The 111359-nt window shown below is 34.5% G+C and overlaps 1 protein-coding gene across 1 annotated transcript; it reads left to right on the forward strand.

The window, feature by feature from the left end:
• Positions 1 to 3867: 3867 nt before the first annotated feature.
• LOC109079136 (kinase suppressor of Ras 2) lies at positions 3868 to 82980 on the forward strand. Its single transcript, XM_042723447.1, has 21 exons — positions 3868 to 4620; positions 9049 to 9189; positions 12286 to 12436; positions 22465 to 22500; positions 24075 to 24585; positions 42447 to 42622; positions 55402 to 55471; positions 56594 to 56677; positions 58304 to 58389; positions 59929 to 59946; positions 61023 to 61132; positions 62534 to 62646; positions 65186 to 65265; positions 66547 to 66613; positions 68037 to 68085; positions 68974 to 69341; positions 71768 to 71864; positions 72480 to 72613; positions 75683 to 75817; positions 80306 to 80435; positions 80684 to 82980. The coding sequence occupies exons 1-21, from the start codon at positions 4444 to 4446 to the stop codon at positions 80828 to 80830; spliced, it is 2880 nt and encodes a 959-aa protein (XP_042579381.1). The 5' UTR covers positions 3868 to 4443; the 3' UTR covers positions 80831 to 82980.
• Positions 82981 to 111359: the final 28379 nt, after the last annotated feature.

A 111359-nucleotide genomic window follows, 5' to 3' on the forward strand; every position in this document is an offset into this window, starting at 1 on the left:
AACTCGGGATATTGGTTTATTTTGTGTCAGAGGGAGTGTAAAGCATGTTTATAAACCAAATAACTTAAGTAATTTGTGGATTAGTGTGTACTGGAGACGCGAACCGTTTCAAACGATTCAGTTCGATTTGGTTCGACTGGTTCACTAAGAAGATCCGGTCAAATAGAAAGATTAGTTCGCGAACCGGACATCACTAGACGAGACAAAACCAATAAAACCCATTACAAACGAGGTATTTGATGCATCCAGTGGGGACATAATTACTGATTATAATGACTTATACTGTCTTTTTATGCGTTGCGTATCGCGCCGCCTAAACATAAAACCATGTCTGTATTTGTGATCTGAGAACCAACAAAACAACAAGCCTACTCTACTACTGCTCAAAACTCACGTTTAAATCATCATCATCAAAAAATTAATTAAATATAAAAAACATACTTACAGGCTGTGAGTCAGAAGCACCAGACTTTCCTGGCAAAGTTTGAACTGCCCAACTTTATAGAAACAGCCTTTGTGCCACAGACGCATTGCAGGCTACTGGTTCAGGAAACAGTCCTCATCCTCCATAAAATGCGCAGCACACATCTGAATATTTGGGTTGAACTGTTCTAGAACAGTGTTGAAATAAAACCTAACCACTGATTTCTAGTCGTGTCCTCTTTTGGAAGGCCAAACAAAGTAGTTTCGCTTTCACAACAAAACACACAGCGTCTCCACAACATGGCAGCGGCGGCAACAGAGAGAATAAAAGTTACGCCTTCTTTCTTGGACAGCGTTATGCAAATCATCCCACATAGTGACATAGACATGTGGGGGTGTGTTAAAACGAGCCGTTTTAGGGGGGTGTAGTTGACTCTTAAATTTTATAGAGAATATCAGCTTTTATAGATTTCAGCTATTAGTATATCTTTCTTCTGCTTTTTCCCGGGCCTCCAACAATCTCATTTCAACAATATAGGTTCAGCAATATTCCATACCAATACACCATTTAATGGCATGTTGGGACAAATTACTTCATTCTCCTTTGCATTTGTTTTCAATTTTCTTAATATGTCTCTTCCAAGTTAATTTCTCATCAAAGATTAATTCAAGATATTTGAACTCTGTTTCTCTTTCTAACAATTAGTCATATAATTTCAGTAATTTGTTCCATTTTCTTTTTCTTAGAAAAAAACATATATTGAGTCTTTGTTACCGAAAACTTTAATCCCCAATATACTGACCACCTTTCAACTTAATTTATTGATTTTTTTATTCCTTTAACTACATTTCCTAAATTCCTACCTCTTTTCCATACTGCAGCATCATCTGCATATAATGCCTTCCAAGTGCTTGGTTTAACTCTTTCAAATATATCATTAATCATTAAATAAAATAAAATTGGACTGATTACACTTCATTGTGGAATCCCATTCAGGATATCTTACAATGCTGACATTTCTTCACTTGTTCTTACCTGGAATGTATGCTCAAAAAAAAAAAAAAAAAAAAAAAATTCTAATATCCAATTATACATTCTCCCCCATTCCAATTTTATTTAACTTAATTAACAGTCTCTCCCTCCATAAAGTGTCATGTGCCTTTTCAATGTCAAAGAAAACAGCAACAAGAAATTCTTTCATTATAAGAGCTTTTTAACATAATTTTCAAAAATATCAGAGCATCAAATGTAGATCTTTCCCTCCTAAAATGACTCTGAGCTGACAATTATATATTTATTTTTTCTTCAAAAAATAATTCAACCTTCTTACTATCATTTTCTCCATTACCTTGCATAATGGAGATGAAAGAGCAATTGGCCTATAACTATTAGATTTGGCTGTATCTTGCATCACCTGGTTTCACTACTGGTATCACTATAGCACTTTTCCAATCATTGGGTAAGGTGCCGTCATTCCATATATGATTATATAAATCCAATATTACTTTAATGGCTACGTCTGGTAAATTACATTTTTTTACATACTGTAACTGATCATGTCTCTCCCTGGCGTTGTATTCTTTGAATTGTTAATGGCTATTTTTAACTCAAAAGAATTAAAATCCTCATCCATATTACTATCAACTCCTTGTTTTTTCCTACAAACATTCTCATATATTTTACTTAGTTCTTGTCTTATTTTTAAGAACTTATCATTCAAGTTTTCAATACTATGAACTTTAGCAAAAGTTTTAGCTAAGACTTCTGTCTTTTTTTATTCCTTTTGGCCATTTCCACTTCTTCTTCAATTACAGGGATCTGTTTATAATTATTAATACCTTTCATTTTCCTAATCATTCTCCATACCATATGCATTCCAGTCTCTTTCCCAATTGTGTTGCATAATTCCTACCAAGCTTTTCTCTTTGCACTTTTAATTACCCTTCTTGTAGCCGCCCTTTTCTTCTGATATTATATTATATATAACTTCATATTTTCGAAATTTTCTTCAAACAACACATAAAATTCCTTCTTAAATCCCTATCTTGCACACTGAATAAAGTTTTGCATTCAAACTGCATTCTGAATCTCACAAACTACAGGCCAATGATCACTGCCCAAATTATCTTCATGTATACTCCAAGTACTTATCTGGCTAAAACAGCTGATATTATTCTAAACATGACATGCCACCTTCTATTATATCCATTCTTGTTGGTTTCCCATCATTCAAACATACAAGCGAGTGCTCTTCTATAAATTCTTCTATAACTATACCATTATTGTCTGTATTTTTACTACCCCATAAACCATTATGTGCATTAAAATCCCCACATATAATAATTTTACCCTGTATGTAACCCATCACTTTTTCTAATATAGTATTACTTATTTCTTTCCATGGGTTATAAAAATGTGTAATTCTAATTTCTTCATGTATTCCTATTACTTCTATACTTACACATTCTACATTATTACTTTTGTATATTCTCTTACGTATATGCTATAGCCTTCTTTAATAAATGTTGCACACCCACCACCTCTTCCAGTTTCACTATCTTTCCTCTCTACAACACATTCACTGATCTTAAAATTCAAGGAACTATCCTGAATACAAATGATGTCTGGTACCTTTTCCATTTCTGTGATATGTTTTTTAAATTCTTGCCCATTTGCTATTAAGCTCCTGTCATTCCATAGTAGTAGGAAAGACATTATACAACTATGTATTATTACTCTGAGTCATTTCCAAAGCAGCAGTTCCTTCCATTGCTTTCAAAATCCCATGGACCTCCTCTGCTGTATAACTCTTGTTAACTTGAAAAATTTGTTAGCACATCCTACGATGATCGTTATCTTGTCCGATTTCCTTTCCACTTGTGAAGTACCATTTACCACAGCACAAATGAATGCCACAAAGTCAGTTTTGTTCATTATAATATGTACATCTGATTAATTCCTCTCACGATTTACTCCAGGATTACAACCTGATTCCTTGCACATCTTTGTTTCAATAAGTTGTTAAAAAAAATTTAAACCTTTTTTTTAAAATAAGTTTTTTCAACCATCTTAAGAAAAAATGTTAATGGTTTAATTATTTATTTATAATAATAATAATAATAATAATAATAATTAATGATTATTTATTAATTGTTAAATGGCTTAATTGTTTATTAATTGTTAAATGGCACACACACACATATGCAAACCCAAGTAAATTTTCTTGCTAAACAAAACTACAAAAAAAAAAAAACAAACAAAAAAAAAAAAAAACCTTCTTCACCCAGCCTGAGCTGATTTGCTGGTTTTGGCTGGTCTACTAGATTGTATGTTGCTGTTAGACCAGTGCAAACCAAATAAAACCAGCAAACCATGTTAGACCATCTTGGTGATTAAAAAGGTTCTACGAGTTCAAACAGTGAGCTCACTGCATTGATGCTTATCTCGCGAGAACTCTCTCCCCTGCTTGTGTCGGCGATGCGATGCTGATGCTGTTGCTGTGAATTTGATTGACGCGAACATGTCGGTGTGATGGGAGAGCGCCGGGATGCAGCTGATGATGGTCCAGAAGGGGAATACGTGCAGTCAAATCAGACGTTATCGTTAAGAAATAACACCTAACGTTCTCCTTTTTCATCTATAACAAAGATATCTGAATTTGTGTTGCATTTCACACGCGCGTAATGGATCTAGCTGATGCGACCGCAGCGAGGATCTGATTTGTATTTTTTCCTTCCTTCCTTCCATCCTTCAATTTCTGTGTATTATGGTAGAGTCAAGCCGGAGCATCAAACATAAACTGTGCAACCCTGATGACAAGACCGTCAGGATATCAGAATATCAACAATGGAATCGCCTTACACGTAGAGTCTAGTTTTTCATGATCGCACACACACACACACACACACACACACACACCATTATTAGTGCTTTCACGAACGCACTATCCAAGTGTTGTCTAATCTGATTGAGCGAAAAAAGTAGCCTGCACTTAAGAGACGGACCACTGCTCCCAAATTATGGACGAGGAGAATATGACAAAAAGCGACGAGCATCATCTGAGTTTGCAAAAAGCCTTGCAGCAGTGCGAACTGGTGCAAAACATGATAGACATTAGTATCTCCAGCTTGGAAGGTCTGAGGACCAAATGTGCCACATCCAACGACTTGACACAAAAAGAAATCCGAACGCTGGAGGTAAGCGAGCATCCATTTGTCTGAGCCCAAATGTAAATGTTGCACCCCAGCATTTCTACAAATGTCACGAGAGTGGATGCTTGTGCGCGTGCATGCACATTAAACCATTTTGCATCTTTGAATGTGTTTCCAGTTAAAGTTGCGTCTCTGTGATAGACTGTATTGGCGTAATAAATGAAGAAGCTGGCGCTGCAGTGCGCATTCTGCAGGTGGTGAAGAAGGTGGCTCGTGCGTTCGCGCTGCTAACATGGACACCGAAAGGGGCCTATTGTTGACATTAATTTATATCCTCGTTTTTTAATCATCCTCTTCATAAAAACGGTCGTTCTTACAATATAAACGTGAGATCATTTTAAATTGTGTTATGTAACCAGAGGTGCTGTCCCAAATATTTTCTTTTGATATGAAGTCAGTTTTTGTAGTAGGCTGCTGTAGTGGTCGGCCAGATATGGGGTTTTCAAAGACCCGATAGCTAGATCAGGGTGGCCGATGTGATGCTTTTTAAAATTTAGACTTGTGTGAGAACGGGAAACGAATTTGGTTTTAACGTTTTTTACTGCCCCTCCCCCCCCACACACACACACTTTATGTAATGTGTGTCAAACTTGAGGATGGGATTCGATTCCTTTCCCGATTATTCTTAATGATTCCGATTTCATTATGGATTCGATTCGAGCTACTTTTCTTTCATTTAACAGCTCATGTTGCTTGGCTTGAACAGCTTGTTGCCAAATGATGAGATCATTTCAGTTTTAAAGAGAACAGATCTCAGCATCGAAATTCTACAAAAATTTATAAAAATCTCTATGTGCATAAGTGCATAAGCATAAGTGAAATAAAATAACACTAATAATAAAATAACACTGATTGAAAAAAGAACAAAAATAAATAAAATCAAACTAATACTCTTAATATTTATTGACATGAATGATGTGTTAGTAGGCAGCTGATTTATGTCTCATGAGCCTTACAACAAAACAGGTAACCGGACGAAACGAAAGTACTCACTTGCTGTTCAAGTGAGTCAGATTCATTCAGAAACTGTTTAGCTATTCAAAAGTGTTTCTTTTACTAAAAATAATTGTCTCATAAAAGTCATTTGTTTGATGGACTATACACTGATCTCACTACATTTATTTAAATCAGAACTGATTCGTATGAGTAATTTGCTCATTAATCAAATTACTTTTACTTGCGCTGTATGTTTTTGATTTACTGAAAAGAACCGACTCACAAGAGTCATTCATTCAGGAATCAGACTATCGGTTATTCTCTATTTTATCGGCTTTTCAGCAAAATGTACACCATAAAACAATTATGCAGCAAAAAGGTAGGCTAACAGAACAATTATCAGACTATTGTTTTGGCTTGTTTTGAGAGATAGGCCTACTGTAATTAATGAATTGTTCAAGATAACAACATTTAAAACACCAGTTCTGAACTAGATGTTTAAAACCTTTAACATAACTAAACACACTTGTGCAATTGGGCTTGTAAAACCTTACTGAGATTTAGCCCTTGAGAAAACGTCCCACCTGGTCTCACCTGTTTGAATGGGTGGGGAATTTTAGACACAAATTTCCTCCCAGCAGTCAGCTGGTTGACTTCTTTTCCTCTGTCTTTCAGCATGTTTAGGCTTCAGATTTTGTTTTACATTAGACTGTTACTTTATTTTGTGATTATATCTGTGTTTTTTGTAAGATTATACTTTTGATCCTGATTATGTGCCTTTGCATTCATTTTGACTGCTTTTCAGAAGCTCTCTAGTATTTTTGCACTTTGTTATCTTGATGTGGGGAAACCCATTTTCCATTGGCTGTCGACTGCAGCCGTCACTAGTGTCAGTATGTCACAATGAAGCACTTTGTTTGTTCATGTTGATGGAATAATAATTACAAACATTAGATATTATCAGGGGGTTCTTGCTTGTTTATCTGTTGATGGATGTGCATTACCATCCTCAATTTACATGCAGCAGTGATGCTCAAAACGTAATGGCATTTGGTACCAGCAATAAACCCTCTTTAAATACAGTATATGAGCTTTTACCAAAAATAATAAAAATTCATTCAAGGTTTAAAGTATATTGCAACAGGGCATTTTCTGTGGTCTAGACAAACCATGCACTTCAAATACATCAGGTACTGATAGAATATGTAGTATTTTCTAATCAAGGATTACAATTTACGTTGTTTTGTAAATTCATAATATTCATAACAAGCATATACTTTGCTTATAAATTGCCATTGGCTTAAATTACATTAGAAACAACATAGAATCTACTAAAGTGGACCCATAACTGCCACAGAATAAAAAAACAAAGGAAGCTGCAACTTTTATGTCACAGTTGTAATAAAATCAGAAGTGTAAGATAAAAGTCACAGTTACCTTTTTAATGTTTTATTCTGTCGTGGAAAAAAACACAGAGTTGCAAGATGCAGACTCAGAATTCAGAGAAAAATAGAATTGTTAAATGTACACTCAGAATTGTGAGAAAAAAGTCAGAATTCTGAGTTTATATCTCGTAATTCAGATTCCCCCACTTAGAATAGGAAGTTTACATCTTGCAGTTCTATGTTTCTATGTTTTTTCTTTCTTACATTTTTTGAGAGTAAAATAAGTCTGAACTGTGAGATAAAATGCTACAATTATCTTTTTTTCATTTCAAGGCTTTCATAGTGATCAGATGTCTAAAATAAATAAATAAATAAAAATTCATACAAATTGTCTTATTGAATCATAAACACGTATTATTAAAATGACTGATTAAATAAAAATACAAATAAATGATTTTATTTGTTTACCTACATGTCGTGTGACAATTAACTGTTAAAATGCCAAATGTGGTGTTAAATTATTGCAATATTTAAGGAGTTACTTGTTAATATTAGGTCAAAAGGGTTCAGCTGACAAAAAGTTTGGGATTTCTTGGGTTAAAGAATTAATTTGTTCTGTTCGAAATATACCTGCAGCCGTTCTAAAATAACAAGAGAGTGTGTCATGGATTTGGGTCAGTACATTTCAGTTCAAAAAGGGTATTTAGTTCAAGAAGTGAATTGAGAACTCTGAGTAAAAATTTACATTAGAAGAAACATCTCTAGGCTTTAATCTTTGATTATTTCAGCTGGAACCGACACACAATGTTTTGTTTTCATACAGTAACATTCAGCAAACAGTGTTGCCATGGGAGATTAACTCAACACAAATGAAACTGAACAGACTTCAGATGTAGATGGACAGTATTCAATAAACTGATAAGGCTCAAATGATTAAATAGCCAATTATTATTTACTCGTCAGCTTCAAAGGTCAACATTTATCTTGATGGCATCCAGTGTGTGATATTCCTCATGTACTGTATAACGCAGGCTCACTTGTGGACAATCCATAAGGATGCAAAAGATCCATGTTGTGCCTTTTGTTGTTAAAAAAGTGTTTATACAACTCAGGGAAACCATTAATATGGCTTTTTAAGTTCAGTTACTCAATTTACAGAGTAAGTAAATGTAATGTTTTGAGTTAATGCAGAAAAATTAACAACAAGTTTTTATTGCATGTAATTTTTGCAAATGATGTGCTTGATCTCATTTTTTGCCTATACAAGAAATGAATATTCTATATTTACATGAATATTCATCACAAAGCTACTTGTGAAATAGCTTAAAATGTGTAATATTTCTAAATGTGACAACAAAACCCCCAACAACTGTGTAAATAAAACTGGTATATGGTCAAACAATGCAACCATATTAATTATTTATGCCCTGTTGCATGCTGGGAATGGAGCTGAACCACAAAACCTTTTTTCCAGTAATTGACCTATTTGAGCTAAAAATGCATTAATATAACTCATCTGCTGCTTTTTGCTTCATCTTAAAAAAAAGTAGTATATTATGACAATAAACACCAAAAAGTATTTTTTTTTGTTGTTGCAATATTTAGTTGATGTAAAAATCTATGCTTAAAAATCTATGCTTTATGCTTTTTTTCCTCCCAAATAGTTGTGTGAATAGTTTAATATTAAAGTCTTTAAAACCATAAATAGAGTACATGAGAGACAAAGATGTGGATAAGAAAATTTTCTGAAATTGTTTTAAAAATGTGGTGAAGCTTTAAATGTTGCATTCATATTCCTCCTTATTTCCCTGCACAAAGGCTGCAGTGACATCACTGTCTTGGGAAACTTGTCCAGTTTAGAATATTCATGTTTTTCCAACATGCTGAGAAACAGTTCAAAGAGATCATGAAATATTGAATGGCGTGAAGGACAGATAAAAATGCCAAGCATTGCATTTAGAGTTTGCTTACAGATCTGCATATGTGACTAATGTAAATTGTTCAACTAATATTTACATATTAAAAATGTTGAAATATCTTATTGTTGAATGAGTGCTATATAAAGTTCTTTCTTTCTTTTTTTTTTTTTCAGGGTAAACTGGTGAAGTATTTTAGTCGGCAGCTCTCTTACAAGCGTAAAGTGTCCTTACAGGAGCAGAATGTGGAGTTGGATGGATTCCCTCGGCTGGGACACTGGTTCCGCATTGTTAACATGAGGAAGGAGGTTATTGAGGTATGTGCAGTCCTGTGTATTGTGTTCTAAACCAGTCATACACAAACCCTGCCCCACAGATGATTTCATTGGCCAACTTCATCACACAGTCACCTGTCAAGAAAAGTTCATGGATTCAGAAATATCATGTATGGATTTGTTTGTGACAAACAGTAATGCTGTATATCAAGATGTGCTACCAATGCTCTACTAAAGTTGGTGTGTAGGTTAGGGTTAGTATTTGTTTAATTTGTTATATTTAATTAGCCTTGTGACTGACATTAATAATGAAATCTGTAGAATTTTATTTTTGTCTCAAACAGGGTTAACGTTAACTAAAACTAAAACCTTTAAAAAAATCATTACTTGAAATAAACATTAACCAAAATAAAATATTAAAAGCGTAAAATATTAATTACTAAAATAAATTAAATAAACTTAAAAACTAAAACCTAAAAAAAGAAATAAATAAAAATACAAATACAAAAACTGTCAAATTAAAATGAAAACAGAAAATATAAAAACAAAAACTAATACTACACAGTTCTTGAAATAAAAATAAACATTAACGGAAATAAAATATAAAAAAATTAAAATATCAAAAATTATAATAGTATGCCAGTGATGCTAAAATAACGCTGGTCTCAGATCATGTCTTTGGACAATGAAAGTTTTTGGTTCATCCAGTCAATCATCGACTTTCATTTCTATATTATCTGTTATCAAGGTCCAGAATTAATAAGTTCCAAATGCATTTAAATATGGCAAGTAAATAAAGCCAGTTGGTTTCTAACTTTTGGAAGTGCACAGTAATGTATGATTTAAAGTGATGATTTTATATACTGTAAGAACAATAATTTCTGGCATAAGCAATATTTGCCAATCAAATCATAACAGTCTAGCAGAGAAAAGAAAAGTGAGTTACTATGAGTGAAATTATTAAATAAGAAAATGTCACTAAATCCGCTTTACTACTAAAAACAACTACATTTAATATATTATATTTATAATATTTTTTGCTGACCCTAACCCTAACGAAACTAAGTTTTGATTTAATTACGCCATATGCTTGATTTCAAGCTGAAATTAGTAAAAGGAAATGATCAGAAAACAGGAACAGTATGAAAGCTGACAAATTACACACATTTCAGAATTTAGTCCTATACATGCTCAGATAGGATGTCAGTGAAATGTTTTACAAGCTATGTCTATGCAAAGAAAATAAAGACAGAAAACAGGTTGTACAGTTCTACAGTAAAGTGAACAGTGATGCGAAATCCAGATTTAAGTGAGTGTGTGGAGAGATGTGCAATTATATGCAAATGCGTGACTGGTTTATGGTTGGCTAGTGAGAGCATCCTAATGTAGGATCAGGATGTTTTGTGGGAAGTAGCTGCTTCTGAGCCTCCCCATGTAGTGCATCTGGAAATATTTCCCGTCTGATGGCATAAAAGGTTGTAAACATACAGTCTAGAACAGTAGATTCGCTGAAGGCCTTGAGGTTTTTCCTCCTGTGTCGCTGTCCTCTGTGCTGAAGTGTTGGCGCTGTCCGATGTGCTGAAACCCCCTGCTGATGTGGAGAAGGTATTGCAGCTATATAGAGCATAACACTCCTGAAATAAAAACTATATTAATTATAGCCATAGAGGAATTAACTAATGTTATATGCTTTTGCTGAAACCATCAGCCCACATTTTTTAACTAGTTTGTATTTCTATATACAATTATAATTTTTAAACTAATATTTTTCTATTTATCCTTTGTTTATTTAATTTATGTCATTTGCAGTGCTTCATGGAATAGTAGTTCTTTTCTTCATTAGGGCCGTTAAGTACAGAGTCTTGTACCTTTGCCTTTTTGTCTGATTTTCAAATACTTTGTGTTACAAATCAAAGTTTGTAATATTGTGATTCACCTTATAGCCTGCTGGTTTAGTTCATGGTTTAGAACTCTTAAATAAAGACATTTTAGAAAAATGAAAGTGGACAGGGACTGTACTAAAGAGTAAATTTGTATGTTTTAGAATAAAAACTAAAAAGATTACATTTTGAATTTTAATTTAATTGTTTGGCATTGTTTGGCATCTTGCATGGTAACTGAAGGTTGTAGTTTTGAATCTGTCACCAATGAGCAAAGCATTTGCTGTAATAAGTTTATTGCTCAAATAAGTCCCTGTTATACTGCATGTTTATTGTAATTTATTGTGGATAACAGCATTAGAAATTGTCTGTGTTGCTGACATGTTTATGAGTCCAAGTTAAGTCTCATGTCTTTTGTCATCAGTCTGTTTCAAGTTTTAAATTAACATTTTCATATATTCTATATATCAGTTTTATAAATCCTGTCAATTAATTACATTTATTTAAAAAGAGGTACTATTTCAAAAGATTTCTTTGTTCAGATCAAGTCATACTTACACTATATAAAAATAGGACTGTTTATCTTGACTCAAAAGATAATTTTGTTTAACATTATATATATTTTAAATGAATAATTTATTGGTCATTTTTAACTTGAACATTTTTTTTCTGTCAGATTTTTTCAAATATTTTTTTTGTGCAATTTCACTCAGAATTTACCATAATATAAAAATAAAAAAGCAACTATATAAAATAGCTATAATAAATAAAATAAAATAAAATATATTATAAAATAATAAAATAAACAGTAATATTGTAAAATATTATTATTAAAAAAAAGTTTTTAGCTTAATATATTTTAAAATGTAGCAGCCGTTTCTCCAGTCCTCAGTGTCACATGATCCTTCAGAATTATTTACGCTTATAAATGTTGACAACAGTTGTGATGAATAATAAAAAGTTGAAAGCTGAAATATAAATATTTTGTCATATTATGTCTTAAATGTCACTTTTGATCATTTTAATGCATTCTTGCTGAATAAAAGTATTAATTTCTTAAAGAGTTTTTTTTTTTTTTTTTTACTTATTACTGACATGAACTATTTAAACTATTGATACTTTTTTGGAAGTTGTATTCAAAATCCACTTGGCTCTAAAATCTCTTGGGGCACATGTGAATGACATCCAAGTGATTTCTCAAATGGTTTTTCAGTCTAGGTCAGCTCGCACATCTCTCAGACTTTACTCTTTATTGTAGGAGATCTCTCCAGGTGAGCTGACTCTGGAGGCTCTGTTGGAGATGTCGGATGAGCAGGTGTGTGAGGCGCTGCAGAAGTTTGGAGCGAGTGATGAAGAATGTGCTCGGCTCAATGCCTCGCTCACATGTCTACGATCAGCCCACAAATCAGGTGAGTTCACAGGATGCAGCTAAAAATATCACCTAACTGTTCTGTAAGCCTTCTTATAGCCCTGAATAACTGACAGTAACAATATAAGACAAATGCTGTCTGCCTGTCTGTCTGTCTATCTGTTTATCTATCTACTGTATGTATCTGTGTGTCTGAATATCTACACATTCTGGCAAAAAGTACAGCAAAGAACCAAAACATAGAATTCTTTAAAATATCATTATATGGTGTAGCATTTAGATTTGTTTTTACTAAAATTACTGGAATAGTTAATTAGAGGTATCCATATATTTTGGTCACATGGTTATGTTCTGATGTGAAAGTAAAGCTCTATCAGATATCGTCCAGTAGAGGGCAACACAACGCTGAGTTTCATTATTGTTTCATTATTCACTCACTGTCATATAATGCATTTTATTTAACTTAATATGATGCATTTAGTGAAATAATAGTGTGTGTGAAGGCTTTATTTTGTATTTTAGTTTATTAATAACAGATTGTGCAATGGGGAGGGAGCTTTGTGCATTTGAGGTGGTCTGCATAGTACGTTAAACTTTTTAATTTCAAAATATCAAACAAAACCCTGTTTTTTTATTTATTTTTTATTTTTTAATTTTTTTACAGTATGTCCCACTATTATAAGTTGTACATAAAGTTCCAACTCTAGTAATGATTGAATGAGCCATGATCAGTTAAAATCAATAATTTATTAATATGCATTTATTTGATTAAAAATACAGTAAGAACAATAATATTGTGAAATATTATTACTACTTAAAATACCATTTTTTAGATTTAATATATTTTCAAATTAATTTTGTTCCTGTGATGGCAAATCTTTATTTTCTTAGCTGTGCAGCATATTTTATTTATGTCTTTACTGTCACTTTTGATCAGTGTAATGAATCTGTACTGAATAAAAACATTAGTTTATGTGAAAATATGTGTAAGTTCCACAGAAATGTTTTACTAATTGAATTGTATGTCACCCCATGAGGCTTAAGTTTTTAAATGTATTAGTAATTGTAACATGAATGTTGAATTTAATCTGAATTTAGGCAGAAGGTTTTATGCTTGGAATAAGAAAATAAGATTAACTAATTAACTGACATAATTAAGTGAGACTTAAGTGAATCACTAATTCATAAATTCATTTAATCAAAAGGTTTTAATTAAATGAGGCTTTTCTCCAGATGTTTTCATTGCAATGAGCTTCAGGGCTGTGTTTATACATGCAGTTTGATACCTCAGAGCTTGTTCGTTGTGTGTGTTTCCACCACTGGAGGGCAGCATTGTATCACGCTCTGAAATACAGCACAGTTTGATAACAGTGTTAGGTAACATCACGCTTAAAATGAACAACTAGATCCTCCTGCAGTGTTTGTCCTCTACCTTCACAGCTGGAGCTGATTGTTCCTGCTCTGAAAAAGATTTGATTGAAGGAGTCTTTCTGCAGATGTTCAAATCTCAGTCCAATTTAAATCCTCACTAGTGTGTGATGAAGTTAGAGCTTGATGACTGATCATTAAAGGACCAGAACATCCTGCTTTATGGACTTTTGTGCTAATCATTTTGTCCTTAATTAATCCATAAATCTATAAAGTGTGACACCCAGAGCATTATCATATCAGATGCATATGCACAGCTTTCTGCATGCATAGAAGTTAATGTTTAACAAATTTAGCTTTGGATATGATTAATGATTTAATTGATACTTATGAGCCAGATTAATAAGAAACCCATATTTGGCCATTTTGAAATTACTGGCATTGGAAGAATAATATCTTTTGTGGTAATTATTTTGTCTTTAATTGATCCATAGATCTGTAAAGTGCATCATCCAGAGCATTATCATATCAGATGCATTTGCACAGCTTTCTGCACGCATGGAAGTTAATGTTTAACAAATTTAATGTTGTATATGATTAATGATTTAATTGATACTAACGAGACAACCCATAAAATAACCCATATTTGGGGCATTGGTAGATAATATACATTTTCATACATTAGTCAGTTCCAAAATCATCAGATCAATTTGTGCATAGATGATGCAATATATATATATATATATATATATATATATATATATATATATATATATATAGATATATATATATATATATATATATATATAGTGCATTTTTACAGTTATTATTTGAATTTATTATCATTTGGTCTTACATTTTCTATTAAAAGTGGATTTTTTTTTGTTTTGGATTCTTTGTATTTTGTATTCTGAGTCCTTCTGGGAAACTCAAAAAATCGCCTGTGTTGGCCAACAGAGGGCAGCAAAGTTCTTTCAGTCTGGTAGTACATTGCATAAACGTTATAGTAATGATTGCGAGAAAATAAAGGGCAGCTGTTCTGGCATGTTCTTTAGCAGGTGAATGATATCACGCATACAACTTTACACAAGCATTGTTGTGCTTTATTTAAATACACTTATATTTGAGTGTTTGTTTACAGCCTTTTCTCCATCTGTTCAAATTGTGCACGTTTTTTTGAAGTGCTAACACATAATGCAGTTTGTTGTCATGGAATCTTTTCACCAAATCCACGGTACCCTCACATCTGTCCTTTCTTTCCTCCTATGACTCTGTATTTGCTTTGAGCAGCGTTAGTGTGGTTGCCCTGCAGTGCCTGAATTTTCACAAACGTGGATTCCCCGCTGTGATAGTGTTCAGGCACACAGCGCTAACCGCCGGTTGCACTGTTGAAAGTGTGATCAGGATGGATTGCTTTGTTTAAAGACGGGCTTAGAGAGGCCTTTAAGATGCTGGTAGCTTGTAGAGACACAGCATGGGCTCCTTCAGGGTCTGGCGAAGGTGCTACACAAGGACTATGGGGGATTCCAGCCATCACAAGAGCGTGCCATATAATTTAGAAATGGCACCTCTCGTCATCTTGATTTCTTTTTCTTTCTCACTTTCGTTCTCCGTCTGTCTCTCTACCCCCTTGTTCTCATCTCTGCAGTGTCTTTATTCAGACTCTGATTCATTTAAATGAATAGTTCACCCAAAAATGAGAATTCTGTCATCATTTACTCACTCTCATGTCGTTCCAAACCCACATTTAGGACATTGTTTCTTCTGAGATCCAAGCTGCTTTTTTTCATCCAATCAAAGTGAATGGTGACCTGGGATGTGGAGCAAAATTATCAGTGAATAACAAATATAAATCACAGCATATATAAGGATTCAGAAGACTTGTATAATATGCGTAGTACATGAGTCATACTGAATACTTTTATGATGCTTTTACAGAGCTTTTGAAGGGGACCATCCACTTCCATTGTATAGATATTTGTTTAAACTTCTCATTTTGCGTTTCATTGAAGAAAGTTTTTTTTTAACAGTGTGTAAATGACAACAGAATTCATTAAAAACATTTTGGGTGAGTTATATCTGTTTTCTTCACATCTGTCCCTCACTAGCCTGCATGTTTTGTCCTCCTTCATATCAGTATCTTTCAAACTGCTTCTGTTGAAGGGTACGAAGATAAGTGTAGAGGTCTCATAAGAGGAGTTCAGTATGAGGAGAGAGAGAATGTGAGGGGTTGTGGTGCCGTCGAGAGGGTACTAAACTGAATTAGTGTTTTTTGTGATTTTAAGACCTCACACCTTATTGATCTCCAGAGAAATGAAATATCATATTAAACAGGATTCTTATAGGCAGAACAAAGCAGCGCAAGGGAATCACGCATAATCTGCTTGATTTGCAACCTAATACAATTACATAAAAAGATTTAAATGCAATTTTGCATTCACATTTTCTGTCATTTATTTATTAGACGTACCTTTGATCATTGTATCCACACTGTGAATGTTGGGGGTCGTGACTCTTTCTAGAACAGAATCTGTTGGCTGCTGTAACTTTCTCTACAGATACAGGGCAGAAATCATTTTTCTGGTTTGAGGGATTTCTGTCTTATCTTTTAAAAGGCATACACTGTAACGAAAATGAAAAGTCACATCTCAGCCGACCTTTTGATAGCCTATTTCTTTTTTAAAAAAAAAAAGGTATATACCAATTTCATGTTCAGCTTGTCAGCATTTACTGTATATATCTACCAGTTTATAAAGACGAACAGGTCTATAATACTGTGTATAATTAATTTGACCTCCCATTGGATTCCTTTTAGCCTTTAAACAGGTACTTTATACATTGTAAAAAAAAAAAATTATAAATAAAATTATACCTGAGCTAGTAAGTGAGTTATGCCATTGAGTGTTCACCAATAGCAGCTGTTTGTCCAAATTGCCATAATTTGCATAAAAACATTTCATTCACTGACATTCACACAATGTTATTTCCAAAACTAAGTGGCCAAAATTTCTCGGACAAATACATATTGTACCAAATTAGTTTACTTTTATGTATTTACTCTAGATGAAGACCTCTGCTGTGTGGTTTTCAAAAGCACTAAATAAATAACTAGTGCCGTTTTCAAACTCAACTTTAAACAACACTGGCCCAGACTTAGGAAACCCAAATTTATTCACAGGTGCATCTAGAGACCTTGAAGTGACTTTTGAGAATCTCATAGACATTTAAACATAATTTTATGATTGAATGGGAGAGACTTACATTACAACTAATGGCCACACAGCTGATTTGAAGGCAGCGTTCAGATATTGACGAGTTGAGTAAGCAAAGTAATCATATTTTTCATTGAGATAAATGCCTCAAAGAGTATAATTCGGTTCAAATGTACTTTCTTGAGTCAGTTATCATGCTGTTGAGTCACATTTAGGATTCTAATTGTGTCCTTGGTTTACCCACAATCCTTCCCTGCAGGCTTCTGCGTTCTAAATGATGCTTATCATCCATATTAGTGTGTAACTGGGATGTATGTTTTCAGTTGCCCACAAAAACAGCTCCTCAAACAGCTCACCCCAAACGTTTGAATGATTGTGTATAGTTTAACTGAGCATAAAACAAAGAAATACATAGTAAAAAGGTTAGAGGAATCAGATACTTGATTTGCAGGCTGACAGGGTTTTTTCATTGTCTCAGTGAAGCCTGTCCCATGTTTGGTTGGAGAGACTATATTTCAAAATATTTCAATTTTAAATTTTTTCTTTCTGTGTTTTTGATCTGATGCATGTGTCATTTCCTCTCTGTCAGTATTCTGTCCACTCTGGATGGCTGAGAGCCTTCATAATTAGCCCTGTCTTGACAGAAATATCACTGCTAAGTCATATTCATAGTCATTGTGTCATGTAGTCAGTCATATTGCATTATTATTAGAGCAGAACCTAATTAATAGCATTGGGAAATGATTAGCGCTGGGATGTATAGGCAAACTGCGTGGATGACAGGTTGTCTTGACACCTTTCTTGAGTTGGTTAATGACAGTATCTTTGACTTGTGATAATGGCATTGCTAATCGAGATGCTAATATAAGTATCCATGCATCCCTTTGTAGCAGCTGTATAAGGCACTGTTGCTAGGCAATGGTTGTGACTGCAAATGCATTATTTCAGAAATGTTGACATGTTCTTATTAGTATTTGCTAAATCATTATCGGTCGACTCTCTTTCTTTCTTTGTGTTTTGGAGTTTGGATGTTATGTCATTATTGGTGTTATAAGGCTCATAGTTAGGACTGGGGATTTGAACAAACCTCTGACCCGTCGTGCAACTCATCCCACACTGTATGTGTAACGGGCCTGAATCAAATGTCAAATTGGATGGCTTTTTTTTTTTTAAGCTCTCTAGGCAATTATTTTGCCTTGGTGCAAGATGAAAAGTAAAAAAAATCCCATTAGTTTTTTTATATTATCATAAAACACCATTCTGTCCTATCCACTTCATAGCAAAGGCATATTTCAGACAAAAATTCACCTTCAGCCCATCCAAGATGTAGATAAGTTTGTTTCTTTGGAGAAAGATTTGGAGAAATTTAGGATCACATCACTTGCTCACCAGTGGATCCTCTGCAGTGAATGGGTGCCGTCAGAATGAGAGTCCTAACAGCTGATAAAAACATCATAATAATCCACAAGTAATTCACAACCCTCCAGCCCATCAATTAATATTTTGTGAAGCAAAAAGTTGCATGTTTGTAATTAACAAATTAAGACATTTCAACGTTAAACTGTCACTTCTGGTCGAAATACGGGCCTATAATCCATAATAACAACATAAGAACAACCATCCCCTGTTGTTCTCTCACATCAAAATCCACCAACATATTTGTTTAGAACAGTTTTAGACACTAAACGGTGCTTGATCAGTGCAAACTCATCTGCATTTTTGATGGGCGGAGGGTGAGTACATTTTCAGCAAATTAAAATTTTTGTGTGAATTACAGTACCAGTCAAAACAGTTTTGCAGACTCATAGCAATGTTTTGCAAAACTCCCTGAATTTGCATTTTGGCATCAGGTTTTACACATGAGAAAAGTTGATTTGCAACTCATAAATGCAATGAAATTAAAACCGGAAGAATGTACAATGGTGGTCGAACACCTGACAGATCTAAAAATATTGACCATTTTTTTTGTCTCCAAAACATGATTTAATTCCATAATGTTCATGAAACATGCAGATAGTTGCTCTGAGCACAACAAATATCAGATGAAGTGATTCGTACTGTTTTTATTCACTTTCAACTTTAATATTTGGCATGTCCACCTTTTGCAGCAATTACAGCAGAACATCTCTCTGGCTTAGTATCAATGTATTTCCTGAGAACTTAGGAAGCAACAATACTGCTATCCCATGCCTTCTGCAACTCAAGCCAAAGGCTTTCCTTTGAATATACAATAGATCTGTCCAGTTTATTTTCCAACTCGCCCCAATTTTGCTTGATGGGGTTGAGGTCCGGACTTTGAGGTATGAACCATTTGTTCCAGCAGATTCCTTCCGTCGCAGGTAGTTCCGGCAATAGTTTGTTTTATGGGTATTGTAATGGCCAATTCAACAAAAACAACTGAAACCTCTTAAATATGCCAAGTGTTCTAACAATTTTGGCCACCACTGTATGTAACACTTACTGGCTGCGAGGCTAAGCATCTCTTTGGTTGAGATTAGTTATGAGGAATGAAATCTATGGCATTTGTTTCTTGATTTAATAAGATACATTCATCATTTCAGGAGAACAATACACTGAGGAATTATTGACAGCTGTAGCCACAATCTACTGCACAACAAATGGATTCATTCTCACCTTTTTGTAGCAAGACAGAGGTGAATCCTGAGGTTGAAAATTGACGATAGACAAAACCACCATGGGGTGGTGAGATGAGGATGTTTAGAAAAGTACATATAACAGCTTTTTTGAAGAACAAACGGTTTTATCTTTGCACTCATTTCAGGGTGTTACTAGATAGGGATGCACAATATACTAGTTGCATATCCGTATCCACCAAAATTAAAGTTTTTTTTGTATCATTCATATTCATACAGGATAATTGCTTAGGGTTGTTGTTTGTTTGTCAGGCCCTAAAAATCACATTGAAAGAAAGAGAAGGATGTAGTTAATGTGAAATGTCCTCCGGGGCTCTGCAAAGTATTAATAAACTTATTAACTAGCCAAGTAGTTAGTTATTGGTTTCTCAATCGTGTAAGCAACTTGACATCTCAAACTTCACACATTTCCCAGCAGGTCAAACGCGGGCCATGCCTGAAACTTTGAAACTTAAAGTAGCTTGTTTGTCATCTCTCCTCTGTAATTAAAAATGCTCATTTGAACATCTTCCAGGCCATGAGAGGACTTTGAGAAGTGTCCTTCAGCTGTGCCCACTGGACCCCTCCTTAGGAGTGGCAAATACTTATCTCCCATCATGCTCAAAGAGTGGGAGTGTGTCCCCTAGAGTGAGTGTGTCTTGTACAGGGGTTAGGGGGTTGTTAAGGGCCCTTGGAATCATTTGTGCATAGTGAACTGTGACCACTGAGCCACAGTCCAGGTAGAAACCACAAGAGGGAGAGTCCTGTAATAGTGTTTGTTCATCTGTGGAGTTCGGTGGGTTGTGGGTTCCAAGCAATTACTGATTAATGATCTTCGACAGAAATGGATTTTTTCAGAAAGTTTTATTTGTAAACTTAGACTTAGTGAAGCTGTAATTTTTAGTTTTGCAGTGTGGCTTAAATATTAGCACGTTTTCCCTGACACAATGAGCTGTGATGCCTATGAGCATCATGCATTCAAGTCCAGTTTGTAATATTGCTTGATCTTCTTTATTAATAAAATGTGCTAAAAAAAATAAAATAAAAATAAAAATCCCAGTCTTTAAGTAACACTCATTCTGCAAGGATAGACTTATGCTTTACATGTATTTAGTTATAATCACATTTTTAACTAAATGAACTAAATTAAGTTGAAGCCTAAAGGTGCAGTCATATTTGTCCATTATTCAGTGATTTTTTTAGGGCAAAATCTAGTAATTTCAAAAGGAATTCACTTGATATCCCCATGCAGGTTTCACAGTGGATTTAAGTTTTTCATGGTTTTCGCTGAGCTGACCTGCTTTGTTTGAAAATGACCTCTTTGTGGAATTTTAAAAATGTACATTTTAGTACTGCGATAATGTTTCATGTGTTTTTATTGTAATCTTTGATTCCATCTGTTGCACAAAAAAGAACAAGAAGTGTTTTTAAGCAAAAGTTTTAGTCCAGACGATTCTTAAAATCTCTCTCAGAATCATATTTTTCCAGAATATTTAAGGTAGAGAAGGTGATTTTTGAGAGTCTAGCAATAGCAAGCTAGCTTTAAAAGCATAAGATCCCACCCTCCCTGCAAATCATTCTCCAAATCCACACCTCCTTCAAAAAACATGAACATGCACAAGCAGACAAGAGGTTAACCAGCGACACGATGATAGTGCTGAATGCAGTGCTGTCAGATTACCTCATGTCTCATTCAACAGTGAGAAAACATTACAGTACAAAGCACATAATATTATAATAATAATCCATTCTTGGTCGGTATGAAGTAGCGTAATGAAATGCGCTGATAACGTATCGTGTATGCAAATTTTCTAACCTTAAAGGTACATCTAAGTAACTAAAGTGAACATACAGTACCATATTAGTAACTTTTTGAAAAGGTACCACCTCAGTGAAAGCTTTTGTACCTTTTTTCGAGAGTGATTCTATGATGGAATTGCTGAAAAGTTTCAAAGTTAACATGCATTTTGGAAGTACATCATTTAATAAGATGTGGAATTAAAACAATTCACTTGAATGAAAAATTGAAGCACTTTTACAATTAACCTATTAGACGAGTTTGAAAAGTAATTGATGTTCTGTAGCACATTTCACTGTGTGGGTTTCCATCCATCATCCTGTCTTTCAGCTATTCTATATAAAGGTGCCATCAATCAAATCACAGCAGCCTACCTGCTCTCCCAGAGCTGAAGACATTTTCTACAGAATTCAGTCTTAAGAAAATACATTCAGAAAATAATCTACTAAAGGGTTAAACTGAAAAGAATCCCATAGATTCTAAAGTTTAAACGTGTTTAATGTCTGTCTGCTGGATTTCCATTAATTCGCTGTAATGCAGAGTTTAAAGGCAATGCACAGAAAAACAGAACCAATTTATTCTGTATTTATGTCAACATAATCATTTTTGAAAGAGGAAAACAAACAGAGAGAGCTAGAGAGATTGTAAAAAACAGGGCATGATGCATGACGGTCATCTTCTGCAACAAAAGGTGGATCACTAATAGATAAAGTTCACTAAGAGCTTTGTGTTTGTCTCATATTTTAATTCCCCCCTCTTATACATTAATGGTTTTGGAGGGGTTAAATATAAGATCTATTTGTGTTTGACATAATCATGGTCTCTAGTTAACATTAATGATGGTTCAGAGACAAATATGTGAAACGTAATCTAATAAATGACATAAATGTTAATTTTTTTCTACAACACCACAAAACTGGTATAAGGGACCCATTTCAGTTCATTTTTTAATTTGAAATAGTAATATTGACTTTAGAAAGGTACTGTATAAAAATCTAATGAATATGCATTGAATTTCATTTGAATATGTATTAATGAAAATGCTTTTTTTTTCAAGAACAACTTGAGGATGACAAATTACACAGTAATGGAGGTGAGGCACCGTCTGTTTCTCTTTCTCCAGTGCGTTTGTTGTCATTGTGGTGTTTTTATGTATCAGTCAGCTTCAGTACTCATTACTTTGAGACATTTCAGACTCACTTTGCTCTCAATCACACATATCCTTTCATCTTTCTGTCTGTCATGATAGATGCAGTCTGAGTCTCTTCACTGTTGACATCCTTCATCTGGCACTTGGTATCAAAACTCTTCTCTTCTCTTCTCTTCTCTTCTCTTCTCTTCTCTTCTCTTCTCTTCTCTTCTCTTCTCTTCCTCTTCTCTTCTCTTATCTTCTCTTCTCTCTCTCTTCTCTTCTTCTCTCTTCTCTTCTCTTCTCTTCTCTTCTCTTCTCTTCTCTTCTCTTCTCTTCTCTTCTCTTCTCTTCTCTTCTCCTTGTTTATTCCTTTTGTCATCTTGGCTCATTTTATCTCTTACGTCACATGTTCTCATCTCTTCTCTTCTGTTCTTTTCTCTTGCATCTTGTCATCTCATGCTGTCTCATCTCTCTTCTCTTTTTGTCCAGTGGTTGGCCAATAAACTGCCAGGGCTTAAATATTGTCTTTTTGGCATCTTTTAAAAAGTGTACTTTTTTACATCTGTTTCAATAGTTTTTTCAGTTCAATTATTTAAATGATTTTAGCAAACGTTATGAAAAAATATTTATTTTTACAGATTTAGTTTTTTATGAAGTTTAATTTATTTTGTTTAAACTGGTTCATTTGCTAATTATTTTAGTAAATATGATGTAAAATAAATATTAATATTACAGTTTAGCTTATTTGTTTAAAATGATTTATTTCCAGGTTAATTAAAATTATTTTAGTAAATATGTAAAATTAATATTCATTTTATAGGTTAGTTTTGTTCTAATCAAGTTCAGTTTATTTGTTAAAATTGATTGATTTCAAATTATGTAAAATTAGTTTAGAAAAAATTACTTAAAAAATTCAATTTAAAAATATATATTAAAAATGCAACATAAACAAAAAAATTAAAATAAATAAATTTACAAAAAAATAATTACAAATAATCTCAATAAATTAAATACAAAATAAATAATCATTTTGCTTACTTATTTTGATCAAGTTCAGTTTATTTGTTTAAACTATCAGTTTATTTTCAAATGATCAAATACATTTAGTAAATATGATAAAATATAAATTTTTAAAACTAATTTATTAAGTTTATTAAATTAATTCAAATTCATTCATTTTCATATTCATTATTCATTTAGTAAAAACTAAAAGAAATGTTGCTTATTTGTTATTGACTTGTCTTTCAATTAATTCAGATAAATTTGGTCATATACTGTACAGGCATTATATTATTAAAATCAACCTTTGTCTAGTTTTGTCTCATCTTTCATGACTCATGTCTTGGTTCATCTAATGTAACATCATCTCACTTCGTCTTTTTATTTCATCACTTGTTCCCTTCCCACCTCATCCTATCTTATTCAAACCTCCATCTATCACACCTCCTCTCCACAGGATCCAAGCTCTCAACCTTACCTGTTCCACTTTATTCTGGCTGGTGCAAACCTCCATCTCTCACACTGTGTGTCCACAGGATCCAAGCAGGACTGGTCTATTCAATGGCCCACGTCCGAGTCGGGTAAAGAGAACACCCCAGTGGGGCCATCAGATCCCAGTCAGTGGGTCCGTCTCCAGCTCTCCCAGAGCCCCAAATTGCACTCACGTTACAGCCAGCACTTGTGCCAGAGTCCCCAGGCCCTGGCGCCCCCCTTCTATTCCCCTCACCCGCATTCAGACCGGCTGACCGTGGACTCTCACTTCGGCCTCTTCCCCTCGCCTCTGGATATGGGACATCACTCTCTCCCTCCTTCCCCCAGACAGAGGCATTTTGCCCACACCCCTCCTCGGACTCCCTTAGTAGTGAACACCATGACCCCTCCAGGGACGCCACAGGTCAGGCGCAGGAATAAACTGAAGGCCCCTGGAACCCCGCCGCCTGCCAGCCGGAAGCTCATCCACCTTCTGCCAGGGTTCACGGCTCTGCACCGCAGCAAATCCCATGAGTTCCAGCTGGGGAACAGAATAGATGACGCACAGACACCCAAGTGAGTCACACTACATTATACAGCAGTCTGCGTAATGCATTGTGCAGTGCATTTTAAATGTTGATTTGTTTTTCAGTGTGAGGGACGCATCTTAGTCTGTAGCTCAGCAAAAAAGTGAGCTGCCTAGGTAGTGAGTATTTTAAGGCATCACAAATGTGGTTTTGCAGGCATTTCCCTTTTTAAAAAATGTGTATATATACAGTTATATTAAGTACAGTTTCCTATATATTCCTGTGAAGCAAAGCAAGCTAAATTTCCAGTAGTCATTACCCGAGTCTTCAGTGTCACATGATCCATTAGAAATCATTCTAATATTCTAATTTTCTGCTCAAGAAACATTTCTTATTATTAGCAATGTTAAAAAACATTTATGATGCTCTAATATTTTGGAAATGGTGATACATTAAATTATTTTACATCATTTTCTTTATGGAATATAAAGTGGCAAAACAAACAGCACATTATTTGAAATAGAAATGCCTTTACTTTACTGTCACCTTTGGTCAGTTTAATTGCATTCTTGCTGAATAGACACTGACATTTTTGTGCTAGGAGGTCATTATATTGTATCATTAACCCTTGTCTTATGGAGCAGTAAATTTAGGTGTGTACATGCATGGCATACCAAAACGACAAGGGCAAGGCAAATGCTGGTCATAAATTTACATCCAAAGACAGGCCTCTCTTTGAATGTATATTAATGACCAGCATTTCCATTTACTTGTAAAATGGAGTGCTCTGCTATAAGCTTATAAGTTGTCAGTCCGGATCTACTGCATCTTTGCTTCACATTTTGATCCTAAACACTAAGGCCATGATTTCTTGATTTAGTTCCTCAGCCTCCTCAGTCTTATAAATTAACCTGTGATGGTTTGGTTATAGAAATATTGTGCAAAGTGTGATAAGTATCGCTAAGACAAGGCCAGTGGTCTGTATAGAATATATATACTATATATATATATATATATATATATATATATATATATAGTATAATATATAGTCAGGTACATATATATTTGGACAACTGACACAATTTTCATAACTTCGGCTTGTATGCCACCAGAACAGAATAAAATGTTAAAATGATCCAGATGAAATTGAAGTGCAGGCTTTTAAGCTTTAATTCAAGGGGTTTGCACAAATACATAACATAAAATACTTAGGAATTACAACCATTTTTATACATAGTTCCAACATTTTCAGGGGCTCAAATGTAATTGGACAAATAAATATAATCATACAGGCTATAAAATGTACTTTTTAAAATATTTTTAGTTGAGAATCCTCAGGCAATGACTGCCTTGAGTCTGGAACTCATGGACATCACCAGAGACCGGGTTTCCTCCTTTGTGATGCTTTGCCAGGCCTTTACTGCAGCTGACTTCAGTTGCTGTTTGTTTGTGGGTCTTTCTGCCTTTAGTTTTGTCTTCAGCAAGTGAAATGTATGCTCAATCGGGTTGAGATCAGGAGATTGACTTGGCCATTGCAGAATATTCCAATTTTTTACCTTCAAAAACTCCTGGGTTGCTTTTGCAGTATTTTTTGGGTCATTGTCCATTTGTACTTGAAGCGCCATCCAATCAACTTTAATGCATTTGACTAAATCTATTATCCCTATACACTTCAGAATTTCTTCTGGCTGCTTCTGTGTTCTCTAGCATCATCACTAAACACCAGTAACCCAGTGCCACTGGAAGCCATGCATGCTCATGCTGGTCATACACTGCTCACCATGTTTCACAGATGATGTTGTATGCTTTGAATCATGAGCTGTTCCGAGCCTTCTCCATGCTTTTTTCTTCTCGTCATTCTGGTACAGGCTGATCTTAATTTCACCAGTCTAAAAAATGCTTTTCCAGAATGGTCTGTTTTTTTTTTTTTTTTTAGATGTTTTTGGCAAAAGTCTAATCTGGCCTTGTTTGCACCTTGTGGTGAACCCTCTGTATTTGCTCTGATGAAGTCTTCTCTTGATTGTAGAGTTTGACAGTGACACACTTACCTCCTGGAGAGTGTTCTTTTCTTGGCTGGATTTTGTGAAAGAGTTTTTCTTTACCATGGAGAGGATTCTCCGATCATCCCCACTGTTGTCTCCGTGGACATCCAGGCCTTTTTATGTTGCTGAGCTTACTAGTGCATTCTTTTTTCTCAGAATGTACCAAACAGTTGATTTGGCCACTCCTAATGTTCCTGCTATCTCTCTGATGGATTTGTTTTGTTTTTGAAGCTTAACAATTGTCTGTTTCACTTATATGGAGAGGTTCTTTGACCACACGATGTGGGTTCACAGCAACAGCTTCCAAATGCAAATGGCACACTTAGAATCAACTTTTAGCTGCTTAATTTATGTAGAAATAATGAAAGAATAGCCCACGCCTGTCCATGAAACAGCTTTTGATTCAACTGTGCAATTACTTATGGTCCCTTGAAAAAGCGGGGAGGTACGGTGTAATAGAAAGAGTTGTAATTCCTTAACCTTTCCTCCAATTTTGATTTGAATACCCTCAAATTAAATCCCAGAGTGTTATATATAATTGTAACTTGAATATGTTTTGGTCAGCAGCTCAAATAATACAAATTTTTGCCTGTGTCCAAATAGTGTATGGAAGCTGACTGTATAAGCGTTTCTGATTCTTTTGAATGAAAAATGCATGCAAATGAACTCAAATCTGCCAAGGCATTCTGGGACTGTTTACCTGTTTAGCAATTAAAATTAATATAAAAACTATTAATTTGTACTGTGTATTGTTTTCATAAAAAAAATTTATATATTTCCCAAGAATTATCACAAAAAACAAATTTAAATTAAAACTAAATCTTCAAAACAGAAAGTTGAAATAAATGTGGCCTGAAAAAAATATATTATAAAAATATATTTTATTTCAGCTAGTTGCTAAGACATATTTTCCTCATTTTGATTTTAGTTTAACTAGAAGTACTAAATTAAACTAAAACGTAATACAAAACAAAAGCATTATAGAGGAATATGTAAAAATGTTGAGGAATCTTGTTTCCATTTTTGTTTATATTTTTTTGAAATGGTTTAACCATATCCAAAACTTTAAACTGGATTAAATGGCATTAGATGGGTGATTACCAGTCCCCCTGCTCTGATGTGATCCAGACCCTTTGCATGTCACTTTAATAAGGGCCTGGATGCAGAGAATGCCAGCAAATAGGGAAATCCAATCAGGACAAAGCTATTCCGATAACTCCTGTAGACCTGATTTGGGACTTATATTGTTAATTTGAGACTTTGCTGATTTATGCACAGGACAGTCGGTGAACAGACAATGACAAGGAGGTCATATAATGTTGTCTAATGGAGCAGTACATTTATGTGTGTACATGGGTCAAAGGCGAAAAAGGGTATTAAGACATCAATTTTTGGCCCAAATGCATGGCGTACCAAAAAGGCCAGGCATATCTCATAGTTACAGCCTGTCTTTGGATGTATATTTATGACCATCATTTGTGACTACTGTAGTTGTGAAATGGAGTTCACTGCTTTAAGCTAATAAGCTGTCAGTCCAGATCTATACATTTTTGCCTTACATTCAGATCTTAAACATTGAGACCAACGTCTTGATTTAGTTCCTCTGTCTTATAAATAAACTTCTGATGCTTTGGTGAGTGAAATAGCGTGCAACCATCACAAGCATCACAAAAACAGGGTCAGTATCTGGTATATGTACTTTGGCTGCCACAGTAATGTTGTACCATTAGTGTGGAAATAGTTGATAGAAATGCGCTTTTGCTGTCTGACTCTCCAAAAACAACTTTTCACAATTTATCCAGAATATTAGTCATTTATGGAGGTTTTCATAATGCTACAGTTTATTTTTTGAAACAGCTAATGAGTTTGTCTGTCAAACCCACATTGTTTCACTGCTATTGTTGAGGCGTACTTTTTGTATAAAGCCTTATTGCCTCATAATGGTTTGTTTCATCACTAGTTGCAGGACATTCTAACTGTAATTGTTTTATGGCCGGATTTACATATTTGCTTAAGCTGATTGTGAAATGCTGTGTTTTAAATTCTTATTGCGTTGGTGCTACATATATCTCATTAGAACAGCTGTTTAGCCAAATCATAAAAAAAGAGGAAACATAGTTGCTGTCAGGACAGGTAAATTAAGTTTTACACCTGCTCCAGATTTGAGTCACAATGGATTTGGATTTTCTGTTGATTTGATAGGATCACGACTGAATGAAAGACGCTTAGCTTGTGTGCAGCATGCGTCCAAAATGATTATAAATGCATCCTGGTGAGACCCTGACACAGTCTGATATTGACAGTTTAATTATAATTTGGAGAAAACTTGGAACTGTCAATTAAGAATATATTAAAGACATGTTTGTTAATGGAAGAACTGAAATTAAAGTCAACATGAAATCAAAATTGTATTTATATGATGAAAAATACAGTAAAAATAGTCTTATTATGAAATATTATTGCACTTTAAAATAGCTTTTTTATATTTTAATATATTTTACATCTTTATTTATTCCTGTGATGGCAAAGCTGAATTTTCGGCATCATTACTCCAGTCTTCGTTGTCACATGATCCTTTAGAAATCATTCTAATATGCAGATTTTCTGCTCAGAATATTTTGGAAATGGTGATACTTTTTTCATGATTTTTTGGTGAATATGAAGTGCATACAAACAGCATTAATTTGAAATAGAAATGTCTTTACTGTCACCTTTGGTCAATTTAATTGCATTTCTGCTGAATAAACAGTGACATGTTTGTGCAAGGAAGGAGGTCATCATATTGTATAATTAACCCTTGACTTATGGAGCAGTAAATTTAGGTGTGTATGCATGGCATGCCAAAAAGACAAGGCAATGCAAATGCTGGTAATATATATTTATATTTTAAATGGACTTCTCTGCTTTAATCTAAATCTGGATCTACTACATTTTTCTTCACATTCAGATCCTTAACACTGAGACCATCTGCTTGGTTTAATTCCTTGGCTTCAGCGGTCTTATGATGCTTTGGTTACTGAAATATTGTGCAAAAAGCATCATAAGTATCACTAAGACAGGATGAGTATCTGGTATATTTTACTTTGGTTGCCAAAAATAATGTTGGCAGTAACTTTCCAAAACAACTTTTCACAATTTTTCCAGAATATTAGTCATTTGTGGAGCTTTTTTAAAATTGTGTTTTAAAATATCTGTTTTTTATTTGAATAGATTAAAATGTAAAAATTTAAAAAACAAGTTTATACCTGTGATGGCAAAGCTGAATTTTCAGCATCATTACTCCAGTCTTCAGTGTCACATGATTCTTCAGAAATCATTCTAATATGCTGTAACACAACTGTTCTCAACATTTATACTAAACATTACTTATTATTATAAATGATGAAAACAGTTGTGCTACTTATTTTTTTATTTTTTTGTGGAAACATGCTCTGTACACACAAAGACATGAAGAGCCATAGAAACATCTTTCCCCTGAAAAGACATAGTTGACTAGTAGTTGAGATAATTATCACCTTTAGTACAGTGGAAATAGACTGCCTTAACCTGAGACCTATACCCAGAACAAGACACCACGTAATGAGATTCAGACTAAGGCCACGTTCATCAGATCTCAAGAGATCTCAGGACTAATACTGCAAGATCATGGCTTCAACTCTGGTCTGTGCTGTTAATTAAAAACCCCAAGAATCATCTACAAATCTTTTATTGAAGAACTTTTATATTCAGGAGCTCAGACACTGGTCATTTGGGGTCTGAAATTGTGGTTCTCTTCAGGAATGGGGTCTTTTTGATGCTTTGGAAAACTGTTCATTGTCTCGAGGGACAGAAGTGGCCATGTTTCTTCCTCTTAATTACAGACTTTTTGACAGCTCGCATTAACCTTTGACCCTCACACTGTGAGACATGCATGCTCACATGCACTCCAGAATTCCTAATGAGGGATTTTTAATGAGACAGACGGACATAGGAATTCTCTCCACATTCAAATGTGCATCTAGCACAGCGTTCACTCTGATTATATATGAGAAGAATCCATATTATGGAGCCCGTGAGAATGCGTCTATCCTTTAGTCGTCTCACAAAGCGCTAACATGAATGTCATTTTCTCTCTGATCATCATTCATGCTGTCATTTGTGCTGTGCAGCATTCTTTCTATTTGCTCTGCCCTGTATTGTAATGTATGTGTGTGAGAGAGATATTTTTGAAAGGCGTTTGGATTGTGGAATGCTTGACAGCTGTTTTATTATATCTGGCAGGTTTGAAGGGGATAACTGCTGAAATGAAGAAGCAGGAGATGATGAAATTAGTGCTGTTTGATTTGCATGTCATCTAATTCTGCCTTTGTGATTGGATCGTAACTGATAGGATTTTTTAGATCCATTTGGCATTGTAATTTGTTGAATATGATTTCAGATGTGCTTTATATGTGTCCCCACTTTGGCTGAATATCATAAGTGGTCAGTTTCAACATCTTCTGGGAGCCTTGTGAATTGATAATAGAGTGTTTTATATATACTGTATATATATATATTTCCAAAAAATATTAATATGTTACACACACATGTATACTGTATATCTTCAATGTACATGTGTACATCTTCTTTTTTTGTGATAATTCTTCTCTGTCTGTATACATCACTGCTTTATATATATATTCAAAAATAAATGATATATTATATATTTCAAAGAATGATCACAAAAACATATTATTTCATATGTAAAATAATTTATATTTTTATAAATATATACATTTTAAAAATGATACAAAAAATCTATTTTTGGTTGGTTTATAAATATATCTTTAAAAATGATAAAACTATTGACATTTTTTCATTTTGTTTATATATATATATATATATATATAATATATATATATATATATAATATATATATATATATATATATATGTACAGTCTCAGCTGATCTTTGCAATACTCAGCTGTCGTCACATTCTCACTCTCCATTTGAAAACACTCCTGTCACCCCTTAAACTTTTTTTTTTTTTTTTTGCGTGGTGTGGAGGGCTATTAATTTTGCTTATGTACCCAGGCCACCTCTCTCTCTCTCTCTCTCTCTCTGCCCTTTTCAAGCTGAGTGCTGCTCTCTGCTGTACAGATAATTAGCAAGGCTTATTTGCTATGCTAATGAGCATCAACATGCATCTGCATAAAGGCCAATATCTCTCCAGGCCTCTGTGCTAGTCAGCTAGTTGATGAGCCGGATGACAGTTAGCAGTGTTGGGGAAGCTGCTTTAAAACTGTAGCTTCTCAAATTACATGCTACTGTACTCCTGATTTAAACTACAATAAAACTGCACTGAAGTTTTTGTAAAGTTTCTGTAATAAACAAATTATGTTATTCCTGTAGCTCAAACAGTAGAGCGTGGCGCTAAAGATGCCAAAGTCATGGGTATGATTCCCAGGGAAAGCATGAAATGTGTGTATGCATGAATTCATAAAATTGTATACTTTGAATTCAATGCAAGTCGCTTTAGATAAGTGTTTGCCAAATGCATAAATGTGAATTTAAATATAATTGATTTTTACAATTTATCTGGCAAAAATTTGATTTTGAGTGGCAACATCAAAGGGATAGTTCACCCAAAAATGATCATGTACTGTGACAACATTTCTTTTTTCTTTCTTTCTTTCTTTCTTTCTTTCTTTCTTTCTTTCTTTCTTTCTTTCTTTCTTTCTTTCTTTCTTTCTTTCTTTTTTGGCCATACATTGAAAGGTAGTGAAGTACAATGTTATTTGGACTCTTTAAAGTATCTTTCAAAGAAGAAACCAACAATTGTTGAACACCAAGTTTTTGAGTAATTTTTGGGTGAATTATCCCTTTAAAAGACACAATTACAGTACAATGAATATCATATGACATATTTGTGTGTGAATAATATCAGCAAATGAAATAAAAAATACAATAAATACTACCATACTGTATAAACACTTGAAATAAAAATATAAACTAATTTCACAATATTTTATATTTTATAATTGTATTATTATATATATATATATATATATATATATATATATATATATTATATATATATATTATATATATTGCATTGCAGTATTAGAATTTTCATAGAAATGTGCTTGTCTTGAAAAGCTACAGAAAATGTCTTTTGATGTCATATAGCAGATTTCTGTGTCAAATAGATCCTAATTAAAGTTGCACTCTAGAACTTTGTCACGCAGATGACATTTACTAATCCTATTCAAAATGAACACCATGAAGCACATGCAACTTTATCATGCATGTGCGAAAGTTTACATTTATTAAGTTGTCTAAAAGAATATGTGTGCACTTTATGAAAGTTAAGGTGTGTTTGTGTAATACTTAATGAGAGTGTGTATACAGTATGCATGGGAATGGCTGCCTTTATGGCAAATTTTAATAACTCCTTTATTTATTCTGATGAGCTTGGGAGACACCGATGGAGAAATGGAGTACTGTAAATAAAGGAGAGGGGACAGGGAAGGGGTGGAATACGGGGGAGGAGGCGCATGAATCATGCCGTGAAGCCTTTTCTTCAAGTAATTCTGCCGTGGATTACTTGAAATTGAGAAATTTGCATCTGCTTCATTGCAAGCCTTTGTGTTTGGATTGATTAGGTCTGTTACCTCCCCTTTACTCTGTCTCCCTCCACATCTCTCACTTTTAATGAGAGAGTTTTTTATGGCTGAAAACTTTTGAAATGAGAAGAGGAGCAGACCTGTGTTTGATCATTGCGTATAGTTCAGGGCTATTGTGGCGTCGGGGCTTCAATCTAAAGGATATGGAAATAGGATCATGTTCCTTGGCGCTCTCAGAAGTCATACAAGAATGAGTGAATCAAGCATATTATGATGCAATGGAATGCCAATACACATTTTGTGTATAGATGTATGTAAATATTAGATTTGTTTTTACATTGTAAAAAGTGAAAGCCAAAATTTTGAAAGCAGTGAAATAAGGCCATTTTTAATTGTGCAGACATTGCTGGTTTTTGTATAAGGGTTTGTCTAATTAATGAACAGTTTAGGGTTATATGTGACAATCCAAAGTACTGTATTATAATGCAAATGAGTCATTAAACAAACAATACAGACAGATGGGATCTCATCTGAAAAGTGATTTAGATTGAATTTGTAATTGATGTGTGATGAAATCTTTTCTGGATTTCTGGTCTGGGGAAATGGATTTCTTTTCACTAACATTTTGTACTTTCATAAAATTTTGGACCTTATAGCAAATGTTAGTTCTTGGCCAATATGCAAGATTGAAGTTGCTAATGAACAAAGGATGTTCTGTGGTATTGTGTAGCCTAGTCATTTTTAAATACTACTTGTTAAACAGAGCGAGGGAAAATCTGGTGTTGAAGCATGCATTACCAATTGGTTTTTTAAGGAACAGTTCACCCAAAAATAGAAAATTGCTGAAATTTACTCAGCCTCAGGCCATCCAAGATATGGATGAGTTTGTTTCACCATCAGAACATATTTGGAGAAAGGTATCATTACATTACTTGCTCACCAATGGATGCTGTGATGTGAATGGGTGCCGTCAGAATGAGAGTCCAAACAGCTGATAAAAACATCACATTAATCCACAAGTTATCCACACCACTCAAGTCCATCAATTAATGTCATATGAAATGAAAAGCTGTATGTTAAAAAAAACAAATCGATCATTAAGACATTTTTAACTTCAAATTCTTGCTTCTGGCTAAAAATATAAATCATTTATCCATATTGCTTTCTTTAGTCAAAAAGTCATCTAATCTGAATCAGGAGAGAAATCTGCACAGATCAAGCACCTTTTACAGGCAAAAACAGTTCTAAACAAATATGTTGGTGGATTTTGATGTGGGAGAACAGAACAACAGGAGATGGATTTTTTTACGTGATGGATTTGTTTCATACAAACACATAGTTTTTTTTTTGTCAATTTATAGTCTGGAGTCATGTTTAATAGTGGATTATTGTGATGTGTATATTTTCAGCTGTTTGAACTCTTATTCTGAAGGCAGCAGTGCTGTGCAGTCATAAAACTGTGTTTAATGGTCTCTCTCTTCAAAATGTGCACGAATAGCTCATAAATTCACACAGCTAATTGAGTCCCACCCATCAGTATCTAAGTCTGGACAAATCCACTCAATTCCACTCACAAATCACGACTCTAACACACCTGCACTTGGACTCAGATCTGGCTGAACTGGTTAATCTTATGAAAACACTCAGATTTGTCACATTATTTTTCATAAAAACAATTCTCATACATCTTAATGTTTTACTTTTGAGTTTGTATTTTTCACTGTTTTCATTGATGATTCTCATTGAAGTTATTCCATCACCATAATTAAAAAAAAAATTAAATATGCAGTTTAGCTTTAGCAAATTAAATGCAAAACAAATACTACCATGATAATTCACAATTAGAATATATTATATTATATTTCAATGTAATTGTATAGTTTTGTTTCATATATTGTCTTAAAAAGACTTTAAAAATAATATATATATATATATATATATATATATATATATATATATATATATATATATATATATTTATATGGGGCATTCACTCTTACGTTTTCTGTATGTGTAATATGTGTTAGGCTGTAAATTTCCCTTCATGTGTGTGTAAGCACTGTGTGTTTGAGTGATTGGACTATTAGGAAAACCTCATCCATGTTAATGCCAGCATTTTTCTTTTTTTTTCTTTCTGTGTCCCATTAATGAGTGGTCAGGTTAAAGGCATATAAGCAACAGTGTAGCCGGTTTTTACTTTCCTCAGTCTGGCCTTCGTAATGAGCTGCTCTAACCCTCCCTCCCGCCCAGATTGGAATCATGATTGCGAATTTAAATGAGTGTTTAAGAGGGCCCGGGCTTCAGTTGCATCCCTGCGTATCATTGATTTATCACAGCCGTACCCTACTGAATGGTGTCGGGCTGTCCAACACAAACCTGCCTGGAGACCCTGAACTAGTATCTGGAGACCACCTATATCAATGAATCAGCTCCCACTTCCCATCTGCCTTTCATCTCAGTCATATGTATGCAGTGCAGTCTGACAGAGATCTGAATTATTAGTTACATCTCAGTTAAAGAGACATGCTATGATTTATTCGTTTACGTTATGAAATTCCCTTTTATATAATATAGATTTTCTCTCTTGACTGTTCTTATTAACTTAAAGGAATAGTTCACCCAAAAATTATAATTTGCTGAAAAAGTATTCACCCTCAGGACATCTAAGATGTAGATGAGTTTGTTTCTTCACCAGAACAGTTTTTGAGAAATTTATCATCACATCACTTGCTCGCCAATGGATCCTCTGCAGTGAATGGGTGCCGTCAGAATGAGAGTCCAAACAGCTGATAAAAACATAATAATCCATAAGAAATCCACATTACTCCAGTCCAACAATTAATGTCTTGTAAAGCGAAAATCTGCATGTTTGTAGGAAACAAATCCATCATTAAGGCATTTTAACTTTAAACCGTCGGTTCTGGACAAAATACCAGTCCAAAGTCCATAATTACATTTTCTCCAGTGAAAAAGGTCCGTCCATCTCCTGTTGTTCTCTCACATCAAAATCCACCCACATATTTGGTTTGAACTGTTTTCGCTTGTAAAATGTGCTTGATCTGTGCATATTTCTCTCCTGATTCAGATGAGAAAACTTTTTCACTGGAGAAAGCAATATTATGTATAGAGGACTCTTATTTTAGATGGAAGCAATGGTTTGAAGTTAAAAATGTCTTGATGGGTTTGTTTCTTACAAACATGCTGCTTTTCAAAAAAACAAGACTTTAATTGATGGACTGGAGTCATGTGGATTATTTGTGGATTATTGTCATGTTTTAATCAGCTGTTTGGACTCTAATTCTGACGGCACCCATTCACTGCAGAGGATCCATTGGTGAGCAAGTGATGAATTCCTAAATTTCTAAAATCTGTTCTGATAAAGAAACAAGCTCATCTTCATCTTGGATGGCCTGAGGGTGAGTAAATTTTCATCATATTTAAATTTTCGGGTGAACTATTCCTTTAATAAGAAAGAAGAAAAGGCCATAACAGAGTTATTAGCCTTTCTTTCCCTTCAAAATTTCACCATGGTAACCACAGTTTCGGCCAAAATGTCATAGTTACTGTTACTTTTAGGTGTTTTGAAAAACAGTAAGTGTGAGAAATAATAATATATTTTGTTAGCTGTGCTAATTGGCATTTTTTCTAAATCTCTGGTTACCATGGTCAGTTTTTGTTTTCATTTTCACTGTTTCATAATCTTGCATAACAATTGCACACATGAACATAAGTACACACTTTGTTCTCATTTACGGTCTGTGTTGTGAGTCTCTTGTGCTTGATCTTGAATATAAAACCTTGTTAAGTACATAAATTAAATTGCACCCATGCTCCTCTCCTTCACCTCAATGACACATGTTTTCCTCCGTTACGCAGAGCAGAGTTGCAAATAATGAGTGTAGGTGAGATGTAATGAAGCCTAACTATCCATGTTCCTCCCTATTAGCACCGGAGGAGAGAGGAGAGAGTCTGTGACAGGCATTATGCTGCAGTCTCACATAACCTGACTAGGGGCATTAAGACTGCTGCTCATTACTGCTTAGTCCAGATAAGAACCGTCCACTTAGGCAGAAAGTAACCATTTGACCAATATGAAAGTGGTCAGCCGCAGTTTGTTTCTTTAATGTGATGCTTATGGGCAGATATTGTGTGTCTGTGAGTGTGTTTCTGTGTATTATAGTGTTGTGTGCCATTCACAATTTAATTGAGAATGCCTTTTGAATTTCAATCCAATTACTGAATTTCATTGAGGTAGCAAACAGAATACCTAATTGAAATTTAAGGAGGTATTTCAAGTTTGAAAGAAAAAAAAATAAAGTCATATAAATTCATATAACTGTAATTTCTATCTAGAAAAGCAAAGTTTCTCTACAAAAAATTTGAATATTGGCTTGACAAAGTCTTATTTGAAAAAAGTGCGAAAAGCCTGGATGATGGATTAATGGATAGAAGATTGATGAATGGATGAATAGATAGAAAATAGATGAATGAATGAATGAATGAATGGATAGAAGATAGATGGAGAGAAGATGGATGGGTGGATAGATAGATAGAAGATGGATGGATAATAGATGGAAGAAAGATAGAAAGATGATAATTGGATAGATGAATGGATGGATAAAGGATGGATGGATGAATACAGTAGATAGAAGATAGAAGGAGAGAAAATGATGGATGGATAGATAGAGGATGGATGGATGGATAGATAGAAGATGGATGGATAATAGATGAAAGAAGGTTGGAGAGATGATGAATGATAGATGAATGGATGAATAAAGGATGGATGGATGAATCAATAGAAGATAAATGGAGAAAAGATGAATGGATGGATGGATAGAAGATGGATGGATTGAGAGAAGATAGATGAATGATGGATGGATGATAGAAGATGGATGGAGAGAAGATGGATCATGGATAAAAGATGGATGAATGAATGGATAGAAGATGGATGGATAGATGGATAGATGAATGGAGAGAAGATAGATGGATGAATAGATAGAAGATGGATGGATTGGTGGGTGGATAGGTGGATAAATAGATAGGACACTTTATTTTCTTTGCCTGATTTAAATGTCTTTGAATTACAATTCAGTAAATGCCCTTTTCCTGTCATTATAATCTAATTTTCTGTGTGTTATGGCCAGTTTAATTCAAATTTCAGCTCATAAATTCAAAGAGTGGCAGTTCTTGACAGTAAGTGTTGTTTTGTTTGATTACTGGATTGTGTAATGTTTACTAGAAAGCCTGACTCAATTTGAACATATTTAATGCTTTAAATTACTTTAATGAATCATTTCAGTTAATCAAAGTTTGACTGTAGTCCTCAGTTCAGAACCAGAGGGGGAGATTTAAGAAGGATGACCAAAAAACATGAAACTATAAAAGATAAATGGACAATTAGACTGTGATCTTTCTATAATGACCATCATTAGAGGTGCTTTTGAAATAGGATATGATTAATCTTATGTGTGTGTGTGTCACTGGCTGAGATATTTGAATACATTTACCGTTATAACCATAGATTCCACTAAAATACCTGTTTGTTTTATTATTTGTGGTGCATTTAAAGCCAAGTGTGGCTATTATGTGTATGTTTTCTCATAGATAATATGGTAGAAATGGCCTCTAGTTCCTTGCTGGTTGATAATTTTCTCTTTTAAATATAGTTTCTGAGGTTAGGAGTAACAGCATGTCAGGGTCTCTCCCTGTCACCTTTTTCGTGCTTGCGTCATGTTCCAAAAGCTTCAGTATCGCCACACACTCACACACACCTTCAAGAACATCTGCTGTCAGTATGTGTCATATCCACACACTAATGCCTTCCGCGCTTGGACACTTACATATCATTGTCATCAGTGACAGGACTGCCACACACGCACAAAACAAACAGATCATTTCCAAAAACCTTTGACAGATCTACAAAAACAACACGCTCACTGCGGCTGCTTTCTTTCATGTGGAGTTACATTATTTTTCCTCTTTGGGTCTATATGTGAAACTATATATAAATATATTATATATATTAATTATGTTCATTAAAACATACAATTTATTCTTGTGATCTGTAGGTCAGTGATAAACTCATATTAAATTATATGGAATTTATTTATTTATTTAACAATTACAGGTATAGTTCCCCCAAATTTAATTCAAAAATGCATTATGACAATAATGTTTTTTCCTCTAGTCTGTTGGTGAGTAATAAAGATATATTTATTAACATGTATATAAGATATTAATATACAGGTTTATTATTTTAGATTTTTTTTAAGTAGACACTATTTGTAAAGTCTATTCAATTAATTGGTTATTTTTAAATGTTTGATTTAATAACCAGTTTTAATCAGTTAAAAGCAATTTTTGTTTTGTTTTAACATTCATGTCAAATCTCACACTGCATAATATTTTGATGCAAATGTCAGATTATTTGCCACTTTACATCCAACCTTAAACTTCAAGACAACACAATAAAATGAAAATAAAAAAGAGAGAGACCACAAAGTGAAGCAAAAAGCATAAAAAAGAATGAGAATCTGTCATCAGTAGTTTGCTGCCAGTCGGTTTCTCTGCCTGTCACCCTGTTGATCCATCTTTATTTGTCTGTTTGTTTGTCTCCTGTTCTCCGACTCCCTTTTTTCTTCACATTCGCGTTCACACACCTCACCGTTCTGCTTATTCCTGCACAATAAGAAAGCTTCTCTCACACACACTGTCAGTATTTGTCAAATCCACACACTAATACATTGTGCTCTCAGAGACTTGCACATTGTTATTATTGGCGGTAGACACACAAACATGCTCACAATGCACCAAAAATATCTAACCATTGCTGAACAATAAATTTCTTTCCTCCGTTTTTGGAATAAAATCATTCTTCTGTTAATGATTTGCATCGTGTTGTAAGTTATTCCTTTTTAATTTGCAATTAGTTGACATTTCTGTCTATCCATCCTAGTTTAAAGCTTCATAAATATCAATGCTTTTACCAAAAGGACACCACATTTACACAGGGTAAAATCAAATCCAATTTGTTCATTTATTACATTTAGAAGTGGTTTCAGTGAATGATCTGACCATTGAAAATTGCCAATCGGGGATGTTTTGATGCTCACACTTTTCTTTTGATTCAACTCAAGCTCTTTCATATGGTGAAAACTGTTTTGCTGTCTAGTTACAAATTAAATTTGGGTCGTCAAACACAATTTTGACTTGTGGAGGAGTCCAATCTGGCACGCAAGATGATTTGAGAAAAAAAAATAATACAATTGTTTTATCAATATGATAGATACATATTATTTATCCTGTAGTTTAGCTGTTACTGTTCATTTGTTGTGTGGCATGTTTAAAGGGGTAGTTCACCCAAAAATGAAAATTATGTCATCATTGACTCACCATACACTTGTTCCAAACATGTATGAGTTTCTTTCTTGTGTTAAACACAAAATAAGATATTTTGAAGAATGTTGTGACCAAGCAGTTGACAGTAGCCATTGACTTCCATAGCCATTCTTCCATACTATGGAAGTCAATGGCTACCATCAACTGTTTGGTTACCCATATTCTTCAGAATATCCTCTTCTGTGTCAAATAGCTAAAAAAAACGAAAAAAAAAACAAACAAAAAACCCACAGAACATACACATTTGGAAGAACGGCAGAATTTTTAAATGAACTATCCCTTTAAATCTTGGATACAGTTTTTTTTTGTAACAGTTGTTTATGTGCATTTCTCAATACAAACAGCACAACAGTGGTGTCTGTAGACTAAACCATAGATTATTTTGTCTTTCTTTTGATACAAAATAGATTTAGTGAGAATATCTGGCAAAATTCATGTTTTACATTTCCATGTTTTGCATTAGTAAAAATGCACAACCCCTTTTTGCACACAGGAGTGTTTGTATGGTAGAATGGGTTGATGAAATGCTCTGATGGTTTGACAGAAAATAAACTGCTGACTGAAAGTGCAAACTGGAGGAATGTGAAGTATTTAAAAAAAAATGTACTCAGTATTGAGAAATGCTTGTAAACAGGTAAAAAAACAAGTGGTAAAGCCTTAGTTATGCGTAGCACTTGATCACATGCGAATGCATATTTTCAGCTGCATCTGGATCTGACAGCGAGAGTCGCTCATAGCAGTAATGACATCATGAGGGAAAATATCTAGAGCAGATTTCACATTTGCTTCCAAGTCTGTTTCATTATTAGGTTATTAGGTTGATTATTAAACATGATAGACTCAATGAAGTTAAGAGAAAGGTGACATGATGACATTTTCATAGAGAAGAAAGAAGGATATTCTGAACAGCAAGACATCTGCCCTTGCAAACATGCACCCACACAGAAAATAAATGGATCTAATTGGATTTGAATGCTATAATGTATTTTTTAATTGCTGACTGTGCCCTCATGATAACCTGTGGTCTGTTTATTCATTGTGTGAAGCCAGAAATCTCTCATTGTGTGACTCAGTTGGAGAATAGCTTTCCTGAGTTCACAGGCAAACTTGGGTTTAAATAAGCAACTTCTCATATACTGTATGCTGTGAGCAACATTGTTTAACAGATTGAGTGTGTCCTACTGATATGCAAGAAGTCCTCAAGACAGCAACAAAAACTGTAGCATGAAAGGACTTGTTATGAGTTCAGGGCTACAGGATTATGACAAAAATCATAATCTGAGTTACATTAATTAACATAATTTACATTATAATGCCAATACTTGTTTTGTGAGATATTCTGAGAAAGATTGCATTATAATCAGTGAACCAGTTATGAATCACTGCTTTATTTGCAAATTATTCATATTTATTTACATTTTATTTTATTTTATTTTATTTTATTTTATTTTATTTTATTTTATTTGTTTTAGACTGTCTACTCCTTTTTGATTATAAAGAGCCGATTTTACTTGGTCAGAAATCCACAAAAAAATAAAATAAATAAATAAATAAATATTACCAAAATTATCAATAAAATGTTCTTTAGGTTCGGTTGTCATTGCTAACAGGTCTAAAGCTTAATTTAAATCTGCACTGCATTCATGCACTAAATGGACAGGTCTGTGTTATAATGTTCAAACAACCCTAACCAAGGCAATTTAATTAAAAAAAAATGTTTTTGAGTACATCAATTTATTTAAGCATGCTTATGTATGCGAATTTACCTATGCAGAGTTTTGAAGCTAAATCTGTTTCTGGAGCATGACGTGCAAGTGGTTGTTTTGAAACAAGATACAACATTGTAAACACTGTGATCTTGTCTTTCCCTCTGACTGTCTTGTAGAGCAAAAAAGAAGAACAAGCCGCTGAACTTGAAGATCCACAGCAGTGTGGCTGGGAGCTGTGAAAACCTGCCAACCCAGCGCTCTCCTCTCCACTCCGATCACTCACTCCGCTCCTTCTTTTTCCCCAATTTTGTCCCTTCGACACCACCGGTGCACTCTGAGACCCCCTCAGCAAGTGAGTAACAGACATTAACCTTTGCAGGATAACACATTTTTTCAGTCCTACCTAAAACACAGCTGATGAGAACATAACTCGTGAAGAACCTCTGCATGTCTCTGTGTGTGGTACATGTTTTGTTGCTTGGAAATAAACACATGGGAAATATCCAGACAGAACACTAAAGCAATCTGGTGTCATTATTATCAGATAAACACATGAACATTAAGGACACTTTACCTAAAGTTACAGTGATTATAATTGTTTCTTATTATAATTATAATTTTTGGTTTTATTATTTTTTTGTTATAAATATGTGTGTTTGTGTGTGTGTATATATATATATATATATATATATATATATAAGATAGATATTATAATATAATATATATAAAATTTAACATAATTTATGGTAATTCATTTTTATAAAAAAAAAAAAAAATCTATATATTTTTGTTATATAACTTCAAGTCAACATGAAATCAAAATTCACCATTGATTGACTTAATACATTTCTGGTTTTATTGTGCACAGTTAATCAGTACACATTATTCAAAAAAAAAAGTTGACAATCTTCCATAGAATTGTATTAACTTTAATAACCATTTTTTAACATCAAACTATAATGCAAAACCATTATATAATTTCATTTATACAGTATTTATAAGAAATATGCAAGAAATGCATCATATTTACTAATCGTTTTTTAGTATGTTCCTATAATGCACTACCATTATATTTTGTTCCTAAACTTTCTCATTTCGAGAAAAATCCATGATCTGAATTTCTTTTTTGCACAGCATTGCATAGCTTTATCCCAAGTGCGTGTTTAAAGGCATTCAAACTCTTGGTCAGCATCATTAGATCACAGCTAGTGTTGACAGATGTCTGATGACGCACGTTGGTCAATTGCAACTTTCTTTGTCCTTTCTTTCACAATGTGACTTCCCTTCTTATCACCTACTAAAAGGGCAGTGTCCCAAACCTACATGTGTCCCAGGACACCTGGCATCGTGTGGGCGCATATTATCCAAGCCCAATGTCTTCTACACCGGGGGCCTCTTAGCGTGGGCTATTAGAGAAATAATGGGCCGAACGGAAGCAGTGTGTATGTGAGAAGACTGGGAATGACACAATAATGAATGACGCAAAAGACTCTGTTTTGGAATGAGATTATCATACAGATGGAAGGAAAAGTTTTGACTGCTTGTTTCCAGAATTATGAATGATAGATCCCCTCCAAGCTTTGGCAGTCTGCTGTATGCTTTGTACATTGTACACTGTGGGAAATATCCGGAGAGGTAACTGTTAGGATGTTTTACTTGTCATCTCTCTCTTTTTTGATGGGTTTGACAAATTAATACTTAATACATTTTTTTTGGCTCTTATTGAAATCCAACCACTGTTGAGGGTAACACTTTAGAATAGGGAACACATATTCACTATTAATTGAGTTTTCCATCCATACAATCATAATTAGCTGCTTATTAATAGTTAGTAGGGTAGTTGTTAAGTTTAGGTATGGAGTAGGTTTAAGGGATCTAAAATAAGGTAATGTAGAATAAGGCATTAATATGTCCTTTGTAAGTACTAATAAACAGCCAATATGCTGCTAATATGCATGCCAATAAGCAGCTAGTTAATAGTGAGAATTGGTCCTCAAAATAAAGTGTTACCCTATTAATTTTAGTCCTACAGTACTATTTTTAGTCATTGTGTATTTTTTATGTAATGACATTTTTTGTAGTCTTTTTTATTTAGGTTCAGTTTATTTTTATTTTAGTTCATTTTTAGTTTTTTTTTATTATTTTATTTTCAGTCAGAAATGTAAACGAATAGTTCACCGAAAAATTAGAACAGATTTGGAGAAATGTAGCATTACATCACTTGCTCTCCAATGGATCCTCTGCATTGAATGGGTGCCGTCAGAATGAGAGTCAAACAGCTGATTAAAACATGACAATAATCCACAAGTAATCCACGTGACTCCAGTCCATCAATTAACATCTTGTGAAGTGAAAGCTGTGTGTTTGTAATAAATCAATCATTAAGATGTTTCTAACATCAAACTGTTGCTTCTGGCTAAACTATGTTTCTCTTTCCATAATATTGCTTTCTCCAGTGAAAAAAAAGTAGTCTTGTCTGTTGGATCAGGAGAGAAATATGCACAGATCAAAACAGTTCAAAATAATTCTAAACAAATATGTTAGTGGATTTTTCAGTCATGTGGATTACTTGTGGATTATTATGATTTTTTTATCAGCTGTTTGGACTCTCATTCTGACGGCACCCATTCACTGCAAAGGATCCACTGGTGAGCAAGTGATGTAATACTAAATTTCTCCAACTCTGTTATGAAGGAGAAAACAAACTCATCTACATCTTGTATGGTCTAAAGGGTGAGTAAATGTACAGCAAATTTTCAGCTTTATTTCAATAACACAAATGTTTAAATGTTTTAGTTTTAGTTCTCTTTTTACTTAATGATAATAACCATGATGCTTAGAATTTTTTACCCCAAAATCTAAATTCCTCCAGAGTTTGGGATGCAAGAGCTTGTTGCATAACCAGATGAAAGATCGTTATAGTTGAATTTCCGATAAACCAGTTGCAGGGCTATAATCTCATTGGGTTTGTGGCAGCCTCTGTAATGGCATTACTTGCATTCTGGACTTCCCGATGGGGCTCCAGGCCGGAAGCGGTGGCAGTTACCAGGCCTCACTAGTGTCGTCAGCCTTCGTAATGCATCTGGTGATTTTCTGCATGTGGTGACAGTATAATTGTACACAGCACGCAACAGTTTGCCCAAGGTCTGTACTTCACAGTTTTTAAGTTTCTTGACATTCACACAGAATACAAACAGTGTGTGCAATACTATGAAATGCTTATGTGTAGTTTAACTCTGGACATCACAACTGAAAGTTGAGAGTAGGGTAGAGAAAGACAAACATCCCAGAGGCTATTGTTGGCGTTTGGATATTGCCGGTGCTTAATTTGTAAATTTTGAGGTGCCGGAACAAGGGGGCTTGGCAGAGCCGGCAAGTTAGTGGGGTGGGAAAAGGTAACAGAACATACTGTATGTGCAATCTCTATGGGGTTTTCTATCCAACTGTTTTGATGTACATGACCATTTGTGGACGTAAAACACCATGACATTATGCATTATGCCCAACAAAGTCTGACAGAAACACAGCCCTCGACATTTGTATTGAATTCAAAAGTTTAAACTCGTAGTCATTTTGTGCACGAGCTCGTGCAAGTGGAGGCTGCCGGTGTATGGGCATATAAGCACTTATTCATAAGCGTATTTCCTCAGTTCTTCAGCGTCTCCTTGCAGCATTGTCCAACAACACAAATAGCTCTCTGAAGTGTCCATCACGACAAGTTCCCTTCAAGATACAATGCCAAGCAATGCGACTTTCAGAAAACCATAAGTGCATGTAATGTATATGTACCTATTCACTTTCAATCCCTGGGTCGCAAGACTTAAAAAAATGGGTCAATGATTTAAAGGGCTCTGGCCGGACAGGGCATCACAATATGTTAAGGGACGTAACATTTCTGTCACACGCTTGAGGCATTTGGCCAATCCAGGGTTCCCACGCTTCTTGAAAGTACTTGAAAGTACTTGAATTTCAGACATATGGATTCAAGGCCTGGAAAGTACTTGAAAACTAACATAGGTCCTTGAAAGTGCTTAAATTAAATTTGAAATCAGTTTTGTTTATGCTGATATTTTTAAAAATAGTCCGATATGTGCTTCTGTCAAAAACAGAACAAAACACGGGGGGTTATCTGTTTGATATCTTGACACGATCGCGTGCAGCAGCGCGCAAAGTTGATTCTGTGCTTGCTTGATGAATATCTAGGCTTATATATATATATATATAGTATATATATATATATTATTCTGCTCGTGCCGCCTCCCATATGTTGTTGATTTAGTAGCAAATGAGAATAGCTAAAATCAATGCATATATTTGAGACAAAGGTCTTCTTTATGATTTTTGATTATGATAATTAAAGCAACGCTTTTTAAATGAAAGAATATGTAAATATATGGTATTTGGGGTAAAAAAGCACCCCCAGCTGTAGCGTGATTAACATGATAATTAATAGACATGACTTTTCCATTTGTTGACATGATATGGTTAGATTCAGATGCTAAATACCATATTATGTTGGGTGTCCTTCTTGGAGATAACTCACCATGTTTAGAATGAAACCATCATATTTAAAAACATGATATTAATAATGTTTAAGCGCGCCGCGCGCTGGCACACATGGATGTTTATATATCTATAGCGCGTGGGTTACCCGCGGGTCGGTTGGGGCGGGTAAAAGAAATTGTAACTTTGTATTTGCGGGGCGTGTTTGGGGCGGGTCATTAAAAAAAAAAACACACAACAAAAAACATATTGTAAAGACCTGGACATCGCGTTGGTTTCATATGGATTACTTTATTACCTCATATTTGTTGTCGATAAGACTTGGTTAGTTTAAAAAGTAGACATGTCAAGATTTCTATAGAAATATCTCTCATATCTCTTTTGTAGAGTATTTGTTAAGTTCAGTTCATTTTAATAACGTATTTCTAAATGAAGATCACGCAGACAAAGGCTGCAGAAAGACAGCGCACTCTGTTTGTTTTTTTTTTTATTTTATAAATGCCCAAAGTTTTCTTATTATGTGTGTATACAAATAAAAGTAGACCCTTTACCCTGATTCTATTGATGTATTGCTCTTACCTGTACGATCAAAACTGAAAGTGTAACTTAAGTTATTTTCGGCGATATGCCACAAAACGCCTATATGCAGACTGGAACAAAAAATAATTTATATTTTTTCAAAATGTTGCAGAAAATAGTACAAACTTTGCTAAAGTGTGTAATGTTTTGACCAAGTATTAACTTAAACATTATAAAAAAAAAAACAAAAAAAAAAAAAAAAACTATTTTAGCTTAGTGTTTTTAATCTATGGGGCTCTGTGGGCCTTTTACACCCGGTGCTGGGGCACCTCTTCCCCCGTGTGGGGTAAAAAGACCACTCTTGCCACCTCATACATTTATAGGATTTTTAAACAAAACAAATAACTTGAATTGTTTATTTTTTACACAAAATCAGTTGCTCCGTTAATAGTCAATACAAACATATTTTTGTATTTATTATTTTGTATGTATTATTTTGAAATATATTTTAGGCGCAGTGAATAGCACAGTTTTTCTTAAGGTGTGCCTTTAGCCCCGTTGTACCCTACCTCCCGCGTTCCTGCAATGTGTGTCCTGCTCCCGTATATGGCATATAATTTTCGCACATCAGTGAGCCGCTATCAATATGCGGGGTATTTAAATAGGCAAATCTCACGGTAGCGGGGGTTTTACCCTAACCGGAGATTTGCGTCCCGCGGGAACCCAATCCCAAAGTCTAGCGCATTAACCTATGTAAAAATCGGTGCGTTTCAGAAAGGCGGGGCATAAAAAACAAAAAATAACAATACATGTAAAAAAAAATGAAAAAAAAACACAAAACAAAATAATTTTCATCTAACAACAAACAAACCACCCCACTACTAATACCTATTTCAATTCAATACAAACATGGCGGTGGTGGCAACAGCGAGAATCAAAGTTACACCATTCTTTTTTTGCGTGAACATTTTGGCGGCATTATGCAAATCTTCCCACATCATTATGTAAACATGTGGGGGCATGTTTAAACGAGGCATTTTAGGAGGGTGTGGACAACTCTTAACTTTTATAAAGAATATCTCTTTGGGTATGAGACTTTAGTCTTTGCAACTTTAGGGATCTTATCTATTCACAAACAGCTTGTAAAACCCCAAAGAGAAAGGAAAACTTGAAATCGCATCATATGACCCCTTTAAGGAAAATTTATGGGCCTAAAGCCTATGTACGTTAGCCTACATTCAATGTTTTTTTTTTCTTCATAAAATCATAGTGTAAAATAAATAAATAAATAAGATAAATATATTTGACAATTAACAGATTAACAAAACAAAAGAAAAAACTCTATGCAAACTCTAAGAAAAAATAGTTGCAAATGTACTGCTGAGTTTGGTTCATTTTTGTGAAGTGCGGCACTCCACAAACAAGTTCAAGGAAAGTTTCAGAAGGTAAACTGAGATGACAGAAAGCGCATCCTGTATGTTTTTTTTTTTTTTTTTTTTTTTGAAAGCACATGTTCTGTTTTTAGTGTGAGTGAATGCCAGCGCCTCACGCACACACAACATTTTCTAGCATTGCAAACTTGAATTCGTTTTGGCTTGTTTATAGCTACTTATACTTTTTCGTTCTTGTTCTGTATATATTATATATTTTAGTATTCTTATGCTTGGTTTAACTTTAAGTGTTATATGAGATGGGGATCCCCCTAATGAGGTGCCCGATTAGATTTCGGAGGTGCTGGATCCAGATCCAGATTGTTCCGGCACAAATTAAGCCCCGAATGTTAAGAATCTCAAATGTTTTTCTTAAAATTCCTAAGGAGAAATTAAAATGTTTGCATTCGAATGAAAATTTCTGACTTTTGATTATACATTTTGATATATTGGCAGTGCATAGTTTGTGATAATGTTCAGGGTCATAATATTAATAATACTGATGATGATAATGATGCAAACATTTATTTATTTTGCTTTTATTTTGCAGATTATCCACAACTTCACAACAGAGAGACACAGTAAAACTTTGACTTTTAGACAGAAAACGAAAATAGCACAAAAAATAGTACTGGCGAGGTATATGTGTTTTTAATCGGGATTTGTGCAAATGCAACATCCTTTGTCCAAGTTTCCTTTGGTCTCCATTTAATTTCATTACTTAGAAAGAGTTTGAGGACTCTTTTGTCATTTTCAAGCTATAGAAAGATTTTAAACTACTGTACAATGCAAAAGCCAACTTTGGACCGTAATATCTTGGCTGCGACAATTTATCGTCATGACACAAAGACACAGTGCAGCACTTTAATCACATCATTTATCAGGCTGTCAGTCAAATCCATAGAATTGTTTAAGAGCAGGTCAAAAGCAGGTGTTAAATATATTTAACGTCACTCATGTTTCCCTATTGAAAAAAGCCTCTCAGCTGAAACCTTACCAAACTGTAAATCCAATAATGGTGTTTTGTCGTGTTCTGGAAAAGACTAAGAGGTGAATCAATATGTTAGTCATTGTTTTACAAACCATTTTGTTTAGTCTGTCTGATTGTAAGATGCCTGTGATATTTATATCAGTGACACTGGCATGTGATTGGCCAGTTGTGGCAGCTGGCCAACTGTTGCTTCATCTGCTACAAAAAAAAAAAAAACTCTAGTTTGTCTTGTCATGTCTAAATTTGATAGTTAATTTAGCGATTGAGTCAGCATCGTGGTTTTTAATGACTGGCTGTTGATTTAAAAATGGAAAGAAAGAAACGTATCTATGTTTTTCTGTAAATTAGACATCTGCCTCTGGTAGCTGGTATTTTTAGCAATATTAGTGGTGTAGTTATTTATTTATAATTTTTTTAAGATGCACCAATTAAACACACATTCACCTGCTCAGTATTGATGCTGGTTTGTATTTACAAGTCTGTGTCTGTGCCTGCGGATAAAACATCCACCTGGTGTGAGAGGAATTGAGTTTGTCAGGTAAACTTGGGTCTAATAAAAAAACGGCTCACTTTGTCTCTGTTTCTTCATAGGATGAAATGATTTGATTTGTAAATGCCATGGTATAGAAATTAGTAATCATTCTGTTCCATATTATTTATATGATACAATCCTTGTACCTTGCTACCACCACAGTACTTTTTTTGATGGATTCTGAAGTCTGTTGTCAGTTCTTGGATCATTTTTCAGTTGGTTGTTGTTTCAGTTTAATCCTTACAAATGTATTTGATTATTATAGTAAATAAGATTAGTTTCTGGTTTTTGTTATAATTTGCATCATCTCCTTTAAAACTTTGAGTGGTTACCATAGAAACAAGCAAGCAAGGGTTTTGTCTAAAATTATCACTGTAGTGTTATGCTAGTTTATGATCATTTGTTTTTACATATTTATATATGTTCACTGTAATTATATATATATATATATATATATATAGAGATAGCTATATATATATATATATATATATATATATATATATATATATATTATATATATACAGTACAGGTCAAAAGTTTGGAAACATTACTATTATTTATGTTTCTGAAAGAAGTCTCTTCTGCTCATCAAGCCTGCATTTATTTGATCAAAAAACACAGAAAACAAACCGTAATATTGTGAAATATTATTACAACTTAAAATAATAGTTTTCTATTGAATATATTTAAAAAAATAATTTATTCCTGTGATGCAAAGCTGAATTTTCAGCATCATTACTCCAGCCTTCAGTGTCACATGTAACATCCAGTCTATCACATGATCATTTAGAAATCATTCTAATATTCTGATTTATTATGAGTGTTGGAAACAGTTCTGCTGTCTAATATATTTGATGAATAAAAGGTTAAAAAGAACTGCATTTATTAAAAAAAAAAAAAAATTCTAATAATATATCTTCTAATAATATATTTTCTTTACTATCACTTTTTATCAATTGTAACACATCCTTGCTGAATAAAAGTATTGATTTTTATTTTAAAAAAAAGAAAGAAAAAAAATTACTGACCCCAAATTACTGACCATTAGTGTATATTGTTGTTACAAAATATTTATATTTAAAAACATAGCTTCTTTTTTTTTTTTTTTTTTTTTTTTACTTTTTATTCATCAAAGTATCCTAAAAACGTATCACATGTTCTGAAAAAATATTAAGCAGCAGAACTGTTTCCAACTTTGATAATGAATCATCATATTAGAATGATTTCTAAAGGATCATGTGATGATGATCCTGAAAATTCAGCTTTGCATCACAGAAATAAATGATAATTTAAAGTATAATACATTTAAAAAAATATATTTTAAATTGTATTAATATATCACAATATTACATTTTTTTTCTGTATTTTTGATCAAATAAATGCAGGCTTGATGAGCAGAAGAAACTTCTTTCAAAAACATAAAAAAATAGCAATGTTTCCAAACTTTTCACCTGTATATCTGTATTATCTCTAGATCTATCTATCTATATCTATCTATATATATATATATATATTATATATATATATTATATATATATATATATATATATATATATATATATATTTCAGCTTTATTTCAATGATCAAAAATTATTTTTAAAATAGTTTTAACAATAACAACACTGGCTGACATGCACATCTCTGATAGTTAAGTACTAAACTGATGCATATACCAGGTATAAAGATATCAATGAAGACCAGCTTCTGGTTTTATAATCAAATGCCTTTATATTTCCAGGATGTTTAATTCGGAGAAGAACTTCTTAGCATGAGCAGGATTACTTTGCTATAGTAAAAATATATTTTTTTATTATTGTCTAAGCATTTTAATGAAGGTATCATTGAAATAATGTACAAAAGACATTAGTGCAGGGGTTCTTTTCTTTGTTCACCGTGGATGTTTTATATGCAAGCGTGTATATTCATATAAGTGGATAAATCCAGCTGCATTAAAAAGATAATTTTGTACACATATTGCTAAGTTTGTACATTAGAAGCAGTCTGTTTAATATTTTGTTCATAGGCTATATCTAATTTGCACAGCCCTTGAGTTTTTGAGCATTTGTGGGAAAGTCTGAATGATTGACACCCATGTGTACAACAGTATGACATGTTGAAAAGTTTGTGCTTGTTTTTATTCATGGCAAATTAAATTTAAATAAATAAATAAATATCTTAATAGAAAAATTATTTTCTTAGTTTCTGCATGTTCTAATGAGTGATATTGTTTCAAATCATGAAACAGGTTTGTGTTGACGGACTTTGATGATGTGTATCTTCAGCACAGTTAGCAGTGCAGGCTGCTATATTGATAATATTACTTTTTTATTTTTTGCTTCTTAGAAATGCACATTTGACAGTAGCTTGAGTTGACAGTAGAAGTAGCTTACAGTAAATTTATGTTCATTATCAAAAACAGTAACATCTGAAAAAATTGGAACAACCTTATTTTTATATGGTGAAATGTAATTATTCAGACTGTTTGAGTTTTATTAAAATTAACCATTGGTCTTCCATACAGTAGTAGCATACATTTAGATCATGATAAGCAGTCACAAACACACATATAGCACCTCAATACCATGGTAAAAATGTAACTATATGTCTTCTAGGTATTTGTATGAAAAACAGTATCTAAAGAGACTACATTTAGTATAAATGCACAAAAACTTAGTTTAATCACAAAAAATACTGTAATTATATTCTCACTACTCCTTTAACATATTTAATTCATGTCTACATTATTAATGTAATAAAATTCAGTATGTATATATATGTACATTTTTGCCACAATACCATGGTGCAGTTAGTGTTACTACAGTAAATCCATAGTAAATGATGGCGATTTGTAGATTGAAAAGCTTTCTGACTGTATCCTTGCGCATAGCGTTTCTCCAGTTTGTCAGTGCTGTTTCATCTGGCTTTAAACTAGTTTAAATTACCAAGTTACCTTTAATTCTTTGCTGTGTTGGATGACCAAGACTTATCAGTAATTAAACACATCTGCTCTAGTAAGCTTGCGCTGTGCTGCCGTTTGAACTTTGCACCACTGTTGCCAACTTCTTTCAATGGACAGTAGCTAAATCAGCTTGAAAAATCGCTAAATGTCACTAGATGACACCATATGCTAATTAGCATATTCATGACATCATTGCGTCATATCGCCTTTTACATTTGTTGTCCAAGAAGTTGCTAGGCACTTTTTTTGGAAAAAAGTTGCTAAGGGGGTCCGAAAAGTGGCTAAGTTTGCTCACTGCTTTGAGCTGAGTGGATAAATGGTCCGTGTGTGGCACGGTTCAAATGAGTCGCGCTGTTTTGTTCCACTTGTGGTGCATAAACATTATATAAAACATTTATCGAACTCTTGTTATCTTTTTATCGAGGAAAATTAAATTGCGATAATTATTGTTTTATCACCAAGTCCTAGTGTCACATAATAAAAAGTTTAAATTTGCCTGTAAGTTTTGATAAAAAAAACCCCAGGGCCATTAAAGTGCCCATAGTTCGAAAAACACTCATATATTTATGCTATTTTTCGCCTCAAGACCACTCGTGATTCAAGGGAAGTCCAGCACCCCAGAACAAAGATCAGATCAAAGCTCTGATCTAATTTGGAACTCCGTGTTCATCCTGATCCACCTGAAAGAACCAGCCGAACAGAATGCCGAGGTCACAATAGAGACACACTCACAGCAATATTTGATATAAGCATCAAGCAATGCACATTGACAGAGGCAGTCATCAGGAATCTCAAGTGAATATATAATCAAAGGCAGACTATGAGGCAGGTTATGAATGCAAGGATCCTCATATTTTTTCATACAGTATTTTATGCTTTTAGAATAAGGCAGAGCAGATTATTGTATATGTGTGTGTGTGTGTGTGTGCACGCACATTTGCTTGTGTACTTGTCCTCGTATCTTGTAATCATAAACAAATGGAGTATAATTGAGCATGGACAATCTGATGAGTGGCTTTTCGAACTAACAGTGCTGTGGGAAGCAAATGCGATTATTGACTTACATGTCTCCATTTAGGTTTTATCAGATCTTATCCATTTGATTGATGACAGGAGACATCAAATCGAAATTCTTCAAATTCTATTAGATTGATCTTTTTAAGAATTTAAGGATTTCTATATATTAAATACAATGTATTTTTTCTAAAACAAATGATAATTAAGTCATTACCATTCATAATTTGTGGTCTGTAAGTTTTCCAAAAATGTTTTTGAAAGTCTCTCTTCTATTTGATTAAAAATACAGTAAAACAGTAATATTGTCAAATTATTACAATTTGAAATAACTCTTTTCTATTTTAATATGTCTAACTGTAATGCTCATTTGATGCTCAAGAAACATTTATTATTATCAATGCTGAAAACAGTTGCCAGTGTTGCAAATTGATACAGTGATAAAAAAAAAATTTCAGGATGAATAGAAAAAAATGTATTTATTTCAAATAGAAATCTTTTGGAAATATCTTGTATAAATGTCTTTACAGTCACCAATTCAGGAATATATATATATATATATATATATATATATATATATATATATATATATATATAGCATACACATATAAATATATAAATACATTTAAAAATATATATATATAAACATACACTTAAAAGCATACACATATAAATATGGTGTGTGTGTGTGTGTGTATATATATATATATATATATATATATATATATATATATATATATATATAAAAAACATTTAACAATAAAACAATAAATTGTTTTGCATTGCTTTATGGTTGTTGTACAATACATGGATATTTTAACTGAATTCTAGATAAATGCAAGCTAGAGTTATGATTGTTAATAAATCACTTTATTGCCAATAATTCTAAACTGTTTTAAATAATTTAAGAGATTTGTCTTCATCATTTTACTGTTAAAGCTGTTTTGTTTATACTGTGGCTAAGAAAATCTCTTAACCATGGTAAAATCACTGTATGGCTTCTTGTAACTTATTGCTTTTATTTATTTTTTTAATTTATAGCTCATCCAAGAATTATGATACATCTTTTAGCCTCTTTATGAAAGTGATTTTAAGGTTTATAATAGTTATTTTTTTTTTTTAATTCTTTGTTTACAAGTGTTAATCCTGTTTTCCTGTGTCTGACCCAACCATTCTGTTCCAGATACTCTGTCTGTTCCTCGCTGGTCTCCTCAAATACCTCGCAGAGACCTCGGCAACTCCATAAAACACAGGTAAGTTTTGTGCAGATATGAATTTGTGGTAGTGGTTACAAAATGTCAAGCCAATTAACTTGTGTGGTTGTGCAACCCCAGTCATGCCTACTCACATCTGATGACTTGATTACCCCAAATACCACCGATCCCAAGTCAAACAAAGAACACTTAGTCCATGGAACACAGTGCTTTTGTGATCAAAGTTATAAAGGGTTTTTTAATGAGAGCTCACAGTAGCTTAGCCATCAAAACATATGCAAAGTTCACCAATGCTAACAAATTCTCATTTTCCTGGTACTTTAGATGTGGAAATCAGTGTCTATTTGTCATCATAGATGGACAACTGCCAGTTTCAAAATGCAATTACAATAAACAGATCCAAAAAATTGAAACGCTCATATCAACTTTAAACTGGCTACAGTGATGTGAGCTGCGTACTAAAGCCAGCCTCCTCTTTTATGAGACAGTATAGCTTCAATCTAATGAAGACACTTTGACACTGTCAGATCCCATTAGTCATATTCTATTAACTGTCAGCTTCTGTTCATATCAGAGAAATAGATTGGCAATGCACAGTGACCCTTCAGAGGAACTCTATTCCAGGAGATTTGAATGGCCCTTTTATTGTGGAGAATGGCAAATGTGACTACATGTAAACAAAAAGAGATAGAGATAGAAGAAATGAAGAATAAAGAGAGCACCTTGGCTTCCATGCAATTCTGCTGAACAATCACCAATGCATCCGCACAGCCTTTGTCCTCTTGTGTACTGGTCAAGTGCAAAAGCACAGTCGAGTGCAAAGGAGATACTGAAAGATCCTCAGTTACAATTAAATTACTATAATTTGAGAATTACTGCCGAAGTACCTATCTTTGGGCATTCGCTGGACATATCTGTCTCTCGATGAAAAGGTTACTTGGCAAACGTGATCGCTGTTGTGACACATTAGCTATTTCATCTGAAGAGTTTAGGAGTGGTTGTCAAAAGGTCAGAACCATCTGCTGATAGTTTGACAATGAAGTAAACAAATCCATATGGCTTCATGCATTTTAAAAATGGATGAAATTTGAGTTTTTTTCTTGGAAAATGTCTCAAAAAAGGCTCAGTAATGAATCACAGTACTTATTTGTGCTTGTACAGGTTTTCCACAAAGTATTGGATGTCACAGACATGTATCGTGTGCGGGAAAGGAATGCTGTTCGGCTTAAAATGCAAACACTGCAAGTAAGTGCTAAAATGTTTATATGGGAGCCCATTTCCCCAACATAAGAAAATCAACCATATTTCTGTAAATCATGCAAGTGCTAAAACTTTAGTATAGAAGCCCATTTCTGCCACATAAGAAAACAAATCATGCTTTTAAAACTCATAAGTATGACATGAAAAGTTGAAATTATGAGATACTAAGTCATAATTATGAGATAAAAAGTTGAAATTATAATATAAAACAAATATAACAAAACAGTTGAAATATGACAAAACAGTAATGACAAAAGTTAAAATAATTATGTAGTCATAATTATGAGATAAAAAGTTGAAATTATAAATTACTAAGTCATAATTGTGAAATAAAAAGTTGGAATTCTAATATAAAACAATTATAACAAAAAGTTGAAATGTGATAAAAACAGTTATGACAAGTTGAAATAATTATGTAGTCATAATTATGAGATAAAAGTTTAAATGATAAGATACTAAGTCATAATTATGAGATAAAAAAATTAAATTATGACAAAAGATTGAAATGATTATGTAGTCATAATTATGAGAAAAAACACTGGAATGGTAAGAAACCAAGTCATAATTATAAGATAAAAGTAATAATAATAATATAATAATAACATAAAAAGTTAAAAAATTTTACAAGATGTTTACATTATGCTAACAATTATGACAAGTCAAATGATTAAAACAAAAAAGTCGAAATTGGTAAACAAATTACTTTTGATACATAATTAAATAATAATACAGTGTTAAAACAGTGTTTCTAATACTGAGTCTATGGGAGTGACAGTAAATTTGACATCGTTCTCTCTACTGACTGCTGTTATCTCTCTCTGTTTTTTCCTTTTTTTGAAAGTCATGAAAACACTATCATGGAGTGTTTCTTTTGCTATTTTAGCAAAATATATGAATTTTGTGGTAGTCTCTCGTTCACTGCCATAGACGTTTACTCAACTATGACGACTTCTTCTGCTGAGAAACCCGGAAATGTGAAAGAGGTCCATACATAATATATATGAAAACAACTTTTAACAATCCCTAGCAGTCTTTGTGTTGAATTTTGCATCAGCAAACACCACGTTTACGTTTACATTTACGGTTAAAATTCTTTAAAGATCAAAAGATCATAAAAAATTAAGTTATTTTTGTAATTCTGTCTGATGCTGAAATTACAGACTGAATCACTGAATGTAGACTATAAATGTCAAATGTTAAATATACACGCCATTATCTATTATTATTTCTTTTACCATCTCTTGCAACAACTCAAATCTCTGAAAATGAAAATTCCTAACATTTCAGCTTTGTAACGATGTGATTTGATGTTTTTGTTTGCATCACAGCCTCTTCAGAATTCAGCGCTAGAGACTTTGTGCCTGCAGTAGTGTCTGAACATTCAAATTGAGCATAATTATCATTATCATTAAAAGATTATTTGAATAAATTACCTGCCTAATAGTTTCCACTCTACCACCCTTGACTATGGCATCTTGTTACTAAGATACTTGCTGGCTTTTGACACCCTCAAAATAATGACTGCATATTAAGTGCTTGTTTTGAATATTCATTGATTTGCTTTTACAAGAGCAAACTAATAAACATTTCTGTCATGCTTTCTTTTGTTAGATTGAAGTGCCACAACAAATGCACCAAAGAAGCTCCACCCTGTCATTTACTCATATACCACAGAGGAGGTAGGGACCCATCCAGAGGTATTTAAACTTTTATGTTTTTTCTTTTTCTTTCTTTCTTTCTTTCTTTCTTTCTTTCTTTCTTTCTTTCTTTCTTTCTTTCTTTCTTTCTTTCTTTCTTTCTTTCTTTCTTTCTTTCTTTCTTTCTTAATAAATGCTTAAAGGGGTCATATGACGTTGCTAAAAAAGACAATTATTTTGTGTATTTAGTGTAATTTAATGTGTTTATGTGGGTTAAGGTTAAAAAAACACATTATTTTCCATATAATGTACATAATTTTTTCTCCTCTATGTCCCGCCTTTCTGAAATGCATAGATTTTTACAAGGCTCATCGTTCTGAAAAGTGATGTGTGCTCTGATTGGCCAGCTATCCAGTGCATTGTGATTGGCCGAATACCTCAAGCGTGTGACAGAAATGTTACACCCCTTACCATGTTGTGATGCGTCCCGGCGCGATGAGACAAGATCAATAAAACACATTACAAACGAGGCATTTGTTGCATCCAGTGGGGACATATTTGCTGATTATAATGACTTATACTGTCTTTTTACGCGTTGCGTGGCATCACGCTGCATTAACATAAACCATGTCTGCATTTGTGATCGGAGAAACGACAAATAACAAGCGCTACTCTACATTGCTCAAATCTCACATTTGAATCATCAGTGGCAAATTCTTTAAATATGAAAACATTACAGGCTGTGAGTCAGAACAGACAGCATTGTAGGCTACTCTCCCAGGTTCAGGAAACAGTCCTCTATAAAATGCGCTGCACACATCTGAATATTTGGGTTGAACTGTTCTGAAACAGTATTGTAAATACAAGTTAACCACTGATTTCTAATTGTGTCCTCTTTTGGAAGACCAAACAAATTAGTTTCGCTTTCACAACAAAACACACAGCATCTCCACAACATGGTGGCGGTGGCAGCAACAACACTACAGCGAGAATCAAAGTTACACCTTCTTTCTTTGCATGAGCATTTGGGTGGTGTTATGCAAATCTTCCCACACAGTGATGTAGACATGTGGGGGCGTGTTTAAACGAGGCATTTTAGGAGGGCGTGGACGAGTCTGTACTTTTAAATAGAATATCTCTTTGCAACTTTAAACCTATTTTTTCACTAACAGCTTGTAACACTCCAAAGAGAAAGGAAAACTTGAAATCGCATCATATGACCCCTTTAAAACAAAAACTACTACTCAAGGCAGGCTATTAATTATGGGCCAAATATAATTTCAGAAACAGCAATATTTTTATACACAGCATGTGTTCAACCTCATAATTGCTTTATTTTCAACTAAACATATTTAATTACAGGCTTTATCTTTTTCTGAAAATGTTGCGTTTTGAAAATTGGTTTCCAAATTAGAGAATGTGTTTAAAGGCAATGAAGAATGTATTTTTAAAAGAATGTCACATCTACTTTGCAGTAATGTACTAAACAATTTGTCTGGTTCTCTGTTAAACATTATAACCTTCAGTCTGCACCCATCTTACCTTTCCTCTCTTTTTCTTTTTCACCACCACATTTTCCTCTCATTTCTGATATTGCAGATCAAGTAACATCTCAAGGTAAGGGAGCAGGTTTGTGCTCATCAAACACATTATTTCCTATTTCATACCTTAGATTTTGTGCTGGACAGTTTTCAAATGTTCAAACCACAATACCGTTCAAAAGTTTGGGGTCTGTAAGATTTTTTAATGTTTTTGTAAGAAGTCTCTTCTGCTCACCAAGGCTGCATTTATGTGATTAAAACTACAGTGAATAAACAGTAATATTGTTAAATGGTATTAGAGTTTAAAATCACAGTTTTCTGTTTTAATATATTTTAAAATATAATTTATTCCTGTGATGCAAAGCTGAATTTTCAGCATCATTACTCCAGTCTTCAGTGTCACATGATCCTTCAGAAATCCTTCTATTATGCTGATCATATGCAGCTCAAGAAACATTTCTTATTATTAATGTTGAAAACAGTTGTGGTTGATATTTTTATTTTTGGAAACCGTGATACATTTTTATTTTACAGCTTTTATTTGCAATAGAAATCTTTTGTATCTTTTGCAATCTTTTGTCTTGATTGTCTCTTTTTAGAACAATTATTTGTGTCCTAGCTGAACAAAAGTATTAATTAAAAATAAAAAATCTTACTGAACCCAATCTTTTGAGTGTAAGTATATAGTATATTACAAAAATTAATATAAGATAGGAAAAATGTCAAGCCAATTTTGTTAGGCTGATTTAATGTGAAGCACTGTTAGAAAATTATACTAACTTTAGGAAATTAGATGAATTGAGTTTTGTTAAATTACTAGCTCCAAATTGAATTTTATGTGTCTTATTTGCGTGCTTAAATTTAATGGTTCCTTAATATGAAATTATATGCTTTTATGCACGTGAAATACACAAAAATTTGTTTTTCTTTGCTGGAGGAAGTGAACAATGTTATTTTACACTCCCTGATCGTTGCTGTTGGATTTCCATGTGATTCATACCTGTGATATTTCTGATATATACTATACATAATACATGGTTTAGTGTCTCTTCCATTAAAATGTGACAAGACTTTTCAGAGTTTTTCTGTTACCGTGACAACTGCCTCCTGTTACCGTGGATACTATGCTGTTTTTCTCACCCTCTTTCTCAGCTCGTCAGCTCGTCAGGACCGAGTCGGTACCATGTGACATAAACAACCCCCTCAGGTACTCCGACCTCCACATTAGCCAGACTCTCCCCAAGACCAACAAAATCAACAAGGTAAGATTAGTTACGTTCCATTACGTTTGAACAAACACAATTCAACCATGCTACATCCCTCCATTGTCAACATTATCACAAAACTTTCTCAGGCACATTGGCATTATAATCTGTAATCTTTAGAACAACTTGTTTGCTTTTGCTTTTTATTCAAACAACTTGGCATGAAAAGCAATTTTCGCAGACCAACATTAAACAGCCTTCCTGTCATTTTTGGCACACTTGTTTTTCTTATGTTTATTGGAAACCAAGGCACGACAAGATGAGTGTGACATTTTTAACACACCATGTCAAGACTACTTTTAAAAAACATGTCTGGGGATCCTTGCATTCAATTCCATTCCACTGCACTCCGTCCAGCTATTTTTAAATGCAGAACACGTTCTGTGAGTGTGTGTGTGTGTGTGTGTGTGTGTGTGTGTGTGTGTGTGTGTGTGTGTGTGTGTGTGTGTGCTCACTCCCTGACAGCATAAACGTTTCTAGAACTTGTGTGAAGGGAACTGACTTCATACATCCACTAAAAATCACCTTCAGACCAGTTGGTTATTTGTAACTGCAAAAGTGGTTAAAAAAGAGCATGCTATGAGGGGCTATGAAGGGCCGTACAAGCCATAATTCATTCTGGCGCTCTCACACACTTATATTCTCCTTTCACATTTATACATTTTTTGCTCTCATATTCATAAATTTTAACACACACATTCTTACATTTTCCTCTCATATTCATATATTTTATGCACGTTTATACATTTTGCTCTTATGCAAGTATACTTTTAATGTTTTAAATAATAAATGTATGTAAGAATAAAATGTGTACGTAAGAGAAGAATGTATGTATGTGTGAGAAAGTATAGTGAAAACGGAATAAAATAAGTTCATAACCTTATCATCTGACATTAGAGCTTTAAAACTCATGAACTAATTGTTATTCTTCCACTCTTAATTTTTACACAGATGCAGTTGGTTTTATGTTGCGTTGTATTTTATAACTTTTGTTTTTCTCAAAGACTCAATTTGTGACACTTAAGCAACAAAAATAGCAGTCAAAAAGCCTTTCAATGACTGGCAGAGCATAGAGTCGTGCCTTTTTTTTTGTTTTGGATTTCTGTTGTCTTATCAAATATATATGCCACTCAATCATACTTTACGACAACACTGCTGGCTATTGATGTGCTCCTCTTTCTAACACAACGTTGGGCAGTTTTTCAAACCTAGCATGGCTCTCCAGTTTTCAGCACATGGGAGATCAGGTCGACAGCTGCCACACCTCTGTTTTATGATTAATCTTTAACCGACCGTGAGAATGAAGCCGGGTTTACTGATGTCTGACCGTGCTGAGAATGAGCAGGGAGTAGGGAGTGTTTTTGTGTGTTACAAAAAGTCTCTGTGTCTCTGTTTCAGGACCACATCCCTGTGCCATATCAGCCCGACTCCAGCAGTAACCCCTTCACAGACTTTTCAACAAATAATAGACTGCTTAATGCTCTTGTGGACGCCAGAGATTTTTTATTTAGGTTTTTTGCTAAAAATGGCTAGGTAAGATTATCCACAGTTGGACTAACACCTAACGGATTTGCTCACTACATAGTATCTTCACACGCAAAAAATTGATAATTATTCAAAACCAGCCTCAATACCCAATTTTGCTTGTAAATGTACTTTTATGCAGGATTATGACCAAATATTATATTAAATCCTTTTAACACAATTAGTTTTCTTTTCTATTAGCATAGGTTTTTTTTTTTTTTTTTTGTTTTTTTTTATTGAAAGCTTTTCCACAAGTTTTGACAGAATCTATTAGCATAGTTTTAAAAAAAAAAAACATTAAAAACCTTATTTTTTTTAGCCTTCAGTGAACCGAGCTTAGTTTTTTGAGTGAATTTTGGTTTGGCCAAAATTTTTGCCAAAATTTGCCAAAAGCGGTGATCATCACCATCATAGTGAAGAAAAAGAATATGAAAGATTTGCTTAAAGGATATTTAGTTATTAAACATTACATACATATATTAAATGGTTTAATACAGTACATTGATGTACTGTAGCATTTTAAATGAGTTTGTTAGCAGTAATCTACATTGCTGTGCGAAAGGCTGTAAAATGCTGTGTATATACTAGAAAACCATCATCATTTCACTACAGGCACAGTTGAGCAAGGTACTGTAGCAATTGTACTCTGCTGAACCGTGTTAGTTGTGAGCTCTAAACGATTCACTGACTCAGTGAGTTTGATTCAGACTGCAGACTTGATTCAGTCTTTGTGAATCTTTCTTGACTGACATCAGTATAAAAACCAGTTCAAAAGGGACATGATTTTCTTCCCCACCAAATCGGACATCACTACCTGTACAAAGCCCCTAAAAGGACATGGTAGTAGGGAAAAATCGGGGTGGGAGGAAAACATATTTTACAAATGTTTAGCGTTCTCTCACAAAACTTTTGCGTTTCCTCGAGAAACTTTGCATTCCCTTGCAAAACTTTTGCATTCTCTCGCAAAGATATTTGGATTATCTCGCAAAACCAGCTGAGTTTCGCACAAACTCTTCCCTGTTTACTTTGCAGCTTGCAGTGTTTCATACACAGAAAAGCAGATGAACCCAGAGTGGAACAAGCAGTTTCACATGATTTTATTAGTTTTTTTTTTTATACTAAGCAACGTAAAGCACGCTTTTCTATGAGAGAGAAAACGCTTATTGTGCAATTCAACTCACATTTTGGGCTTGAATGTATATAGTAGGCTACATATTTTTAATACATATATAATATAGCATATTTGGTCTTTTTACTCAATCTCCATTGAAGCTGTGTTAAAGCGTTTCTATGAACTGCAAGCTGTAAAGTAAACAGGACGAGGTGGTCCGCACTCAACTAGATTTTGCGGGGAACGCAAAAATCTTTGCGAAAAGAATACAAAAGTTTTTGCGAGAGAAACACAAAACAGTTGAAAAATATATTTTCCTCCTACCCCAAATATTTTTCCTCCTCCGTTCGTTCCTACCATCATGGTCCCTTTAGGGGGCTCCGTACTCCCAGTGCTGTGTGTGTTGCTGCTGCGTTGTGTGCAGAAACACTAGTACCCAGTCTAATCCTGATTTGTTTTTTTTGTTTTTTTTAAAGAGCGCGCTAGGTAGAAAATGCACCACTGGGCGGGTCCACAAACACGTGTTTCTCTTTGCTTATTACACACAGGGACGCACAGCCAAAGATAGCCAATTTATAAAAAATGAAAGGATTAACAGTGTAAAAGAAACTAGTTATTGTGTAGGCTACATAAATATTAAAATGTCATACATCTCATAATGAATAGTCATTGCGTGTATCAGATATCCTACCTATTTGCTCTCGCATGAGCAGATCTGTTTGCTCTCTGGAGAAGCGTTCAGTGTGTGGGCACCTTAAAATCTTATCCGCCTATTAAAATAGCGAATCCACCATGGTGCGAGCGCAACTCGCTCTTAAAGGGGAATGGGCCTGAAGGTGAGTAGTTGACTCTGATTGGTTTATTGCACGTTATGCCCAAAAACACACCCATTACTCATTAATAGAATAGGGACATCGCTTTTAGACCACGTGTTGGGAGCGCTGACCGTTTTCCTGTCGTTATACTAGCAAAAGTGGATTCAGAAACGCCTTATGTGCACCTTCGCCGTGCGCTTTAGATCATACGCTTAGATCGTTAAAATAGGGCCCCTCAAGTTTGTGAAGAATGAGCCAAAGAACATCCCATGCCAGAAAATTTGAGTTCACATGACATCCTAAATTTGATTAGTGATAACACTGCAGAAATCTAAATATTTGAATATTTAATATATTAACATTTAAAATCACAACATTTCTTTGTTACTGTATACATTTTTCAAAATCATAAAAATCTGTTTATTTCTCTTTATTTTTTTTTATTTATTAAACGTTGAATCTCAGATTTTCAGTGAGTTTCAGACTTTTGGACCCCTCTGTATTCTATAAGTCACTATTTTTATGGCAAATGCATCTTTGTGATGGATTTTGCAGAACAATAACACAGACCAATAAGCATCTGGGGGTGTGTTGAATTTTATTGAATTCTGTCTGCTTCTCTCCTGTGCTTTTCTCAGCATCTCATTTCTACAAATGCAAGCAGCAGTTCATCTTCCCTGGTAAGTGTGTCATAATTGGTCATTACCCCTACCCATAATGCAGTACGGCATGCCGAGGCGAACTTTTTTGATGTTATTTTTTATGCCGTCTTTTCTTTGAGGCGCAACAAACCCCCTCCCTCTCCCTCTGTCCCTCTTCTTCTTGTCGTCTCTTAACCAGCAATGCTGTATTCTCTAATGATGGTTCTTTTAAAGACGAGGTCGCCTGCGCCTCGCTGACAAATAAAGGCTGATAAGTGCCTGTATTCTGTGGGAGGCACTCAGCTCGCTGCATGTTTTTGATGAACGTGTGGAGGGAGGAAAGCCATGTTATGTTGGTAGCCTGATAGTTTAGAATAAAGGCTATTGATGCCAAGTTTGCCAAGTATGTTGCTTGCTTACAAAAATAAATCAATGGACACTCAATGTCGTTTGGATTGTTTCTATTATGTATAAACTCTTTCCTACAGCTATGTAGGAAATCTGTTGCCTGGAACAACAGTAAATAATACATATACATGTATGTGCTCACTACTGTTCAAAAGTTTAAGGTCAGTAAGATTTTTTCAACGGAAGTCTCCTATGTTCACTGTGACTGCATTTATTTGATCAAAAATGACGTAAAATTGGTAATATTGAGAAATATTATTACAAAGTTTTCTCATTTCTAATCTAATTTATTTTGTATCATTACTTCAGTTTTCAATGTCACATGATCCTTCAGAAATCATTCTAATATGCTGATTTGGCACTGAAGTAACATTTCTTATTATCAATGATTGAAAACAATTGTGCTGATTAATATTTTTGTGGCAATTGTGATTTTTTTCAGGAACAACATTTATTTAAACATTAAACTTTTTTTTCTTTCACTTTTGATCAATTTAATCCATCCTTAGTGACTAAACATTTAATATCTTTCCAAAAAAAAATTAACTACTGCAAATTTTTAAACAGCAGTGAATGGCTTCAGATGTTTGTCTAGTATGTAATCTACTATATATAATCATTTTCATGTAGAAAATGATTTTTGAGTTCTTTTTGTCTTTAAAAGAATGTTTATTTGAAGATTTTTGGTGTGTGTTTTTCAAGAAAATAAAATTTTCTGAATAAAACTTGTTCTACATAAAAAAACAAAAAAACAAAAACAAATTCAGTGTAAACAGCTTCTGTTTTGGTGTAAATCAGAGTTGTTGTTCTCAGCAGTACTCCTTAGTCTATGAAAATACACTCTTTTACAAATGTTGTCATTTTCTCTCTCATCTCTGCCTTGCGACTTATCGTCTCACTTTCTCTTTGTAGATGTGGCCCCTGAGGTTCCCACCAGGGCCCCTCAAGTCATTCTACACCCTGTTCTGTCTGAACCTGGGTAAGTGTGTGCGTGTTTATATGTGTATGTGAGTTTATGTTGATTTGACATTTTAGAACGCATTTAAACATGATGACATCAGTCTGTCTACAGTATGTAGAGCTCACTGGGATTTGGAATTAAAGTGCAAAAGATCATTTATCAATTACAAAATCAATTATGTACTGTAAGTTTTGATTAAGCATTGATTTTGATTGGCAATCAGAACAAGGACTACGGATTTGATCACTGACAAACCTAAAGTAGCCTGTATAAGTAAATACATGAGCTAAAACTAGCTAAAAAGCTTGGTTTTATTTAACTTAATAAGGTTCTCTGAAGGTCAAATGTCAATCAGCGCCTGTTTATTCTGAATGCAAAAATTAGTAGCATAAAATGTAGTTATGATGCTCTCTTGCTCCTTGATGGAGGTCAAATGCTGTAAAATGTGCAATTATCTCTTTTGTGTCACTTATAATGACATGCCAAGACCACTTAACGTTGTTTATTAATATACAAATGTGTCTGAAACGTCATGTTCTGTCCTGTTCTATGTGTGTTTGTATGCGTATTTAGAGTGATGCCTAGTGAAAGGCCACAGACATGTCAGACAGTTTTGCCAATGCTTTTGTCTATTTATGGCAGATATGAGCATTTTAGATTACAGAATTATTAGAGCAAAACATATTTGTGGTCCAAATCTGATGTGACTGAAGACAAGTCACACACACACACAAACCTGGGCTAAACAAAGAGTGGGGCTTGAGTTTATGCTACAGTGATGATGTGAAGCGTATCCACGGATGTTTTGAAAAACTCAGAGACCCATAAAGAAAATAGCTATTTTTAATTAACTGAATCAAGATGCATTAACTACAAAAAAACAAAAAAAACAAAAACAAAAAGAAAACACTACAAACTGGATATCAGTTTCTGTAGTTCAGACAACAGTGTGTTTTTCATTATGGAGAATTATAATGCAGCTGACATTAGTTGTTTAATACCTGTAGAGTAAAATTGTTAACAGGCATGTATGCATAAATGAACTGATAGATCTTCCAGCACTGTCCTTGCATATTTTTCAACCCAAACAAGGGTCAGAGTGTATTAACAAACACATTTCTTACCACAGACATGTAACAGAGTGTCATCCAGATTCTATTTTAGACACTAAATCTCCTATTTTATTTTATTTTATTTTATTTTTTTATTTTTTTATTTTTTTTAGGCAGCACACTAAGCAGAGCTTGTCGGAACAGCTTTTGTTCAAGCTAAAAATATGCAGATGAACAAGCAGAATTGTTTGTGTGATACCTTCAGATGGCATAAAGTAAACAATGGATTTAAATGAGATTACAGGTCCTTGAAAATGAAACATCGGTTCGTTCTGCTGAGGTAAATGACCCTCTCTGAGCAAACACATCTTCTGTTTCTCTTCTCACAGTACCAAAGGGAGTCCCTTGCTACAAATTGAGGTTGAGCCAACATCTGATGTGAGTCATCCTGCTTCTATAGCAAATGTGCACCGTCATGTGCTGAAACTGAACATATTTACACAATATCTATCTATCTATCTATCTATCTATCTATCTATCTATCTATCTATCTATCTATCTATCTATCTATCTATCTATCTATCTATCTATCTATCTATCTATCTATCTATCTATCTATCTATCTATCTATCTATCTATCTATTCTCTCCGTCATTAATTATCAATACATGTTCCATATCACTCTGCCATTCTATCTATCTATCTATCTAGTCTATCTAGTCTATCTATCTAGCATCTATCTATCTATCTATCTATCTATCTATCTATCTATCTATCTATCTATCTATCTATCTATCTATCTATCTATCTATCTATCTATCTATCTATCTATCGTTCTCTCATTAATTATCAATACATGGTTCCATCACTCTGCCATTCTATCTATCTATCTATCTATCTATCTATCTATCTATCTATCTATCTATCTATCTATCTATCTATCTATCTATCTATCTATCTATCTATCTATCTATCTATCTATCTATCTAGCTATCTATCTATCGATCTATTTATTCTCTCCCGCATTAATTATCAATACAATGGTTTCCATCTATCTATCATTCTATCTATCTATCGATCTATCTATCTATCTATCTATCTATCTATCTATCTATCTATCTATCTAACTATCTATCTATCTTATCTATCTATCTATCTATCTATCTATCTATCTATCTGTCTATCTGTCTGTCTGTCTGTCTGTCTGTCTGTCTATTACACTATCCATCTATCCACCTATGCATCTACCATCCGTTCATTCATCCATCCATTCATCTTTCTCTCTGCTGTTCTACAGTTATATTTATCGTTCTATCTATCTTTCAGAACGAGGAAGGCAATGATGAGGCAGAGGGTTCAGCGGATGAGTTCGAGGAGATGAATCTCTCCCTCCTGTCTGCGCGGAACTTCCCACGCAAGGCCAGCCAGACCAGCATCTTCCTGCAGGAGTGGGACATTCCCATGGAGCAGCTGGAGATGGGAGAGCTGATCGGGAAAGGCCGCTTTGGACAGGTCTACCACGGACGCTGGCACGGAGAAGTGGCAATACGGCTAATTGACATTGAAAGAGACAATGAAGAACAGCTGAAAGCGTTTAAAAGGGAGGTGATGGCGTACAGGAACACACGGCATGAGAACGTGGTCCTGTTCATGGGAGCGTGTATGAGACCCCCTCATCTGGCCATCATCACCAGGTAAGCTTGAACAATGTTCGTTGAGTTCCCAGTGTTTCCGCTGCATGTGTACTAAGCTTCATGACTGTATCTTAAAGTTGACTCACTTTTCCTGATCTTCTCTAATCAGCATGACCTCAGAGCTTGCATTAGTGGCTGCTTTCAGCCTAATTTAAAACGACATGTCTTTGGCCACAGATGTAAGCATAAGTGGCTGAATTTTTTCACTTCTCAGAAGCCATGAACAGAGAGGTTTGTGAAAAACATCCTGTCTGAACAGGAGATGGCCAGAATTATTTCCTTCCTCCTGCCACACAAATTGGTGCTTCCTGTTTGTTTGTCTGCAAAAAGATGCTGTGCTACATGGCCACGGCCAATAAAAGATTTCAACAGAGGATTCAACTTTAATTTTCCTTTTCTAGAATCAAAAAGTTTAGTTTCTTGGATCGAATAAAGTATTAAATAATATATTACTTACATATCTTAGTGTTTAACTGTTCATTTTATAATCTAATATTTATTTTTGATTATTATATTGTTAATTATATTATTATATAATAAAAAATACTTTTATTTTATATAATGTTATATAATTTATATAGTATAGTAATATAGTTTATATAATTATATAAATATGCATCCTTGCTGAATTATGTAAATTATGTTAATGATAGATAGATTTTTGCATTTTTGCGATAAGACAGTATGATGATAGGAATCAAAGTGGGATATATAGAGGGGATGGGGTCAGGAAAGCCCACGAGGCAATCGGTACCGACAAATAATATAATATTTAATATAGCCCATATTTAAATGTAGCTCTGACTTTTTTCAGCATTTTTTAAGTTCTGGTAAAAATCTCTAAAAAAGTAGTAAAATTCAGAGAATATTTTTTGAATCAAGTTTATTTTCGTACCTTATTGGCAAATGGATTTCATTCACACACACAAAAAAAGTACATTAATGTCTAATCCTGACTAATTTTAGTGCATGATTTTGTGTATTTCTATTAACTCAGACAAAAGTCATAATGGTTTTATTCATAGTCCTTAATCATAGGCCAGCAGGCCCAAACAAACAAATTGAGATATGATTGCTAGAAATGACTTCTTTCATAAAAATAAATAAGGGAAATAAATAAATATTGAAATAAATATTGATTGTGTGTCTCAGCATTGTCATGAGTGATTATGCATTGATTGTTTTTCATATCACCCCTGCAGTGTGGAATAAAAGTTCTGCTTTTGCTCACAAATGCAGCGTGTACAACATAATTGCAGCAGAATGTCAGAGGCTGTCGTTATTTGGAATAGTCTGTCTTGACATTATTAGTGTTAACAGCTGATGTACGGGACACATTTCTGTACTGACGCCACATATACAGAGTTCAGCATTTGCATTTGCATTTTTGCATCCCGCATTCAAAGGGTTCCACACCGCAGAAGGCCAAAAGGCCAGAGTGATGCTAAAAATGGCCCTCGTACCCTGATGGTATTATGAATATGTATAAATGGAGGAAGAGGGCAGCCCGGGGAAAGATGCAGACGTCATTTTCAGGTGGCACAGTAGGACCTCAGATGTCAGGGAGTTGGAGGGCTTTCTTTCTCCTTTATGGCCCGCTCATCATCTTAGTCCTCCAAGTGACAGTGCTCAAGTCTGCTTGTATGTAAATTCAGAATAGCATGCTGAAGTATGAACATGTATCATTCTTGTCGTAACATATGTCCTATGATAATGTAGGTTGTAACTCAATGAGGGGTTATCTATGAACTTTTTGCATTGTGACCTAAAGCAAAGCTTTTAACCACAGGTTGGTCTAGCGGCTCATCATATGACGTTTTATTACTCTTGTGGTTTAGGTAGTCAAAACCCCTACCTTCATTTCCCATCATTCTTGGTGGCAGCACAAGAAAGAAAAATGATAAAATTCATCATATTTAATTTTGACTTGTACTGCATTTGAGAATGAAACACAAGCCTTCTGCGCTCATAAACTGGCTAAATTAGTAACATTTCTGGCAGGCTTTATTGACATTCTTCACTTCATCAACAATCAATGAATTTCATTCATAATTTTTATATACTGTTAAAAGCATTCATAGTTGCGAACTTAATTATGACCAATACCGGTTAGGACATCATGGACATCAGTAATTAATCTTGTGATATTATTTCACTTAATTTGAATTGCCTTTACCTTTAGAGCTTCTAGTATAGTATTTTTGTCAGTGAATTATAAAAAAAAATCAAATGTTTATTTGATTCATATTTGAGTGAGTTGTTTTTATACACTGAATCTGCTCGAACTGGAATGCTGTTCTTTATTTCTGCAAAGATTGTTTTGAAAACCCACAATCTGCTCAAATAGCTGAAAAATAACTGGACATATTTTGATGTTATGGTTGCTGCTGATGGCTAATGTGTGTTTTTTTGTTCTTCTGTTGTAGTTTGTGTAAGGGCAGGACCCTCTACTCAGTGATTCGAGATGCAAAAGTCGTTCTCGACGTGAACAAGACTAGACAAATCGCACAAGAGATGGTGAAGGTAAGAGTAATTGATGTGAAGACTGTTCGTTAAATGTCAGCTAAAATTGATTCACATGCACATAGTAGTTATTTTGCAAAACATGTCAGTTTCGGGAAGCCTTCATATCTACCTGTACATATACTGTTCCTTCACATATACAGCATGTGATTACATTTAGGGGTTCACAGTGAATCAGAATAAAACTAAAATTACACAATTAAAAAAATCACAAAGACTATGATTTAATTAAATACATGCAGAGTGAAGTGTAGCACAGTGTTCCTTTACAAGCTAGCAGCTCATGATTAAGTGTTTTTAGTGTTTCAGAGCAGCTCAGTTTGCTTTGCAACAATAACAATTACTATTTTACAATTGTAATGTCATTCATGTATAATCTATAATTTTGGACCAAATTGTGCAGCCCAACAAACAACACAGCAGACCTGGAGCTTTTTTTATATATTCATAATCATTTTATTATAACCATAATAATCATATTTTAAATTGTGATCAGTTTCTATCAGAAAAATTGCAATTAGACTTAGAAAAAAATCTAGATGTACTGTAGAATTAGCAATAGACCAAAAACATGTAATTGCCCTAATTACATTTACACCATTTTTTTTTTTTCAGGGCATGGGCTACCTACATGCCAAAGGGATCCTTCACAAAGATATGAAATCCAAGAATGTATTTTATGACAATGGGAAAGTGGTCATCACCGACTTTGGCCTGTTCACAATATCTGGTGTTCTACAAGCAGGCAGGTAGGTCAAAATACACATAAACACACATTTACTCAACTTTACTGTAATATCAAGAAACAATGTTCTTTCATAATGTAGAAAATGCCTATTTTTCATTGCCAGCCATTGAAATGATTTTTAAAGAACGTCTCCTAAACTATTGTTATAGTTGATTAGCCAGTGATGCAATACTCCTAGTCCAGTTGTAATATGTTCCCATCCTGGTCCCGGAGAACCCCCAATACTGCACACATTTAGATATCTCCCTATTCAAACCACCCTGATTCAACTCAACACCTCATTAGTGAAGACTCCAAGACCTCAAATGTGTGTCAGATAAGAGAGACACCAAAAACGTGCAGTGCAGGATTGGGAACCACTGCTCTAGTCCAATAAACATACAGTAAAACATGTAGCAAACTAAACATTGGGTAGTTTTTATGTTATATTGAACTACGTTATTTGTATCAATACTTTTTTTGTCATTGAATTAATCAACATTTCTTGTATTAATTTTCATTTTGGATACGTTTTTGGGCTTGCCATTATATTCTGGGATTGCCTTTCTCAAAAAGACATGTGATGTTTGCCTTAGATATTGGCCAAAGTTGGGAAGGCAGCATGGTGTTTTTGAAAATGCCTTCAGTTCAGGAGTGTGCCTGTGATGTTGTAAAATGCTGTCTACACTTGTCTGGAAAAAAAGAAAATGTGAAAAAAAAAAAACACTTGCTGGAGTAGTAGCTGTAAAAGATACATGTTATTACCTTAGAGTTGTAATACAGTATGTACCTTAGGGTACACTGCTGATGACCGTGATGAAGTGCTGAAAATGAGAGTAAATTATCTTAGGCAACATGAAGCGTTTGCCACTGCTGATGACCGTGATGATGTTGATGTTGTTCTGGCACTCGTCCCATTCGTGTTTGCGTGTCGCGCCTCTTTGAAAATCTTTTCATTGGCATTGCAAGCAGTAAATCAACATCCCCGATGGAGCAATATTACAAACACTCGTACCCATCGGTTCATCTGATTATGAGGCTTATTTCGCACAAGTGTGTTTACGTATGTTGGCAGTAATTACCGGGAGAAAGACGGTGTCTCCACAGCGACAGGTTTACATTGCAGCCATTGTTGATCAAGCCTCCTGGATCGGCTCACTGTAGCCGTTCTGATCAGCCCTCTTCTACACCTCTGCAACCATGTGAATTATTATCAGGAGTTATTAGGAGGAAGGGATAGTATTTGGGAGCAGCAAATCTTTTTCAGATCATCAGGGATGTGCAGGCTCTAGCATAATTATAAATTGTTTATCTGTAAAGCACAAGTCTGGCTCTCAATAACACGATTTTGCATTAGTTATGTATTATGACTCAGGACCTGACTGGGTATTGTAATAAGATCTGATTATTCTGGGATTTGGTGCTGTTTGAAATACCACATCCATGTAAGGCAACATCTAGCAGGTATGAGAGGTTAGTGAGGCTGTGAATGCACTGGTACTGAGGCATCATGAAATGTCAAGGTTTGTTTATGAGGGTTTGTGTGGGTTTGAGTCTTTTTGAGAGATGAAGTCATTGGAAATTTACTCTGGGCAGGCTGATGGGCCGCCCAGATTTCAGGCAATAGTGGGTTTAATGCTGTGGAAGCCCTAAGAGCTCATGGATCTTTTTTTCCCCTCTGTCCCCTCTGTTTCCTCTCTGTCTTTTGTGATCATGATGTAACATATCATGATCTAATGTAACAAAAGTTTGCTGTTGTTATTGTTTCTTGGTCTGGAGCAGTGTTTATTATTATTTTATTTTTTAAATAAGGGGCAATATTTGCTCCTGAGTTTGAATAAAAAAAATAAAAAAAATAAAAAAATTTTTTTTAACCATATAAAACCATACCTGGTTTTTATATTTTTAAGTGACATAGGTTAATCTGACTGTGCATAATTATATATGTTTTTGCTTATAAAAATGTTATTTGAAAATATATTATTTCTAAAACTGTAATGGTATAAAATTCATTATAATTTAATATAATTATATAATTATTATTATTATTATTATTATAAATTATTAATATTATTATGAATTTATGTATATATAGCATAATAAGGGAGTAAAGAAATTAACAAATTGCTTTTTTTCCCCACTATTTGGGGGGTGTTTTTGTTCATTTTGATGGCATTTTTTCCTGAGCCCCTAATTTTTCGGCCCTGGTTTGGTGATATATATATATATATATATACTACATCATCTTGGGTGAGTGAATTCATTTTTACTTGGATCAGGGACTCAGTCAAGCTGAAACAGTTCTATGTTTGTCAATGATAGACCACTTTCAAATCCATGTCTGACACTTGAGAAGGAGGCGACTACTTTATCATTGTAGAGGGTTCACAGGTTTTTAATCGGTCCGGTGGGAAACAAAGTTGTGTTTACAAGTTCCCAGACTTAGCTACATTGTGTACTTCTGAGAAGAAGAAGCATAAAAAAAAACAGCTAGTAGTTTGAGTTTCTTGTCATTCAGTCTTCTGTGGAACATAAGTATCAACTTTGAATAATAAAAAAAAAACTTGATTTATAAAAAATATAGACATAAACTGTTGAAACAATTAGAGTATAGATCTATAGAAAACTATGGTGAATTTTGCAGCTCCGATCATTTAGGACAATTTTATAAGAAATGTTTTGAGTCTTGAGACTTTGACAAATCTGAGCAAAGTTTGAAAAATTGCTGAAATCTGAAACTCTACAGAATATGAAAATTCTATATTATTTGTTCGATGAGAACATTTGGAAAAACAGGGAATATAGCAAACCCCTCCATTTGCTCTTCATTTGATCTCATTGCTTTTTAGGGGGAAACAAGTTCAAGAAGAGGTCTCATTTGTGGACGAGACTGTCAATAGTCTGACTATGGGAGACTAATAGTTGCTTGCCTCTATTGTATTTCTTGTACAGAATTGTCACTATAATGATCTTTTAGTTTGTTTTCTGACCTTTTGTGTGGTACAAAGTAATCTAACTCAGAAATGATTTGTGTGTTGTGATTGATCATGTTTTAAACTTCATCGTCTTCTGTGTGTCTCTCTCTCTCCAGTAGGAGAAAGGATAAGCTGCGGATCCCAAGCGGCTGGATGTGTCATCTCGCTCCTGAGCTCATCCGTCAGCTCTCCCCCGAGACTGCAGAAAACCAGCTTCCTTTCTCCAAACAGTCTGATGTCTTTGCCTTTGGGTGGGTCCATCTCTGTCCCCCTCTCAGCACCCGTGTTTTCACCTCTCACTGCTTCTCTGCCTTTGTCACTCAGGGGACCAACAGAATTTTATTTACAGAAATAAGCCTATGACTTTTTCTCTCCACAGTTTATGCGCCCTTATAGTGTCAGCATTTGGGGATTTTAATCATTTTTTTTTATACGAAACCGAAAATATAGTAACATTTCATTAGGTATACAGTATTACTTAAAACATATTGCATATTGCAACATATGGCATTGCATTAGAAAGAAAATATCAAACTAAGAGGCATTTATTTGAAAGATAACATTTTTAAATTTTTTAAGCAAAATATTTAACAAAAATAAGATTGTTTGGATTTACATAATAAAATAGAATATATAAACTACAAAATTTTAAAAGGTTTGGGGTCAGTAAAAAACTATTAATGATTTTACTAAGAATTAAATTGACAGAACATGACACTAAAGACATCAATAATGTTACAAAATATTTTTGTTTCAAATAATTGCTGTTCTTTTGAACTTTTTTCAACCTATTAAAGAATCCAAATATATAAAATTTGCGCAAAATAATTAAGCAGCACAATTGCTTCCAACATTGATAATAATAATAATAATAATAATAATAATAATAATAATAATGTTTCTTGAGGACAGGAATAAATTATGTTTTAAAATATATTAAAATATTTTTTATTTATTTGAAGAATTCACTAAGAATCCATGCATCCACTAAAAATCACCAAACCACCAGTTTAATAAAAGCCACTGGGAAAAAATGTCTCAGAAAAGTGACTTTTGTTTTCAGAGGAGCATTTGTTTGCAGATGTCATTTGGTTTGATATTTTTTCTAAAACAATTACATTCATAGATCTGTGAGTGTCGCGTATGTGTCCAAAAACATTTTGGATATCCAGTCAGATCAGTTGAAATCTTTTTTCATTTAAACTGATCCAGTGGCCATAAAAAAGGTACAGAAATAGTATCAAAAAAAAAAAAAAAATCCTAAATTCACAATAATACAAACATCTAGAATATGGTTATTATCACAAAATTGATTCTCTCAGTGCTCAGCATCCACTAATCAGATTCTATTCACATGAGGCAGGATGCAGAACTGAACCTCCATATGTACTTATTTCTACCTGACCCGGGCCTTTCCAGAGGCAGTGAGTGTGTGGGCCAAATAAATAAAAGAATGTATGGATGGTTGGCTGATGTAATGAAGGAATGCTGCTCTGTTGGGTCCTAACACAATTGCGTCCTCAGCTGTTCTCTCCATATGGAGGCTCTGTCACACTGTCACTCTATGGGAGCCAAATACAGCACCCACGCAAGCTGTCCAGCTGGTCACACTAAAGGGACATTACCTAGAGGTGACCCCAAAGCAGTTCTCCCTATTGTCCCTTCTGCCTCCTCTTTTCACTTCCATTGTTCTCTGCGAGAGTTTGCAGCAGCTGTGGGATATTTTATGCACGTAATCCTATCATGTTCTGTTTTATAGACTTTCTAAGATGCTATCTGTATAAACAGCGTGAATTTGACAATTTGTTATGCTAAAAATCAGGGGTGAATTCACTAAATAGCCTTATTCACTAACCACTCACAAGTCTTTTTCTTTTTTTAGCACAAACATGCATCCTTTCTATTTATATTTGGCTAATTATAGTATGCATTATTCAGCACTATCTGTCTGGAACTATCAACTTTGCTTTCTGTGGGCGGTAAATTTATTTTTTGTTAAAAAATGACATGTTTATGTATGTTTTCTAGCAATCATGGCAGCGGTAATTTATCAAATTATGATCAAATGATGGAGAAACCGGGCATATGTCCAGATTCGGTGTAGATGAGTGCATTTTCAGCTTTTTTTAGAAGTTGCACACTAGACCTTTAAGTCGTTCTGAACACAACAAACACATGCCGTGTTGTTAGGAAGTACTTGACAAATATAAAGATTGTGTGTTCTAAAATCAGCTTAAGATATGGAATCAAAATATGAAATCAGTCTGAAGCTAAAAAATCAGTCTGTAAACATCATACACTATGCAATATTTTATGAAGTCTGTCAACTTCAATCTGCAGATTGGCTCTGATTTTCGACAACTAGCTTCGACTTGTCCAGACTGTAAATCGGGGCAAAAATCTGGGCAAAAGTCATGTATTCCAACCTTAAAGGGGTAGTTCACCCAAAGATGAAAATTAACCCATGATTTACTCACCCTCAAGCCATCCTATGTGTAAATGACTTTCTTCTTTCAGATGACTACAGCTGATGGCTCTTCCAAGCTTTATAATGGCAGTGAATGGGTGTAGAGATTTTGATGCAAAATAAAGTGCATAAATCCATCATAAAAAGAACTCCACATGGCTTCGGGGGGTTAATAAAAGCCTTCTGAAGAGTATTGATGCATTTGTTTTACGCTACGCCTACGTCCTACATCATAATTTTGCTTCCAAATCTCAACCACTATTCACTGCCATTATAAACCTTGAAAGAGCAAGGACATTTTTCAATATAACTCTGATTGTATTCATCTGAAAGAAGGAAATCATATACAACTAGGATGTCTTGAGGGTGAGTAAATCAAGGGGTAATTTTTATTTTCGGGGGAACTGTCCCTTTAAGAAACGGCCTGCAAGACTGGAAATGTGTTGTGCAAATTGCATTTTTTACTACACTATATTTTACACTACACAATAAAAAAAAAACCAAAAAAAACCTTTTAAAGGCTAACCATATGTAAAAGAGCCATTCAAAAATAGTTTCCACTACAAAGTGTAACTATTAAAACATGAAAGGAAAGGTTCCACTGGAAGTTCTAGCTTTAAAAAACAAAAATACATGTACATAAACAAAAAAGAGCTTTTTAAAGGCTACATACCTGTGTTTAAGCATATTTTTGAAAAGTTGCTCATCCAAACTGATCTTTAAATGCATAAAACGGAAGTCACAACAATGCAGGTACATCCATAGATATACGTGGGTATATTTTCGAATACCTCTGTTTTCACAGTCCACACTACAGTGCAATGCGAAAACTTCTTTTAAAATTGTTCCACTTGGGAGAACATCTTCAAAAAGCTTAGTTTTCACAGGACAAAAACACGGCCTCATTGTGCACGAAAGGCCAAAACACAGAGAAAAAGATGCATTTCCAAATTTATCTGAATTAATGTGGACAGCCTAAGACTGTATCATTGGGTTCAAATGCAATTCTTAGTGAATTCTCCCCTTCGGTATTGCAAAAGCCTCAAAATCTCAATCACATCGATTTAGTTTTTCTCACCAATCTAAGCAAGCTGCATGTTTTATTTGTTGTTTTAAATTGCAGAGCTGGGATGATTGGGCTTTTCAGCGGCGCTCTCCATTCAATGATTGTTAATTAGCTCTTAAGCATGGTTTAGTAAACTTTAACATGAGCATGCTCATGCTCAGAATACTGCTTTTTAGCAGTCAACAGCACCTCAAAGTCATTTATTAATTATCTTGAATGACTTCTAACTAAATCAGAATGTAAAGTGACATAGTGCACCAGAAGTGTTTTAAAGCTTTTGAACTGCTGTATTGTGGCCTCCCAGGGAGGCCTGTGGCACTCTTCACATGTCTTGGTACACACACACACACACACACACACACACACACACACACACACACACACACACACACACACACACACACACACACACACACACACACACACACACACACACACACACACACACACACACAGCTTATGCTTGTGAAATACTTGTGAGGTGTTCCATCTGACTTGTTGTTCTTCCCAAATTGAATAAATTATAATTAAGATCTATTTATATAATTTAAGATTTTAATAAATGCATTATTTGACCTATTGACAAACCTTTTTTATTCAGAGATTTTACTATTCTTGGGACATTTTCAGAACTGTGGCCCTCAAAGGTATAGCAAAACAACTACAGACTCGTAAACTTGTACACAAATACTTGTAAAAGAACTCATCTTGTTCTTAAATTATGCCAATTATAATTAAGATTGATAGATTTATCCATTAAATTATTAAATGTATTAAATTTGTTTACAATGTTTTTATATTACACTTATTAGGATTTGTAGATTTATTCAGTTTATTTAATTTAAATAATTTTAGTAAAGATATTATTTGGCCGCTTTACAAACTTTTTGTATTTAGTAGTTTTACTGTATTTTTACATCTCTACAGTACTACGTATTTTCAGACATTTTGCCCTCTCAAGTAAAATGAAACAACACTCATACTTACATTTATAAATATAACATTTCCTTTTTAAAAAGTTCTTGATGTGTTTAGATTTTATTTAAATGTATTTAAAGACATTATTTAGCCAATTACAAACCTTTTTATTTGCTTTTAAAAGGTTTTATTATATTAATGACAACTTTTTAAACATTTGTCCCTCACAAGTATAAAGAAACCAGTACATGCACACACACTAACATTCACATGTGTCATATCTTTCAGCACTATCTGGTATGAGCTCCATGCACGCGAGTGGCCCTTTAAGAATCAGCCAGCTGAAGTCATCATCTGGCAGGTGGGAAGTGGAATGAAGCCCAACCTCACTCAGATCGGCATGGGCAAAGAGATATCCGTGAGTATTCACATATACCTCAAAAGCTCTGGGGTCCAGACTATATAAAGTCTTTGTGTGACTTTTCACACAAAGCTGTCAAATATAGTGCATGTGCCATATGAACTTCATTTATTGTGCTTTTTTTTTTTATTTGAGCATGACAGTTCCAAAAGAGTCCATTCACTTTATTTTGTATGGTAAAGGGGGATGCTTGACTGGCTTTTAGATGTCAAATTAGAACTTGATCAGATTCTTCTTTCCCATAGGACATCCTGCTGTTCTGTTGGGCGTATGAACAGGAAGAGAGGCCCAGCTTCTCCAAGCTCGTGGAACTACTGGAGAAACTCCCGAAACGCAACCGCCGCCTGTCTCACCCAGTACACTTCTGGAAATCAGCTGAGTATGTGAAATGAGCTAAGCTAAACTCAAAAACACCGGCTTGTATATAAAAAAAAAAGCGAACCAATCATGAGGTAACATTAAAATTGAGTCATGCAGCGTGACTGAGAGAGTCGCTACTGGATGGTGCATGTATTTAGCGACGTTTCCTAAACGCAGTGATCATTTAGAATATTTAGAGCACACAGTATTTCAGGTGTATGATTTGGTCATGAAAGGGAGATGTTTTCTTCTTTTTTTGTTGTTTTTTTGTTGCTAAATGTATGTTTGATCTGTTTTGCATATATCAGCTGCTTGTGATTTATTTTTCTTTATCTTGAATGAGTCCACTTTCAGTGAATGTTGTTTTCTTTCGTTGAACCTGCAATGCATTTTTATAAACAACTGAAACTAGTGTTGTTCAAGTTTTTGTCTGTATTGTTTTGTAATTTTTTCTTTTTTTGAATTTAGTCATTGGATGAATGTATTTTATTTTTATTTATTTTTTATTTTGAGAAATGTACCCTTTGGAGATGTTGTACACTTGTTTGTTTTCTCTCATTCATGCTGTATCAGTGTTTCTCAGAATTCCATCCTGTCGTCTGAATTCTCCGATCACAAAGGGGTATTCCGAGAATGTGAAGACTTTTTCTCTCTTCTTTTCGCGTTATAGCCATCACTCATTTACTTGCATTTACAGCATTGCCTATATAGAAAGACGCGTTGTTCGTGCGATGGCGCTGTAATCGAACGTGCCCGCCGTGACTCGAGGCACGTATTTATATTATCGACACTTGAATTGTATCATGCCTAACTGTGACAAAAACAGAATTACCTGGGGGTAAACTGCTATTCCTGAGCCTACAAAGAAAAAGGGATAGATATAACTGACTGTATCTATCACACTTACAAAATTTTTCTTTTCAGTGCATACTTACGAATGTTTTAGCATAATTTAAAGCTTTGCGTTGTTTGTACTAGGCTACACATTGATATATTGTAGAGATTATACAGTACCATGAGTAATAGTGCACTATTCACCACGACGGCATTTGTATATTATTCTAAATCACATCTCATTAATGTGACTGTTGCATGTTGCAAGTTCTGGATTGTCCATGTTGTAACACGGAACGGTGATCGTGTCAAAACGAGTGTGAAGGTTGGTGTCGCTAGCTAGGTATGACTTAAACCGAACCGCTATCCCGCTTTCTCCACCATGCACTCTGGGTACAGACAATCTGCTCACTTGTAAAGCCATGGCTTTTCGGGTCATAAACAGTGCCAGTGCTCACAAACTTGTTGCTGCTGTTATTTTTGAAGTGCTCAAGTATATTTTAGGATCACAAAAATACAGATGTTGTTAAGTGGGCGTTTATATTTGTACGGTCAACCGTTTTTACATGCATGAAAACATTTTTAGGGGATTTGTCCCCTCGAGTACAGAACCAGCTTAGTAGTTTTACAAACTGTGACTAAATACAATGACGGCGGATGTGAGAAACTGAGAAAGTAATTCAAAATGATGTTTAGAGTCTGTGTCAGGCCTAGTAAGGCACAATTTTAAATCTATAAGTAAATAACTGTGCTATAATGTTTCTATATTTTTTTTGAAACGGGGATACGAGGATGTGGCGGGACAGTGTTATTTTTCACTGGGAATTATAGGAAATCGTGAGATGATGGGATCTTGTTAACAAACATTATTAGCAGCTTCCATATCAGGCCTATTTAACAGGCTGTAGATTTTGCTTAATGATCTGTTGCTGTAATTAATACTCCAATCACTCAATCCAACCTCATTGTCATCTATTATATTTCTGCTCCATTATGAATGTATAAATTGTTCTGTGTGTGTGTGTTGTTGTTGTTGTTAACGTTGTTTTCTTTTCCTTTTTCCTTACTATCCATCCATGCATTTACTCAGTGGTTGTTATTTATCAACACTTATCCATCGCTCTGGTTTACGTTTCTTTTCTGATATTGTGTGCGCGTCTTCGCAGATTTCTTTGATGGCCTCCATGACTGAGTTTTTGTATTATGTATTTGTTGTAAGCATATATAAAGCTTGTATTTACTGATGCCTTATGGTCCATGGCTTAGCGACTGGTACACATCACAAGCTCTTTCTTTGCACTCATCATTTTATGAAAATATATGAAAATAAAAAGGTGTTGATTTTGGACTTTTGTTTTTTGTTCGTCATTTCTTTTTGCTCCTTGTCATGATTCACATTATACATTTATAAAAAAAATAAATATAAAATAAATTAAAAGATTTAAAAAAAAATAGTTCTTAAGTAGGTACTGTAAGTAAAGAATTATTTGATTATAATTATTTTAATGAGTTGGATCAGGAACAGTATAAAGCTTTAAAATCTTTAGCTTAAATTAAGATTTTGTGCAAAAAAAAAAAAAAAAAAAACTGGGATAGTTCACCAAAAAATGAAAACTCTGTCAGCATTTACTCTCCCGCATGTTGTTTCAAACCTGTATAAGTTTCTTTTTATCTGTTGAGCACCAGCAAAGATATTTTGAAGAATGTGGGTAACAGAAGAGTTGACGGTAGCCATTGACTTCCATAGAATGGAAAAAAATGCTATGGATGTCAATGGCTACCGTTAACTGCTTTTTTTTTTTTTTTTTAAGCAGAATGACATGAGGGTGAGTAAATGACATTTTCATTTTTCGGTTCAGCTATCCTTTTAAAACCTCTGATCTATCACTTTTTCATTCAACGGAATTTCCAAAACACTGGTAAGGCTCCACATACAGAGCTAAACAGTTATGTGTACTTAAAGAGACAGTTCACGCTGTCTCATGAAAACTCGTTTTGCTCTCATATTATTCTAAACCAAGATTAGATTATATGTTCTTTGTAAAAATAATACTGGTCTTTTTTTCTCGTATCACCTTTTCTAAACCGCAGATTAGTGATTATATGTTTCTTTGTCAAAAAAAGCGTGGAAGTTCTAAATAATCCTACTGGTCTTTTTTTTCCTTATGCACCTTTTTCTGTCTCCACCGAGAAAGTGAATCATCATGTGTTTGGAATGATTATGAGGATGACGATTTCAATTTTCATGTTTATATCACATCTTTATTTTTAAGGATCTGAGCAGCAGACACCACCTGACTGCAAATGTTAAATATCACATCTTTATTGTATATAGAATAATCTTCCCAATTAGAAAACAATCTTCCCCTCATACAACCAATCATTCTCTCAGATGATGAGTTAAATTAGGTCAAATCACTGTTTAAAGTGTGAAATGAGGTGAGTCTGAAACTGAATCAAACTGGTAAAGTTGCAACCAAATCATTCTGACGTATGAATATTGTGGGCAAAGCACTGAGCTAAATTAGCCGACAGAGTATTTTTAAAAAACTGCAATTAATGATTAATAAATTAAAGTTATTATGATACTTGGATAATAAAAATTACATTTAAAATGCAATATGTTAATAGAATTAGTATTATGCTTCAAAAAATTCTATAACAATATAGTAACGTATCTTTTTATAACCTGATAAGCCGACTTAACAGTTCGAACTACAACTTAAAGAATCGGCTAGTTTAAAAATGTCAGTGGCAAAACAGATAAACCGCTTTTTGTTGAGTGATTATAACGTACCAAATCGGCTAGAAAAAAAACATGGCTTTAAAAAAAAAAAACAAGAAATATGCAGAGAACAAACATGACCTGGTACCTCCATCAAGAAGCTCTTCTGAGATCCTCCAATTACAGGCAGATGAACTGATTGTGGTACCTCCATCAAGAAGCTCTTCTGAGATCCTCCAATTACAGGCAGATGAACTGATTGAATTCGCTGGATCGGAGTTAGATGGGGGTTAGTGTTTAAGACCCGTGGAGTACTATCATGAAAGACAATAAATTGCCAAACCGCACAAGATTATTAGCAGGGGATCCTTAAATGATGCCAGTCGGGAGCAAGGCAGATAGATATGCATAAATTACATATAGTAAAATAGCATTCTTGTAATTACAAACACTATAAATGCAAACACTAGACATACATCATATTAACAGACTTAGAGTAAATATATGTTCCAAAACCCAGTGAGCTGACTACAGAGGGAGCAGTTTAAGGCACCATAAACGTGCAAAGACTTTTTTGAAAGGTAGGCAACTTTATGCTGCTTCATGTCATGCAATCCCTGAATGCAGTGTGACAAGTAGCAATCCATGTGAATTCCTTTGTGACAAGTAAAAAAAAAAAAAACAATATATATATAGATTTTAGGCTATACTATAATATGATATATCTAGATAATATACTATATATACAATAAAAAAAGAGAAATATCTTTTATAAAAAAATTCTGAAATAAAAAAGTTTAGCATTTTTAAAAATATACTGGGTTAGAATCATAATAAAAAATATACCATTTTAACAGAATAAATATAATATATGAGCAGTTAAAAAATAAAAATAAAATTTAAAACAATTAAATCAATTAAATAATGTTAAAATAATTATTTCAATTAAATACACATTAATTAGTACTCCATCTAATTACAGGTAAGATAATTATTTAATTATTAAATAAATTGCATATTAAATAATTATCCAACAACACATATTTATACTCACATAATAATTTTTTTATTTCATCATCCATCAATAAAAAAAAATCATTATCATCAATAATTGTCCAATAAAAAATTTAATATTCATTCACCTACCATAACATCACAAAAAAATCTTCTATAGATTATCAAAATGTTCTTCAAACATTGGTTCCTTTATGACATTTAATGCAAAATAATAATAATAATAATAATAATAATAATAAAATAAAATAAAAACTTTTGGAACCTTTATTTTTTAAGAGTGTATTAAATTTTCTGTGTTTTGCATGAGTACCACTATCCATTACAATTATAATAGCATAATAAAAAAGTACCATCTCAATTAACACTGCAGACATAAACGTGGCTCGCTATGTGAAAATCTAAAACAGACAGCAACGTGGCTCGCTAAGTTTTGAAATAGAGCTTATATTTAGAGGCACAGGATCTAAATCTAAAAGAGATAATTTTGTGTTTTGTCCAGTGTGTGATGTGTCAAACTTGACTTCTGTCGAATCGTTTTGAACCTTCCATTGTCAACTTTTCTCTTTTTTCCACATCTAATTTCTCACTCATAATGAGTCTGTCGTTCTGAATGAACTGGGATGCGCAAACCAGGCCAAAAGAAAAACCAAACACACATCTCACTTAAAACTAAAAATTTAACACCAACACAAACAATCTAAAGGTCACACATTAACATATAAATAAACAACATATTCTACTTTCTACGTGGGAGGACTTTCTGACCAATTTCATGCTTCAGATGTCTAGTTTAAAAGTCATATGCGCAGAAGAGTCAAGGTTCTTCTTTACCTCGCTGAAGACACCCACACACTTCACTGAGCTTGTGCTGATTAGTCACGAACTTGGGCCAAAAAAGAAGAGAGCTGAGAGAATGAGGAGACCAAGGTTGTCGATTCAAAGATAATTGATAAAAGAGTAATACGGATCGCACAGCAGGCACATTAGCAAAAAACGAGAATTAACTCATCTAAATGTCTTGCCTCATTGTTTAAATGCAATGACATGGAAACATGAAGCTTGAAGCATTTGCTTTACTTGTTTAGAGTATGCTTTTGGTCTTAAAGTGGTGTAATTTAATATCCTTCCAACTTTCCAGTTGAAAAAAAAAAAAAAACTTGTTTTTTAATCCAAAAGGAATTTCATATGCTAAAAGTATAAATGTGATTACTAGTGAAAAATCCACCTGAGAGTAAAGTTCAGATAAGAAGATCATTACAGCTGAGAGTGGGCTGATGGAGACTGATAGTATAAATTAAGAAACAGAAAAGAATAACATGAGTTTGTTTCTAGCTTTGTTCCAAATCTAGTAAGCTGCTTTGCTGTCTACTGCATATATAGACAACTCACTTACTGAAATGTATTAGTGGCTCAGTGTATTTTAGTATCACTGATATACTATTATAGTTTTGTTAATATTTTGAATTAGATTTAATTTTTATAATGTTTTGTTTTGTTTCTATAATTTTTATTTTTTTAATATGCATATAGTTTTTTTTTTATTTATTAAGGCTTCATGTTATTTTATTATATATATTTTTTTATTTAGTTCTAGTAATGTTTATTACTTCCCAGATGACAAATTTAGTATTAAATAAACATTTAGGGACATTGTTTTAAATGGAATTCTAAAATATTAAAATGTCTCGTTGTCTTGTGATTATAAAAATTTGTAAAAGCTACAAAAAACATTTCTTACAACATTCTACTGACTTTATTTAACCCAAAATATAATATTATTGAATGTTTATTTCTAATTTCTAAGAATGTTAAAACGTCCTCTAAAATGTTCTTATTGTAATTAACTTAAAGTTGACTAAATAATAATTTAACATTCCACTAACTTTTTCACCCAAAATGTAATGTTTATTTTTAGATTCTATGTTTGTCTCAAAACATTGAGAACATTCATCAAGTAATAATAATATCATAAATAAAGAATGTTGTTTTTTAAATATTATTTCGTTTTATTTTAGTTAGTGTTTGTTTATTAAAACTAACAATGTTTTTATGCTTTTAGTGTTAGGTAATGAGGGCAAACAGTGAGTTGGCTCCTCTCAGCTCACTAACAGATGACCATTTGTTTTTATGTTTGCATGTTGCTAAGCTAACGACACAGCATAGTATGAAATAGCTTAGAAACTGAACTTCATAAGGCATGTGTTGCTCTCTAGTTTAGGACTAGCTTTTGGTCATATGCAAACTTTGTTGCACAGCTTAAATGCCATTAGGCAGTTCGCTAGGTTTCTGGATGTAATTGTGTGTTGTGTATTTTTTTTTTTTTTTTGTTTTTTTTAATGTGACCCATCAGAAGCGGAAGGACACAAACAATAATCCTCATGCTGGTTAACTTATCCGTTGTCCTTTTCATAGGCTGTGACAACGAGGGGTGTCTGTTTTCAGAGGTTTGATCTCCTCATTGTCTAATCTGGACTGCATTCTCACACCAATCAAGCCAGGGACCAAGGTCCTTACCTCATCAGTCCACATGACAGGAAATCTTGGCGCTGGCTTCCTCGTGACCTTGTATGAGGGACTGAGTTCTTTATAGAGAGTTCCCTGCTTCGTTAGTCTATGCAGGAATAGGGCCGAGTACCATACGGTTGATTTCGGTTTTAAAAACAGGCTGCATCTATTCTATAATCAAGTAAATATCTGTCCTCCATTCCCAACAAATTATATCCAACATCACATTCCATTCTGGAGACGCATTTGACAAGGTGAAGTGTGTTCATTTTTATAATTAAAATACTTAATATACTGCAGGGTCTAATGATCAAAGGCAAGATATTTGTAGCATGATTTCCTGTGTAGCTTGCGCAACAATTTGCTCTGTTTATTTAACTGCATCTGAAACAGTGACATTAATTCACCCAATGGAATAAATTTTCGCGGGATGATTCACATTGTTTATCTAAAACAAATGAATGTAACTGTGATTTTTTCAGGCAACAATGAGACTCCTGGGAGGTCTTTTACCCCATTATTTATCCTCCGTATGAGATTTACAAAAAAAAAAAAAATTCTAAATAGGGCTTTGAACCACAATCAGCCGCCTCCTCTGAGGAATCACAATTCATCATATTTGGTATTCAAAGGATGGACGCTATTAGAAAGTAAGGAAACAGGTAAAAGACTGTGTACTTGATTATTTCATGAAGTAAAAAAGTATGATGCGAACCAGAAAATCCAAATCAACAAGTGGTCAGAAAAGACATTTATCAATGTGACAAAAGTTTTCTATTTTAAATAAACAGTGAATAAAATATTAAGAAAAAAAATGTTTCTTAAACACAGCAAAATCAGCATACGTAGAATAATTTCTGAAGTATGATGATAACAGGAATAAATTAGATTAAAAAAAAAAACCAGTCAAACAGTAAATTTCACAATATTATAATTTACTGCTGCTTTTTAATTTATAAATGCACACTTGGTGAGCATAAAAGATCTTAATAAAATTATAATAAAAATGAAAAATGACCAACACCAAGGTTTTGAACAGTTAGAGTATAGATTTGAAAATGTTCATATACAGTAATCTTTGGTAACAGAGGACAACAGTACAACATTGACCAGTCCAAACCAAGGCTTTAAACGCAGATATAAACACAAATGACAACAGATTTCTCACCAGCTTGAAATAATTTTAATTCTTCCACGAAGGAAAAAGAGGATTGTTTTGAGAAACACTGTCTGGTTTTCATTTAATTTTACACTTCACTTGTGAATAGTCTGCTTCATTTAATCTTGCATTTGTGCTATTTTAATGTCCAGGTAACCCGTTTTCCCCATAAAAAAAAAATTCCTTTTACATAATGTAAAACCAACACTAAGATGCGGTCCATTTACTCACCGAATCAATGCTCTGTCTCCTGGTCGTCTGATGAGTCAGTGTTCGCTGCGCAGGAGCTGTTCAGATTTGCAGGCCGCATGAAACCTCATTTAAGTAAATTACTCTTGCACTCAGGACGCTAAAATGATATTCTCCTGAACATTTTCTTGCCCATTGGACAGACATCACTGTGTTTCAGGAACGAAATCTGCTATGTGTGCAACTTTAACTTTCAGCATTATGTAATGATTGTATTAGTCTATACAGGAGCAGTTAAGAGGGGGGCCGACAGTTGGGATGTGCTTAATTGTGATGTAAGCTGCGTCTCTTTATGAGTAAGTGTATATGGGTGAAAAAAACATATAACTTTTACTTAATAAGCCATCAACAAGCTTTTTTACAATCACAATTACTGTTACTTCATACTTAATTCTGTTTGGGAATCCCACATTTGTTTTATGCAATCTTAGTGCAAATTTTTCTTTGGTGGATGATTTAAAACAGGTGGTGGGCGAAAAATGCAAATAGCTTACAACTGATGGCAAGGGAGTCCATAGCTGAGAGATCTGCGCTTAGGCATATGTTAGAGCGGGTGCAATGCGATACAGACACGGGCTGTGCAAGAGACAGAGCGGAAGCTTACCTGGGCCTTGGTATGCTTCTTTTCTACTACGTTCTGCACGTCCTCTTCTTGCACAGCATTTCAAAGTAATACACATGATTGTGTCCAGTTGTAGATACGGTGGTTAACAATGGCCTTTGCAATTCTCCATAACACTGTAGCAAATGTGCATAGGCAATGATCAAAACAAAAAACACACTCAAACGTCTTTTTAAACAACATAGCAACAGCCTTAGCCATGCACCTAGCAAACACCCTACACTGTAAAGAAAATATATAAATAAAATAAAAATGATAATAAAAAAAATAAAACCTTTGAAAATAGGGCACAGTTTACTGCATTGGATTATGAAGGTAATTTTCTGTATTGATTTTTTTACAGGTGTTTACCACCGCGCCCGTATTGTTTACATTTTGCACCTATGCATGGGTATTTGTAGGGTTAAACAATGAAATGTCCCATAAAAGTGATAGGATTAATGCCCCTGGTAGAAAATACACCAGTATCATTTTTTTAAACAGACTTAACAGATTTTTCACATCATACATTTGTAAAATGCACCCGTTATAAATCAAAAGGCCAAAAAAAGAAACAAACCCCACAATAAGATGGAAGAGAACCAGAGTCGAAACTAGAGAACGGAATATCTTAGAAACTAAGCACATGCCTTGCAGCTATCCATAACAACATAGCAACGTGTGTAAGCCAACTACTACAACACAACCCTAAAGGTGAAATCAAATTTGCTAAATTTTGCACTCCAAAAATGGTCCATTTTACATCCTATCGTTAGTGTAGCAATGTAACGAAAACATGGCTTCTAGAGCAGTAATGTTTCAAATCAAGCTGCTTTCTCGATGAATGTGAGATCAAAATCTGCATTGGGAACTTTTTTGGCCCTTAAAGCAAACTCTCAATTTGCACAATTCCTTTGAGAAATTAATTGAATTTTGCCCATGACAATTTCACAAAGCAACACTGACTTTTTCGTCTGCATTTCTTAAATTGCATGCCAAATAAATGCCCGTAAACACAGATCAGTAGTTTTTGTATGTGCAATCACATATAAATATTTTGTTTGACTTTTATTGTGGGGTTGGAAAACTTTTGAAAACACTACTAGTGGTGTTTCCTAAGCCAAACATCACTCATTACTGTACTTAATGTATGGATCCCACATTGTTTGTGCATTATTTTTCAACACTTTCAAATATATGTTTTTTCACCTGGCGGACATTTTTAAACACTATTTGAATGCACATAAACTAATGATCTGATAAGCATATGCAAATTGTGATGTTACTAATTACATATGGAAGTTTTAACCTTTTGCTTTTTGACAAGCGTGAAGGAGTGTGATCATTAGCATTCGTAGCGCAGGAAGATGGGTTGATTGAGCTGTGTTGCATTAAATGAAAGCCTGTCGCCAACAATAACCAGAACCCGCCGCACAGTAAACATGCCTCTCAGAAGCATCTGATTAAAATGCAAAGAACTTAATTACTTATGACAGGATGTGTTTACCATCACATTATGGCATAAAAGAAGCCCCCCCCCCATACATAACACCTGATTTTATAATTCCACAAGTCGTTAACCAACGTAGAATTGTTAATTTTTCAACGCTCCCTGCTTTGAGGCACATTTTCATGTAATTTTCAACGTAGGCGAGTGATTTGTTGCTTTGATAATTACCAAATAATTCACATTCCAGATAATTAGACCAAACAACCCTGTGAGCAAGAGAATTCATTAACAATCTTCACTACTGATGCTTCGTTTGAAAGGCATATCACACATTCTATCTCTCCATTGGCACTCGTTTGTAAGACGCTATCAGATATATCATCATACTCTGATTAAGCTTTCTGATGTTTCCTAGAATCTGCGGGGGGAGAAATCTTTGTTTTTCTTTAATTAGTTTTCAGTACAGTTTATTTACATTTCATTTCTTGTTACCTGTATGAATTAAATGAACTAAACCAAACTTTACTGAAGATTTCCCATCAATCAGTATTCTGAAATATGCCCTATGGCCTCCCTGTGTACACAGTGCCGATCTATGCCAAGAGTTATGTGAATTATTATCAATAAATACTTTTCCACTGATGAGAAGATTCATACTGTGACCCTTTATGGCTGTATTTGCTAGAAAGTCCAGCGGCAGACGAAAAAGTTGTTGGTGTGGAACCAGGAAGGTATCCCAGAGAAAAAAAAAGGGATGAAAGGAATCAATTAATGTAAATCAACATCATTGCAAAGAGTTGCACCATCAACTATTGCGCACACTGTGCTTTAAAGGAATAGTTCACCAAAAAATACATTTTGCTGAAAATTTTACTCATCCTCAAATATCCAAGATGTAGATGATGACCTGTTTCTTTCTTCAAAAACTCAGCTTTGGAGAAATGTAGCATTAATTACCAATAGATCTCTGCAGTGAATGGGTGCCGTCAGAATGAGAGTCCAAAACAGTGATAAAAACATCACAATAATCCACATGTAATCCACACAAACTTCAGGTCCACCAGTTAACATTTTGTGAAGCAAAAAGCTGCTGTTTGTAAGAAATGAATATCCATCATTTCCACGAATCCATCAATCCACATTTCAACTCAAAGGGATAGTTCACCCAAAAATGAAAATTCTGTAATTTATAAATTTTTGTGTTAATTTGTGTTCTAAAGATGAACAAAGGTCTAACAGGGTTTGGAACGACATGACTGAAAGTGAAAGTGACATGACATACAGCCAAGTACGGTGGCTCATATTCAGAATTCGTGCGCCTTGCATTTAACTCATCCAAAGTGCACACACGACGCAGTGAACACCACACACACACTGTGAACACACACCCGGAGCAAAGTGGGCTAGCCATTTATGCGCGGTGCCCGGAAGCAGGGCCTGCAGAGGTTGGCGTTGCCTTGCTCAAGCCACAACATCTCAGTCATTGGTATTGCCGGTCCCGAGACTGGAACTCGCAACCTTTGGATTGTGGAGTCCCGACTTCCTAACCATATAGGCCACGACTTCCTACTCACAGCAGGGTAAGTAGTAATTAATCAGATTTGTTTATTTTGGGGAACTAAACCTTTAACAATTGGTTACTGAGTCGGCATCAGAAAAGTCCCATATATTACTTTATATAGAGTAAAAACAAAGTCAAACAGTAAAAACAGTATTTTTTCAAATTATGCTTGGTTGATTACTGGTTTTAAGGACCACAGGGGACTGGACTTTTCACTAGAGATTATTATATGGATGTATGGACTTGTATTTTGGCTTTTTAAAGTAAAAAAATTTAAAAGTACATTTTAAAGTAAGGATTTCTTTTTTACAAACACGCCAGCTCTTTTGTTTCACTAGACATTAATTAATGGACTGTAGTCAATGTGGATACTGTGATGTTTAATCAGCTGTTTTGGACTCTCATTCTGATGGCATTCACGCAGAGGATCCATTTGTGTGGCGCAAGTGATGTAATGCTACTTTCTCCAAATCTGTTCTTGATAAGAAACAAACTCATGCTACCTCTTGGATTGTCCTGAGGGTGAGTACATTTTCAGCAGTTTTTTTCATTAGTGTCCATTCCTAAAAAACCTGTAAGGCATCCAGCCTCTAGTTGCTGCTCTTGTAATGACTTTCCCAACCATTCTAGCTGGCACTGACACTCATGAGTGTGTAATGAACTTTCCCCCTCCACAGGTGGCCCCGGCCATTGTAGAAACATCTTTGGGGTACCACTAACTAGTACGTGTTTCTCCCCCCTGCTGGTCATTTATCTTGTTTGGTTCCTGCTGCCTATTTACGTGTGCCTCTGCCTTTGAATTGTGTTCATTCTTGAGCCTACTTCGCACGTGTAAACCTTAGCCTATGAAAAGCCAGGTTAGTTAAATTTTCCGGGATTTGTGTTTTGCTCATCTTTTGTTTTGTATTTTACTGAGGAAGCACTGGTCCCTTTATGTTGTACTTTGAACGTCCATTCCTTCCTGCGGCTTCTGTCTAAACCAATACACTCTGCACCATAGAAGTATGTATGGGAAATCCTGAGAGATGTCGGGGCTTATTGTCACTCCAGTGCACTACTAGTATTTGGATTAACAACCTAACTGTTTCCCAAGCAGAGAGCAGTAAGGTTGCATACCATCATCACTCTGATCACCGTAAAAAAGCGCTGGACTGGGGCTAAATCACGGCACTGTGGTTGGAACGACACTTCCCACTTATGGAAAGTTGTGCTATATTGTTGCAGAGGTGAGGATGTTCCTTTCATCACCGCTGCTATTGGGGTAGAGGTTGCACCACAAGATGTCTTTCAGATCTCTCAAGTGCCGAGGGAGGTGTAGCAGAGAATTTCTTTTGAGTTCAACACTGATTAGCCAACAGAGAGCGATTGGCCCAAATGAGCCCGGTATCGAATTTCCAACGTGCCCCCTCCCCTGAAACTCAAGGAGTGACCTAGAGTGGCCTTCTGGGATCGCGTCCTTCCTGACTTAGAGTTCCTTTTTGACATTGCCATCCGTGTGTACCACCGCATTCGCGGAGGCGCAAACGGGAACGCTTGTTGGGAGTCTTGTCTTGCCTTGAGGCCCCAAGTTTCTAGCAGGTACCCTTGATCCACCTCCACTCCCCAATGAAGTTATAGGAACCCATGGCAGCTGGGAAGGGCCAGACAGTTCCACAAACCGAGAGGGAATGATGCAATGAGGGAAGAAGTGCTGTTTTGTACTGTGGGTAAGCCTAGACCACTTCAGGTCCAAAGCTGCGCGGAGCTGACTCGTTCAAAGACAACTCTCGTCCGAGTAAGAGGGTGGCTGGGACTGAGAGTAATCACTATTCCCAAACCAGTGCGGCTGGGCTGGGGTTACAATAGTGGTGTCACTGGATTGGGTTAACCAACACACAAGCTTCGGGCCTTTCCTAGATTCAGGGGAAATTTTATGGATTTTACTTTAGCCAGACACCTGAGAATTCAGCCCATCTCTCTTCAAGAACCCCTGACCATAACTGCAATTGGACGGGAGACCTCTGGGCGCTGGTCAGGTGAGACAGTGCACTACACCTCCTCCATCTCAAAATTTGTTGTCATCAAGGAGAAGATACAGTTTTTTTCTTGATTCCATTCACCCAGAGTTTCCAAACTGGTAATCCTTGGTTTCCCAGATGGTTATCCCGTCCACAATCCACACATAGATTGGACAGCCCGGGCAGTGATTGATTGGGGTACTAATTGTGGTATTTTGGTTCTTTCTGCTCTGTTATTTTTTTCCTAGTTGCTGGCGAAATCTTCCTGACCTACCCGACCAACCACTTCCAAGCTGCTGCCAATCCACAGAGGTGCTAACTATCCCCAAGCTAAGACCTGTATCCTCCAGTTGTTCCCTAGTGATCCCTCCTGAGCTGTCTCGATACCCCTCAGAAGATATATGCAGACCTCTGTGGCCGCTTCTTTTTGTTTGGCCACCCCACAGACCGTATAACTGTGCGAATTGATCTGCTACCAGGTACCCTGCTCTACTCGAGGGGATACTTATTCCCTCTCTGCCCCAGAAAGAGGCTGTCCATGGAGGAATATATCAATGATGCTCTTAACAATGGATTTTTATCCGTCCATCTCTGTCATCAGTAGGGCTGGTTTTTTTTCTCTGGGGGAGAAAAAAGAAGCGAAGAAGTAGAAGGATGGTGGTTCGCTGTGCCCGTGCATTGTACTACCAAAAGCACTTAATAGCCATCACGGTAAAAGGAACCATTACCACTGGCCAGCTATTTACCACAGCCTACGAAACTCCTTCAAGGGGCCAGCCATTTTGCACTAAATTGGATCTTCGAAACGCCTACCCCTCCTACCACCCTTGATTAGGATATGAGAAGGACATTGACTGCCTTTAACACTCCTAAGGGGACACTATGAGTATCAGGTTAATGCCCTTGGGACTAGTTCAATGCTCCAGCCGTGTTTTTTCCAGGCACATATTAATGAATGTGTAACGGGATCTGCTAGACAAGTTTGTGTTTCTTATATCTTGATGACATTCCTCATACTTCCTCATCGTCTCTCATTCAAGAAAAATGTCCCAACCATGTCTGTACTGTCCTGTCCTGACGGATGAAGAATGGACTCTTTTTGCATGGAGTTGGGGGAGAAGAGCAAATTTCATGTCCCCGCTGTCTCTTTACTTGGGTTTTATAGTCTCTAGCTGACAATGTCCAGAAGGATCCCGGCAAGATCCAGGCAGTTTTCTGAATTGGCCCCAACCATGCTCTGTCAAAGAGAGGTGCCAATTTTACCGGAGGTTTTGTAAGGGGAAACAGGTCAATTAGCTCAAAGGGAAATCATTAAGATTTAAAAGGGAATTTGAACAGAATCACTGGTTTTACGGCTGAATCACTGAGACGGCCAGCGATTTCACTGGAACGAAGCCGTATAACATCAACTCTGCAATGGATAATTAATATCCAAAAATATTCGTGAAAACACTATTAATTAGCACAGTAACAAGATCGGCAGGTTAAGACATTAACTTGTAAGCACAAAAACACAAGATACTTCTCTTTTCAACCATATGAATAAGGCTTTATTGATAAATCTAAGACAATATAAACTAATCTAACAAATAAGCACATGCACTCACCTGTTCACACAAAGTTGCAGGAAGAAAGAGAGAAGAAAGTTAGGAAAGAATGGGTTTAAGGAGACATGAAAAATGTTGAAAATCCCAAGTTTAAAGCAATACGTGAAATTGCATAGACATGAACAACCATCAATCACTTAATTAACCCTCGCATTGAGTCCTTCAATTGATGGTAAAATTATAGTTAGATACACCAGTTCAGCTTGTCTGGAGGTACGTTGGCGTTGCGTTGCCTGTGTAAAGGGGGTTCCCTTTGTTGTCATTGAAAAGGGTGTTTCCAGAGGTTGCTGATTGGCTGGAAGTTCAGTAGTCATTGAAGTGACGTCTTCTGGGAAGCCCCGTGGTTTGGGCGTTGGCTGACGATGCGGAGTTGTGGGCCCTGGTTGTTTAAGGTTGAACGGCACACTCGAGGTCAGACTCAGAGACACAGCGTTACAAAACTTAACGTCAGAACACGAAAAAACTCTCAACGGAAAAGAAAAGAAACTAAAGTAAAAGAACAGAAGTAAAGTTTGATGAGAATAGGTGGTGTTTCTTCTCCATCGTGGCTAAGTAGCAGCAGTCGTAGCAGGGCCGAAGCACACGCTGGAACGGCACTGCGACAGAACGCTAAAAGTGATGACTAAAAGCAAAAGCTAACAAGCAAAAGCTAAAAGCCAAAACCAAAAGCAAAATTTTATGTTGTCCTGAGTATTTAAACTGGCCTTTTTTGGCCACACCTAAAATGTTGTCTGACCAATTAGATATTGTCTTTGCTCGGGGTATCATATGAATCATATGTTATCTTATCAAGCACGTGAGTTTAAAAGGTCCCTCTAGGAAGTTTCAGTCTGGTTCTTCTCTTCTGTAGGTGGGGAGGAACGAGTCAATCAATTGATCATGATTAACCATCATGGGTTTTACATGCGCATGGTCAGCTGTGCATCTCTTTGAGTTAAGTTTTCTGGATGTGTTTTCTGCTCATCTTTTTGTTTTGTATTTTACTGAGGAAGCACGGCTTCCTTTCATGTTTGTACTTTGGGAACTTGGAATCTTCAGTAAAGCCCTTTTGTTCGATCGTCAAAGCCTGCATGTTATTGGCTTCTGCATCTTGGGTCCATCGCAGTTTGATTCCAGCCTCAGACACCCATTACAAGACCCTATTAATACACCATCATCATACACCAATAAAAAAAACAATTGTAAAATGTAGAAGAAAGAAGAAAGAATGTCTGTCTGGCCAAGAAAATGCCCACTTAAACAGGAATAGAGACATCTAACTCTGACCTACCAGGAAGAGCTTGCATAGGCCAACCAATTCAGATTTAGAGGTGGGCAAATCTGTTGTTTGTGACCAAGCCAGAAATGTTATTTAAATTTTATTTCAGATATTCCTAATTAAAAGAGTGCATTTAAATGGAAAAACCGATTACTGATGTAACGTATATACAAGTATCATTGAACTATGAAATAACTTGCTTTATGTCTTGTAGCACCTTACTGTACTACTGTAAATACACAAGTGCAGTAATATTTAATTAACAATATACATAATGAACCTAAAAATTAAAGTCATTAAACACCTAACACATCCGCACATACAAAATATTTTCTGATTCTGAAAATATTTCATCAGTAATGCACTTAAAACTTTCACAGAAGCCTTTTTTTTTTTCTTTTTTTATCTGCTGTCCTATTTTTGTTTTGTGGTTTTGTGTTTTGCCCATTCATAACGATTAAATATCCTTCTTAAGTGATTCATCTCAAAATCAAAACTGTGCTTCCAAACTCCTTTTGCCACACATTTCACCTCCGCGTGGAGTTTCACAAAACATTGTGAATGAAAAATCAATATTGTTCAAAAAAACAAAAAACAAAAAAAAAAAACAAAAAAAGGAATAAAAAAAAATCAGGTTTAAAATGTGTACATTTTGTACAGTGATATTTCTATAATTTTTTCTACTCTTGTAAACAAATAGTATGTCTAACAGCAGATGTCATGAATGTCAGCTCTGGAGCGTTCCAGGCCTTGTTACCAATATGTGTTTTTGTTATGTCGCTTTTGGTCAGGTTCTACTTTTGCCATAGAAAAATAAAGACTTATTTATCAAACCCAGCGTATGAATAATGTTTTTGCATGACTTCAAACACCGATATATTATGAAGAGAACTAGAAATAGAGATCCTTGAAAAAAAGCAAACATTCAGACCAACTATATGTCACATTGGGTTAGATACACGCCTGATAATGTTTTTGCAAAACTTTGCAAGGTCTGAGGTGAAGTTGAGCCACCTTTTTTGTTTCAAGCACTGTGTATGACATCCTGTCAGGAATACATTTTTAGCAAAAGAGAGACCGGAAAAAAATAAAAAAGGAAAAAAGGAAGCAGTGCAGGCTAACCGTTGTGGCCCACTAGGGGTGTGAGTCATAACTTGCCTCCAGTTATTATTAATCTTCCAAATTTCCGTCCTTGTTCTGATATTGAAATTAGATCATTAATGCAACATAATTCCTGTGAAAATGACCAGGGCCACATGGTTTCATTTTGAATGAACAGACATCGAGCCTATTTTGCCTGTTGGCTATCTTTATAAAAAAACGAAAACAATTTTCCCCAACACATCTCTTTTTGACCCTGATGTTTATTCACACGATTCAGCCAATTTGCATGTGTTTATGTAATACTATGCATATTAGGGGACTAATGCCATATTGTACATTTCCGCTCACAAATCACAAGAGAATCCCTCTGTTGTGGTTCCTTTGTCCATAAAAGACTTTGCAATAGTCAGATGCAGGAAAAGGAAGTTAAATTGTGAAATCTGTCATTTCAAATTATCAGATATAAATCATTATATATCGATAAGTGAACCCGAAAAAGTATTTGGACACCTAAAATGTCTAAATGTCACATGTTTTATGGCAACAAATATCAAACCCAAGTTACATCTGCAAAGAAATACTGCTTTGAGATTTCTGCATCTTACTGCAGTTAAGCTTAGAAAGAAAAAAGAAAAGAAAGAAAAGACAGAAAGAAAGAAGAAAGAAGTATTAATAAATTTAATTTTATCTATATATAATATATACTATCTATATAATATACTTCTGGTTGCATGTGTAATATGAGATATTTAGTTTGTCTGTCCTTTATAAGTTAATTAAAATCAAGTTTGCAGCAGTATATAATGATCTGAAGTGATGGTCAGTTTATGTATGCCTGTGGTATGTGTGGGATTCATCTGTATTTGGATCAGGCTGCATATACAGTAAGTAAATCTCTTTAAGTGTTCAAGCAAAGGAACTGCATGCTGTCAATGACATGAATGAGAAAAGTGCACCCTGTGCCAGACATTTTAATTTTATGCTTTTTGCTTGCTCTGAGCACTTAACTGTTCCCAGGTATAATTTCAGAATCTGTGATTAACTTAAGCTCTTGCTCTCTCTACTTCTTTAAACGCTAAAGTGAACGCAACCCCTGTGCTAACATTGAGTATCATCATTTTGAAAGAGCAGAAAGTCAGAAAATAATCACAGGATACTAAAGTTTACTGTTCAGACTTACTGGCAGTCTGCAAATTGAAAACCCCCCTATCAAAAACACTGAGACAAGCTGATACTCACACACAAAAAAACAACCAAACAATTCTATACTGTGTGTGTGTGTGTGTGTGTGTGTGTGTGTGTGTGTATACAGTACACTGAACAAAATTATAAACGCAACACTTTTGTTTTTGCCCCCATTTTTCATGAGCTGAACTCAAAGCACTTCTCCTTTGCTGAGATAATCCATCCACCTCACAGTTGTGGCATATCAGGATGCTGATTAGACAGCATGATTATTGCACAGATGTGCCTTAGGCTGGCCACAATAAAAGGCCACTCGGCGTGAACAATATTTGAGAGAAATAGGCCGCCAAAACAAAAGTTTTGCTTTTATAATTTTGTTCAGTGTATATATATTCACCCAGTTTCATCTGATACAACTAACTGGACTTACAAGTCATATCCGCAATGTTTTAGCAGATTTCAATGAATCCTTCATAGAATTTTTTTAAAAAAAATACAAGCCAAGTCCAGTAAACACAGTGTGACAAATCTTCTTGAACAAATCCTGCATCAAATGCTGCTGAACAAGAGAATATTGATTTAATGTACTCCAGTATACTGAGTATTTTTAATCTCCACACGTACTTAAAATCTTTGACGTCCTAAAAAGTATAAGAAATTCAATGCTGCACAGGAATGGTACTATTGTCTCATGAAGTCAGTATGCACCATGTCCATCTGCCTGCGTTGAAACCTATTTTAAACTCAATACAAATATATGCTATTCTGCAACATGTGTTACAACCAAAACGCCAGGCTGCCCTTTTGAGCTCAGACAAAATTACCATCGAGCCATTATCTGAGGGAGTCAACCATGATGCCCTTCAAACAGAAAGGCCACTCATATTGAACTAGTGATGAACTGGCCCGTTATGCATGTTGTATAAAGTACGAAGTGCTGATGCTTTGTTTTTCTATATTATATCGCTACTTCTCATGGTGTCAGTCTCATTTGTGCCAGAAATTAGGTAAAAGCATGTATGCCAACATAAGCATATATTGTAAATATTATATTAGATGGATACAGGCCTGGAGTCCAAAAAACTATGTGTCCAGATGATATATGATTTGTTAGTTGATACTGCTTAATATACTGAGCCCAGATGGTTTCTCCAATCCTGTAGCTTTTCACTTATTGGAAGATAACTCACGGAGGGAATAACTTAGTTGACCAAGGGCTTTTTTCTCAGGAGAAGAAAACACTATAAAACTAACAAATGCGTTCTCTGTGGCCAATGGCATTACACTGCTGCTCATGGTTAAGCATAAAATCTAGTATATAAATTTTTCAATGAATGGAAAAAATGTTAACATATAAAAACCACAAACCCTTGTACACAATAGAAATACAATTTTTATAATTCGATTGGGATTATCTTTACTGTTTTGTGCTATAGCAGAGTCAGTTGGAAGGCATTTTCGAATATTATTTTTGGCATTTTGCAAGTCATGGTGCTTGTCCGAAGACACTACCATTTCAGGTTTTTGGAGAATCCAGTGCCAGACGATTGCATTCTAAATGGTGCACAGTGTTTAACTCAAGAATTTATATGATAGATTAAGGTGCTGAAACATCTACTTGCATACCTATCAAATTATTGATTTTTACATTGTGCTAGCGAAAACCTGCTTTTATCATTGTTGGTATAAGTTAAAAAAGGGGCTTATGAAATCCAATTTTACTGAAATATACGCGTATAAGCTAGTGACGTCACAATTCCAAAATATTGTAAAAATTCTACTACTTGTTTATTCGTCACAGCTAGCATGAATTATATCACAAGGTTTTATTTTTGGACTGTGTTTAGTTTTGTGGTGCCATTAGCTAATCTGAGTATTCCATGATGTAACTTTTCCTGCAACTGTACAGGTGATAAGTCACTATGACAGTTGTTTTGCGGATAGGTGTTTATGGCCAGAGTGTGTTTGAGTGTCCAGTACTGCCAGAGTGGACCGGGAGGTGAGATGAATGCAGAAGCTTAAGTACATTCGTCATTGTGTCTCCTCTTTAGCAGTCATTCTCTAGCACTAAATTGCTTCGTGGTATGCTGTCACTGTGTAATTTTGCGTCAAACCATAAAGAATCTAACTTTTAACCGTGATTTATCTATTTTCTGCTTTTTTCAATATGTCCCCAGTAATTTTTCTGTTGTGATCTTCTGTGTAAATGTCTTAAAATGCAGAGTCACTGCCATTTATTGTGAGCAAACATTTAGTGTTAGTGTGTGGCTACAGTGGTGATTATATTCATGCCCCATCGACTGGTTTGGATGATTTTTAAACCATAATTGTTTTGTGATAAAGCAAAGATATGTAGGGTGATCACATCTTCCTATTACTGGAGATCTTGCACATCAATCAAAAACACATTTGTGATTTTGTTAGTCATGCATTTCCTTCAGTGATTGTTTTCTTTCAGTTAGAGCCTATGATGCGGGTTCTGTAATGGCCTAGTCGCTGTAGCCCGACAGGTTTGTATTCAAATTGCAGTGTCTTATGAAGATCAAAGTCAGTCGGATGTAATACAACAATTCATGGCATGTTCCTTTAGAACAATATCTTCAAACAATTTGGTGTAGCCCTCAAAGAGGTGCATCTGAGTGTCAATCTGTAAGTAGCTTCCCTGTTTTGAGAAATTATATGTAAATATTTATAGTCATTACTGTTTTGCCACTGAACATGTTTAACTGACATTAACGCCTGGTAGAATGTCATTACATTAGTTAAAATGCCAAACCAAATGCCACTTGTTTTAATATGAAATGTACACTTTAAAATGTGTCTTCATAGTTTGTTTTTCTTCATCGGAACAGATTGTGGAGAAATCGGTAGCATTACGATCACTTGCTCGCCAATGGTATCCTCTGTCGGTGAAGGGGTGGCCGTCAGAATGAGAGTCCAAACACCTTGTGATAAAAACAACACAATAATAAAGTAATTTCACACCCACTTCAGTCCAGCAATTAATCGTTCTTTGTGCAGGTAAAAAGCTGCGTGTGTGTAGAAAGGAAATCATTATTAAAGCATTTTTAACTTTAAACTTGCCAAAATCCAGTCCTAGAGCCATAATATTTCATTAATTTGCATATTTCTCTCCTGAATCAGACAAGATGACTTTTTCACTCGAAAAGCAGCATATGGATAAGAGACTTGTATTTTGGTAAAAATCAATCAAAACATCTTAAGATGGGTTTTGTTTATGGTGGACTGGAGTGGTGGATTACTTGTAATATTTTGGTGTTTTTGTCATCGCGGTTGGACTCTCCTTCTGACGGCACCCATTCAATGCAGGGGCGGTATCTGTTTTGTTTTTTGAATGCTAAATTTCGTCCAAATCTCTTCCGAATGATAAGAAACAAACTCACCTCTGTGTCTTGGATGACCTTAAGGTGAGTACATGTTATCAGAAAAATTTTGTTTTGGTTTATTGAAATGACTATTACTTTACGGTAATGAAACTGCAAGCGAATGAGGAAGAATACAATCCTATTTAAATCACTGTGATATAGAGGGCAGCATTTTATAACTAGTGGAAATGTAATTTACTGCATTGATTCTTTTCCAGCTTGACGATGCAGAAATAGAGAAAAACATGCAACTTTCAAATGCCATTCTACATTCGAAAGGGCCCTTGTTGCCAATTAATTGCAACTAAATCCCTGCATGAATGGCTCTTCCACAAGGCGGTGAGTGAAATGTAAGTACGAATGGTCCACTTCAAGGAAGAACTGTTCCCTTCAACAGACATCTGTATGGCCCACTTGAAGGGTAATATTCTGAACGATGACATGTAGTATCAGATATGGCCACATCATTTTGATGTACAGTAGGAGTAGGCACTATTGATAACATCCGTAAAAGAGCTCTTTGTGTGTGGTTTGGTGTGTTAGTGTGTGTGGTGTTTGTGTGATGTGTGTGTGGGGTGTGTGGGTGTGTGTGGGTGTGGTGTGAGTGAGTGAGTGAGGTGGTTTAATTAACATCATAGTGTTGAATTGGCACGGTTAAATATTACAGAAATATCTAACTGGTGAACATAGTCCAGGATAAAACAAACAGCAATTACGTTTTTTAATGCCCAGAAAAAACCTCGAATTTTCCTTCAATTTCAAAATGTAATCATTGTGGGACAGCTCAAAGTATCTATGAATGGCCTTGAGAATGGGTCCCAGTTGTGAATAGCATTCAGTTTTTCACGTTTTTGACCATGTTTCTTCCGGTCTCGAGCTGACCTTGAAAAAAGCACAAAAAATCATTTGGAATTCATCGAGTCAGAATCACCCAAGAGATGCCTTTCATACCTCACATACCTCTTAAGACCCGCAGAACAAAAGTTTTAGGGAACAAAAATTGTTTTTCCATGTCGTTACATTGTTTTAAAGAATTACAATATAATGTATTCTTTTAAAAAATATCTCAGTTATATTCATAATTTATGTCCACAACATGGACTCAATTTCTTCACAAAAAATACAAAATAAAAAGACATGACTGAACACGCAAGGCCACAATAAAAACCAATTGATTTTTTAAATCACCAATCCATTTTTAGTTTTCACAATTTTTTTTTTTTTTTAACCAAACGTTGTATAAAGTGATCTCACCATGTTATGATTCCATATACCATTTTTTTCCCTGCAAACTGTGTGTAAAATGACCGATAACGGGTTTTCTCCCTCATTATATACATGTATCTCTAAACTACATCTATTTTGCCTATTAATTGTGTTTTTTGGGGCAACATTTAATGAAAAAAGAAGTGTAATATGGGGGTTTAATTGACCGATTTGCATAATAATATTATATATTTCAGAAATAGGAAAGATAATTTATTTATTATTCATTTGTTATGTCTCTCCACAATTGTATAAACCATTCTTTTAGTCCGTGTCCTCATAAGAATGACATGCATGAATCACGTCCTGTTTTGGTATAAGAAGTCAGTATTTTGATTTAAACCCCATAACATTTTCTTGAGATTTCTGTTATAGCACCACATTTGAAAAATAAAAAAATATATGATTTAAATGAAAAGTACAAACTATTATTATATTTCCATAAGAGTGTCACTAAATTTATTTCAGACATTTGTGGCCAAAGAGAGGAAGTGTTTCATGTGAAACCTCCTCATTGATCTCTGCAAGCCCTGAATTTCTCTGTACAGGACATCCGACTTAAAAACTTGGCTTTTACAGTCTCAGAGAAATTCACAAATATAATGTCCTCATAATGAGGCCGCATGCTTAAATTGTATACAACATATTAGCTGAGCTCCCACACTTTTTTTTTGATAATTAGAAAAAAAAAAAAAAAAAGAAAAAAAAAACAAAAAAAAAAAAAAAGAAAAAAAAAAAAGAAAAAAAAAAAAAAAGAAAAAAAAAAGAAAAAAAAAAAAAAATAAAAAGAGGGGAGGGAAGAAAGAAAAAAAAAAAAAAAAAAAAAATATAAAAAAAAAAAAAGGGGCCATTTCAAAGCATAAACCTAAGAATGTCACCCTGTTCATGACATATATATTACTGTAATACATTTCATTACAAATTAGATGCAAATTCTATTTCTGAAGAGTTAGAACAGGTTATTTGTTGCTTCAAATTTAAATACAAAAATTTGATGTCAACCTGTGTTTTTTAAAGAAACTCACAATTCGCACAGTATTTTTTTTCTTTGGAGAAACTGTGTGATATTTGGATGCTGTGTTTTTGTTTTGATGTGGCTATGCTTCTAGCTATGGTCCACCCTGTCATGTATATTCCACCCCTAATGGTCCTAAGTGGCCAACAGGGTGGATATTTTGAGCTTCAATTACATTAGTTTACAACAAAAATGTGACTATCTAGTAGTTGAGTCTGGTTGTTTGAAGAGAATTTGGTATATTCAATGTACTATTTTGAAAGTACTGTTTTCTAATCATTCTGGCCTTTTTCTGCCAACAGGGTGAACATGTTAGACTTTGGGCAAAGCATTAAACCGCAGATGGAAACAACTGGAAAATTTTTCTGAAAGTTCACTCAACATTATTCCCACCTAACCGTTGGACATTCCTGAGGTCACTAAAGGGATGGCCTTTCCTTAAAGGGGCAGATTCCCAATATGACAGGGTGACAACCATTCAAGAGTATGGTGCAACTCTTTCTTTTTTTGTTATAAAATTTTCCTCAGCATATAATATATATCTATATATAATATAGATATATATAGATATATATTTTTTTTTTTTATTTATTTTACCAAAGTATGGCGTTTTAGCATGTCTACTATTTAATGCAGCAAAAGGAACAAAAAAAAGAAAAACAAAACACTTAATTTATTCATTTTAATTCTTTTAAATAGCCTTATGATTTTTTTTCCCTCTGAAATTCTGTGTTGTGTATTTACATTTTTCTGATTATGAATTAAGGGATAAAACATTAATTTCTCATTTTCATTTAATTATTGAATTAAGCAAACTTAATTTTTTGGCAAACAATGGGATTTACTAATAAAATTAAAACATGGAAGACATGTTGTAGTGATTATTCCTTTAAAATATGTTTTGTTCATAGTAGTACGTAGTAGTAGTAGTAGTAGGCTGCCGTACCATTCTATTGTCCATAGTTCAACCGGACCGTTTATTTTGACGGGTTTGCAGTGAATACCTTTACAGTCTTTGTATGAGTATTGATGCTAGTTTTACTCAAGATCAAACGGCAAAATGTCTCATGAGTGTAGATGTTGTTCATGTGTTTACTCCTCATTTAGTTGAGACGGCAGCGCTGAATCACCCGCTGCGTCACGCAGCTTGGGTTTGTGTGTGGTTGTGTTGCGTTGGTGGTGTGTAAACTGCGGCATCTGCGCCATAACAGAGACAGGCAGAACATGCAGGATTCATATTTAAATACGACTTTTGCGTCTTTATATTTCAGATCCTGGTCCATTGACCTACTTTTTGGTTAATTAATTCAATATTCTGGTGTTTTTTAAATTTTTAACTCATCTCTTCGACCAGTTTCCCTTCCTCGAGCTGGCCCTTGAGAAAGCACACAATCTATTGGGGATTCATGAGTCAGTATCACCAAAGAATGCCTTTCAACCCTCACATAACCCTCCTTAGTAGAACCCGAGAAAAAAGTTTTAGGAAAAAAGTTGTTTTTCCTCATGTCGTTTACATTGTTTAAAGCATTACAGAATAAGTATTTTTTTAAAATATATATTTTATTCAGATTTTGTCACATGGACTCAAATTTTCTTAAAAAATAAAAAGAAAACGTACATTGATGACACGCAAGAGGCCAACAACAATTGATTTTTTTTAAATCACACACAAGTAATTTTTTAGGTTTCACAAATTTTTTTTTTTTTTAACCAAACTTTGTATAAAAGATTCCCTCAACCATGTGATGATTCATATACCATTTTTTCCATGCAAAATGGGTGTAAAAGGACCATAAACTGGTTTTTCTCCATTATATACAATTTTATCTATAAACTAACTCTAATTTGCATATGAATGTGTTTTTGGGGCAACATGTAAATGAAAAAAGAATTGTATAAGGGGAGTTATAATTGACACGATTTTCATAATAATATATTATATTTCATAGAATATTGAAATATAATTTATTTAATTATTCATTTGTTATGTCTCCCAAAATGTGTAATAAACATGCTTTTAGTCCCGGTGTCCTCATAAGAGGACATGCATGAAATCACGTCCTGTTTTGTATCAGAAAGTCATATTTTGATTTGAAACCCCATAACATTTTCTTGAGATGTTCATTTATAGCACACATTTAAAAAAATAGATAGATTTAAATGAGAATTACAAAATATTATTATATTTCCATAAGAGTGTCACTAAATTTATTTCAGACATTTTTGATGGCCAAAGAGAGGAAGTGTTCATGGTGAAACATCCAATCATGGTATCTCTGAAAAGCCCTGAATGTGCTCTGTACAGGACATCCAGACTTAAAACTGTGGCTTGTACAGTCTCAGAGAAATTCACAAAAATATAATGTCCTCATATGAGGCCGCAGGGTCTTAAGAGGATACTAAACATATTAGCTGAGCTCCCACACATTTTTTTTTTAGATAATTATGGGCCATTATTCAAAGCATAAACCATAAGATATGTCCACCCTGTCATGGACATATATATTACTGTTAAATACATTTTCATTACAAAATTAAGATGCAAATTCTATTTTCTGAAAGGTATGAACAGGGTTATTTGTTTGCTTTCAAATTTTAAATACATAAAAAATTTGATGTAAACCATGTGTTTTTAAAGAAACTCAAACAATTCGCACATGTATTTTTTCTTTGGAGAAAACTGTGATATTTGGATGCTGTTTTTTGTTTGCATGTGCTATGCTATGCTATGCTATGTCCACCCTGTCATGTATATGTCCACCCTAATGAGTCTAAGTGGCCAACAGGGTGGATATTTTGAGCTTCAATTAGCATATTAGTTTACAAAAAATGTGACTAGCTAAGTAGTTAGTCTGGTTGTTGAAGAGAATTTGGTATATTCAAATGTAACTATTTTGAAAGTACTGTTTTCTAATCATTTCTGGCATATTTTATGCCAACAGGGTGAACATGTTAGACTTTGGCAAAGCAAGTAAACCCAGATGAAGAAAACTGAAAAGTTTTCTGAAAAGTCACCAACTTATTCACCTAAACCGTTGAAATTCCCTGATGTCACTAAAGGGGATGGCCTTTCCTTAAAGGGGCAGATTCCCCAATATGACAGGGTGGACAATACTATATCATACAATGTGTTATAGGTATAGTTTTAGCATGTCTAACTATTGAATGCACAAAAACAACAATTTATTCATTTTATTTCTTCTTAAAGTAATACTTATGATTTTTTCCCTCTGAAATTCTGTGTTGTGTATTTACATTTTTCTGATTATGAAATTAAGGGATAAAACATGAATTTCATCATTTATCGACTAATTATTGAAAATTAAGCAAACTTAATTTTTTGGCAAACAATGGTGATTTACTATTAAAATTAAAACATGGAAGAAATGTTGTGTGATTATTCCTTTAAAATAATGTTTGTTTCATAGTAGTAGTAGTAGTAGTAGTAGTAGGCTGCGTACATTCTATTGTCATAAATTCAAACCGGACTTTTATTTTGACGGGTTGCAGTGAATACCTTTACAGTTCTGTGTATGAGATATGATGCTAGTTTTACTCAAATCAAACGGCAAAATGCTCATGAAGTGTAGATGTTGTTCATGTGTTTACGTCCTCATTTAGTGAGACGGCAGACGCTGAAATCACCGCGAGCGTCACGCACGCTTGTGTGTGTGTGTGTGTGTGTGTGTAAACTGCGCATCTGCGCCATAACAGAGACAGGCAGAACATGCAGGATTCATATTTAAATCGACTTTTGCGGCTTTATATTTACAGATCCTGGTCCATAATGACCTACTTTTGGTTAATTAATTCAATATTCTGGTGTTTTCTTAATTTTTAACTCACACATAATTTAAGGTCTTATTTGTACATATTTTACATATCTTACATATTTTTAGTGTTAGTGTTTTGTTTTATTTATTAACATTTTATTCAGCAAGGATATATTAAATTGATTAAAAAAATATAACTATATTGTTACTAAATATTCCTATTTTGAATAAATACTATTTGATGCCTGGTTTACATGTATGGTGGCACTTAAACTGGCAGTAATCAAAAAAGCCCATGAACAAGTTATTACAGAGAGGATGGCACATTAAGGGAAAAGCAAAAAAATATGATGATATTACCTGTCAGAAACGTTATCAATGGTGTCAAAAACAGTAGTACACAGATCTGTAGAACAAATAGGTTACAGAATTAAATGAAATTCGTAAACACTAGCCATGAAGAAGTCTATGCTAATCATGCTATAAACACTCATAAGAGCACTAGACAAATTTATCAGCTATATAGCATTGGTAATTACTAAAAACTATAACAGTAATATGTATTGTTGCATGAATAATCAACAACTGATTAAATTATTCACCCCTAACTATGGTAAAGTATTAACAAATTTTGATGCAATAAATAGGGTATGATTTAAGAATGATCATCCCTCCAAAACAGAGAAAACATCATTCACAAACATCTACATGTCTGTCACTTACAGTGTATGAGTTGTATTTTTATGGGTTATTATAGCACGATTCTTGAACATCCCCAACCCCCACCCCACGGACCTCACTCATTTTTAAAGCCTGGCTATGGCCATGCATGTGAGAGTGGAATATAAACACACCTGTTACCCTTCAGACTATTAGATGAGAGCAGCACAGAGTGAGTGAGGAGCATTTCTTACTTCAGAGATCTTGGAGACGCACAGCAGTCCTTTTCATGCCTGACATGCCACTGTGACTATGATTACAGGCAACATCTGTCACATTTATCTCATACAGTTATCTACCTGAAATACAGCTGACCTGTCACAAATCTAGTGAGTTATGTCAAAAATACACCGGGTATGACGTCAGAAGACTGCTGTCTTAGATTTGTCATGTGAAATGTTAAAATGTTACAATTTAACTTCATGCAGCTTCTTTGGACAGACTGAAAAATATAAAAAGGACCGTTCTTCGCCATGCTAAACTAGGTTTAATGGTGTTGTTATTTTTATTTTTTGAATTATCTAGGGTTATTATAGTCACCTATAACAAAACCATATATATATATATGAGGGGCCATACAAGCCATATTCATTCTGGCACTCACTCACTTACATTCTCCTTACATACATTTGAGAAAAAGAGACTATTGTCTCAATATGATTTCCCTGGTTAAATAAAGGAATTAAAAATATATATATATATATATATATATATATATATAGAATGTATGTATGTCTGAAGAAAAATGTAAAGAGGAAAAGAATGAAGAGAGTGTAGAGAGAGAGTGTAAGTGACTTGGAGAAGGCAGGTATATATAGTTGCATATATTTTTGGTTGTTTGTTTGTTTTGTTCAAGGTTAGTTTGGCCAGTAGGCGGCCGCTTAAGTATTACAGCAAGCTATCTGGGTTTTAAATATATAAATAAATATTATCATCGTTAAAAGGTTACATGGCCTCGTCCCTTGAGCGAGTTGTGATTTTGAGGACGCGGCCTCAGCCTCAGTCGTGTTGCCAGATACACGTATTATAAGCGTCTATGGTTTTTAATAAAGTGGGAGGTTGCATTTTTTTTTTTACTTAATTTAGGAAGTGAATAAAGTGGGAGGTTGCAAGTTAGGGACAACGATATCTTTATAGTATTTCTATAAC

This window comes from Cyprinus carpio, chromosome B5 (assembly GCF_018340385.1).
Source record: "Cyprinus carpio isolate SPL01 chromosome B5, ASM1834038v1, whole genome shotgun sequence".
In the NCBI taxonomy this organism is placed as follows: domain Eukaryota; kingdom Metazoa; phylum Chordata; class Actinopteri; order Cypriniformes; family Cyprinidae; genus Cyprinus; species Cyprinus carpio.

Excerpts from the sequence above, each read along its gene's own strand:
- LOC109079136 (XM_042723447.1), top strand. The coding sequence starts at position 4,444 with ATGGACGAGGAGAATATGACAAAAAGCGACGAGCATCATCTGAGTTTG. Across the intron at positions 66,614-68,036 it reads CCTGTTCTGTCTGAACCTGG|TACCAAAGGGAGTCCCTTGC; the intron begins GTAAGTGTGTGC and ends CTCTTCTCACAG. Across the intron at positions 69,342-71,767 it reads CATCTGGCCATCATCACCAG|TTTGTGTAAGGGCAGGACCC; the intron begins GTAAGCTTGAAC and ends CTTCTGTTGTAG.